The sequence below is a fragment of the Electrona antarctica genome (genome assembly GCF_951216825.1).
Source record: "Electrona antarctica genome assembly, chromosome: 3".
NCBI classification, from domain to species: domain Eukaryota; kingdom Metazoa; phylum Chordata; class Actinopteri; order Myctophiformes; family Myctophidae; genus Electrona; species Electrona antarctica.
The window spans coordinates 33,535,411-33,669,137 of NC_136808.1; the positions used below are offsets into that span (position 1 = coordinate 33,535,411).

Sequence of the window (133,727 nt, forward strand, 5' to 3'; positions counted from 1 at the left end):
AATAAGTTGAGTAAAGTGAATACATGTATGAATGACCTCAGCATGACCCCGGACTGACCCCGTGACCCTCGGTCACTCCCAGCCCACACTGGTGGAGAGTTAAAGTTTACTCCACTATACATCTCAGAGTCAAATATTGTACAATACTTTTTTTTTTACTCCAGACAATTAGCTTACATCTACAACTGTTGATATTATTACCCCATCAAAACCGGGTAAGCATTGTGTCATTTTAGATTGTTCAAAAATAATCAGTAAAAACATAACCTATTGAACCACGTTTTATTTCATAGGCTACTCTAAGCCGGTCAGCCATTTAATCCACCACTTTAGTCACACCACATGAACCGACCAGGATTTAAATGAATCGGTTTTTGTGAAGGAAATAAATATTCATGATCATGTGAATAACCTCTGACTGATCGCCTGACCCCCTGACCTGACCTCACCCTGATCCCTCCCAGCAATGTGTACACACGCACGTATACGCACGTACGCCCGCATGCGTATGTACGCACTTCACACCAGGAGTCATTGTCATCTGATGTAGATGACATCATGGAGGTTGGAAGTTACATTGACCTGAAGATAGTTAAAAACTTTCACATCCACTTCGCATTTCCAGCGAATCCAGCCTTACAGTTAGGAAATATTATGGTAGGCCTACACATGTCGCAGTCATTTGAGTAATAGTTTTAGCCATATTTTATATTTTTTTCTATACAGTTGATTTTGTTGACTAAAATGTATGTTGGCAGGCCTTGATGGCATCATAATGGCAGATTTTACACTTGGTTGCAGCATGCTGAAAATAGCCGTTCTACAAGCTCAAAAACCGTCGCAGCGCAAGCTTGTACATCTGCTATTTCCAGACTGCAGTGCAACCAAAAAGAAAATTATTTTAGTTCTACTGGATCTCTGCTCCATTAGTCCCTATCTAATATTATAGTATAGTTTTTATATGTTGATGAAATTGTCAATTTAATATTTTAGTCTTAGTTTTAGTCATATAGTTTTTATTACATTTTTATAGTACGTCGCACGTACACACGTGCGTACACATGTGCGTGCATGTGCGCATGGCGCATGCACTTGTTGCCAGACAGGATTTGTTGTCATCTGATGTATTTGTTATTAGTTACATACAGTAGTTCATAACGTTCATTACATCCACTAGCATTTCCAGCAGTACGGTTAGAATATACTCAATATAGAAATTATATTAGAACTGACTGCGATCAACCCGTCGCAGATCAGCAATTTTTGGTGTGCAACAAAATATCCAAAATATGAACTTTTCAGGAAATGAAAATACTGCGTCAAAGTTGATATGGTGATTTTATACATTGTCAGTATACTTGAATGTGTCATCACTATATTATCATCACTTTACCTATACAGCTCAAGTTGATATATAGGAGGTTTTCGACCATTAATATAGAGATATATAATGCAGGGGTCTTCAACAGGGGGCCCAGGATCCCTAGGGGGTCCCCAGAGTTACTACAGCGGGCCACTTTCATTGAAGATAGCAGATCTTTATAAGCTCACAACAGATCGGCTATTTTTGGCAAAGATGTTTGAGTGAAAAGAGAACTAACCAAGTAAAGAGCCAACGGTCAAGTTTACTACAGTATAGGTATTGAGGGTTGAAGTGGTTAAATGAAGCTAACTTATTAACATAAATGTAATATGAATCTATGTATGAAATGTTTGGAAAAAGTAGCAACATGTAGTGGGGGGGTCACTGTTCCTTCTCTCTCTCTCAGCTAAGGGGTCCTTGACCTGAAAAACGTGTGTGTGTGCGCGTGATCTGAACACATTCCACAGTGATGTCATGCTCCCTGCAGGTCAGTGTCCAATCACAGCTCTGGAACACAGTGAGGTCATCACTCAGGCAGGCGGCAGGAAGCCATGACATCACTCTGTCTCAGGGCGTCTCCTGTTGTCATGTGATACCACTGCTTCACATGTCATCAACAAACTGTTACTGTAACATCACTCTCAGTCACAATCATCTTTGTAAAACTGAGTTTGAAATATGACTTGGAAGAGAGAGAAAGGAGGAAGGGGAGCAAGGAGAAGTTATATGTCTAACCCATAGAGTATATAAAGGATAGAGACCGAACTGGAGCACTAGCCCCGCCCCCAAGCTATTCATTTCGATGAAGTTGCTCAGTGGCGTTTTGAAGCACCCGGAAGACTGCCGGAAGTACCTCCTCCGGACCTCAAATTTGAGGTCCGGGGTGACGTATGGGTGACGTAGGGAGTGATGGTCCTACGTGTCCGTGCACGGGTCCGCCTGCAGTCCTTCCTCTTACCACTAGGGCCCAGAGCTTCAACGTTGGAGCGCCTCACTGGCCCCTTAAGGTCTAACCTCATGTACATAAGAGGATGTCACATCCCGCCCTCTTGCTGTTCACGGCGACTCGCTTGCCTAAGGTCGCTCGGCACTGGCGGTGGTTCAAGTCACTTTCAGAGTCAGACGGCGTGCCTCGGCAGGTGTCATGTCAGCCCCTTTGCAAAGATGATGGTGCAAAAATAAATCAGCGTGATGTACAAGAGAGAAGAGTATCATCCATAAAAAGGTCACTTTCACTGGTATAATCCACTTGGTGAGCATATTGGCAGGTCCACGTGGAAGCAGTGGCTTGCACAGACATTTTGAGGGGCAGGCGCTCAAGTGAAAAAAGGGCACCTTGTGCGGCGTGTGGAACTGCCGGCTGCCTTAATAGTGCATGAGATTTATAGATTTTGGGGCATAAATAATATATTAGCAGCTTTTAATCCAGAATTGGTCGATGTCACCATGTGCCACTATACTGTACACTGTACTAAACAAAAATAAAATGTACAAAGAAAGGGCACATTGCTGTCCAGAGGGCAAACGGCAGGTGCTCTAGCACTACCTTGTGTCACTGTGCACGCGAGGAAGTGTAAAAGTAATAGTTTTCGCCGGCTTCCGGGCGCGGCCGCACTAATAACTTTGGGGCAGGCCCATCTAGGGTTTGAATGGAGGGGAAGTCAAAAGGGAGACATCGAAGAGGAAGGATGGATGGGGAAGGATCAACATATGGAATGTCAGGTTCTGACATACCGGTATATCCATATATGGAGATCTAAGGGTTTGAGGTCAGATGTATAAAGTTGATCTCCATATATGGGCTTAATGTCATAAATGCGACCTGTGGTCGCAAATACTCCAAAAAACTCACATTGTACTATAATGTTTGCATTGTTACAGATAAGTGACTCACAATATAGCCTATAGCATTTATCACTGCAATATTTGAACATCAAGTTGTGACTGCCACTACCTCATATGTCCAAAACTGTAATTTTTCAGGATTCAAATTCAAAAATAGCAAAGGTTAAATAAAAAAAAAAAAAAAAAAAAAGCATAAATAGCCAAAGTAGAACATCTACAAGCTCAAAACGCCCATTTCAAGCTTCTGGATCTGCTACTTTTGATGCGTTTGAGTGACACTGTAGTATGATCAAGTTGGGCGTTAATTTACCCAAAATAAAATGAAAAATAAAATATGGAGATAAGAGGTTTCTGTCCGACAGATACATGCAGTGTATTGTATTATTGCAATATTGTCTTGGGAACGGTAATAAGAACCACACCCCAGGGGACGCACGCACGCACGCACGCACGCACGCACGCACGCACGCACGCACGCACGCACGCACGCACACACGCACACACACACACACACTGTGAAAACAGACAACAGAGAATAGTTGCACAAAGTGATGAGTCGTGCATTTTCTTGAACTTGCGTTGAGTTTCAGATGCTGCATCACAAATATAAAACGTGTGCTGTTTTTGAAGATGATGTCAGTGACCGTTCATTGCTAATAGTCATGAACCCTCCCAAATATTAACATTATCAAACTACCAGTGGTGGGAAAAAGTACACACATGTTTTACTTAAGTAAAAGTATCAATACTGTAGAAATACTGTGTTACAAGTATAAGTCCGCTATTCAAAATGTATTGGCCACATGAAGTATCAAAAATAAATGTACTTGTTTTGCAGAATGTCCCGTTTCGCAAGTTTGCAAATGAATAAAAATGTATAAAGGTATTTTGAAAATAGCCGATCTACAAGCTCACAATGCATCTCAAAAAAGTGCACTTATATGTGCAGTTTGTGCACGCATGCATGCACATATAAATGGTGCTGTGCATGTGCTTTGTCCATGTGTGGTTCCCATCTGTTCCTGTTCTGTTGGGTGTGTGTGTGTGCATGCGTGCGTGCGTGCGTGCGTGCGTGCGTGCGTGCGTGCGTGCGTGTGTGTGTGTGTTTTTCATTTGTGTGATGGAAGGTTTTCAACATGCACACTCGCCAAACATCAAGTTTTAGTTGACATCATTCTGATACATACACAGACAGACAGACAGACAGACAGACAGACAGACAGACAGACAGACAGACAGACAGACAGACAGACAGACAGACATACAGACAGACAGACAGACAGACAGACAGACAGACAGACAGACAGACAGACAGACAGACAGACAGACAGACAGACAGACAGACAGACAGACAGACAGAGAACAGGCTGTCATTAGGGGGGTGGGGGGGTACCAGGCACACACATCCCCCGCTGAAAAACAGTGTGTGTGTGTGTGTGTGTGCGTGCGTGCGTGCGTGCGTGCGTGCGTGCGTGCGTGCGTGCGTGCGTGCGTGCGTGCGTGCGTGCGTGCGTGCGTGCGTGCGTGCATGTCAGGGTGTGCATGTCAGGGTGTGTGTGTCAGGGTGTGTACATCATCAAAGACATTCCTCTGACAGGAGGACTTATGAAGCTCATATGGATCTGATTGTTTACGCTTCTGCAGACACAAGACAGGCCAGGAGATCAACGGAACTGGCCACTGTTGAGTTTCACAGCAAATTTTGATTTAGTTTCAGTTATAGTCTGTTTAGTTTTAGTTTTAGTTTTAGTTTAAATTTAGTTTAGTTTTAGTCATATTCTAGTCATCTGAAATGTTTTAGTTTTTTAGTCTAGGACTATATATCATACGATTTTAGTCGACTAAATGTGCGGTTGTTTTTGACACTTGCATGCTGGAAATAGCAGATCTAAAGCTCACAGCGTGCCGCAGCGCGTTATTATACGAAACATCTATTATATACATTTCGGTCATTTGAAAATAGCCGATCTACAGCTCACAATTATACATTTATAAACTTGAAATTGGACATTCTGCATAATGAGTACTTTAAATTTTGGTACTTTAAGTAGGCCTATTTTTGTACTTTTACTCAAGTGCATTTTGAATTCTGGACTTCTACTTGTAACAGCTGAGTATTTCTGTATTGCCTTATTGATACTTTTACTTAAGTAAAAAATCGTAGTACTTTTAGTAAATAGTAAGTACTTTTTCCACCACTGGATTTGACTTTCTTCACATAATAGCGTTTAAGTGTGCCTCTGTAGTCCCATTGGCTTCAATAGCAGTCAGAGGAGCCAATGGAATCGCTCCCATCTTCTGACATTAATTTACATATCTGGAGTCAACAACGTGAACCCTAATTAGCTCGTTAGTGAATAGACTTTGACAAAAGTTTCCAAGTGTAATCCATGTCATACTTCTGTGATTAATAGATTACAAAATGATATATGACATGTGTTCACACTGGCAGCTATACAGAAGATACAAAGGTACAACAAAACTATGCAGCACAGAACTGACACTCACAGAACTGACACTTTGTATCTGTAAGTTCAAGTTGTATTTCAGAATAAACTAGAAAAAGTGCCCTTCTGGGCACAGGTCTCCACCAGGAGGATAGGACTGTGTGAGATGTTTGGCAACATGTTTAGGAGTAATATAAACATGTTTGCCTTTGATGGCAATTGGATGATTTGAGGCATTTTGTTCCAAAAATGTGTTTTGCAAAAATCAACCTGTTGGTAGCGCTATAACAGGCCAATGTGAAAAGGGTGGGATATATTCCTCAGCCTAGTAGGAAAATGTGTGAAAGATTTCACGTAAATTGCATGCTGCGTTCATGATTTGAGGCTTTTGTTCAAAAGGGGGCAATCTTGCAAACTGTGAAAGCCAATTATAGCCAATTAGGATGGAATATGAAATATGGGACAGATCCGACTTGAGCACATGACCATAGAGATACTCTGTAACGATTTGTGAGATTTTTGGACAGAATCTGGAGGAGTAATATCCAAAAATGTGTTTTACAAAAGTCGGCCTCCTGGTGGCGCTATAAAAGGCAGATGCGGAAAATGCAGGTCAAAGGTTTGTCCTTGGCCTCTAGGGAGTGTGCATGCAACGTTTCACGCAGATCGGTGCAGTTTTAGGTAAAACATGTGAAAAGCTGCCTCATGGTGGTGCTATAACAGGCCGTTCTGGAAAATGTGGGGCAGAGGTTCATCGTTGGCATCCAGGGAGTGTGTGTGCAAAGTTTGGCATCGACCGGGTTATCGGTGCCAGAGATTAGCTGGTAACGGACGGACGGAAGGACACACACACACACGGACGGACACACGGACGGACACACACACACACACACACACGGACGGAGTGCAAAACATACTCTCTCCCCATGCCTTCGGCCTGGTGGAGACAATCAGTGTCAAACACATTCTGAAGAAAACCTGGAGACTTGACATTCAGTAAGTGGGTCTTTAATACCCAGCAAGCCAAATGACGCTATGATGGACTAGGCCAGATCACAGCCCATATGGGGATAATCTTTACGTCATTTCCAGGACGTCTTCACCAGTTGAAATAATATAGCTTATTCTGGGCCATATCTGACTAATTATGATATGACTTAAGTTGATCTGGCCTCGATCGGCCTCTCTCTGATTCATCCAGGACGTCCGCCTTAGTGGGCAGAATTTATGAAATCAGGTGATATTCTGGGCCAGATGAAACTAGTCTTGGTTTGACTTGATCTGGCCCCAATAGAGACGTCACTATAATTCGGTAAGAACAAAATAAGAACATTATAATTTGTAAAGTTGTAAAAAATTAATTGTGAAAGTCTTTGCCACAGACGTCTGTGTACGGACTACGGAGTACGGTCATATTGCTGACCCCTTAATTTTCAAATCATTACAAAGTACTTCGGAGAACTGGGAGTTGTTTTACACATCGAGTCACGTTGAGCTGTGCAGCCGGTAAACTGTTGTTATATTGGACTGAGTAAGTTGTTTTCCTTTTGTTTCTACTTTGAGAGTGTTGTTTCCATATTAGTTTAGTTTAGTGTGGGTGTCAGGTCACACACTGAATAATAAATGGTAACGTGTGAGAGTCCAGTTGCTAAAGCACACAAGGTGCTCTAGAGCAGTGGTGCTCAACATTTTCAGGCTGTGACCCTCCAAAAGAATCATATTTGATATTTGCGAGGCGTTGTGAGTCTATTTCCAAAATGTTCCAATGTTCCAATGTTCGACCAGTTTTTATAGTAGCCTATAGTTTGTTACTTTTGATGCAGTAATGGTATTTACTATTTTTCTTTTCTTTTTAAAGGTCTTAAAGGTCATGTGAAGTGAATCGACAGTGAATCGACCACAGGTTTAAAACCATTGCTCTAGACCAGGGGTTCTCAATCTCAATCTCAACCTTTTCAGGATCAAAGCAGCTACACCAGACTGTGTACTTGTCTTTTTTGTGTGTTGTTGCATGGTGCGTGTGTGCGTACATGCGTGCGTGCGTGCATGTGTGCGTGCATGTGTGTGCATAGCATCATATTTCAGTGGGACATCAAATCATTTTTTTTTTAAATTGGTCAACAACTACAGTATGTCATTCTCAAAATGTATTTATAATTGCAGAGCAAATTGTCCCTCCTGGCTATGGGATAAGCTTCCTGTCAGGCTATAGCCAATTCAAATGCTTTTAGCCCTCTTTTACAGTTTAGTGCAACCAACATAATATAATATTGTTGCAATCACAGACATGCAGAGTTACTAGACCTGAAAATTGCATGTTTTGGGTGATTTGATGGAGACATCCTGGAGGAAGACAGCAGAGACCATGTTCGACTGTAATCACAAGTCTTTACCTGCAGGCTGAATGTACAAAGTACACACTATTGCTATTATTAGAGCCTGGTCTGTCTGTGCCCTCCCTTCTGACTGTATATGAAAGGGATAGTTCACCACCAAAATAACTTATTTTCCAATGATTACTCACCATATGGGGACATAGGGTATGGGTGTATATATATATATATATATATATATATATATATATATATATATATATATATATATATATATATATATGGGTGACGTGACATGCTGTCCTTTGCTGTCCTCAGTGTCAAAATGTATAAATAAAAAATATATTTGTCAAAAACCTTCTGAATATTGTGCAGGACATTATGCTTTATGTGAAGTTACTATTCACTACTACGATTAAAACATTCAATTCCTCATTTCTTCAGAATTTTCAACCAAACATAGCAAAACTCATATGGTGCAACTGTCCCGGCCTTGTTTCTCAAAGTAGGAACTTGAATATAACTAAGGAAAAAAATGCAAAAAGTCTTAATAAATATATAGATGTCTTTTTGTGAGCCTAATCTTTTCAAAGTCCAAGCATAATGTTTTCAGTCATTTCTGTTCAAAAAGATTTTGTCCCCCAAACCAAAATCATATTGTGTGACACCATTTTGGGCAACAGGCAATTGTTTGGACACCCATTGGGATAGAGAGGTACTTCTTCAGTAAGGATGTTCAGCACTTGCATTACAATAGCATGACAGACAGGTGTCTGTGGTGAATTATCATTTTAACATTTTCATGAAATACGATCTTGTTGGAACGCTGACCAATGCGTCTTTTTGGTCATAATTACATGTAAATCTATGTTGCTTTGTTATAGCTAGCATGTTGTTAGCATGCTAATGTGTAGCTAGTAGCCTCAAGGTTATGTTAAGTGCAGAAAACATAATATTGTGTGACACTTTATCATAATGTCTGCCTGTCACGCCATATGGCTTTTTTGTCACATGCACCATATGATACAAACTGTATTTTCCTACAGATATAACAATAAATAACAAAGTCTCATGTTTCTTTTTAACATGTTTCATTTAAACATTTGATTTAAACATTTTCACCTAAAATCTGCAACTATCCACAATAAATTGTGTTTAATTTAGTTTTATTCAGTCATGGCCATGTTATTCAATGTTAAAGCAATTTTCCTGTTGCTGTTTTTCCTATTGTTTAATCAATCAGTAAAGTTCAGTACTCACTATAGGTAGGTTAAAGCACAGTTTGCTTTGAAAAATGAAGATATGATCATACGGTGTGACACTAAATAATTTGGTGTGACGTTCCAAATATTGAAAAATCATACCTTTATTAATGATGAAACCATTAATGTTCATGGATTACATTAAATAGTATCAGGAAGAGTCACAACTATTTGTGTAATTTTAGAGAAAGTTTTGTCACAATAAATACAAAATATGTTGAAAGACCGACAACATGGGCCTCACATTGAGTGTTGAGTATGAAAATAATATACGGATTTAATCAATTTTCACAAAACTATAGTGGATCACAGGTTAGTTATGATAAAGGACTTTGAAAGTGAGTAACTTAAGAAAGGTGTACTCCATTTTCATTTTATATAACAATTATTGTCATGTCACACCATATGACAATCTCCATCATAATAGTAATACAAGTGTCCGTGGGGGGATTTATCGATAGGGGGAAAAGCGGGGCTGTACTATACCAATTAAGACCTGAGGCCAATTCTACAAATGTCTTCTAAATCCTAACAAAAAAACATATGATATCAGTGGTGTTCAGGGACCCACAAAATGATATGTATTTGGCCATGGACCTGCAAGATTTTGTTCCACGGAATCTCCCGGTACCAGAAGCAAGGATTTGAAAAAGCTCAGTGGTGAAAAGTAACTTGTATGTACTTAAGTACTGTACTTTACTGGAGTATTTCTAATTGTCAATACTTTTACTTGTACTCCATTACATTTCAGAGGCAAATATTGTACTTTTACTCCACTACAATTATTTGAAACTTTTAGTTACTATAGTTACTTTGTAGTTTTTGATTATTGTTACAAAACATATATACACTTTATTCCTATATACATTTTGGCCATTTGAAAATAGCCGATCTACAAGCTCACAATGCGTCGCGTTGCATCTCTGGTACATTTTATCAATTCAGTGCTGCATTCAAATGTAGACTTAATAAAACATAGCAGCCCTACAAGTATTAAAGGGAAAAGGAAGGACAGACAGATGTCCATATATGGACAAATAATGGATATGTTGTTTTATTGATTTATTTATGATGATGATGATGACCAACACCGATTTGTGCGTGTTTCATGGGTGCCTCTGATACGACCATATATGGGCGTATAGGACGGATCATCGGCGGTGTGGCGTACGTATAGGTGTGAGATTTGCGTAGCGGCCCAAAAGTTTCAGGAAGTTTCCAAAGAAATCAAAACATTTCCATAATTAACCTCATAGACCAACAACCCGGAAAGCTGGCCATAGGAGGGTCTACCTCCCCCCCAAAAAAAGTAAAAGAAAAAGTTTAATTTACAACAAAACATTAAATTATGAAGGTTTCTGCCCGACAGGGATGATATAATGTATTTGTGTACATTTGGTCCCTGCAGGGGGAGACATCAATGACAACACAGCAGTAAAGATATAGACTTTGCAAAGTATTGTGTGACAACATGCGTGACGTCACCGTGGCGTGGCCATGAGGTTCAAACAAGGAGATCGGTTCTTTTTGGCAAGCGGCACCGTCCTACATTAAATAACAGCTGAGGCATCAGTAAACTTTTGGTCTACAGCCTCGAGCACAGCTCTGTCCCACAGCAGCAGCAGAAGACTTCACGCCATGACGGAGTTGCAAACAACGTTGTGCAGAAGAATAGTCAACAAACCACAACAACAATGGATGAAAAAGAGACACACACAGGAAGAAACTTGACTCCAGAAGACGGAGGAGGGTCGTCAGCGTTGCAGCCCGGCAGCCAGATGATTGGGAGACAACTGTCGGAACCGGGGCGCTTCGCCTACGCTGCGCTTTGCGCCGTTTCCTTGGGTCGGCTGTTTGGCGGGCCTGAAAACAGAGCGTTTGTGGAACGGTATGTGGAGGGCCTGGCGGTGAGCTGGCTGGGCCTGGACGGGTCCATCATGCCCGTCATGACGGCCTTCCTGTTGGGCCTGGGCTCTGAGGGTTCTGACACCTTCCACTCCATCCTCCAGGCCGACCCGCTGCTGCTGGGTGCCGGGGCGACGCCGATCGTACAGGACCTGGTGTCTTACTCCGTCCGGGACGGTCAGTACGACGCCAGAGCCAGGGTTCTGATCCGTCACGTCTGCTGTCTGCTGCGAGTGTCTCCTCAGCGACTGGAGGAGTTGGAGGACACCCTGGGAGATAAGCTCGGCCGGGAGGCGGTCGAGGAGGAGAGCCAAGAGGAGTCGTCTCGGAGGCTGAAAAGGGAGAGAGGACGAAGGTTCCGGCGGTACCTCCTGGTCGGCTTGGCCACTGCGGGGGGAGGGGCCGCGATCGGAGTGACGGGCGGACTGGCGGCGCCCCTGGTGGCGGCGGGAGCGGCCGCTGTGCTGGGAGCGGGGGCGGCCGCCGCCCTGGGCTCGGCTGCCGGCATCGCTGTCATGACTTCCCTGTTCGGAGCGGCGGGCGCCGGACTGACAGGATACAAGATGAACAACCGCGTGGGAGCCATAGAGGAGTTCCGGTTCCTCCCCCTGAGTTCATCCAGGAAGCACCTTCACCTCACCGTGGCGGTGAGCGGCTGGCTCGGTGGCGGATGCGACTCTTTCCAGGCGCCGTGGGGAAGCCTGGGAGACGGCTGCGGCGAGCGCTACTGCCTGGCGTGGGAGTCCCGCTTCCTCCGGGACCTGGGTTCGGCCATGACTTCGCTGCTGGAGGGCCTGTTCGGCATGGCGGCCCAGGAGGCCCTGAAGTACACGCTGCTGGCGGGCGTTGTGACGGCGCTGGCGTGGCCGGCATCTGTGCTGGCGGTGGCCGGTGTCATTGACAACCCCTGGTCCGTCTGCCTTGCGCGCTCGGCCGAGGCGGGTAAACACCTGGCCCATGTCCTGCGGGGCAGGCGCCAGGGCAGGCGTCCCGTCAGCCTCGTAGGCTTCGGCCTGGGAGCCAGGGTCGTCTACTACTGCCTGCAGGAGCTCGCAGACAATGGCGAGCGAGGCCTGGTGGAGGACGCGGTGCTGCTGGGCGCTCCCGTCCAAGGCTCCGGAAAGGCGTGGGAGAGGATGTCCGGGGTGGTGGCGGGTAGGATGGTGAACGGCTACTGCGGCGGGGACCGCCTCCTGGGGTTCCTGTACCGAGGCTCGGCCGCGCGGCTGTCCGTCGCCGGGCTGCAGCCGGTCGACGCGGGCAACGGGCGGCGTGTCGTCAACGTGGACCTGTCCTCCGTGGTGAAGGGACACCTGGACTACGTGCGTCACATGGACGCCATCTTGGTGGCGGTGGCTGTGGCCACCGGAGGAGTCCCAGGAGACTCCGGTGGTCTTTCTCATCAGACGGTGACCATAACAGAGGGTCTTCTACCTCATCAGACGGTGATCATAACAGAGGGGAAAGCCGACGACATCCCTGATGATGATGAATACCTCGAGGAGCAAGTCACCGAGAAGCAATCATCGGTTGAATGGAGCTCCGCACGAACGGGTGAGACTGTCCCACAAGTAGGAACGGGTGAGACTGGCACACAACTAGAAACGCGTGAGGCTGGCACACAACTATAGAAACGCGTGAGGCTGGCACACAACTATAGAAACGGGTGAGACTTGCACACAAGGCCACAGAGAGGTGACGGAGGAAGGAGTGAGCAACGGATGAGATGTTTCTGACTTGCTGGATGACTCCCTGAATGACAGGAGCATCTGATGGTGCAGAATTAGAGTCCAGCTCATGCCACTCTTTAAACTAGGAAGGATAAACCCAGAACCTGGCTTGATTTTTAGTTCATGTTCAATTAAAACAAGAATCAGCCTTGAAAATGGAGGTACGCCATAAAAAACCCAGACCGAACATAACACCTTTATGACCTAGAACACGTTGCAACGTTACATGTTGTGAGCTTGTAGGTCGGCGCTTTTCACCATTAAAGAAATTATAAGTTCTAGGTTGAAAACGTGTCGAGGGGCTGAGAGGATGCACCCTGGACCAGTGAAATAACACTGGGACAGTCGTTTTCAACCAGTGGTCCTTGAGGGGGTTCCATGTGGTCCCCAGCTAAAATGATGGAAGAGTTCGTAACCAAATGGACCCTTATAGATCTTCAATTCTTGACAGTGAAAAAGGAAACCAAATGGACCCGGCGTATGGGTCCATTTGGTTCCCTTTTATGCTCTCAAGAGTTAAATCATTGTTACACATGCATTAGTAAATGTACATGTCTACACACATTTAGAGAATCCATCCATCCATCCATCTTCAACCGCTTATCCGTAGTCGGGTCACGGGGGCAACAGCTCCAGAGTGCTCCAGACTTCCCTCTCCAGAGCAACATTAGTGACTTCCTCCTGGGGGATTCCGAGACGTTCCAAGGCCAGTGAGTCGATGTGTTTCCTCCAACTGCGCCTTGGTCTGCCCCGGGGTCTCCTCCCAGTGGGACGTGCGTCGAGGACCTCCCTAGGGAGACGCCCGAGAGGCATCCTAACCAGATGCCCGAACCACCTAAGCTAGCTCCTTTCCAGGCGAAGGATCAGCGGTTCTACTCCGAGTCTCTCTCGTGTGACTGAACTTCTCACCCTATCTCTAAGGGAGATGCCAGCCACCCGTCGTCGAAGAAAACTCATTTCGGCCGCTTGTATTCGCAACCTTATTCTTTCGGTCATGACCCATTTAGAGAATGTAGAATAATAATGTAATGATAATAATCTTGTCCAAATAGTCTTGGGTCTGAGGCTAAATCTCATGAAATGGTGGTGGTCCTTGGCTCAAATGGCAAATAAATAATGGTCCTTGATATGAAAAGGGTTGAAATGAAAACCACTGCACTGGGAAGATGCACCCTGGACAAGCGAAATCACACACCCAAACATGACAAGATGGAGTATAGAACAGCCAAGATTGGTGGGGAGTAAGTGGACCTTATCAACCCTATAACTCCAAATATGGAGCTGGCCTGACATCACAATGATTCTTCTGACATCACAATGATTCTTCTGACATCACAATGATTCTTCTGACATCAGAGACACGGCAGCATGCCTACCTGCTGTATGCATTCACGCGGTGGAAAGTAACACGTACATTTACTTAAGTACTGTACTTATTAAGTAAAATTGAGGTATTTGTATACTTTATTTGAGTATGTCAAATTACTACATTTCAGAGGCAAATATTGTACTTTTACTCCGTCTCCAAATCTGAGGCCATGGTTCTCAGCAGGAAACCGGTGGTTTGTGCAGTCCGGGTAGGGAATGAGGCATTACCCCAGGTGAAGGAGTTCAAGTATCTCGGGGTCTTGTTCACGAGTGAGGGGAGGACGGAGAAGGAGATCAGCCGGAGAATCGGAGCGGCAGGGGCGGTATTGCAGTCGCTGTATCGCACTGTTGTGACGAAAAGAGAGTTGAGCCAGAAGGCAAAGCTCTCTGTCTACCGAGCAATCTTCGTTCCTACTCTCACCTATGGTCATGAAGTGTGGGTCATGACCGAAAGAATAAGGTCGCGAATACAAGCGGCCGAAATGAGTTTTCTTCGACGGGTGGCTGGCATCTCCCTTAGAGATAGGGTGAGAAGTTCAGTCACACGAGAGAGACTCGGAGTAGAACCGCTGCTCCTTCGCCTGGAAAGGAGTCAGCTGAGGTGGTTCGGGCATCTGGTTAGGATGCCTCGCGGGCGCCTCCCTAGGGAGGTCCTCGACGCACGTCCCACTGGGAGGAGACCCCGGGGCAGACCAAGGCGCAGTTGGAGGAAATACATCGACTCACTGGCCTTGGAACGTCTCGGAATCCCCCAGGAGGAAGTCACTAATGTTGCTGTGGAGAGGGAAGTCTGGAGCACTCTGGTGGAGCTGTTGCTCCCGCGACCCGACTACGGATAAGCGGTTGAAGATGGATGGATGGATGGATAGTTAGGCTACTAGTTACTTTGTAGATCTTGATTATGCCCTATACACATTTTGGCCATTTGAAAAGAGCAGATCTGCTATTTTCAAAGGTTTTTTATGAATTTGAAAACTTGAGATGGGACATTCTTCACAATGAGTATAGTCCTACTTTTGGTACTTTAAGTACATCTTGACACCAATACTTTTGTACTTTTACTCAAGTACATTTTGGATTACAGACTTCTACTTAAAAGTATTTCTATATTGTAGTATTTATACTTTCACTTAAGTAACAAATGTGAGTACTTCTTCCACCACTGAAAAAGATGTTCATGTGTTCAATAATGGTTTAAGTGGTTAAAAGATTGTGATGCAAAACAATGTAAATGTCCCAATTCTTCCCAATATTTGCCTGAACATCGTATCACACAATGGTAAAGGTCCTGGTATCCTGCAGATATCTGTATTTCAGCATGCACTTGTGTGAAGTTAGGGGCACCCACTGTATTTATATCGGCCACATGACGTCTTACGTCATCATTTAGTGCACTAAACAAACATTAAAGACCCTAGACTTGTCTGGCAAACGAATTACGACATAAGTGCTCTAAAACATTGTATTATCCTCAAAGTCCATAGACTTGGCTGGCAAACGGTTTATGTCATAAGTGCTCTAAACAATATTGTAATATCCTCTTATGGCAGCCATATGATACTCTTCAAAAGCCATGCATTGGAGGGGATAGCGCCCCTCAAAAACATCAACAGTTTGAAGCAACAACAAAAGGGCCAAAGAAAAGACAACCAGTACACGTTGAGTATTTGTAAAATACATTTAATCCCTTAGTACTTGGGCAAACCAAAGTCGAGAAGAGGAGAAAGGACTCAGATTTGAACCGGCAGCAGGCTGCTATATAATTTGAACGTTCTGCTCAAGGTGACTAATAAGAAAAAAAATGAGAAAAACACTGTCCAAGTGGTGGAAAGTAATTATGTACTTGTAATCTAGTAGCTTTACTTACTTTACCATTGTACTCATGAGCAGCTACACAACCGAGGCAAATATTGTATAGTCAATTTTACAGCTTTAGTAACTTTGCATATTTAGATAATTATTACAAAAACATACATTAACCACTTATGCCATAATATTTTGGCAACATTTAGAAAACGTGTGGGGAAAAAAAACCCACGCAAGATACTTTTAACTTTTGGCACTTTGATGCCAATGTCAACAGTAACAGTTTAGCAGTATTTTATGTTGTACTATTTCTACTTTCACTGACAACAAAAATCAGAACACTTCTTCCACCACTGAGTTTAATACCGTCTTCATTTTAATTTCACTCTTTTAGAGATGACCACCTCTCAGACATCTGTCTCTGCTGCCGGTCAGTCAAACTGCAGTCCTCCCCCTCCCTCACACCTTCAGAGGGCAGTGCTTCTCAAACCTTTTTACCATTTCAGGGGAGCCCCCCCAACCCGTTTAAATACACGTTGGGCACACGGACACCCCCTCGCATAATGAGTGTACATGTACAAATGGAATGGTTCCATTTGTACACTGTAAAACTGAGAACCACGTGCCCTCTGGAGGACGTACCGCACATAACATAATGAGAATAAAAAGGCTTAATAACATTGTCTTTAGTTTCATACACTGTTGGGGTCATCAATCATTAGTACAATACTATAATACTGCAGCTGTACACTTCAAACAAGACACTTTCTGTTTGTCTGGATCATCATCATCATTATCAGTATTAATATTATAGGCATAACGTGTTAACAAGACAACAATGTTTTTAGTTGGACGATGACATGATGACATGTGTGAGGGTGTGTACAGAGGTGTGCGAGGAGTACAAAGTGTGTGTGTGTGTGTGTGTGTGTGTGTATACTTGTATTTCTATACTTCGATGAATAGACGTTGTTTCCTGGTCCTCATAAGAGAAGTGCATAAAAAATAATAATACATTTTCACAATATAGCAACATATTGTGAAAATGTATTATTATTTTTTTTTACTTTACGCTTACATTTAAGGAACAGATACATGTTGGTGTTGGGATTAGGATTAGACATTTATAGGTTTAAGGGTTGGCGTTATGGCCGATTTATACTTTTGGCAATTTTTGGCATTTAAGGTTAAAAAAGGAAAAAAAGAAAGAAAAATAAAACGTAGACTTTCGCACAAGTATAGTAATACAAGTGTGTGTGTGTGTGTGTGTGTGTGTGTGTGTGTGTGCGTGTGCGTGTGTGTGTGTGCGTGTCAGACAGACAGAGCAACCGTTTGGCAAGGCAGTGTTTAGAGTGGGTGGAGGAATGAGTCTAGTTGCCACGGCTACAGATGGTGTACAACTCCCTCCCACCCAGACTGTGATATCCACTGGTTATTAAAAGGCAGTGACAACAGCTCCCCTCTGTGGTGTAGCTGAGTAACAGCAAGGGGCCTCGGGGCTGACAGGGAAAAGTCAGAAATGAAATGCTGCCTGTTGGGCTGAAGGCAGTGTGACACGCCCGCCCTCTGTTGGGAAGACCGTGCCACTGCATCGTGGCAGTGGAGGCACACGCACCCAGCCAGCCAGAGATATAACAGACACTAGGCACCCTTTGCTTTTCATGCACAAACACACACAAAACTCAACACATCCGTGGCTCTCGTTGCTTTGTACAGTACGGATAATGTGGCATCTTTGTAGTTTTTTAGCTCCCCGATGGCCTCATCCAGCAGTCAGCCATATAAACACTACTGTCACCTCCACACGGGACTACAATGTCATAGCACTGGACTACAATGTCATAGCACTGGACTACAACGTCGTAGCACTGGACTACAACGGCGTAGCACAAAAAGACGGGCGGAACAAGAGTCAGGAAGCTGACTTAGACGATACAAACAATTGGAGGCAAAGGTAGGTTTTTTGGGGGGGTTAGATATGCGCTCAAGTTATATTGTCGCTGTCGGGTGTAGACCTTGTATGTCCAAAACTGTTACTTTCCTGGGTTCAAATTCCCCCACAATAGCAAAACATAATTTTTGCTACTTTTCCTTGATGCTGTTATGTGTCAAGCAAAATGGAGATAAGAAGGTTTGTGGCCGGACAGCAACCATATAAACCATGACCACGATAAAAGGGTTAGTACAAAGATCCAATAATAGTAGGAATACGTGTGAACGGACAGAACCATGAACTGGCCCGGACTGGAACGGACAAAAGAGCAGAACGAGACGAAAAGGGCAGAACGAGAATCAGAACCAGATTCAGAACAACCTAAAACCCAGCAGACTCCTTTCACCTGGACATTTTGAAAACACAAAGACCCAGGACATAAAACAAACAAAAAAGGCTTGTAGTCTATGGGCGATAATTTGGGACAATTCTCTCAGGCAGTGACAGACAACAGGTCGATTCCGCCACACATGGACAGACAAGGAGGGGACAAGGAATCTCCACGAAGGAACAAATGTGCATGTAACACCCCGGTAAAAAACAAAACTGTACAAACGATCAAATCTTTGGCTCCTTCTGCGACGTCGTGCCTCCTAAAACCCCAGTTAGAAATGGATTAGGCCCACAGACTTTTTCTATCTCCGGGACCCCCCGATCTTTACTATAAAATCCTAACTCTGAGAGTTACAGTCTCGTAACTTCTTAAGGACCCCTGGGGGGGGGGTGTCTCCGGACCCCAGTATGAGAACCACTGTCCTAATCGCTCTCATCTCTCTGCGCTTCCAACGTTTTCCTTGGAGGTGTCGAAATGTTCCTGAACGAACAGAATGATAATACTGTGTAAGATGCTTCTGAACCAACAGAACGGTACTATATATATATACTGTATAAGGCGTTAATGCGTTCACCTTCCTATGGCTTATCTAAGACTGACAGTGCTCCGAAATAGGTCTCCATCGTGTCGTCATGCGCAAGTTGCTCCCAAACCTAGTTATCGGGGGTGCCCCCTATATATAGTGCAGCTGCTTTAATATCCTTAAAAAAACAACAGAGAAACATTTTCTACATTCGCCTGGTGTCCTGCTCACGTCAACAGTGACTTGGGGTCAGCAGGCCACATACATGGCAGTTTAACCACTATACTTCATTACCGGGGTTCCCAAAGGGGTCTGTACTTGTACCCTTCCTTTCCCCCCCCCATCTCTCTCTACACCTATCTCTTTGCTGTTGGGCTATGGTGACATGCTCAGAATAGGGACGTTAGGGGTTAATGTAGTCAATTACATGGTCAGATATATATATAAAAAACTACAAATCCCAGAAGCACCAAAGTTAAGCACAATACATGCTCCTTCTGACATCTTTCAGATTTTTCTTCTTCCTTTTTTGTTGTAAAGGGAAGTGATAAATGCGAATTGACGCCATTCAGAACTTCTGACAAGATTTTTTCCGGACACACCTGCACCCCAGATGTTCTGACTGACCGTCCGTACGTCAGAAAGGAGCATGTTATTGAACTGTTAGTCTCCTTGGAGCAGGCTGGCCACCACCACATCTTTAACACAACATCTACGCTCTTCCTCTGACACGCCTGTCCTCTAGGGCCCTCTAGTGGTCAGTTCTGTCCGATAAAGGCAAAGGCAAACAAGCGGCGGGCGGAGAAATAGAGGTGAGATGCAAATGCCACATCCATGCTTCATTAAGCACTGCTAATATATATATTTATATACAGGTATTGTATTTATATACATAATACAGTGAGAAAAAACTAAACAAACAAAAATAATCATACAAAAGATTAAAACTGTATGGACTTCAGCAAAAAGAAACCGTAAACGTAAGAAATAAACGCTAAAAGGTGTGTGTGTGTGTGTGTGTGTGTGTGTGTGTGTGTGTGTGTGTGTGTGTGTGTGTGTGTGTGTGTGTGTGTGTGTGTGTGTGTGTGTCAAATAACAGAACAGCATCAGGACTAGCTATAAAGGTCCACAGTGTTAAACAAAACGTTCTATGGAAGAACAAATACAAAAAAAAGATAACTTTCTTCTCAAAATTTGAGAGACTAAATCTGGCAAACAGGGATGTATGAGATTGAGATATGACTGAGTTGTATAAAAAAAGAGAAGAGAAGAGAAGAGAAGAGAAGAGAAGAGAAGAGAAGAGAAGAGAAGAGAAGAGAAGAGAAGAGAAGAGGTTGTCCTGTCATTGGTGTCCTGGGCAGAGATCGCCCCCTGGTGGTGTTTTAGTAGACAGGGCTGTTGCGGATCCCACAGCACAGCACCATGCTGAAGATCATCTCGAAGATCTGAGAGAGAGAGAGAGAGAGAGAGAGAGAGAGAGAGATGATGATCCATCTTTCTTTTCTTTTTTTTCTCCACAATTTAGGTCGTTTTGCCAATTTATTCCTCTCCACATTCATTGCTGTGTTGTCAATGCTGTTGTATCCTAGGAGCCCCCACCGGGAAGGTGCAGAGCCTTCGTCCTACTCCTCCCGCCCCACCCTCCCCGCCTGTCTTCCCTCCCCCAAACACGGGCCAGTTGTGTTGATGTGGACACCAGACAAAGCCAGATGGATGCACCACGGTGAATTTGAACCCACGACCTCCATGGTGGTGGGCAGTTAATTTACCATTGCGCCACCCGAGTGCCCAATCTACATCCATCTAATCCTCGCTCCTCAGTAGTGATGGGAACTTTCGTTAATTTCAGTAAACTGGGTCATCGTTCAGTCGTTCAGTAAAAAGATCTCGGTCTTTTCTCGATTTCGGTCGTTTGGTTACTCCCGTAAGCGATAGGATCTCCCCTGCACAGCAAGCCAGTCATTCAATCGTTCACGTTCCATAAACAGTGGAACGCCATGTGACGTACCTTGAGAGAACTCTATTGGCCGATAGCCAGGCTGACCGTCATTTCAGGCTATGGGATATTCCCTGGGAATGGATGGGAGCCTGCTGCTTGTACACTACTAGACTAGCACAGTCAGTTAGCATTGGACATTTGCGGTCGTAATGGCTAAATACGGCAATAAATTATGAATTTGTCGAATATCTTAGTTACAACTGAGTTGATTTTTGATTTGATCTATTTATTAGATCCCCATTAGCTTACTATGAGTCACAGCAGCTACTCTTCCTGGGTGTGTTTTTTTAAGGGTAACTGTTGCGTTATGGCAGAGTCAGACGATCTGTGCTGTCCTCACTTCTCAGTCACTCCCTCCCTGTCACCAACCATTGTATCCCATCTAGATGCCTTCTCCTCGGGCACAACTTCAGGGTTATGTCCCCTGTCTGTCCGAGACCATCAAAAAATTGTGATCGGTGATCACAATTTAAATAAGCATAAACAGACTATTCCACATGAACAATGTTGGTATTGGTAAAATTAAGATAGGAGGGGAAATTAATATATAATTTATATCCACAAATAAAATAGATTTTCGATGTAACATCATCAAAATATTATCATCGATTAATATTATCATCCATTCCCTTTATACCAATTTACTCTATACTAACTAATTATAGTATTATTAAGTCTATGCTATTAATTCAATTCCATATTAGCCTGTGTTTATTTTCCATTGATATGGAAGTGATACAATATCCCCATAATAGTGGTGCCTTTAAACAGAAGATAGCTATTTAGAATTTTAGATAACCAGTCACTCTTATTCCACTTTATTGTTTAATGTTTCTAAACGCTAATCATCATGACGTTATTTTGCACTGTACATGTTGCAACCAGAGGGCTACAGTCAGTCAGTCAGTCATACATTATTAGACTCGCCAGACCCAACTTTACCCAAGTCGGACATTCGTTCACACTCGTTGGCTGGCAGACCGGTCGGTTGGTGACGCAGCACTTCGTTCAGAGAGTGAGGGAAGAACGATGCATTTCGTAGTCCGTCTCTCAGTCACCAGTCACAGCACTTTGAACGAAGAACGACACATGCATTTCGTTCTTCTCTCGGTCATGCAGTCATAGACGTGGGAGCACGTGCTCGCCCTCCAGGCTGAATGAGAAGAGCAGCCGGCGAATCCCCGTCCTCGCATTTGCAAATGAACGGATCGTTCACGGAAGTGACCGGGTCGGTTTCGTTCACCATGACCGACAACACTACTCCTCAGTGGAATACCATGGAACATAGGAACCCATTCCATGGGTGCTGCAGGGCCCTAGCACCCACTGAGAAAGCATAGCACCCATGATAATGGGTGATAATTGGCAATGGAGTAAGACAAAGGCTCTATGTCCTCCCAGTAGGGGCTCCTCACTGGCAGGTGCATGAGTCAGTAGGATACAATAGCATTGACAACACAGAAATGGTCATGGTACCGACGAGGCAGCCGGTTACATTTGGAAAATAAAATCACAAATATCGGCCCACCCAAAAATAAATAATACAAATAATAGGACTCAGATTGCCAATATATTCGGTAACCTTAGTGTTTATACTTTAACACAAGATATTACAACACAGATATGCCTACGTACGGAGAATGTAATGTAATGTATGTAATCTATTACTCTAAACCTGTACTCACCATGATGACAGCAACTACAAGGGCGGCAATACCGATCAGATAAATCTTAGTGGAAAACAGCTCCTCGATCCTGGAATGACAATTCTACCATGATGGAGAGAGGAGGAGAGGAGAGTCACAGAGTCAGTAGACAGAAATGGTATCATCTTATAATGAGCATGTGGGGCAAAAAACAGCTATCTCCGTTTTTCAACCTTTTTATTTTCTTTAATAAATCTGTGCTATTGAACACCCTTTACATCTGTGTGTGGGTTTTACAAATATTAAACCAATAAAAAGTATTAAAAAAGCACTTCTGACTAAACCTCCTAACTCCATTGGATCCTTAAACTGTCAAACCTTAACCCTAAAGGTTAAAGTGGTGATAACATTAGGACACATTCAAGACATCTGACAATGTATAAAGTCAACAACTTTGATGAGGCATTATTGTGTTGATTACTTGATTTTATTAATTTCCTGAAAAGTTAATATTTTGGACATAGTTGGTTTCTGCCCCACAGCAGAGGTATGAGGATAAGGTTCAAAATGGGCAAAGTGCTCTTTTAAGATCAGAACACACTTGAACATCTTGAAAATGCGTAACGTAATTTAAATAATAAATTATTTCTTACCACATTGAGGCTCTGTGACTGGGGACAGAGGTTGGTCACTCCCAGTGTGTCTGTGAACTTGTCCAGAATGGATGTCCCCACTCCCTTCCCACAGCAGTTCAGCTGAAACGCAACAAAAAATATTGGTTGAGAGCGTGTTTGTGACAGGGATTTGTGCTTGGCTAAGCTTTACCTTTGTGTAAGAAACAAACTACACTTGCAACTACCCCCCCCCCCCCCCCAAAAAAAAATAAACAACTTCAAAAGTAAAAGTTGCTTATTGTAAGCAAAATAATATTTCATCTTGGCGTCCGGCTCTGCTAAATTGTTCTCCCTGCTCAGCACAATTAGACAGTCATCATTAAACATTAAGAGCAGGGATATATATACAATAACAACCCCCCCATGAGGAACAGAACTAAACAGCAAACAACAACCTGGAACCCATATGCAGAAGGAACGCAGAAAGAATGCAAACTAAGGTGACCTTAAATACCCAGCTGACCCAGGTCAGCTGATTGCCACATCAGTGTATGACGTATGGGTTTTGCATAACACTGTATACACCCACATAATGCAGCGTATTAACCCCTCAAGTACAATATGCTGCCTGAAATAACATCGCAACGTATCTACGCATCATTACTTTTCATTCTCACCGTTTCGTGGAAGACCTTCAACACTCCGGCAGCAGCCTGCTTCTTGTCAGGGTCAAGTTCTGTCTTCACCTTGTCATAGATGGCATCATAGTAGGTGGTCATCTCCTTGGATACCTGTTGAATGCACAATAACATGTTTAGTGTGTGTGTGTGTGTGTGTGTGTGTGTGTGTGTGTGTGTGTGTGTGTGTGTGTGTGTGTGTGTGTGTGTGTGTGTGTGTGTGTGTGTGTGAATTTATCAAATATCACATATTGCAGCCTAATATGCAGTAAAGCTTTCTCTTTCTTTCTCTATATGTGCCAGTCCTACGGGAAATAATAAGCAATGCATTTGTTTTGGTTTAAATCAAATTACGGTAGGCTACAAGATAAATGTGTCACAGAGGGAGCTTTAACGCGAGAGTCAAGAATCCATGCATTGTTTTTACATTGCGTTGTCGGTCGGCGAGTCTCACTGTAAACTGTCTGCCTTGAGTGCCTTCACGACCAGATGAATCACCGTTTCAGCTTGACCTGTTAACCTTGTGTGATTAAACGTGTGTGCTTTGGAATACCGAGCAAGTTAAAGTCAAAAGCCTAGCGACTCCAAGGCTTCGAGTCCGGAGGCAACTGTGTGTGGGTGGCGGTGCACCAATTGTGTCGCTGTGGTCAGTGTGAAGTCTGTGCAGAGCGGTGCGAGGCAGCCGATTTATTCTTCATTGTAGGCCGGTGTCACATGGCAAATATAACTAATCTACAAGCTCACAAAGTGTTGCATCAACGACGCCTTGTGGACCTTTAACTCGGCTCTCGTTTACAGTTACACACGGCACCGTCGTATTAAGTAAAGCTTAGGGGAGACTTCTCCTGCCTTCTGTCTCTGACTGAGGGTTCTGTGATCTCGCGTTACGTGGCCCAGAGTCTCGCGAGAACTCGCACAGCATTTTTATTATTATTATATATATTCGAACCTTAATTTTGTATATTCAGTTATTCTTTATTTCCAATTAATATTCTTTAGAATATGGAATATTCGTTGGCAGCACCAGCGTGCGTGTCCTTACAGTATCTCTGTGCATGAATCCCCAGATTCCAGCGGCGACCTCACAGGCAAACAGGATGACCAGACAGGCAAAGAACTGCAGAGAGACAAAACATGTTGAGTTCGATACAGAAGCAACAGAGCATGTAAAGTCTACACGTTGTGGTTCTTAAACCGGTTCATTTTCAACCTACCACCTCCATTACTCTGAGAGAGTACAGATGGAACCTAATGGACCCATAAGTGTCCATTGGGTTCCATTTGTACACTCTCAAGAGTTACGGACTCATATGGGTCCATTTGGTTGCAAGTTACAGACCTGTAAGGGTACATTTTGTTCCATTTGTACACTCTCAGAGTCACAGACCTGTAAGGGTCCATTTGGTTCCATTTGTACACTCTCACAGACCCCCTCAAGGAACCCTGAGGGTCCCTTAACCTCACTTTGAGAACAGGGGTCCCTATGTCTGTCCGCTTGAGTACGGAAATACTGCACAGTGACCTAAGGTGTCACTGTTGAGTCACGTAACTCACGTACACACACAGACCCCAAGCGAATTGACACTGGGTGAAAAAATGGGTTGCAAAAACATTTGTGAAACTAGAAAGGTCGCAATTTTAAAAAAAAATGCAAAGTGTGGTTGCCGCAGTGGCTTACATATGCCCCTCCCACTGATATTTCCAGCCAATTACAATGTCGCGTCACCCCTGCGATCATGCATAAGTAATTCGGAGGGGTTTTATCCCCCAAAAATCATGTTTTTGCGACAAACGGTTACATTTCTCGCATTTGCGGCGCCCCCTATGGATGGAAATGGAATTGCTTTTGGAACTTGGTTGATTGAACCACCCGCGACATGCGATTAAAATGTGGGATGGATTGGACATTCCGTTCGTGATTTATGTCATTTTTTGTAAAATAGGCCCCTCCTACTATCTTCGGACGACGATTACGGCCGAACGATACGCAGTACCAAAATTCTGCAGTTGGTATTTTAATTGGATGGGTCCGGAGATCATGTGTGCCGTGAGATTTGGACAAAATCTGTAGGAGGAGGAGCCAAAAGTGTGTTTTGGAGAAAATTCAAATTTGCAGGATTTTTTTCCAGGTCGAAAATGGGCGTGGCCTATATGTGGAAATGCATCATGACCCAAGGAATCCATGGAAAAAGAAATTTAGATTTTACGACTTACGGTTCAAGAGTTATAGGGAAAAACGCAAAATCATGTTTCTGCAAGAAACGGTTAAATTTTTCGCATTTGCGGCGCCCCCTATGGATGAAAATGGAATCGCTTTTGGCTTTTGGTTGATTAAACCACCCGCGACATCTGGACATTCCGTTTCTTGATTTTAGGCATTTTTTGTAAAATAGGCCCCTCCCACTAACTTCTGACGACGATTAAGGCCGAACGATACGGACAAAAAAAAATCAAAAAATCTGAAAAAAATTGAAACGCAGTCCGATAGGTCCAGAGATCATGTGTACCGATTTCTGTGAGATTCGGACAAAATCTGTAGAATCAGAAAATAAAAGTGTGTTTTGAAGAAATTTCAAAATGGCGGAAAATCTATCCTAACACAAATGGGCGTGGCCTATATGGGGAGATGCGTCATGACCCAAGGAATCCAGGGCAACAATGATGATTGATTGTACAACCTATGGTTCAAGAGTTATAAGCCAAAACATAAAGTGGGCTTCCCCATTATAAGTCTATGGAGAACTAATTAATTAATCATCAATTAAACTATACAACGGATCTCTTAGCAAAATACAAGCACACGATTCCCGATGAAGCCGGTCGATTTGACATATGGCTTGAGTGTGTGCGGCAAAAACTGTGGGAGGAGTAGTGCGTCAAAGTATCCAAATGATCAATAACAATAGTCTGGTTGCCCTGTTAGGGCAACCACACTAACAAGATTTCACACACAAAAAAAAACAGGCTTGCAGATCTGGCTTTTTTGGGTTATTTTCAATGGCTTGTGTGTGGGTGACGGGGTCCAAATGGAAGCACGCACATCTCAGAAAACTCTACAGGTGCTGAACAAAAATAAATAATCATACAGAAATCAGAAAGAAGGGTTGTCCGAACACTCGTGTATCTGCTCCCAGGAAACTTGTATTAGATAAACAAAGTTTCAACCCTACAAACCCATATACATTGCAACGGGTTCATGTTTTTACAACTTGATACTTGTTTTTTGTATTGTCCCTGTTAAATAAACATACAAGTAAAATAAAATACACGGTGTGCGGACAACCCTTCTTAGTCATTGTGTGTGTGTGATGTACTCACCGTTCCCAGCAGACACTGAGACTCCTGAATAGCCCCGTAGCAACCCAGGAACCCCACAACCATCATCACAGCACCGACCGCTATGAGGATGTGCACACCTGGACACACAGACAGGCAGAGAGACAGATAGAGAGACAGACAGACAGACAGAGAGAGAGACAGAGTACATTAATGATTTTGTTATCCTCATAACATAATTGTCTATAGTCATATTTGGGCAATGATTGTGATATGTGCATAAGTCTGCTCTCCTAACACTGCTGCTGATTCGTAGTGTGGTTGTGATGAACATTAGTTCATAACTTCTGCAATGTGTAATATTGACTTCTTGATGACTATATGTAATTAATGTAATATTACCATGTGTTGTTCTTGCTTACTGTAAGAGAGTGTCTGCTAAATCCCTAAATTGTAATGGACTGACTACATTCCACACTGGGACCAAGTAGCTGCAGTGGCGCTGCACCGCCATCAGGAGGCAGCAGGTTGTTTACCAAAATGTACTGCATGCCCAAATCAACCATGTCATGTTACACACGCACCCACGCATGCACGCACAGCAGTGGTGCAAAGTACATTTTCTCAATTGCAGCTACTTAAGTACTTTTACTTCCATTTTCAGTATTATACACTCAAAGTGTGGTCTGGGGACCCACACAGGGTCCCCAGCTAAAATGAGTTAATGCAGCATAAAATAACTTTAACCTGTGTATCCATTGGCTCTTTGAAATAGAAAAAGCTGAGCCTGGCTTGTAGTTCTGCTATCTAACCGACAGTGAGTTTTAAATGGGTTTAATGGGGGGTCCTTGGCATGAAAAAGTTTGAGAACAACTGATATAGAAGAAATTATTTTGAAGGCATTTGTAGAATCCGTCTCAAGTCTTAGTGTGTTAAGATAAATTATAATCTTTTCAATTCGTGAACATTTTAGCAACACAAATCTTGTTTGGTGGCGGCCTGGCACTAAAAACTTTCACATGTGACGTGATTAATGGAGATTGGTTTGCAGGAAGAACAAAGAGAACATCTAGGAAGGAAGGACTTGTACACACACACACACACACACACACACACACACACACACACACACACACACACACACACACACACACACACACACACACACACACACACACACACACACACACACACACACACACACACACACACACACACACACACACACACACACACACACACACACACACACACACACACACACACACACACACACACACACACACACACAGGACTGAAGAACAAGGTGTTATTTATAGCAATAGTCTGGACTGTAGTGTGTGTGTGGGTTGACAAATTGGACCCATTAGGTCCTGATTTATACTTAGTTACGCAGCGGGTATCACGCGCCGGAAATAGGCAATCTACAAAGCTCACAACGTTTGAACGTTGTGAGCTGATGTGGCAATGAGATGATGTGGCAATTTCAACGCTGAGAGCGTGTAGATCGTCTATTTTCTGTGCGCGACACCGTCGTACAAGGACGTGTGAATGGGACCTGAGATCAGATTCTACAAATGTCTTCTAAATCCTGACAGTTTTCTGAAAAAGCTATGTTTCTATGTCAGTCGTTCTTCGATTTTTCAAAAAATAGCAGACCTACAAGCTCGTAGCGCGCCACTCGGTGCCGCGCTACGAGCTTGTAGATCTGCTATTTTTCAATAGCTAAAGCATAACATGATGCTAACACCAAAAGGGGTTCCCGCCCAGAATGGGGCTTAAAAGGCGGTGGGTCTGCTGGGGGGCCATGTCGGGGCTCTGGAGTCTGGAGCTACAAATATCATGCCTCGCCCAGTGTTTATTTTAGACAGCAAATTTTGATTTAGTTTTAGTCAGTCTTTTGAATACTTTTCAAATTAGGCAATTATGTGTCATATTTTAGTCATCTGGAATGTAGTGTTTAGTTGACTAAATACTATATATAAGATTTTGGTCGACTAAATCTACAGTTGATATATTCAACTAAAATGAATGGCGGCGTTTTGTTTTGTTGTCTTTGGGCGACGGTCTTTAAATCAGTCTGGTTGCGTTGCGTTGGTCTGGATTGGACAGGGCTTTAAAGTATAAAGTATAAAGTTATCAAAAAACGGACTCCAGTAAAAGTAAAAGTAAATTCTTAAGTTCAGTAATTGAGTAAATGTACTTAGTTACTTTACAAATGGTGCATTTGCACCACTGGTTCCTCCCTCACTCCGTTCCTCGCCCCTCCCTCTGACCACTCCCCTCTCTCTGTCTGTGTCTCTGTGCGTACGTGTGCGTGTGTGTGTGTGTGTGTGTGTGTGTGTGTGTGTGTGTGTGTGTGTGTGTCTCTTAGCAGTGAGACCCAGCCAGGGTATTCTGGGTAATGTCATCCCCCACACCTAATCAGATTTAGGACCACTAACTACCCCCCCCCCCCCCCACACACACACACACACACACACTCTGCCACGCCCCTGACCCTGTCTACCCCCCTCTCTCACACACACACACACACACAAACACACACACAGCCACACCCAGCTCACTACAAGGTTTAATTAATAAATCGATGTCTTGGCGAGCAGCCATGACAGGCCTCCATTTCCTTAATTGCGTCTGTTGCCCCCCTCCTCCGCCCCCCTCCCACACACACACACACACACACACATACGGCCTGAAACCACTTCGAAACTGGGGTCGTCCGATTGGCTGTTTGCCCTCAACATTACATCACTATTTTATATATATGCGCGCACGTTTTCTTTCCTCCCCGCCTCTCTCTCTCTCGCTCTTGTAAATGGTGGATTTATTTAGCGCTTTTATCCAAAGCGCTTTACATAGATTGTGCATTACATTCACATACGTTTACACCGATGGTGGAGGAAACCATGCAAGACACCAACCTGGTCATCATGAGCAGGTTCAGCGTCTTGCTCAAGGACACTTAAGACACTAACTCTGGGGGAGCACGGCCGGGATCGAACTGGGAGCCTTGTGGTTCTCTGCATGCATAACACATATTCACTACTTGTCAGACAGCACTGAGGGTCGAGCCAAAACGCGACACAGTCTACATTCTGCTTCAGAATCAGAAGCTAAAGCACAAACTAGCCTCGACAGGCTCTCATTGGACAGTGACCCATCCCTGGCTTCTGTTCTGATCAGTCTAATAGGTTCAGACAGTTTATTGAGCCTCCAGGCTCCTCCTCCTCTGCGCTCCATTGAAAGGAAAATCACATCACAATATGATTAGTTTACCACAATGTGATTGGTAGAATATGATTCTATTGGGAGGAGTGCTATTGTATTAGTACTGCATGGATGGTGTGTGTGTGTGTGTGTGTGTGTGTGTGTGTGTGTGTGTGTGTGTGTGTGTGTGTGTGTGTGTGTGTGTGTGTGTGTGTGTGTGTGTGTGTGTGTGTGTGTGTGTGTGTGTGTGTGGTTGTGTCCGACGTGAAAGTCCTTTCACAAAGTCTAAACCACAAGAAGCATCTCTGCTCTGCACGTACACTGTAAGAAATAATGGATGAAGGGAGCGGTCACCCATTGGTTTCTATACAGACTCGTTTTGAATCCACCATCTTGAAATATCCGGAAATGCATGTAGATTGCAGAGCACTGGTTCCCAAACAATGGGTCGGGACCCACTTGTGGGTCACGTCACAGACACATTTGTATGGGTCACATAAACAGCAAACATCTCTCACCTTTATTTTTTGTTTCTATCTATCTAAATTTAGTTTTTAATTATAATAATATTTTTTTTAAATCCCCAAATAGCACAATTTCTTCCTGTAATTTCAGTCATTTCAAACGACACAGGGTCACATACCTGATTTTTACTTTTGGAACAAAGTTCCACATGTGCTCTGCTGAAATGGCCGGCGGGACGCCATGGTACCGCGTGTCCAAATGAGTACTGGCCACGACGCCACCTCAAGTAAACTTTGTGATCCATTAAAATGTGAGTTCATCCAAGTATCTGTATACTTCACAAGCTCTAATGTTCAGTCACCGTTTCTCCAAAACCCTTTCCTTTTCCTGCTTCTGAATCCTGCAGGTGTTTCCTATATAGTCAGGTGCTTCCTGTGGGCGAGGACTGATTTCGCTACAAGTTTGAGTCAAATGGTCTGTTGTATCGCATCGTAAAGTAGAGCAAAATGCACTGTAGATCACTGCTCAAAGGCAACAACATGGTAGTCATAGCCAGTCCTATGAAATATGAAATGGAAGCTCATTTATAAAACACAAGCTATTGATTGATTGATTGAATACTTAATTAGTCGTTTGCAGAAAGAAGCACAGGAAAGTACAGTTCAATACAAGGTCTGCTATGAGGATTTGAACCCAAGAAAGCCTGGAATGGCTTTTCCATTGGGGTCCTTTGTACTCAATTCATCGAAACAACAACAGCTATGTTATGATGTCATCATCTCAAGCAACACAAAATAATTCATATTTCGTCATATCTTATTAGTGACCTGTTAAGACTGGTCGGATCACCATAACCATAAGAAAAATTACCAGTCTAAGTGTGGTTGTCAAGCTCCCAAGCCGTGAGGGCCGTGACCATTTGATGCAAACTCATGGCAAAACCAGTACTCGCTTCCTGTGCCATTATCAGGTGCATCCTGTGGTGTCATCAGGTGCTTCCTGCTGTATTCTACAAGTCGTACAGTTAGGCAGTTAAGGGAAACATTCTAACACCTTGGCATCCGTTGGACTTCTCACTACTCTGGCCTCGCCATTCATATAATGAAAGAAGTTGATGATTCACCTTGGCTTTGCTATGGCTTAGTTTCAATGTTTAGATATTTGATATTTTAACCTTGTTTAAAACACTTTCCTGCTTCTGGTGACCGACTATGGCTGGGTTTCCCAAAGGAAATATGCATAGTGAGTGGGCGTGTGGTTCTTCTCAACAACACCCCCTTTCATTGTGAACATATATATTCCGTGCATAGATGTGCCACGCAATGGTAGGCCTGAGGCTTGGTATGGTAGGCCTGAGGCCTATATTGGTAGGCCTGAGGACTATATTGGTAGGCCTGAGGCCTGGTATGGTAGGCCTGAGGCCTATATTGGTAGGCCTGAGGACTATATTGGTAGGCCTGAGGACTATATTGGTAGGCCTGAGGCCTATATTGGTAGGCCTGAGGACTATATTGGTAGGCCTGAGGCCTGGTATGGTAGGCCTGAGGCCTATATTGGTAGGCCTGAGGACTATATTGGTAGGCCTGAGGCCTACCATACCGGCCTGACCGGTCAATAAAATAATGCTGAATTAACTAGCTTGTATTGGTAACTTTGACTGCACAATAGCCTCCCATTTAACCTCATTGTATAGGCCTATATTTATTAACCCACAATCGAATGTCATTCCATTTAATTCACTTGCACAATGGGACAGTAGTGTTTTCATATAGGGCTACATTTACCAATTTAATTTAATTTCTTTGATGCTGAAGTAGGCCTAAACATGTTTAATTTCAAAGTTTTTATATTTAACCCATGTTGACCTGGGAACGATTCTATAAATGTCTTCTAAATCCTGACAGTTTTCTGAAAAATCTATGTTTCTATGTCAGTGGTTCTTTGATTTTTCAAAAATAGCAGACCTACAAGCTCGTAGCGCGCCACTCGGTGGCGCGCTATGAGCTTGTAGATCTGCTATTTTTCAATAGCTAAAGCATAACATAATGCTAACACCAAAAGGGGTTCCCGCCCAAAATGGGTTAAATGAGATGAAGAAAGTCACCACTCACATCACACATTTCTCTGCTAATGGTTTTACTACTGCCACATGCGCAATCAGGACAGGTATGGCTGTGCTCTAGTCTAGGTTGTCTATTTCTATGTTGTTGTGTTTGACAGTGTTTCCCAAAAAAAGGACATGGTGTCTGATTGGCTGCCATGCAGCCAATTAGGCCGCACAAAAGCTTCTGTGTGCGGCCTAGAGGGGTGTGTTCAAGCTACTGTACGTGCAACACAAAATTTCTTTGGGAAACCCAGCCATTGTCCTTCTAATGCATGAACGGGACCATCATTTAACTTTATTTTTTTAAGTAAAAAATACATTAAAAAAAATCTAAATAAGCAACTTAAACCACAGTCTGGAGGGAAACACAAAACGTTTATAAAAAAGAGTAATTTAATTTAAGATTTTGCTGCTGTGTCGCTAATAAATATTTTTGGTTACATTTTCTGTTACAGTTTGGCTCAGCACCAAATGATGGAGGATGTGCGTTATATTTGTTTTCTGAAAGTGAAATACCCCCAACGATGAAGGTGGTTTACCATGAAATGCAAAGTGGTTCTGGCTGCAGGTTTCTCACTTCCACTTTTCAGAAAATATGAGCAGAGGATCTGCTCAAAAAACTAAATGAAACTATAACAACTAGACTAAAATTGTAGGGAGGGATCCAGTGGAACTAAAAGACACGGCACGGTTTGGTCGCGCTCTGGTGTTGCTCTCTGAAAATAGCAGATCTACAAGCTCACAACACGTTGCAGGCTAATTTCAGCATGCAACCAAGTATGAATCAGTATGAATGTGTGTGTGTGTGTGTGTGTGTGTGTGTGTGTGTGTGTGTGTGTGTGTGTGTGTGTGTGTGTGTGTGTGTGTGTGTGTGTGTGTGTGTGTGTGTGTGTGTGTGTGTGTGTGTGTGTGTGTGTGTGTGTGTGTGTGTGTGTGTGTGTACCAGTGAAGTACTACACTATCACCACATTCTGTATAAAGTTACGGTTTGATGGAACCGTCTCACATTTCATTCGATAGACAGACGTAAGGTTTCCAAACAGAGGGATATTCTTGGATCTATGGTGTGTGTGTGTGTGTGTGTGTGTGTGTGTGTGTGTGTGTGTGTGTGTGTGTGTGTGTGTGTGTGTGTGTGTGTGTGTGTGTGTGTGTGTGTGTAAGGGAGGGTACAGACAGACAGAGCAATAGACAGACAGTAAACACATCCAGATGGAGTCAATGAAAAAGAAAATAACAAACAAAGAACAAACAAAATTAGAGGAAAACTGTTCACAGCAGAGAGAGAGAGAGATTGAGAGAGAGAAGGGGGAGGGGCCGTGAGGAATTCTTTCCTAACACTGACCAGAGAGAGCTAGAGAGAGAGAGGGGGGGGGGGGGGGGGTTATGCAAGGAAGCAGGATGTAATAGTTTGGGTTTTTCAGAGGAGAGAAAGTCTGTCTCTCTTCTGTGTGTGTGTGTGTGTGTGTGTGTGTGTGTGTGTGTGTGTGTGTGTGTGTGTGTGTGTGTGTGTGTGTGTGTGTGTGTGTGTGTGTGTGTGTGTGTGTAAGGGTGTTTCCAGTGAGCTGGCATCAACACAACATCACCACCCACCCAGCACTGATGAGACTCTCCACCACAGCTATGTCCGCATGACAGACGCACACACCAGGGGAAAACACGGATGGAAAGAAAGAAAGAAAAACATGGAATGTAAAACTTTTTCTCTCTCTCTTTTTTTTTCTTTTTACAAATGTCAAGCTCCCGTTTGATAACCCTGACAACGCTCCACACGTCCTAGACTCTTCTCCCTTCCCCAAAACACACTGGACAACGCTCCACACGTCCTAGACTCTTCTCCCTTCCCCAAAACACCCTGGACAACGCTCCACACGTCCTAGACTCTTCTCCCTTCCCCAAAACACCCTGGACAACGCTCCACACGTCCTAGACTCTTCTCCCTTCCCTAAAACACCCTGGAAAACGCTCCACACGTCCTAGACTCTTCTCCCTTCCCTAAAACACCCTTGACAACGCTCCACACGTCCTAGACTCTTCTCCCTTCCCCAAAACACCCTGGACAACGCTCCACACGTCCTAGACTCTTCTCCCTTCCCTAAAACACCCTTGACAACGCTCCACACGCCCTAGACTCTTCTCCCTTCCCCAAAACACAATTGACAACGCTCCACACGCCCTAGACTCTTCTCCCTCCCCCAAAACACCCTGCAAGCTTGCAGATCTGCTATTTTTGGTGAATGTTTCCACAAGATTAGGGATGCTGTGGAGTTCTAGTGGATAGCTGTCTTAATGGAAATTGACATTCTTTCAAGTTTTCCGCGTGATTTTAGGTGGAAAGAAAGTGATTTTTACATCCCGTAATATGATATAAATGTAAGGTGCCATAAAGTAACAAGGGATGCCGTGGATGAAACAAATATTTAAAGGGGTGCCCTGAGTCAAAAAAGTTTGAGGACCCCTGGTCTAGGCCTTCCAAAACGCCCTGCGGCTGGAGGTCGTTTTTTCATGGAGCCCATCACTGTTTTTAGGACAGTCTCTAGCCTCCCAATGGATGTCCTGCTTGTGTAGTGGAGTAAAAGTACAATATTTGGATCAGAGATGTATTGGAAATACTAGTATGAATACTTCAAAATTGTACTTAAGTACAGTACAGTAAAAATGTACTTAGTTACTTTCCACCACTGAAGACACCCCAAAAACGTCCCCGTCTACCAAAACTAACCGTAAAAAATACCAAAATGCGATGAGGACATTGTGTTTCTACAGGTAAACACCACCACTGCAGTGGCTGATAACTGCTGCTATAAAGGGAAATTATACAATGTAAAGAATGCATTTATTGTTTTGTTATGTAAACACGGTACAAAGTTGCATAGTATGCCTTTAAACTTGATCCCAGTGTGTACATGACAGGACGAAGGAGTGATCACGCTGCACTTTCCTCTAGTGTGGTTTTGAAATCCCATGGGAGACTTCCTGTGTTCAACTGGTTGGAAGTTTCCTCTATGACTCCGTCTTTCCCCTCTCTATTCCTTCCACTGTAACGTCACCTCTCTCTCTCTCTCTCTCTCTCTCTCTCTCTATCTCTCCCTCTCCCTCCCCAACTCTCTTCCTTCCACTGTAACGTCACCTCTCTCTCTCTCCCCATCTCTCCCTCTCCCTCTCTCCCCAACTCTCTTCCTTCCACTGTAATGTCTATCTATTTTTGTCTGGTTAAAACTTTCCTTTGGAAAGTCCTTCCCCACATGAGCAAGAATCCCCCCCCCCCCCCTCTCTCATTAGTGAGTCACAAGTCAGACAGATGAGTTGTAACCGAGTGACGTTCAGAGACAGTTGAACGTCAGTGAGGTTGTGACACATCTCTGTGTGTGAACTCCTAAAGGGCTTTTCAGACGGGGAGTGAGTGATGCAGGCGTTCTTGCCGGGATCAGCGACGCGTCTGCTCATGAGGAACACGTATCATGAAAAGGTAGCTCACCGCAATTCAGGTCTAGTCGCCCACAGGCGCAAGCGACAATTTCATCACTCAATTTCAAACACTCCGCCCGTCCAAAATAATCGCCAGCCTCTCATTGACAATGAATTACCAAGGTGTGTCAGACGCTTCCTGTCTGAAACGATCTTAAAGCACCAAGTGGTAACCAACCATTCAATCAGATAATCTGTCTTCACATCTGTCAAATATATGGTCATGTTTTGTCAAATGTCAATAAAAGCTAAAATAATTAATTGAACAGAATATCTGAATGTGAATATAAAGTGATATTAAATTGAATATATGATTGATAAGAAAGTCAACATTGTGTATTGAAGATTAGATAGACCCCATCTGTAATATAGATTTAATTCATGTCCCTGTGCGTAATTTAAAAAAGTAACCCAAAACATTTCAACGTTATAAAAATACAATACAATCCTAAATATTTTGGTATTTTTATAATGCTTTTCCTAATAATTTGTTTATTCATATTTAGGCTTTGCAAGGATGTATGCAGATAGATTGAGCCCGTCAAGAAATTGCAAAAGTTAAATGTAATAACATATTGTAGTGGTAGATCTGGTCTCACACATTGGAATAAGAAGTGCTCATGAGCTTGAAAAGCTTGGTGACCACTGTCCTAAAGTAACCCAGTCACAGACTGAAGCTCCGCCCTAATGTGTGACCCATAACCATGTGATCCATACTTCACACTGTTCTGATACTGTACAGCAGGCTTTTCGCTAGTACAGCACCCCCGTCCCCGTCCTGCCCCACAACACGGCAACTGCTGCTTTGCCATGTATATAAACAGAGTTGAGGTATGTCTCTGAACTGAATTACATCTTATTCAGTCCACATGCTTTAAACATAATCTCATCTTTGTCATCACTGTAATCTATATAGCAGTCCCTGCATTCAGGCACGTACAGAGGTAAATTAACTATAATAGCTGTAGGGCTAGGACGGAGAGAGAAAAAGGAGAGAAGTGTAGCTGTAGCAGGACTTTAAGGCCTCACTCAGACCTTTACTGCATTGCTGTATGCTTGTTGGATGAATGTTGTGTAGTGTCATCGCCGCCCCAATGCATTTCCAATGGGAGTCACATGGTTTGACACAACATTTGTGTTGTATGAGGAGGAGGGGCGCAGTCGAAACACAGCCGAAAGCCATACAACAGCTTGTAGTCCAAAATGTGGACTACAAACCATGTGACTCCCATTGGAAATGCATTGGGGCGGCCATGACACTACACACCATTCATCCAACAAGCATACAGCAATGCAGTAAAGGTCTGAGTGAGGCCTAACTTGCAAGGGAGTATTTTTAGTCCAAAATATCAGTAGGCCTACTTCTGACAGCACTGGTCTGGTGGGTGGTCGTTTTAATATATCACCCCCACCCACGTCTGTCTGTCCGTCTCTCTCTCTTTCTGCCTGGCAAAAAGCCACAGACCTTGACAGAGTGTCACAATTTTCAAAGCATTTTTATCATTTGGAAATTAAGGAAATAAGACATTCTGCATAATGAGTACCTTCTACTTTTGGTACTTTTGAGTACATTTTTTGTACTATTGTACATTTTGAATTCTGGACTTTTACTTGTAACAGAGCATCTCTACATTGTGGTATTGATACTTTTACTTAGGTAAAAAGAGTACTTTTTCCATCACTGGTATGTGGTTTCTGAATATGTCTCTGCGTCACATTACGTGCCTCTGCAGCACCGTCTCATTAGACCAACTAAACATTTATTCAACTCAACACAGAGTCTAAACAACCGGCTGCGATCATCTGCAGATAGTTATCTTAACCCATTCTGGGTGGGAACCCTTTTTGGTGTTAGCATTATGTTATGCTTTAGCTATTGAAAAATAGCAGATCTACAAGCTCATAGTGCGCCACCGAGTGGCGCACTACGAGCTTGTAGGTCTGCTATTTTTGAAAAATCAAAGAACGACTGACATAGAAACATAGCTTTTTCAGAAAACTGTCAGGATGTAGAAGACATTTTTAGAATCTGATCTCAGGTCAAAATGGGTAAAGAGAAAGATACACTCACTGCACCACATGTCAAATGGTTAGTGTTGCATTAACTCCAAAGATTCTGTACAACTGGAACCAAATGGACCCGAGTGTTCAGGTTCACGTCAAAGACGCCCAAATTAATGTCTATTTGGCTACAGACGCCCATCTAAAAATGTGTTACAGAAACCCCAGACGATAAGATTTGTGTAAAAAAAAAAGTAAAAACAAATAAATAAATAGTGTTGCAGATTAAACCTTTTCATAAATTTCATAGACGTGTCTGACAGCGCTGTCATCAGTGCTGCATTCATGTTACATGTGTATTTTCAGACATTTAACCATTCAAGTCAATATTTAGTAAACCTGACCGTTGGCTCTGGACTTTTTCTCAAACTCAGGCTCTACAACAAACCTCTTTGCCAAAGGTAGCCAATCTACAAACTCACAATGATCTGCTATTTTTGGCTAAAGTTCTCCTCAGAATAGGGATGCTAAGGTTCAAGTGCTTAATAAAAAAATAAAAATAAATAAAACATATCGTCTCACACAAAGAGTAGCAACTCTGAGGACCTCCTGTTGAAGACCCCTGGTTTAGGACATGGGGCTAATGTTCCAGCATGCTTTCTGCATCGCCCCGGGCAACCAAACCATCTAGCAGACGTCTGCTAGGAGGAGAAGAGACACACCCACTGCTACTCAACAAGAGAGGCGCCGCACACGGGTGAAAGGTCAGGAGGGGATTGTTCGTGGTTATCAATCTTCTCAAAATAATCATATTATTTGAACTGGGGACGCCTCCAAATGATCATATCTGAACTGGGGACCCCTCCAAATGATCAATCTGAACTGGGGACCCAGTTAGAACTTGGGACCCCTCCACCCTGACAGGAATTGGAGGAGCTGAGGCAATACATTTAGTGTGAGTCGGTTCCACAGACAAATATTGTGAGAATAGCAGCTCTACAAGCTCACAACACCTCACAATACGATCGGCTGTTTTCAATTATTTTGCCTCTTTCGTAGGTGATATTTGACAATTTGGCCAATGTTTGACCGTTTGTTGATTACTTTTGACGCAGTAATGGTCTCATCATATATATTTTTTATTTCCATTTTAAAGATTTTAAAAATGTCCTAAAAGTCATATCCTCAAATTAAATGATAAGTAACTTTAGAAAATGTTATGTGCAGATACTCTGTATACACTGATATTGCATGTTGGTTTGTTTACTGAACCGACATTTAAACCCATCCCCCCGAAACATTTTCTTTTTTTAACGCGGTTGATTTTTCACCGTGTCAACCTGTGTAAAGTAATGTGAAATATTTTCAACACTCTCTAGTGCACATCCCCCACTACTCTGGAATATTTCTGAAGCAGACACTCTCTAGTCTAGGTTATAAAAGTATCTCAGTGTTACATCAACTCTGTGGGAGTGCCGTACATTAAGCAATGTGATTGATTCATAATGAATGTGTGCTGCTGCTGGTTACCACCTCGTTAAAACCCTCCTCGTTAAGCATCTACATAATGTCACCATGTCCTGTAAGGTTTGCTACTTCCTGCAGGTACTTCCTGTATTGGTCAATAGGGAGAGTTGTGCATTGTACGCTTGTACGTGCACGCTGTATACGTGCACATTCCAGTAGTGCTGAGCACTTTCCTGACCCCACCTCGGTTCTCAAAATATTTTATCCATTCATGAGTTGACCTGACAGAACTTCTGTTGTGAAACAATTCAATCCCAGAATTGACCCAACTGCTTTTACTGTAACTATTAACTGTACACACACACTTACAGTTAGGCTTGGGCGATATAGATTTTTTGATATCGATATTGATAACGTGAATAATACCGCGATAATCGGTATTATCGGTTTTATTAATAAAACATTAATATATCACACTGACGGGCTGATTTCCCCTCTCCTCTCCTCTCCTCTCCTCTCCTCTCCTCTCCTCTCCTCTCAAAATATCCCCTCCCCTCCACTCCCCTCCCCTCCCCTCTCCTCTCCTCTCCAGTCAAAATTTCCCCTCCCCTCTCCTCTCCTCTCCTCTCATATTTACATGACGGTAAAATTACGATATTAGTATTATGACGGTATTCGGTATTATTGAGTTGTGTTTTATATACTCCGCGATATTACCGGTATTCGGTATTATTTATATACTCTGCGATCTCTGCGATATTACCGGTATTGATTTAAAATATCGCGGTAAACGGTAATATCGGTATATTGCCCAAGCCTACTTACAGTGAGTACTTAGTAACACACATACACCACCTGTCACCATTTTTAACTACTCAGCTGTCTCTCTCTCACACACACACACACACACACACACACACACACACACACACACACACACACACACACACACACACACACACACACACACACACACACACACACACACACACACACACACACACACACACACACGGGGGGGGGGGGGGGGGGGGGGGGGGGGGGGGGGGGGGGGGAGACATCATCTAGGTTTAGAAGGCAGGTCAAAGGTCGAGGTGTGCTGAAGTCATTAGAAATTTAATCAGGTCAAAAGTCACCACATTGTTTTACTTCCTGCTCTGCTGCTGAACCTGGAAGGAACCCCCACCAAGGACACCTGGGGGTCCCTGCATGGATATTTGGTTTTTGACAATAATTTGATGACAAGCGGAGTCTTCAACAGGAGAGTCTCCATTGAGTAGACTCCGCCGGTTAATTTTTGGTGAACCACTAGTGAAAATAGCAGATGCACAAGCTCGTAGGTCTGTAATAAGCTTGTATTGCACGCCATTTGCACTCGTTTGGGTCCTGGGCAAATGTCTAATTTCTCCTTTGGGTCTCGTGCTAAAAAGTGAAGTGAGAACAACTGCTCTAGTGCAGGGCATGGGGTCATCGCCATGCTGGCTTGTGGTGGACATTTTTGTCGAAATTATATTTTTGCCACAGACATACAAAATGAGTGGACAGTAATATTAGAAATGACCTCTACAGGTCTTGTAACTCAGAGTTGGATGGGTCCTTAAACCATTTAGACCTGAGGACGATTCTACAAGTGTCTTCTAAATCTTGACAGTTTTCTGAAAAACCCATGTTTCTATGTCAGTCGTTCTCAAACATTTTCATGTCAAGGACCCCAAAAATATATTCTAATTGCCCGCCGAGCCCCATCTGAAAATATGTTGTTCCAGGGACCCCCCAGAAGAAGCAAAGATTTGAGTTAAAAACGTTCGCTCTGAAAGAATATATTCAAACATTTGTGCCACATTTTCACGATTTAAAAAGAATAGCAGACCTACAACTTTAGCTGTTGAAAAATAGCAGATCTACAAGCTCATACCGCAGCACTCAACAGCTAAAGTATAACATAATGCTTAAAACACCAAAAGGGGTTCCCGGCTCCGCCCAAAATGGGTTAAAAATAAAAGGTTTGAGAACAACTGTCCCTCCTAGTGGACTCCTAATTTGCCATCGTGTCATAGTAAATCAGTGTCATATTCTTAGGAGAACCTGGACACTGCCATGCATTAATTGGGTCTTATGATCAAAATAAGTATGTAAAAAAAGAAAAACAAAAAAACAAAAAAATTCCATGGACACGGCCAAGTCTTGCCACGGACACACTAGTCCGTGTTCATTGTTGACCCCTGCTCTAGTGACATGTGACACTAGGTCACTCTGCAGAGAGCCTGACATAAAGACAACACATGTCTCGCCTTCAGACCAAAAGCGTTTCCATCACTTTAAATGCTTTATTAGTTCTTGGCATTTACCTTCTAATTGTATGTTTGGGTGAATGAATGTAACCTGCCTCGGGCAGCCTTTACACACTACAGCAGTTTTTTCCATTACTAACGGACTAGAATAGAACTGAAGATCCAGATCCAGACTAGGTTAGTTGAGGAATTCCAGAAAAGGCTGGTCAAAGGTCAAAGGTCGAGGTGTGCTGAAGTCATTAGAACTCTAATCAGGTCTTTAATCAGAAAGGCTGGACGCCCCCCCCCCCCCCATGAAGCCTTGAAATTCATGGAGATTTTTGTGTTGCATTCCTGAGCCATCGACTCACTGGCCTTGGAACGTCTCGGGATCCCCCAGGAGGAAGTCACTAAAGTTGCTCTGGAGAGGGAGGGAAGTCTGGAGCTCTCTGGTGGAGCTGTTGCCCCCGCGACCCGACTACGGATAAGCGGTTGAAGATGGATGGATGGATGGATTCCTGAGCCAATAATTTGATGAGCGGTTCATCGGTCAATAGGAGACTCAGTAGGAGACTCAATTGAATTGAGTCTCCTACCAGACTCTGTCGGTCATAAAATGATTGACTCAGGAATGCGACAAACAAAATAAATCTCCATGAATTCAAGGCTTCATGGGCTGTGTAAGTGATAGAAAATAAGTCATACTGAACATTTGCGTGACAGTATTATAATACACTATATATTCATATTGACAGCCAGTCAAACTCCAGTAATATTATCATTTCAGACTGATGTAGAAGTACTCTCTAGTCTAAACACATGTTTCACAATGTCAATATCCTGCCAATAATGTGCTCTGAAAAACCAGCAATGAATTATTCATTTCATATTCATCACAATCAATATGTAAGTCAAAGTGATAAAAGTTCCCCTTGCTCTGTTTATCCATAATTGAAGCAGATCAATTATTATATAATAATTATTATTACTGCTTAATAGATTATTTATGGACATGCTGCCATCTACATTATGGGATGATGCACATGAGGTATAGATTATATAATGCTGAATATGCCATCAATAAAGTCCGTCCGTCCATCCGTCCGTCAGGGGCCGATAGAGTAAACTAAAGAGAATTATTACTCACTGATAAGGACTCAGGGTAGAGTAAAGTAATAAGAGTATTGTTACTCACTGATCAGAAAGGTACTCGGGGCCTTGTTTCCATCAAAGTCCAGGTCCAGGAGGTTGGTGGTCTGGGGATCATGACGGAGCCACAGGGCCACGCCCAGAATCACACCCCCGGCAAGCTGCACACAAGCACGCAAAGACAGAAAGTTAGTTTATATTCAGCCATATAATGCAGATTCATAGGAGCCCCACTCCTGAAGCTGTAACACCATAAATGGGTTTATTTTATTTTTAAATACACAAATAATTGGAACATTATGAACAGAAATTACATTTCTGTTTTTACTTCTAGGCTTCGTAATCAAAACGTGCACAGGGCAGATACGACAAATAAATAATATACCAAGAAATTACATTTTTATGTATGAAAGTTTTTCAACATGGAAACGATTATGAGAAAATAATTGTGATTATCTCAAATAATTGCGATTAGACGATTATGGAATTATTGTGACAGTCCTATTTATGGTTCAGTGACGTGTTGCTCTCCTCCCGTACGAGCATTTCATCTGTAATGCACAACATGAGCACATTTAGAAATCAAACATTTAAAATAGCAGCTGTAGATGAGAAATGAATCAATATTGGAGTTACTGCGTGACCTATTTATGCATAAAGATTATAGAACATGAATAAATGTGCTGCCACAACCAGTCTGTACAGCAGAAACCCCTGTTTTAGACATTAGAAATATATAAAAAGCAAGGTTTTTGCACACCTACAGGGTACAGACGACAGGTGCGTAGGAGAGGGTAAAGTGCCCGACAATGAAAAAGAACAAACACCCGCACACCGTCTTCAAATGCAGTGAGAAAACTTTAATAGGGAAACATAGCAACGTTTCGGCCTATGCAGCCTTCATCAGGCTATCTTTATGAGAGCTATCTAAAGATGAAGGCCGAAACGTTGCTATGTTTCCCTATTCAAGTTTTTTCACTGCATTTGAAGACAGTGTGCGGGTGTTTGTTCTTAGACATTAGAAATATGGCATGTCGTGGACGTGGTGGCCTTGTCTCTGAGATGTATTTGGGTAGAAGTAAAAGTACAGAAAATTGGAAATACAGTAAAACATACCTCAAAATATTTGACTTAAGTACAGTACTTGAGTAAATGTGCTTTGACTTTACACCACATGGCTGCTAGTTCAAATCGCCGACACAAAAAGTGCGACCCGTTTTACCGTCTTCACAAAATAGTCTTTTCTTCAACCACCAGTGGAAAAAGAAAAAAAGCCTCGGTCCTCTTAAAGACCATAAGGGTTTTAAGAACTCCCCCCTCCCCTTCCCCCCTCTGAGTGAGAGGTCCATTCCACAGCTCCGCAGAGCCGGTTGCCTAGCAACCACATCAACACAGAGAGGCTGCATGCCAAAGGGTGAGGCCCAGAAAGTCTAGAAATACACACACACATACACACACACACGCACACACAGTGAGAGGCTAGCCCTCTCTGACTGTGTGTGTGTGTGTGTGTGTGTGTGTGTGTGTGGGTGTGTGTGTGTGTGTGTGTGTGTTGGAGCGCTCAGCTCTAAACTGTGTTTCAGGAGGAACTACAGTACTTTGGGCTATTTTATGTCTTCTTCCGTTGTGATCTCTTCCTGAACTCCTTGACGTTGTTGTTTTCTCCCGACTACTGGGTGGACTCTCAACCTACACAAACAGTACAACCTCCTTTCGTTAAGATACAAGTGAACATAGTTTAACTAAGTGAGTGATCTGTAGAACACCAGAATTAAGGAGATCAACTGACCCCTTACCCCCAAAATTCGGCTCAAAAACGGGGAACAATGCATTCTACTATGCTGCCACTACCATACATCACATTCCGTGCTCAACCAATCAAATCATCACAAATTAAATGTAATTCCGGCCAATCACAATTTGCATCGTCATCTTCATATTTCGGTACTCACTTTTGGCTTCAATCTTTGTGTTTACACAAACACAGCATAGGAGGGGCTAGTGCCCCTCAAAATTAATACAAATATGAAATCAATCAATCAATAACTTCGTAATCAAAACGTGCACAGGGCAGATACGACAAATAAATAATATACCAAGAAATTACATTTTTATGTATGAAAGTTTTTCAACATGGAAACGATTATGAGAAAATAATTGTGATTATCTCAAATAATTGCGATTAGACGATTATGGAATTATTGTGACAGTCCTATTTATGGTTCAGTGACGTGTTGCTCTCCTCCCGTACGAGCATTTCATCTGTAATGCACAACATGAGCACATTTAGAAATCAAACATTTAAAATAGCAGCTGTAGATGAGAAATGAATCAATATTGGAGTTACTGCGTGACCTATTTATGCATAAAGATTATAGAACATGAATAAATGTGCTGCCACAACCAGTCTGTACAGCAGAAACCCCTGTTTTAGACATTAGAAATATATAAAAAGCAAGGTTTTTGCACACCTACAGGGTACAGACGACAGGTGCGTAGGAGAGGGTAAAGTGCCCGACAATGAAAAAGAACAAACACCCGCACACCGTCTTCAAATGCAGTGAGAAAACTTTAATAGGGAAACATAGCAACGTTTCGGCCTATGCAGCCTTCATCAGGCTATCTTTATGAGAGCTATCTAAAGATGAAGGCCGAAACGTTGCTATGTTTCCCTATTCAAGTTTTTTCACTGCATTTGAAGACAGTGTGCGGGTGTTTGTTCTTAGACATTAGAAATATGGCATGTCGTGGACGTGGTGGCCTTGTCTCTGAGATGTATTTGGGTAGAAGTAAAAGTACAGAAAATTGGAAATACAGTAAAACATACCTCAAAATATTTGACTTAAGTACAGTACTTGAGTAAATGTGCTTTGACTTTACACCACATGGCTGCTAGTTCAAATCGCCGACACAAAAAGTGCGACCCGTTTTACCGTCTTCACAAAATAGTCTTTTCTTCAACCACCAGTGGAAAAAGAAAAAAAGCCTCGGTCCTCTTAAAGACCATAAGGGTTTTAAGAACTCCCCCCTCCCCTTCCCCCCTCTGAGTGAGAGGTCCATTCCACAGCTCCGCAGAGCCGGTTGCCTAGCAACCACATCAACACAGAGAGGCTGCATGCCAAAGGGTGAGGCCCAGAAAGTCTAGAAATACACACACACATACACACACACACGCACACACAGTGAGAGGCTAGCCCTCTCTGACTGTGTGTGTGTGTGTGTGTGTGTGTGTGTGTGTGTGGGTGTGTGTGTGTGTGTGTGTGTGTTGGAGCGCTCAGCTCTAAACTGTGTTTCAGGAGGAACTACAGTACTTTGGGCTATTTTATGTCTTCTTCCGTTGTGATCTCTTCCTGAACTCCTTGACGTTGTTGTTTTCTCCCGACTACTGGGTGGACTCTCAACCTACACAAACAGTACAACCTCCTTTCGTTAAGATACAAGTGAACATAGTTTAACTAAGTGAGTGATCTGTAGAACACCAGAATTAAGGAGATCAACTGACCCCTTACCCCCAAAATTCGGCTCAAAAACGGGGAACAATGCATTCTACTATGCTGCCACTACCATACATCACATTCCGTGCTCAACCAATCAAATCATCACAAATTAAATGTAATTCCGGCCAATCACAATTTGCATCGTCATCTTCATATTTCGGTACTCACTTTTGGCTTCAATCTTTGTGTTTACACAAACACAGCATAGGAGGGGCTAGTGCCCCTCAAAATTAATACAAATATGAAATCAATCAATCAATAACTCCTGTATGTTTTTAAGTATAAAGGTGACTTGACTTAGAAGTAGCTAATTTTTTCACTTTTTGAAATATTGAAAAAAAGAAATTGTGGAAGCACAGAGAAAACCTTTGTGTTGATCAACGATCGGGGGATCGATCGTACTGGAGATAAATATCCTGTGACTACTTTAAAGGTAAGCCGAATAACGTGATGATGAACATGATGCTGATTCATACATCAATATGAGGGGGGGGGCAGCCACTAGAACAAAAAAAGCATAATCATTTCCTAATCATGTGGAATTGTTGTGAAAGCAACAAGCTTCTGTTTGCATCACAAACAGGAAGTAAAAAGTGCCAGATTTGAGCACAGGCTGTGGTGTGGGGGACTGCCTGTGATGTGGCCTGTGGTCAGTGAGATGAACTATGTATACAAAGATAAGAGTCAGTGAGATGAACTATGTATACAAAGATAAGAGTCAGGATACAAATGCTGCAACAACACAGTCATCATGATGCAGGGTGTTGGTGCAATGCCGAGTGCCTCGCGGTGTCTTTATGTCCTTCTACCACATCCTAATGGTACATCGCATTAGATTCATGCGTTATATTGCATTATCCACTTCACTTCGCTGTCCATCCACTAGGAAGACAGCGGATGTATTTAAACTCCATTAGGACGGGAGTGGTGGAAGCTTACTCTCCGCTATTAGCTCTGAGCAGTGGTGGAAAGTATATGTATTACTCAAATACTGTAAGTAGTAGGTCGGGAGTGGCTTATTGTCGGTATCAGCCGGTAACAGTAACACGCGGGAGTCTGTCCCCGTTACAATGCACTAGACCCCTAGGAGATGGATGCTGAGGTGGAGCGCCACACCTACCATCAGCTCCAAGTACTTACCGCACGACTTGCCGCACACAAGCCGTGCTACTCATACACTGACTTGGCGGTGCCCATTGTATGACAAAACATGACACAAGATGGATAAATAAGCAGATACGATGTGTGATTTGAAAGGGGCACATCATTAGACTGGACAGGAGGAACGGGACACAGATACAGCCAGGCCACCGCTCTGCAGACACCCAAATGAACAACATTAATCACCTCGATCTGAGGGAGGGCTTACTGGTGTGTGTGTGTCACACACACACACACATTCCTGCACAAGGGTGCGTTACTCCCACACAATCTTTCATTCCTTCTCCTTCCCATTGGAGGAAAGTAACTCAATACATTTACTCACAGTTTTACCGTATTTCATTTCACACACACACACCCCCCCTCCTTGCAACTGCAATTGGGCTTAATGGTTGCGAGTAGTTGGATGTTGCAAGGAGTTGTGAGTAGTTGCAATGGTGCGGTTTGGCCTTTATACTACACAATCTTCCATGCCTACTCATACTTCCCTCCTTCCCCCCTCCCTGGGTTCAGCATGCCCAGCATTTTACAGCCTTCAGTGCACTGGGTCACAGCAGAAATAGGCCACAGGAAGCACGCACAGACACACACACACACACGTGCACACACACACACACACACACACACACACACACATCTAGAGTGGTTGATATGACAGGGCCAGGCCATGGGGGAAGGGGTAGGGGTTTTCAGTGGTTCACAATGCATACCACACCGTGGTCGGTTAAGACCAGGTAGTCGTTTATCTTAGTACTATCAGTGGTAGAACATTTTCCGCACACACATATACAGTATGCTGCTAGTATGTTAAAGGCTTATGGATGTACAAACTGACACTGTTTAAATTGTTTATTAATATGTATTGCCTTGGATGTGATTTGATGATGTGCAGTTCTTGCTTTCCCTTCGCCAATTAATAGTATTTATTTATATTCTATTCTATGAAGAAAAGCAGCAATAACACCATTAAAACCAGGAAAGTATCGGTGTCATTTTAGATTTTAGCATTGGCTTTTCAGAAATAGCAGATGTACAAGCTTGTGACACGAGACTTTGTGCCACGCTGCGAGTTTGTACATCTGCTATTTTTGGACATTTCTTAGAACTAATGATTTAGGCTGAGTTTCATTTATTTTGTCTATACAGTGGAAGTGCACCCAAAATAAAGTAATTTTATCCCCTTATTACAGAATACTGTGTGTGTGTGTGTGTGTGTGTGTGTGTGTGTGTGTGTGTGTGTGTGTGTGTGTGTGTGTGTGTGTGTGTGTGTGTGTGTGTGTGTGGTTACAGTGGAATGACGCCCACACAGTAATCCTCCATCTGTACAGCCACGACAAGAAATGAAACTGAACCAAATTCACAGTAAACTGAAACCTATAGTAAAACGACACACAAAAATATACAAACAGTTACAAAACAGTACATATATATAGGTTTGGGATCCAGGAACCGGATCGAACATTGAGGAGCATTGTAGATCTGCTATTTTCCCTAGTCTGGGTCCTGGGGGCAATCTGTATGACCACAGTGTGGTCATACAGATACAACAACAAAAAAACAAAAAAAAACACTTAGGACAACATAAAGATAAAAACAATGACATAGCGGAAAAAAAATATATACAATAAAAGAAAAAAAAAGACAGCAGAACCTAGCATAGCATAACATACCCATCAATATACAAATACAAAGGAAACAAAAACACTGCAGGAATTATGCATGGGCCGAGAGCCGAAACCCTTATTTAAAGCTGCTATAAGCAATAATGTCAAAATATGAATGACCTTTTTATTTTAATTTTTTTTTGTATTCAGACAGCCAAAAAAAACGCTCCCAAAAAAATGTAGTCTCTGTGACACATCTAGGGGCCGTAATCTGCATTCAAAGATGTTCCTAGAAGCTTTGTCATTGGTCGAAAAAAAACCCGGTCGCAGTGACTAACCAATCAGGAAGCAGACTGGCAAATCGACCAATGACAAAGCTTCTAGGAAAATCTTTGAATGCAGTTTGTGGCCCCTAGATGTGTCACAGAGACGGAGACAAAACATTTTTTGGGAGCATTCTACCCATTGCTGGCTGTCTGAATACCAAAAAAAAGGTCATTACAATTTTGACATATTATTGCTTATAGCAGCTTTAAATTAATTGTCTTTTTCTAATACATTGTTTAGGTTTTTGCAGGCCAAATGCCTTGCCTGCCCTAAGGGAAACCAAAAAACACACTGAAAAGAGGGAAAAAAATAAAAAATAAAAGGTGCTATGGGGGCAAACGTCTAATTTCCCTTTTGGGTCTTGAGGTAAAAAGTTTGGGAACTATACTGATCTCTACTTATAACGAGCCTGGGACGCATGCCATTTTTAACCAAGTACAGACCAACTCATGTGAAGTTGACAGTTTGACTGCAGATCACGACATTCACAACTTAATTGATAAGAGATCTTTCCATGCTGATCACGACATTCCCGTCTTTTGTTTTCATAGTTTAATTCGCTGTCACACAGGGTTCTCAGGGCTACTGGGAAATAGAGGAGCAATGCAAAGTCAACGAGGGGCAATGGCTGAGCCTGTGTATCACAGTTCCCAGTACACTATTACAAACGATTGCAAATTGGAATAAATTCAGGTGGATTTTTATGAAACTGACCTACATTAGCGCCTGGGTGATTCTTCAAAGGGTTAGTGAAATACTCAGCAGTGAAGGCTAGTTGACGATTGAAATTCTACGCAGTGTATGTGTTAACTAAATGTGTCCATATTTAATGTCAATCTAAACCAAACTAAGCAAATGTTGTTCTAGATTGTTCTTTTATGAGTAGCTATAATTTAATATATTTTTTCAAATGATATTCTTTATTATGATATTATAGTGTGCTAGCCTGCATGTGTGTGTATGATTGTGTGTGCATTTCTGTGCATGTGGGCCTGAGTGTGTGAGTCAGTTGTCTGTGCGACCAGATGAGATGGTTACCATGGTGATTTGGGAGGAGTAGGACAGTTGCTATGGTAACAATAACCACGACTTGAGATAAGTGCCGACTCTTCCTGGAAGGCAGGACAGCGTGCCAGGCAGGAAGTGACCACTAGTTTTCACCACAGCTGAGGCTGGAAGTGACATCACACGTTTTCACCACAGCTGAGTTGGAGAGGAAGCTACAAGTTGCATTTTAGCCCCAAATTACTCTACAAGTATATCCCACTACAAGTACACGCACACCCGGTACCCCTGAATGACATTGTTACTTTATAGCACCTTACATTCATGTCATATTACAGTTCATAAATATGTAAGTCGTTGCCCATAAGATACAGTCGCTATGTCCAGGACAACTGGAAAGAATATCCATTTCCATTATAGGACAGATTGAAAAATAACGTTATATACATTTAATCACTTCAATCCCGGCATCCGTATGGGGTGCACACGCTTATACAACACAGCAACAGTCCGACATGCGCAAATCACCCGCTGCTCCCGACATGCGTTGCATCCCGCGTGCGGTCGGACTGTTAGTATGTCGGAACCTATGCCTGTACCCATCCCTATTCAGAGGGAGGAGGATACCCCCCATTCACCAAAAAATGCTCATCTACAAGCTTTGAGATTCGGTGTAGATGGAAAAGGAACGCACCAAGTACAGTGCAGCTCAGGTCTGTTAAAGGTGATATAGACAAGTTTTAAGCCAAAATGTAAAATATATATAAATGTATTTTTGGGGCTTTTTTCCCCTCTATCTTTCCCTATATTATGATGCTGAGGTGTTCTCCTGCAACTGTTTATATCCACTAGAGTTTACTAGTCGGGACGTCAGGGGGGATTTAAACTTTTAGCCAATTGCAGCGCGAGGCTGTGACGGTGTGTTCAACCCAGCAGTATTATGATGAAAATTGCGATTTCATTGCAATGTGTATAATATTATCCCCATATCTTAGTTTCACCAACATTGTTCATGTGAAATAGTATGTTTATGATTTAATATGTAAGCCTCTTGAAATTATGAGAATCGCTATGGTTGGGTGGTGTGAAAACACCAGCAGCCAGCACCCCTAAGAACTCGGAGGATCCTAGAAGTCACAGAACGTCGGACCCCGACCCCCCATAAAATCTCCTGGTTACATCAATATCGTTCATGTGGAACGATATACAATGTGGAGCACATTGTATGTGCTGTTGAAATGGTGGAAGTGGAAGTGAGTAATAGTATCATGTCACGGTTTGTCACCACCGCGGCGACCGCGGATCATCATAGCGGTTTTTCTTTATTGCAATGAATAGCCGTGGACAGAGTAGTTCACATAAACAATGCTGTAGTGGCTGGGGCATTTGAGGGGCAAATAAAAGAGAATTGAATTGAGAGCCAGTGAGTCTCCTCCTCCGCTACTTCCTCATTTGAGGGACTCGTCGTGTCAGTCGTGTGATATTGCGATTATGCTACAGTTACCCTTAAAAAAACATGTCAACTCAATGTCATTGTTGTAACTACGATAGATTGTGGAGATATTTGAATTCTGTGTACAAACACTGGAAACTTGTCTATATCAGCTTTAAACTGAAGTGATCAATTCCAAATATTAGCAAAGTCTAGACTTATGTAACGGCACGTGACACCCTATGGTGCCTCCCCACTGAGGACGCTTGAGCTGAGGACTCACACCTCATCTACATTGCTAGCGATGTGAGCGAGCGAACGATGAAATCTCATTAGAATACATGTTCTTCAATGAGACTGTCCTGACGTACCGCAAGCATGCAGCGACGTCGTCCACCCCTCCTATATTCGCTCGCAGAGTCTCAAATTGAGGTTTCACGGCCCAAAACACTTGTATTTGAATGGTTCAACGCAACGGCCAATGCTTCATATCAGGACAGTTTTTTGCACAATATCGCAGTCGGAATGCTTGCTCCTTGCCTGTGTAGATGAGGCGTCATACTGCGTTCACACAGGCAGATGCAAAAGATACAAAGATGCAAAGCTACACAGTGTATTTGTAGCTTTGTATCTTTGTAACTGAAGTTGAAACCAGCTCAACTTTTTTGTTGCTTTGAAATGCTGCGTTTTGCATCTTCATGTTGCTTCACGTGAAGACTTCCACTGCAGTCTACCATTCATTGTCAATGGAAGCCAGTGACAATGCTACCCCCATTCGTCTTTATGTCTTTGTGTCTGCCCGTGTGAAGTGTGAACGCACCATAACGGTTATAGTATTTGCAGCATCTACAAACGTCAGATGCGTCTTTGTATCTTCATGTCGCTGGCTGGCTTCCATTGAAAATGAAGGGTAGACTATCTTTGCATCTGCCCGTGTGAACGCAGCAGGGTTCATTAGGTCATCCTACTGGACAGAACAGGTGGACATTACAACAACAGACAGTGTGTTGAAGTCGTTGTCTCGCTGCTCTCACACCTGTTAACGTTCTCTGCCATATTCACAGGTGCACCGTGTGTGTGTGTGTGTGTGTGTGTGTGTGTGTGTGTGTGTGTGTGTGTGTGTGTGGAAGGGGGGTACAGAGTACAGTAAATACAGTACAGTGTTCTATTAACTGGTATCACATATGTCTGCCAACAGCTGTGTGTGTGTGTGTCATAATTCACTATACAACCTTCCTTAGCAACGGAATCGTGTTGAATCGAACTGTGTTTGACTTTTATCTTCAATATGTACCGTACTTTGATCAGCCAATCAAATCATCGCTATGGGGTGATCAGCCAATCATCAGCCAATTTCTGTGTTCACACAAACCCGGAAAGCTGGGCATAGGAGGCCCCTCAATCAAAAATAAATCACACTTGTGTGAAGTGAGGGGTGCCATTTATCATCAAAGATTTATATTGAGCCGCATGATGTCACACAAAGACGTGACGTGACGTCATTTGCCATTGACTTGCCCGATAGTTTGTCATAAAAAGTCCGATATGTCTGTAGCAGTAGGACCTCAGAGCCTGTGCCTGATGAACTAAAAGACCAATATCCCGCCGGCAGCCAAGGGGAAATTCTCCGTTAAGATGTCGGCTTTCCACGTGGGAGACCCCAGTTCGAATCCCGGGCCTGTCTGATGAGTGAATGGTTGTATCTGACACAGCGGTACTTGGTCCCACCTCTACGCGAGTCTCTAAGTGGTCTCACATTGGTCACAGTACAACAGCAGTCAAGTGGTCCGACTCCAGTACAATAGAAGTCAAGAGGACAGGACACCACATCAACAACATTGCATTCATACAGTCGACACATTTGTGTGACAAATGACCACATTACAGTCATACAACTGTCACATGAAATGATAAATGGCCCTCTGCTGGCGCTGGGCAGCACCGATGACAACTTTCCTTCCTTCATTTTATCCCCACGAGACAGGAGCCACAAATCCCCTGGTTATGGATGCAGACACTTTCACTTTCTCTTATCATTGTCCAAGCCAGTAAACAACCTATTTTGTGTCATATTATGGTATGTAAATATCCCTAAGATACAGTATGGCATGCCACATGGTGAACTTGAGCTACAACTCGATCTACAAGCTCTCAATGTGTTGCGCTATGAGTATTAAAAGGATAGAGACTGAACCTGAGCAATGGCCCTGCACCCCGCTATTCTTATGTATGATTCATGAGAACTACTTTGTATGTATTTGATGTATTATCATGCTTTTTTTATTCTTTGTTCTTGCTTAATGTAAGTCACTCTGGATTAAGAGCGTCTGCTAAATGCCTAAATTGTAAATTATATGAAATCCAAATGACTGAAATCTGTCTCAGTGGAGGGCTGCGGAATTACATCATCAGTAGACAGGTTTGGACATTTCAAACTTGTTTTTCAAATTGATAATAATCTATTTCAACAATGTCTTCTATTTCAACACGCTAACTTTCCAGGAAGAGAAAGGCCGTCGTTTCTATATTAGCTTGTATTCCCCATCGATGATGTCACTGGTAGGCGGGTTTCTGAACTGTCCACAGCCCACCAATGAGACACAGAGTGAGCAGACAGAAACGGTATATGATCTTATAACGAAACGAGCATTAGTGAGGAGTACCATTTGGATGAAGTGCAACTTTAACTGTGAATAACCATGATAGATAAATAAATGCACTTGAGGACATGAAGTTGAAACCCCAGACACTCCCTTTCAAAACAGAGACAAACCAGAGCTCTCATTCATAACAGAAGCTCAAGGTCTCAGAAATGGAGATAAAACAACATGAAACACCTGCATGTCTTTCTCTCTGACTCTCTCAACAGGGATACAAATCATTCTTCATGAGGGGGTGGATTCTCTACCTCCACATTAGAGCCTAAATGTGGTTCATAGTCACATGTTGTGAATTATCTACATACAACGCAATGGCCCACAAGCCGCCTATTGCACTGATCTATACTCTACTAGTGCTGCACAATTCTTGCTCAAATGTGAATCTCGATTTTCCTCCACAAGAATTGAGATCACAATTCTCACACGATTCTCATCGTTTCCATGAAAATATATAAAAAAACAAAAAAACGAGTAACTGAAATGAACTGGACAGCAAACTAGTGCTGCACTATTCTACACGATTCTTCACAAAATGAAATTGCATAATGCATAGGTGTCTGAATCTAGATCTCGATCTTGTTTCGAATAATTGTGCAGCACTACTCTATACTATATTGCAGTGGTTTTCAATCGGTGGTCCTTGAGGTGGTTCCAGGTGGTCCCCAGCTAAATGGAGAGTTGGTAACAAAATGGAACACTTACAATTGAGAGCGTAAAATGAAACCAAATAGACGGTTCGTAAACGTTTACACAATAAGAAACATCTGCATTACTTAATTTACAAGACATCCCCACAAAGAAAATGAAGAAGTGGCTCTTTCACATTCAGATACTGACAACCCTTCTATGTCATCAATACATCACATTACAACACTGGCTCTAAAACAAGCAGGGAGAGAAAGAAATGCTAAAATAGTTTTTATTAGACTGCTTGTTTTAATGACCGCCACTAAAAAGCTTTATGAGTTTTTTCCATGGTTTAAAGCTGCTACCATTAAACAGGCTACTTTTTTGTACAATGAATGAATCTTTCTTCCCTGTAAGAAATATCTTACTTTTTCTTCTTTTTTTCAATCATCTTCACCCCTTCATTTGACTAGCCAGGGTCTGGGGTTGGTTTCTGGATCCAATATTAAGGAACCCGGAATCGGTTCCGGAACGGGTTTTTTATGACACCGTCAGGCGTCAGACCTGGTATGTCGACTTCACATCTGCTATACAATTACAATACCAGTGGTTTTCTAACTATTTACTTTCATTCAAGGACCATCAAAACTATTGAGTGTACAAATGGAACCAAATGGACCCTTACAGGGTCCATTTGGTTCCATTTGTACACTCTCAAGAGTTACAGACACATGCGATTCCATTTAAGTGCACTCTCAGAATTACAGGCCCGTTAGGGTCCATTTGTACACTCTCAGAGTTACAGACCAGCCTGTAAGGGTCCATTTGGTTCCATGTGTTACACTCGAGTTACAGACCCATAAAGGGTCCCATTTGGACCCCTGGTGGTGTTTCCCGGACCTTAACTAGAGGATCTCCAAATAGTGTGACGTAATGCAATGTAAACACTGTGTGTGTGTGTGTGTGTGTGTGTGTGTGTGTGTGTGTGTGTGTGTGTGTGTGTGTGTGTGTGTGTGTGTGTGTGTGTGTGTGTGCACTCAAAGTTTCCATGATTCGTCATCCAAGCGAAAACCTTGACTCACAAACACTGGGATTCACCCACCCACCCACACACGCATGAATATGCGCACGCGCGCGCACACACACGCACGTACACACACACACGCGCGGCGCTAACGGAGGAAGGCTTTTGGAGGATATATCAGCCCATGGGATAATCCGACAATGAATGGGGCGTCCCGTTAAGAAAGAAGAAACCGTTACCATCTAACGGTCACAGGCAAGAGTATAGTCTACCTACATCTACGACTACCACTTTACTTTATAGCAACACACGCGCACCCACACGACTGGAACTGAAGATTTACACCACACACAGTCACACGCCGTCGAAAGCTTCAATAATTAACACGGCATAAGTTGTGTGCCGCCTTTTCTACGTTTCCAAATGCACGACCATTTTGAAGGTATAGGCTACACATGTTATAACGTTGGCTTGCCTATAAAAACACAATAGCAGATGTACAAGCTCACAGCGCGTCGCTTCGTGCTGCGCTGTCAGCGTGTACATCTGCCGTTTAAAAACATTTTTTGGGAGGACAAATCTTGAAAGTATTGTGAGCTTTTGAATAATAAAAATAGCTTGATTAAAAGGGGGTTGGGGACCCACACAATTTAGGCAGGGATGAATAAAAAGCGCCAATCGGGGTTTCCTTACGACATATGTTAACAATTAATCCGTGACGTTTTTTTCCCCCCATTAATCCGTTCAAAATGTTTTCTTTTCACCACAAAGACTTCACAAAACAACAAGAGCCCCAAAAAGCCATTATGTAACCTAGCTAACGGTCCATAGTCTAAAAAACAAAAGCCTTCCATTCCACAACACCACATGTAGCCGCGCCGCGCCGCCGCGCATTAAAACAACAAAGCCTAGTTATTTCTTCATTCATGGCTCACCCAGAAGATGAAGTTGAAGAAGAACAGCAGGTATTTGATGCATTTGGTGCAGCCTTCCACTCCCATGGCGGTGGATTGTAGAGGCTCAATAATTAGTTGAACGGCGTGTCTATGAAGGTTCTTCTGTGTGAAAGGAGAACAGATCAACGCTGCCTGGATGTCAGGTCTCTTTGTGGAAGGAGAGGAAAAGCAAAGCTAGACTTGCTCTCAGCCTGGAGGCAACACCCAAAGTCCTCCTCTCCCCTCCTCCTCCCCCGCCCCTCAAGAACCTACATAATACGCAATGCCCCCCCCTCTCCCTCTTATCCTCTATTTACCCCTTCTCTTTGTGAAGAAACCTAGCTGCTGCTTTGTTATGGCACAACAGCGACATCTTCTGGGTAGCTGCTCGAGAGTCGTAGTGGGCAAAGTAGCAGTACTGTTTTAAGTAAAAGTCATTGAAATGTAGAAATATTCAGGTAAGTCACAAAGTGCGTTCAGTGTGTGCCTCCCAGTCCGTGATTGATTGATTGATTGATTGATTGATTGATTGATTGATTGATTGATTGATTGATTGAAATTTGTATTTCACAGTATGCAGAATGGGTACATTTCAAACAGAAGTAGGCTACAGGTCAATACAAAGACTGCTACTTTATAAGAACCAGAAAAAGCACAAAGACTTGTTTACATAATAAGGGTCCTCCATTTTCAATTCATCAGAACATTTAATGACATACTACTCTTCTGTGAAACAAAGGAAATCATCATATATAATTTAAAAAAGTAAAAAAAATAAAAAAACATGTATGGAAAGGGAGAAGAAGGGGGCAGGGGGGGATTTGTTACTGTTTTACAGGGGACAGTTTATAAAAAGGCGACAGGTGCGTAGAAAACAACTGACAGTTTACAACTTGTCCAAAATGTGGCGGTCAGAGTTTTAACAAACTAAGATGAGAGAACATATCACTCCAGTTTTAGCATCACTGCATTGGCTTCCGGTTGTTTTTAGGATTGATTTTAAAATTATTTTACTTTATAAAGCTCTCAATGGTCTCGCACCTTCCTACCTACATGACTGCCTGCCTAAATATGTCTCAAACCGCCCCCTCGGGTCTTCCACTGCTGGCCTGCTCGCTGTGCCTAAAAAAATGGCAACAAAAAAACACGGTGAAGCAGCTTTCTGCTTCTACAGGCCGATGGCGTGGAACAAACTCCCACTATACCTTCGACAGGCAGCCTCTGTAGACATTTTTAAAGCACAGCTCAAGACCCACTTCTACACTCTTGCTTTTAGTTGATCTTTTAAATTCCTTGTTATTCATGTCCTCACTGTATTACATTACTGCTATTATTTTAATGTTTTATGCCTTGCTTTTCTTTTCTTTTCTTTTTTTCCTTCATTGCTCTGTAAAGCACTTTGAGCTGCATTTCATGTCATGAAAGGTGCTATACAAAAAAGTTGTATTATTATTATTATGATTAATGTTGGTAGGGCGTTCCATATGTTGGTGTGCATAGGTACGAAATGCATTTAAACCCTTGTTTAAAATGTGGTTTGCACGTGGTTTGTTGAACTCCCTCTGGTGTTGTGATTGTGGACTTCGTTGAAAGTATTTTGACAGGTACATCTTGACAGGAAGGCCTATTGGCTGGGTTTCCCAAAGGGAACATGCGTAGCAAGTGGGCGTGTGGTTCTTAGGGGCAGTCATCATCATCAACAACACGTCCCTTTCACTGTGAACATAGATATTCCGTGCATAGATGTGCCACGCAACATTCCTTATAAGATGATGAAATGAAGTGCGGTAGGCCTCAGGGCGGCCTGAGGCCGACATCACTTCGCCTCTGAAATTTAATTTAATAATATTTGGACTGCTGGACAGCTGACAGTAGGATCTCTTCACTCTTAGTATGACCAGTGTGTGAAAATCCAACCTCCCCCGACACATCAAGATTAGTTTCTTCTCTGCTACCTATGATCTGACGTTGTTTGAGTTGACACCAGTCACAGTTATATAGCCTAGGGGGAGAGCCAGGTCGGTTGACGCACATTTTACTAGGGGGGCGACTGTGGCTCAGGAGGTAGAGCAGGTCGTCCAATGATCCATGGGTCAGCGGTTTGAATCCCGGCTCCTCCTGTCTACATGTCGAAGTGTCCTTGGGCAAGACACTGAACCCCAAATTGCTCCCGATGTGCTGGTTGGTACCTTGCATGGCTTCCGCTGCAATCGGTGTATGAATGGGTGAATGTAATGCACAATCTATGTAAAGCGCCTTGGATAAAGGCGCTATATAAATGCAAATTTATTGTATTTATTTATTTGACTAATTCCCTCCATGCACAGAAATTAATTAATTTCAAGTAACCAAACTTTTTTGTGAACAAGATACACTTGTCCTCTCCCATTACCCACAGTGTTTTTTAATTTTGGTGAAACGAGTCTGACGCAATCGGCAAGTAAAGTGATCTCGCGCTCACTTCCGCACAGCGCTTTTGGCAGGACGAAAGCTGCATAGGGGCAGGGCGAAAGGCGCTGTCACATAAACCGTCCTAAATCAAGCAATTAAGTCATGTTTCTGGCATCTAACGCTCATTTGTCAACTTCTGATTGTCAGTAGGAGAAAACTATCGCACACCTAGCAATCAGGCGTATGCACAGGTGCGTAGGCCAGTCACTGGCACAAAGGGGGCACAAAGGGGCTCAATGATGAACTGTTACTAAACATCATGTTATAAGTTTGCATGTTTTTCAGTACTCTATAGTCGAGTGTCTCATCACCTTTAAGGGCCCTATTTGGCTCTATAACCCCCCCCCCCCCCCACCCCCACCCCAACGCTATTTACTAATGCGTCAAATATATAAACACTTTAATTCAGAACTTCTTGCCTCGTTGAGTGAATTTGGTTTGTGTATGTATATATATATTCTATGTATTTTCCACTCTCATTGTCTGTATGTCATGAGAGCAGGACCTAGTGACTTTTGTCTCTTATTGTTGACTATGTTGATTTCCTAATGTATTTGTACAACCATTAGTCTTTACATCTTTTCTCGTATAATGATTTTTAGAATGTAACTGAAATTATGTAAAAGTTATTTGGGGTCCTTGTGCCTTTAAATGATGTCAGCAAATTGAGGATCATCACAAGCTGTACCTCTTCCTCTAATTAGACTCTGTCTATTGTGATTGGTTGATTCTTTTTCAAATGTTTGTATATAAGTAACTCTGTCAAAATGATGTGTTATGCCTGAGGAAGGTCCCTAGTGACCGAAATGTTGCTTCATTAAATAAGACAATACTCTTGTGCCGAGCAGATACACAGTGTACCTTATTGCTTTCATCAACTTCTGATTGTCAAACATTGCGAAAAAAAAAGTTATGGCCATTTTTGTATAGGCCTACCACACCATAAACAACCAATATAAGGCAAAATGTCATCATACTTTAAGTAGCATATGACATGTCAAACTAGGGGGTTTTCATGATTCTGAATCCATTCCAAGCATTAGTTTTGCAAGAAGAACACCCCTTGGCCTACAAACATGGTTATGGCCATTTTTGCATACCCCACCATAGACGGTGGGGTATACAAAAATGGCCATAACTTTTTTCGTGATATTTCCGGCAGAGCAGACCTCTCATTCTGTGGACCTTAATGAACAAATTAATAGAAAAAATACAAATAAAAAGTATGTCATGACATCACAGGTCCTCTCAAATTTTGGATGGCTGGCTGGATCTACACTGTATGAATATATGACTGTATAAATAATGAATGACTCTATAAATGTTTACTTAACTCTGAGCATGCACTGGCCCATACAGCTATAAATAAAAGGGTCCATTCGATTCCATTTGTACACTCTCAGAGTTGCAGACCTGTTAAGGGACCCCACTGGGCCCAGACCCCACGTTGAGAACCAGTGATTGCGACTGTAGGTCGCAGATTACTATAAAAACCTGCAAAACCTGTCAGTGACTCCGTCACGCCACCATATATATGGCCGTCAGTCCATCACGCCACCATATATGGTCGTCAGTCCATCACGCCTCATGACACGCTCCATATATGGCCGTCTCCATATATGAAGATCACGGCACTGACCTGACCTCATCAAACCCTGGATAGCCATACATGGAGAAGACTGGATCATCACCTAGATCTGCATAATTATGGAGCCGGCCAGCAACTCTATACATTAGACCTCAAACCCTTAGATCTCCCTATATGGACTGACCCGTTCTGACATTCCATATGTTGATCCCTCCCCACCCGTCCTTCCTGTCTCCCTTTTGACTGATACCTCTCCATTCAAACTCTAGAGTTTGACTCTAGAGGGGCAGTGCCCGTCTAGAGCCTAGACGGGCACTGCCACCCTTAGATCATCTGTTCTGACATTCCATATGCATGTTCTGACCTCATCAAACCCTGTGGGCCTGTACACTCAAGACACGCTCCATATATGGCCCTACCTCATCAAACCTTGTAGACTCAAGACACCGCTGCCACCCTTAGATCTCCATATATGGAGCTGACCTGACATTCCATATGCATGTTGCAGGTTGATTTGACCTCATCAAACCCTGTACACTCAAGACACGCTCCATATATGGCCACTAGTACATAATTCATTCCATATGTTGATCTGACCCCCCCATGCCAAAGCGCCATAGGCGGATGCGTGCACGCGGCAACCTTGTCTTTTAGGGCGAGGTCTTACTGGTATAGGCTACTTGCACTAGTGAACTCGTGTTACACACTCAGTACAGTAGGTGGCGACATTTCACCCTTTGTTGGTAGGAAGAGGACATTTCTCATTTCAAACCATGCATGGCAGATTATATTAACAAATCAAATAGTTGAATGTGCTGCATTGTGACTGACAGAGAAAGGTGGTTATTACTTTAACTTTAACTTAAAGTGTCTTGTTTAGTTTATTGGTAGGTTATGGATAATACCTTTACTCAAATTGTGTTGTTTACTTTAATGGTAATAAATGGTGGTTATTACTTTAATTTAAAGTTTATTGTGTGGTTTAATGGTAAATGTTTAGTTTAATGGAAAATCATGTACCACCATAATAACTGATGTTAAAATGAAGGAGCGTGTACCTGCCCTTTTTGTTCCATTGTCAGACAAAAGTCAGTCTAATCACTAATCAGCACAACTGATAGCTAGTGATTAATCCGTTCTCAAATCTTCTATTAACGGCTAGGTGTGCTGTATGCCCATTTCAGCACGGCTGGATAGCCTATTTCAACCAATTGCTTAATTGGTTAGAACTTACTACCTGTAGTAATGTACCACTTTTGTCTTTCCTCCTTTTTTGGGCGACTCCTCTGTGTAGGCCTACTGTACCACCAGAGGGGGGCTCAAGTAGGAGCCTACCACTAGTGGTACACTCAGGCCCCTTTTCCACCGGTTGGTTCCCAATGGGAACCGGTTCAGTTCTTTTTGGTTCTTAGTCCATGAGCCAGAGCTCCAAAATTGGAACGTTAATTAGCCCTTCACTAAATCTCACCCCAAAAAGCGATTGTCCAATGCCAATCCAAATAGTTTAGCAACAGTTGCTATGCAGGTCAAGCTTTCTTCGCTGCTAACGTGCCTATTGGACAAGGATGGGTTGGGGAGGGACTTAGTGAAGGGCTAATTATGAATTGAGTTGTATTACAAATTTTACATATGCAAATGAGGCATTATGTAGGAAAATATGCAAAATAATCAAAAATGTGCAAAAACAAATATACTGTGGAAGGGTTATCATGTATTAATTTACTTGTCTTGTCTTGTAAAATTGGTGGGAAAAACTAGACCTATATTAAATTGTTTATAGATCATATAAACAATTTAATATAGGTCTAGTTTTTCCCACCAATTTTGGAGCTCTGGTTCATGGACTTAACCTGACTCCGCCAGATGGGGCAGCAGATGGACTAAGAACCAAAAAGAACTGAATCGGAACCAACCGGTGGAAAGGGGGTCGCAGTGGTTGGGAACCTGGGAATCTGATCACAGTTTCTTTCTTGTTCTGTTAGCACTGATCTTCGTGGTACAGAAACAGAATATGCTATAATAGGACTAGTACATTTACATGATATCATTATTCATTATTATGATCTCTCTCTCTCTCTCTCTCTCTCTCTCTCTCTCTCTCTCTCTCTCTCTCTTTCTCTCTCGACCAAAGCGGTCACATAGTCTTGACTGACATTGTTCGAAATCAGACAAATGACATACATATTGTAAGCACTTTAAGCAATCAATTACATTGTGAACATAATTATAGAACGTGCAGCGTGCTATCTTCAGTGACTGTCTTGTGGAGCTAAGACGCTGGAGCGCAGTATGGTGACGCGCATGGGAACAGCTGGTGTGTCACAGTCAGGGACGAAGTGTGTCCCCGAGCAGGAGGACACTCCGTCCGTCTACAGCACCACGGTAAGAGCCTTGTTTTATTTTTTGTTGCAATATTACCCCTGTGTATGTGTTGTACACTACACTACACAGTCAATTATGCTCTGGGTTAATTAATGTAGGCTACTACATTTATTTTGGCTCTGAGATAGGCTATACACATCTAGGCTAGAATTACAAATAACAATAGTCAGATCTCTAGAGAAGTGGTTCCCAAACCCGTTAGCTCGGGAAGAAAGACCCTAAAGAGAAATAAAATCAGTTGTCTACCCGGGACCCAAACTAGTGAAAATAGATCTGCATGCAAGCTCACAAAATAATGTAATGCATTTGGTCTGTTTTCCCAGTAAAGAACTCTGGAACTCTGTGGTTCACTCTGTGAATCCCCCCCCCCGCCCCCCCCTTTTTCCCCCCTCACTGTATATATCTCTTTTCCCTTTTTACCTCCTTTATGATGAATTCCTGTTCTGTCTATAGAAGTGTCTATTTGTACGTCTCTAAATGTTTTGATGATTTGAACATGGTGGACCCTATTGGAAACAAGTGTAATGCTTAATTGGGTCGTCCACTCACAGTTAACAGCCTTTGTATTGAGTTTGTGCTTGAAATGTACTGTAATTCTGCAAACTGTTAATAAATTCTTCAATCAATCAATCAATCAATCAATGGTTTATTGGTATGATTGTTGTCTTTCCCAGTATTTGATTGTTTTTCAGATTTATTCCCTTTAGAAAAAAAGCCTGCCGTGGACAGGTGCTGAAAATAAGCACTTGTTGTGCTGTAGCTGCTAGGCGTATGGCTAGAACACTGTCTGTGCAATGTGACTGTCCATCTCAAATAAAATAAATACAAACAGGGTCCATTTGGTTATACATTTTAAGTATTTCAGAGTTGAACAAACACTGAGGAACTTTCCATCTAGGCTACTTTAAAAATATAATATTCATTAGCTATGCAGAAGATTTCACAATAATTAAAATGGCACCATTTTCCCCCTACTCACTCTGTGTCTTATTGGTGGGCTGTGGACAGTTCAGAAACCCGCCTATCATCGATGAAAGCTATACAGCCTTTCAATACATATTTGGGGGTCCTTGACATGAAAAGGTACTGTCCAGGACCCCCAAGTTGATACATATTTGGGCCCTGGACCTTTTCAAATGGGTGACCAGCCTGGACACACATTTGAAAAGGTTTTGTTCCAGATTAGACTGTATGCTGAATTTGACAACTGTCTATGGAGACAGCTACATATGATCCTAATAGTCATTGTAACTGTACATTCTCTGTTTGGATTACTAACTTAAACTGTTCCTCACTTTGCTATCTCAAAGCCACGGATGTTCTGTTGTGTGCGGTCCTGAATTTTGCACTCCTTGCGTTTAATTATTGTTTTTTTTTTATATTGTTTTTTTTTCCACGTGCAGCCATTTGGGAAATCTTTTGTGATATTGGGGTATAATAAAATTTACTTCACTTTCACTGACCCATGCTAGTCACAAAAACTGTCAGATGTACACAAACATCAGAATCGATAAAATAAAAATAACAGAAGCTTCCGGGTTCGATCCCAGGCTCCCCTGTGTTACTGCCAGAAGTGTCCTTGAGCATGAAGGCACTGAACTACAAACTGCTCATGTTGAGCTCCGGTTGACCATCGCCTGTCATCAGGTCCATCTGTGGATTATACCAGTAAAGCAACCTTTGATGACTATATGGTTGAACTTGACACTTGCAGATACTCTTAATCCTCATGTGCATGCATTGATATTCTTATTGCTTAATGTCTGGCAACAGATAACAGCTGCTATGCTCATGCACCTTATTTTATTATTAATATGTATACGTTATCCCTTTTTTATTTCTTCTTTTTTCCCTGTCACTTACCCCCTTCCCCTCTTCTCTCTCTTCTTTCTCTTTCTGGAAACAATCAAAACGATGCATGGCACTAATTTCAACCACAGTGTTACACCTGTAATATAGCATATATATATATATATATATATATATATATATATATATATATATATATATATATAATTCATCAAAAGCGTTTCTCTGATCTTAGTTGCCATTTCCTCGCACTAATACTTCCTTCTCACCTCAGTGAGGACTGCAGGCATGGCGTCGTTCAGACAACAGAACGTTGAGGACTTCTATGACATTGGTGAAGAATTGGGAAGGTAATCATTAAAGTTTTTCAGAATTTCAGTACTATAGTTACTTTGTTGATTTTGATTGTTATTACAAAACATACATTTCAGACATTTGACAATATCAGATCCACAAGGTCACAATGCATTGCGAGCTTGTAGATATGCTATTTTCAAAAGATTTTTATACATTTGAAAACTTGAAACGGGACATTCTGTATGAGTACTTATACTCTTGGTACTTTAAGTACATTTTGATGCCAATGCTTTTGTGCTTTTACTCAAGTACATTTTGAACATTTTGAAATTGAGTATTTTTATATTGCAGCCAGTATTGATATTTTTACTTAAGTAAAAAGAGTACTTTTCCCACCACTGTGTTGTGACACACGCGCGCACGCGCGCACACGCACACACGCACACACACACACACACACACACACACACACACACACACACACACACACACACACACACACACACACACACACACACACACACACACACACACACGTTGCTGTGTCAAGGCCCTCTTCTGGGTCCTATCTTTAGACGAGTCCTAAATAGAACCACGAAGGAAGCCTTGTTTATATTTTATTTACTCACAGACAGTGTCTCGCACCGATCTACAAGCTCACACCATGCATGGCAGCAGAGCAGTGCAAGCATTGTGAGCTTGTAGATCGGCTATTTCCGTGCATGATGACACTGACAGTGACACGTAAGTATAAAATGTGAATGTTGGCTTACCCAGCATGCAGCTGTCACAACACAGTCATCATCTGACAACCTAACACTACAGCTGACTGATGCCTGCGTTGCCATGTCTGCTTATAACAAGCAATTTTGAGATTGTTTGTTCTGTAAAGTTGCTTCTAAATAAAAATGTGGTAGTTTAATTACGTCATATAGCAGCCAAGTCTCTGGACTTTTAATGTTTGTTTAGAGCAGTAAACCGCGACCCAAAGTGAGGCGGCCCTCACTTCACACAAGTGTGATTTTCTTTTTTTAAATAGTCGATTTATACATGTAGCTCACAAGGAGCTTGTAGATTGACTATTGTTTTGCTTGTTTTCATAGACATGGTTGCTTATTTCTCTCGCAAAATCTGGCAACACTGCCTCTCACAACCAAACTGTGCTGACTTCTGCTATCTGTTGCTTGTTGTTGCTTGTATCATCACTGTCATGTGGATACTTCGTATGTACAAAACTGTCACTTTTCAAGAAATGGTTAAAAAAAGAAAACGTGTTCCGATATCCAATGTAGTTCGTATTTAGTTCAGTGTTCATTTGTTCAGAATATTTTGATTAACTCTTAGTCTTTTGAATAACACACAATTTAGTCTTAGTCCTATTTAGTCTTCTGAAAAACCTTAGTCTTAGTTTTAGTCTTAATGCAATGTTAAATTTGCCAGAAAAGATTTAGTCTTAGTCATAAACAACAAGTATAAATATGGTGATACAAGGTTTCAGGCTGACAGCAATGATATCCAACCTTTTACAAACCGTGTCCGTTGGTGTCGTTGGTGTTGTTGATGTGTGTGTGTGTGTGTGTGTGTGTGTGTGTGTGTGTGTGTGTGTGTGTGTGTGTGTGTGTGTGTGTGTGTGCGTGTGTGTGCGCACGCGTGTGCGCATGTGTGCGTGCGAGCGATGTTGGAGTAGAGTCAACTCTCATCTCACCCCACCAGTATTTGGCTACAGAAATACCACAGCACTATGTATAGACCACTTAGTTTGCTTGTGGTGGATTCGTGGAATTAGCTTTATAGTGCAGTCGTCCTCAAGGTGTGGTCCGGGGACGCCCCAGGGGGTCCTTGAAGGGGTTCCAGGGGGTCCCCAGCAAAACCAGTTAATATAGGCTTACATGAACATCAGTTTAACAACCCTTCTATACATTACAATTTGAAAATAGCAGATCTATAAGCTCACAACGACGCTAACCTATATGAGCAGGATCAAGTCCATGAATATTGTTTTTTATTATGTTTTTGGTTAAAGGGCCACTTTACCCCTTTTGCAACCAGATCTTATTTTAATGATGTTTGGGAGACAAGAAACACTTTCCTGAGGTTTTTATGTGGGTAACTTGTGTTTTTAGATATTTTAGTATTTCAAAGTGTTCATGATGTCATGGACACTGGGCTCACTTCCTTCCAGACCAGTGTCCATGACATCATGAACACTTTGCAATACTCAAATATCTAAAAACACGTAATTACCCACATAAAAACCCCAGGAAAGTGTTTCTTGTCTCCCAAACATAATTAAAACTAGAACTGCACTCTGTCGAGTGCCTACTTGCTTGTTGCACACAAGTAGGCCATAAATGGCCTACTAGTGCGCAAGCAGAGTGTGCAAGTACTGTAGACCGCTACAAACTTTCAAATCTCAGCCTCTCTGTGAAAGAACGTTTGCAATATTGAATTATTAGGTTTAGCTATTTGCTACGTACCTTGCTTTTGGAGGAAAAAAAGTAGTATTTTGAAGTATGGTATGGTAATCTATAAAGGAAATACAGTCCATCGTTTTAGAAGTGTCCAAGATCCACTTGTAGTTTCTCAAAGAAAAATTATTACTTATGCCTGTTATTACCCTGGCATTGGTACATATCTTCATCACGTCATGGGACATACGCTTCGTAGCATGACGGAAAACATACCTGCACGGTCTGCTTCCGTATAATGAATTGCATTTTTATAGTGCTTTTCCGAGTGCTCAAAGCGCTTTACAATGGTTCATTCATTCATACATTGGGAGGTGAAGTGGCGAACAGTCGACGCCAGCGTCCTCACTTCCCACATTCACACACCAATGGTGGCGAGCTCACACCGACCAACTCATTGGAGGCAATGTGTGGTTCAGTGTCTTGCCCAAGGACACTTCGACATGTGGACAGGAGGAGCCGGGATTCGAACCGCCGACCCAGGGATCATTGGACGACCTGCTCTACCTCCTGAGCCACAGCCGCCCTACGTATGTCCCGTGCCAGCATATGACGTAATGATTACTTATGCCTGTTATTACCCTGGCATTGGTACATATCTTCATCACATCATATACTCATATGCTGCTAAGGGACATACGCATCGTAGCACCTGACGAAAAACATTACTTGCACGCTCTGCTTGCGCAAGTAATAAGATCTGGTTGCAAAAGGGGTGAAGTGTCCCTTTAAGTGCCCAGCCATAGTTTAAATAGTTCCTCTTTTAGCTGGGGATCCCCTGGACAAGGACCCCACTGTTGAGAATCACTCTCTAATCGGTCTCTAATCATCCAGAACGTTTTAGCTTGAGACCCAAAAGAGGCATTTTATGGGCCCTATTTTCGGCAAAAAACATTTTAACATTGTTCAACTAGTCGATCATCATATTTGAACTATTCAAAAATGTTTTTCAAAATAGTAAAAAAAGGCATATAGGTTTAGGGGTAAGAGGAAAGGCACGATCTGCTATGCACTGCTTTTCTTTTCTTTCTTTATTCTTCTAATTTATGGATTAATTTAAATAAACAAATAGATAAATGTATACATTTTATGAAATAAATAAATATATATTTGGAATTTGGAATCTTTTGAATGGGACTTTCTTTTTGAGAACCAGTTGTGTTAATCCTCTGTTGGCTGTGTGTGTGTGTCTGTGCATGCGTGTGTCCGTGCGTGCGTGTGTCCGTGCGTGCATGTGTCCGTGCGTGTGTGCGCTACAGTGGTCAGTTTGCCATGGTGAAGCAGTGCGTGGAGAGGAGCACGGGGCGTCAGTTTGCCGCTAAGTTCATAAAGAAGCGTCAGAGTGTGGCCAGCCTGAGAGGGGTGAGGCGCGAGGAGATCCAGCGGGAGGTGGACATCCTGCGGGAGGTGCAGCATCCCAACATCGTCACACTGCACGACGTCTACGAGAACCGCACCGACGTGGTGCTCATCCTGGAGCTGTGAGTTAACACCGCCGCTGCTGCAGTGCTGGAAAACGTACTCACATGTTTTACCTAAGTAAAAAATATCAATACTGCAATGCAGAAACACTCCCAGCTTTCAAGTAGAAGTCCGGAATTCAAAATGTACTCGAGTAAAAGTACAAAAGTATTGGTGTCAAAATGTACTTAAAGTACCAAAGGTAGAATGTACTCACTATGCAGAATGTCTCAATTGAAGTTTTCAAATGTATACAAATATTTTGAAAATGGCAAATCAACAAGCTCACAATGCGCCGCGATGCGACACATTGTTAGCTTGTAGATCTGCTATTTTCAAATGGCTGAAATATATAGGGCTGAAGTGGTTAATGTATGTTTTGTAATAATAATACAAATCTACAAAGTAACTAGTAAATAAAGTGTTCAAATACATTTAGTGAAGTAAAAGTACAATATTTGCCTCTGAGAGAGTGGAGTAGTTTAAAGGTATTGGAAATACTCAAGTAAAGTACAAATACCTCATAATTGTACTTACCGGTATGTACAGTACTTATTTACTTAAAGGACCACTTCACCACTTTTCAACCTATCTTCATATACTAGTCCTCACTAATAATCATGATAAAATGGCTACCATTATTTTCTACTCAGTCTGTGTCTCATAGGAGGACTGTGGGCAGTTCAGAAACCCGTCCACCAGTGACATCATCGATGGGGAATCCAAGCTATTAGAAACTGCAGGCTTTCTAGTCCTGAACAGTTGCAATGCGAAAATGGAAGCCATCGTTCTCACGATAATAAAAATCTTGTTTAAAAAAACGATGATGCCATTTTTTTTTATCATGATTATTAGTGAGGACCAATTATATGAAGATGGGTTGAAAAGTGGTGAAGTGGTCCTTTAAGTAAATGTAGGCTACTTAGTTACTTTCCATCACTGCCAAGTGCAATTGAACGTGGTGCGCGAGTTGCGCCGCTGGAATCATGTGACTGGAGATGGGACCAGTGTTGATTTTGTGAACTAAACTATGACAAAAAATGTTCGTCGACTAGGCCTACTTTTTTCACTGACAAAAACTAAATAAAAGCTAAATACAAACTAAGCTAAAACTAAGACTAAATATGTTGATAATTTCATCAACAAATAAAAACTAGACTAAAATGTTAGGGAGGGACTAGTGGAGAAGAGATCCAGTAGCCAAACTGCATACTTGCGACGCTTTGTGAGCTTGTAGATCTGCTATTTTCACAGTACAACCAAGTGTAAAATCAGCCATTACCACACCATCAAGGCCTGCCAAAACACATTTTAGTCAACAAAATCAACAGTAGTAGATTTAGTCTAAAATCTTGCAACTAACTCACTAACTACGACCACCCGATCAAGGCGCAAGCATTCTTATAACGAATAATTTGTGGTTGTTAATTTCCTTCACAGTCGTTTTCCATTGCGGAATGGGACATTATTAATAAATAGTAAATACCCTAAATCAAAATGTATTGTATACTCTGTAGCAACAGCAATATTTCATATAGTGTTTATGACAGTGATGTGTGTGCATGTGTGTGTGTGTGTGCGCACATGCATGTGTGAGTTGCAGGGTATCAGGAGGAGAGCTGTTTGACTTCCTGGCCCAGAAGGAGTCTCTGAGTGAGGAGGAGGCCACACAGTTCATCAAACAGATCTTAGAAGGAGTTTACTACCTTCACTCCAGGAAGATCGCCCACTTTGACCTCAAGGTCTGTTTGTTTGTCTGTCTGTCTGTCTGTCTGTCTGTCTGTCTGTCTGTCTGTCTGTCTGTCTGTCTGTCTGTCTGTCTGTCTGTCTGTCTGTCTGTCAGTCACACAGTAGTAGTAGTTTCTGTGTGGAGTTTGCATGTTCTCCCCATGTCCCCTAGGGTAGGTACCCTCACAAAAACATGCAGTAATCCTGGTCTCTAGTCTAAACTATAGACTATACCTCCTGACCAGCCGGGGTCGGAATAACGTGTTCCTTTCACGCGCTACGTCCGGCTGGGGAAACTCTCCCCTGTCAGGTGAAAAGAAGCAGCTTGGACTCCTCATGTATAGAAGGAGGCATGAGGTCAGTCCGCTGCCCCCCCAGGTTGGCAGAGGAAGTGTAGCGCCCAGGATTACATTAGATAATTGATACTGGGTGAAAAAATGGGTTACAAAATCGTGGAATATATATAAAAAAAGTAAAAAACTTAAGGAAAAGTATCAATACTGCAATATAGAAATACTTCGTTACAAGTAAAGGCCCGGGAATTCACAACGTAGGCCTACTTGAGTAAAAGTACAAAAGGTTTGGCTTCAAAATGTAATTAAAGTACCAAAAGTAAAAGTACTCATTATAGAGAATTTCCCATCTCAAGTTTTCAAATGTTCTTTTGAAAATAGCAGATCTACAAGCTCACAATGCGTCTCATCGCATGTGTATCAATCTGCTCAGCATAAACCATGTCATTGCTTTGTGCTCCGCAGCCTGAGAACATCATGCTCCTGGACAAGAACGTCCCCTTGCCAAGGATCAAACTCATTGATTTTGGACTAGCCCACAAGATAGAAGCTGGCGTCGAATTTAAAAACATCTTCGGAACGCCCGAGTTTGTGGGTGAGTCATGATACAGCACAGAGATAAAAAGAGAATGCATTGTACTCACCACTTCAGTAAAGATATTATTGGGAGCATCAAATGGTGTGCGGATTTTTTAATTTCTTCATTTATGACTTTATTTTGATCCAGCACCCAGCCTATATAGGTATATAGATGTGCGTGTCCTTTATGGCTGTTTGTTCAGCCTCTCCTACTGCAATTTACTCTACAGCACTATTTATTAGTATTTCTTCAAGATATTCACTATTTATTAGTATTTCTTTAGTAATATAATAGTTCTTGCATTGTTATGCAACCTTTTGAATGTCTGTTTGTCCAGGTTTCATATACGCACCATCCTTTTTGGGGGTCCTCTTTTCTGTTATGTTTCCTTGCTGGACGTTCCTCGATTCTTGTCTTTATAAAGAGAGTCTTAAGCCCTACACCTCAGACGCTACAGTATAACTGATGTATTGTCCTATCTACACTCATGTAAATGGTGTATTGTCCTTGCCATCTGCCATTCTCAGCACCAGAGATCGTCAACTATGAGCCTCTGGGTTTAGAAGCTGACATGTGGAGCATCGGAGTCATCACCTACATCCTGTGAGTTTATTATTACATCATTACCCCATCATAATAATTTGATTGTACCTATATAATGGTTACAATAGTTTCCTTTCATCTGTATAAAACAGCTGGATAAAACTAACAGAAATGTCTCTTCGTTGCTGTCGGGCAGAAACCTCTCTAGGCCTGTCTCCGACTAAGAACTTATATAGTCGAATCTGATTGGCCAAATGTTTGCTATATTCTTAACCACTTGAACCACAGCTCACAGTTGTGAGCTTGTACAACTCTCTTGTACAACTATTTTTGGTGCAGAGATTTGGGGTGGAGTGAAAATGTTTTACCACGGACAGTTGTAACTGAGGTACCATGTAGCCTGTAGGTTGAGGACTTACTTTCTATGTCCCGGTTTTCATCATTCACTAGAATTAAAATAATAATAGTTGTTTTCAGTGGTTGCATAAACCGTAGACGTTTATCGTGTGAACATGCTCACCTAACCAATCAGAAAACATGAACAAATGCATTGAGTGTCTGAATTCAACGCTGAGGCTGATGTTTGTCAATCAGTCATTGCCTATATGCAACACCTATGGTGCGTACATGTGCATGAATGTGCGCATTGGTTTATGGAGCTGAATGAATATGATGTGGGTGTGAGCACTTTAAAAAGAGCACATCATACTAAAATCCCCTACTATTCTGTTTCAGACTAAGTGGTGCGTCGCCATTTCTCGGGGAGACCAAGCAAGACACGCTGAAGAACATCTCAGCAATAAACTACGACTTTGACGAGGAGTTCTTCTGTCACACCAGCGAACTGGCCAAGAGATTCATCAGGCAGCTGCTAGAGAGCGACAAGATGTAAGTGCTTAAATACACCAAATACAGCCCAGTAGCTGTAGTAGGCTATAATGCTGCTTCTGTGTTCTTCTGAGAAAGTGGTGAGGTTTTAATTTAATGCATTGTATACGAAAGGCGAGTACTCTACCGACTGAGCTAGCTTATCATTTAGCAGCAGGAAGGGAGCTATAGTTTCACTATAAATGAGAACATTTTCATGCTTCGATATTTTGCTGTTGGAATGCAATCATCCCTTGGTGATAAATATGGTAATTGAGGTCATTATACTGTATACATTTGTTTCCTGCAGGAAAAGGTTAACTATCCAAGATGCTCTGAATCACCCCTGGATAAAGGTATGAACACAACAGTGTTTCACCTTCATGAGTCCATCATATTAGTCATAATATGTTAAATCGTTTTATAAACAACATTCACTAAACTTCCATCTCCTTTTCTCCAACCTTGGAAGAACTCAATCGCAAAAAAAAGAAAAAGAAAAGTAGAAAAAGGAAATCGGTTAGGCTCCTCACCTTTCGTAGTCCACTTCCTCCCGGGTTTCTGCCTCCTTTCTGCCCGATAGAAACCTCTTATCTCCATATTGTAACTTTTTGTGGTGTTTTGGGGAAATTAATGCCCTATGCCCCATTTTGAGCTTAGATGTGCTACATGTGCTTCTTTTTTAAATTAATCATGATAAGTACAAAGGTTTTGGACGTATGAGGCTAAGGTTTCCATCCGACAGAGACGATGTTTAAGCCAGTGGTGCTGACATATTCTGCTGTTTTCTCTGACCCTACAACAGTCTAACGAATGCAAGGAGGAGACCAAGGCCCGCGAGACCAAGAAACGTGAGCGCAGGCAGCTGAAGACCAAGCGCCTGAGGGAGTACACCATCAAGTCCCACTCCAGCATGCCCCCCAACAACACCTACGTCAACATGGAGCGCTTCGCCCAGGTTGTGCACACGCAGTCACGCACGCATGCACACATAAATAGTCGTGCAAAGAAGATTTGAAGCACTTTTTAGACCTGAGGCCGATTAACAAAATGGCATATACTGTATATCTAACTATAAATGCACCAAGTCTCTGTACGTTTGTACGTCTGTAATCCACGTAACTCGAGAATTCAAATTCGATACACGTGTTCCACACCCCCACAGGGAGTGCAATGCCAGGTGTCGAGTCGGTTGTCCAGAACCACCACAAAAGGCCTCTGCCGGGCCACAAAAGACCTCTGCCTGGGCCAGACTCCATATTTGGGCATGCCTGACAAAGAACTCCATATATGGGCATAAAAGGGACACCGACATAATATCTGGGTGGGGCATGCAACGCGCAATATCTGGGTGGGCCAGTGCCCAACACGCACTGCTGTAGAGGCCCCACGGGCACCGCTCTAGTATACAGTAAATTATAATTCAGTGTCACAATAATCTACCAGAAACCAAAACGAAATACCAGAAACAAAAATTAAATTCCAAAATAAATCATGAATGGAAACCCATACCTCGCTCCGCTAATCAAGGGTGCTAAGGGCTGCATAGAAAGCTACATTGAACCTCAGGTACACCAAACAGTCACAGCATAATAGGCACTTGAGACACCAAACAGTCACAGTAAAGCAGGCATTGTGGACAATATAAACAACTTCACTCAACTGTCCACTAAAACATCAAACGTCTTCCTTACAGGCTTCAACGTTAATCAATTGAGTGTGAGCGTTGCATATAAACAATCAAAAATGTCATACCATGCCGCGCTGTATTCAAACACACGCTGGTTTATCTTCCCCTCTGTCACTGGCGAGTAGGTGAGGGAAGCTTGCATGCTTCAGCTATGTGCATTTTGGACATAGGAACAGTTATTTTCAAAATAAAGTAAATCAAATAAGCAATAATCAACAAATTAACTTCAAACTAAAGAAATGATTTAAGTTAAAACGACCAAGTGTCACACACATATATATATATATATATATATATATATAGCTTATATCTAATATGACACAAATGCTTTCCCAGATTGAATGGGTTAACTCTGACAGTGTACATTAAAACAAATGAGACCGTCGTAGGTTCTATTTGGAACCCACGATTATCCACTCTGTATCCACTCAGAGATACAGACCTACAGGTCCACTTGGACTTATTGTCCAAATTGACCTGTAGGTTTAAATGTGAATAGACTAATAAAAAAAATATGACTAAACTCGGCATCAAAACGCCCCAACGTGCCCATGTAATGCAGGTGGTGGAGGACATTGGCCAAATGGAGGGCTCCTTCAGCAGCCTGGCGCTGGCCCACGATTCCCTGCAGGAGGACATGGACGCCATGGTGTCCATCTACAACGAGAAGGAGGCGTGCTACAAGGAGGAGAGTGAGGGCGTGCGCCACGAGCTCTCCCAGATCCGCTACGAGTTCCGCAAGGTGGAGGCCATGAAGAGGAGCCTGCAGGTAATGGAGATCAAACTATGGATTATTACACCATTACTGTGTCAAAAAGAAATCAACAAAGTAACGGTATACTGTAAAAAATGTTCAAACATTGGCCAAATATTAGAGGCACAAATAACTATTGGGAAAATAGCCAATCTACTGGCTATTTTCACAATTTTTATCTGTAGTACCAAGTCAAACTAAATGTATTGTTTCCCAAGAGTGTGTGTGTGTGTGATCCCCAGTTCAAATATGATTATTTTGGGGGTCCTCAGTTCAAAATACAATTATTTTGGGGGGCCCCCAGTTCAAATATGATTATTTTGGGGGGTCTCCAGTTCAAATGTGATTATTTTGGGGGGTCTCCAGTTCAAATATGATTATTTTGGGTGGTCTCCAGTTCAAATGTGATTATTTTGGGGGGTCTCCAGTTCAAATATGATTATTTTGGGGGGTCTCCAGTCCAAATATGATTATTTTGGGGGTCTCCAGTTCAAATATGATTATTTTGGGGGGTCTCCAGTTCAAATATGATTATTTTGGAGGGTCGGTTTGAGAACCACTGCTATAAAACAGAAACTATACTTCTGCAATATGAATCATGTGCCAATAGTCATTTTATTCAAATGGATTGTGTGCAAAACCTGACAGCACACTTTTCAATTCGATAAACATAATTGTAATGATACAGCATTAAAACAAAATAGGCAAATCATTTCGGGGTCCACGGATCCCGCTTTGAGAACCGTGGATGTCAAAAGGCTCGTGGAGACATTCTTTCAGTGGATTTAGATGATAAATTTCGATCAGTTCCGAGTACTAACCCGTGGCATCCCTGACCTTCGTGTACCTTCCAGGACGACATGCGGGCGTTCAGCGCCAGCCTCGGCGCTGTGAGCAGCCGCTACCAGGAGAGGCGGAGCCACTTCGACGCCCTGCGCCAGGAGCTCAGCAACGAGCTGAAGTGGGTGCAGGAGGCCCTGGGCTCCTTCCCCCCACCCGCGGGGGGGGATGGGGGGGGAGGGGGCGGTGGGCCCAACTGCAGCTTCTCCATGGTGGTCTTCAACAACAACGAGGTGAACGAGGCGCTCAAGGAGCTGCTGAATCGCTCGTACGGCGGAGAACTTCTGTCGTCCGGCATCAACCTGGACCTCACAGAGGCCGGCCAGCAGAGATAATGAAGCATGATCCATGGAGCCTGATGATTGTTTATATCAGCCATTCTCAATAGGGGACGGGTTCAGCCAGGGGGTCCTCTGCAAAACTATACAGTATACTCACTATATGTTGGCTATTGGAAAAAAGCAGACGTACAAACTCACAGCAAGCTTGTACATTTTGTACACAAATCTTCTCTTCTGGGGGTCCCCGGCACAAAACATTTTCTGATGAGGGGGTCCGCGGCCAAATATATATAACATACCAATTTAGTCCTTGACATGACAATGTTTGAGAACCACAGTACAAAGCACTGGCTTAACCCCCAGGTCGTTATGCAATAGACCATGGACCCCCATTTGATACCAATTCTTTTTTTGTATTTTCTGGCACACCAATCTACACTGATCAAATCCTCATTGTTAATTTAACTTTAAGAGTGTAAATAATAGCAATAGTGCTATCCAGAAAACACGTCTGCACATTCACTTTTCTGTCAAGTTAATAAAATAAAGGTGCACTTTTCTATCAGCTGTACATCCCTGTTCACTTCATCTTATTTACTCGTTTGTTTTGTTAAACTGTTGTTTATAGGGTACTGTAAATTTATTTGGTTAAAATAAGTGTTAAATAGCTCTATATTCTGATATAACGCTATAGTAGCTATAGTACTCTTTGCTATAGAATGTTTAAAGATGGAGTGACGTGATTTTTGGATTTCTTCCAGTTTGTCATGTGTTTATTTATGAGGTACTTCATTAGACCCCTTGGTGTGGTTATGTGCAATGATGTCTTCCCTTTGTATTTAGGGTTTCTTCCTGGAGGCTGAAACCCAGTCAAACGTGCCAATGAAAAAAACAGTGATATAGTGACATCACACTATCATCTCCTCCCCTAATCCCTCCCCCTTTATCATACAACAACAGCTTCAGTTCAGGTGGATCAACACCCATCACCACCCACCAGGCAAATCAGGCATACTTAATGAACTGGTGGGCATGTCCACGTAAAAACGACATTTTAACAAATACTGTACACTTTTTTGAAAAACAAAAACAATTAAGTCTTCTTCAGGGCTGACGGCCTGCTCCACTCTGCCATCACAGAGGCTGCCGGATAGCCTACAGTGAGGCAGAGGGGGCAGGGCCGTCACACTTATACAATAATACCTGATGATCATGTTTTAGGGTGGAAAATAAATCACGGCACCCCATTTAACCTTATAAAGAAAAAACGTTTTTTTAACCAAAAACTTGTGATCAGTTCACAGTAATCTTTTCCACGTGTAGTGGCAAAGGCAAAATCACTATGGCCTGCCATCCCCTGAAGAGACGGGAAGACAGGCCAGTGATTTTGCCATTGGCACTATACCAGTTCACGGAAGCCAATTGCCTCCGACAGGCGATGGCATGGTGGCGAATATGTTTTCGGCCCTGTCCGTCTGTCCTTCCTTCCTTACCAGCTAATCTCCGGCAACATAAAATAGTTTTCATATCAACAAATAATACAGTAATACAGACTGATTGAAGTGACTTTCTATTCAGTAAAAATCCATAAAGCACAGAAGATCCAATTTTATTTACTATTAAAAGCAGACCAACATCCAATGGAAAATAAGTGATTTCTCTTTCTGGTTGTTGAGCATGTAGACATGTGACCCAGCAGATAGGCCAAACCCCATTGCACGTAGATGATGTTATGTTAATGGTTCCTGAGGAAATAAACTATCTGCAATGCAGAGGCGAATACTTCTTATAACTGTCATGGGTAGCCTGTAGATCTGTTGTGTATTTTAAAAGGTTTTTTTTTTTTTAAATAATGATAAAAAAGTAAAGCTTTTGGACATACACGGTTTCCACCTGACAGCATTAATATTCAATGTAGAGTATACATGACAGACTGAAGACAACTGAGATATCTGTACACAACAATATTTATTTTATCATTCCGTTAATGTGCTGCTTATATTGACTATAAAACAAGTTGTTTTATAATCAATATAAGCAGCACATTAACTGAATGTTGTACATGGAATGTGTTGTTTTAAACAACACATTCCATGTACAACAAATGGAATTGAGGAATGAAGGCACAAATGTTGGTCCTGTTCTGACAAAGAAATTAACAGTTGTGTCTCCAGCATCACATCTCTCACCAACTCGGGAATCACATATTATACAGCTCATAAAGTATACAATGTAATGTAAAATATGTGTAGTTCATCTATAATTCATGTGAAACAACGTACAAAATGAAAGCTAATAACTAAATACTGAACTTTCAAACAAACAAATGCTGAACTTTGTGTCTTTTGTTTAGGGGGAATAAAGGGAGGGTAGATTAACTACGACAGGATTTTTGTTTTACCTGTACGTGATCTACCTTTTGGGCAACCCTAACCCATTAAGTTACAACAGGGAGAGTTTGCCCGGGGGGCCATCAAAGGTAGAACCACTAGTGTCCTTATGATTTGCGGACTTTGTGAAATAAAAGTCTTCCAGGGTGATCCGTGTGTTCCAGCCTTGGTTCAGGGTAAACTTGTAGACACTTACGATGAGAGCAGGAAACATCTTCATCAGGTCAATGTCAGCAGCAGCATCAGCACTGTAAACACACAGCACACAGCAGTGGTCACTGAACACTAAATGTTAGGATGAACGCACCGACATCTGTCCAACTGCTGCTTTATAAAGTAATGAACACACACACATCTATCCAACGGCTCCTTTATAAAGTAGTAAAACAATTATTTAATTCAATGTAATTTTCAGCTCCTATCCCTAAAACACCCTGGACAACACTCCACACGTCCTATACCATTCTCCCTTCCCTAAAACACCCTGGACAACGCTCCACACGTCCTATACTCTTCTCCCTTCCCTAAAATATACTGGGCAACACTCCACACGTCCTATACTCTTCTCCATTCCCTAAAATATACTGGGCAACGCTCCACACGTCCTAGACTCTTTTCCCTTCCCTAAAATAACCTGGACAACGCTCCACACGTCCTAGACTCTTCTCCCTTCCCTAAAACACTCAACCAGGGTTTGGACAATGATGTTCCACACATCCTAGACTCTTCCCCCTTTCCTAAAATATACTGGACAACGCTCCACAAGTCTTAGACTCTTCTCCCTTTCTAAAACCCCTGGAGATGACTCCACACGTACTTCTCTATCAATTGATGCTAACCACTCATTGACCACAATCTGATGACCAAGAGTTCTGTTTCTCAGTTTGTTTTTCTTGACCACAACTATTGTTAAGAATATAATTTAGAGTTGTTTAGAGAGATGCTAGGTTCATTGTTCACCTGGTAGCCTATCCTAGTTTGTTCAGGTACTACACTCTCTGCATTCTATGTATATGATTATTTGCCTTGGTAAATGGTGCATTCACATAGCACTTTTATCCAAATCGCTTTACATAGATTGTGCATTACATTCATGCATTACATTCACATTGTGTCTCTTGATTGTGACTTTGAACTTTTCTTTTTGGATCCACACCCAGAGAAGTGATCACACTTTAGGTAATACAAATATGACTTGAGGGTGAATTTTAGCGGCTACACAATATGTTTTGTTTTAATCCAATTCAACTTACTGGTGCTGATGGAGATTGCGTATGAAGCGCAGCAGTCCAAACCCATCATCATGGTAGGGAAACTTCTTCCTCCACTTCTCCATCTCCTCAAACACAACTGGCAACTGGAAAAACACACAACTTAAAGATGAAATGGACTTGTTGTCTAATGGACACAGACACACCTGAACCCCACATGATTTAGTCTAACGGCCACAAAGACACACCTGAACCCCACATGATTTAGTCTAATGGCCACAAAGACACACCTGAACCCCACATGATTTAGTCTAACAGACACAAAGACACACCTGAACCCCACATGATTTAGTCTAATGGCCACAAAGACACACCTGAACCCCACATGATTTAGTCTAACAGACACAAAGGCCCTTTCTGAAACCAGTCCCTTGACTTGAAGTGCTCTCAGGAGGTTCCCTCGTCAGAAAGTGCCCCTCCAGCTGAATCAAGTTCCCTTGATTAGGGTGCTGGGTATAAAAAACTGTTTGGAAATACACTCGCCCTCCTTGTGCAGAAACAGGAAACAGACACCATTCGTTGCCATGGTTACCATCACGCAATTGTGTTACCTGTTATTTTGTTTGTACAGTTATGTTTGTGACGTGGATTTCATTAATATGGAAAAAGGAAATACAGCGTGACTGTCAAAAATGACATGTCATATACATCCATGGTGTTTATAAATCATTGTGTTAAAAGTTGTTTTGTTTGTGTGGTTTCATTTATAGTTTTTTCACGGTGGGGTAAATAAAGAGCCCTTGTGAACATCAGTTGGAGCATTGTCTATTCTGCATCAGATGAAGATTGTTTAGGAGGAGTTTATTTATCATTTATTTGTGGTGGTTCTTACATTTGTAGGTCGCGGTTTCCATGCGGACACAGAGCAGGGCTGCACAAGGCAATTGAGTCTAGATCGGCACAGACTCGCTCTTGAGGGCTTTATAGGCCACTTCCACTCAAGGCTGCTTGGTTTCGGACGACACTTAATATGGCGCAGCCTCGCGTGAACGCGCATATCGAGGGCAAGTGTGTAGCGCGAGTGGCGAGGAGCTGGTTTCAGAAAGGGGGAAAGACACGCCTGAACCCCACATGATTTAGTCTAACAGACACACCTGAACCCTAGCCTGGTTAATAAACCAGACCGAATCAGCCGTTGGCAAAACAAAATTGCCTACCAGCGGATTACGGTCTGGCGAGGCTCAGTAGCACGCCTCTTTCCTACAACCGAGAACAGGTCGGACCAATCGGGACACGGTATGCAATATGGGCGGGCTTTGGTACAGTGACGTTCAATGCTTGAGACTTTTGACTGACAGTAGCTCTGACCAATTGCGTCAAAGAGAAAATGTTTGAACCCGCCCCCCAGGAAATGAAATCCAAGTGGAGCCAGCCCAGACTAATATACCGCGACAGTGTTGTGTGATATTAGTCTGGCTTATTAGCCAGGCTACCTGAACCCCACATGATTTAGTCTAACAGACACACCTGAACCCCACATGATTTAGTCTAACAGACACACCTGAACCCCACATGATTTAGTCACCTTGTCTTTCATTGTGTCTTTCCATGTGCTGAACAGTCCGTCCTCAGCACACTGGTTCCATACCGCCATGACGTTCTGGCAGTCAGGGTCTTCATAGTGCTTGTCGATTTCCTTTTCATTTGCAACATTTTGCAGGAAATCAATTCTCCTGGAAGAATTTACAAACAAAAATATTTTACTGAAAAAACATCCTGTTGGTAGAAACCCTATACTGTTGGTTCAAAATGTTTACTTTAAAACTGGCAAAAACTCCATATTTTGGGCATGATGCAGAAAATGTAAGAGAAATGTAAGAAACTTTAAATAAATAGCCAAATTAGCTGATCTACAAGCTCCCAATGTGTGACCCGCCGCTGTGAGCTTGTACTAGATCGACTATTTGCACTGTTGAAACCACAGCTTAAGAGGTTAAAATGGGGCTCTGGCTTGACAGCGCGTCGCGTGTTCGAGTCCCGCTCATGACGACCTTTGCTGCATGTCTCTCCCCTTCTCTCTCTCCCTCTTTCCTGTCTATCCTCACTTGTAACTATCAAAGGCAAAAAGCCAAAAACAAATCTTTTAAAAAAAGGTTAAAATGAGCTGTGGTTGTGATTAAGCTATGTATGATATTATAAAAACATTGATTACATATTAGTAGTACTACTACTACTACTACTAACCAGTAAGTTCATGGAATTAATTCTGCACTGGCCATATATGAGGCGTGAGGGACTGACTGCCATATAGGGTGGCGTGACGGAGCGATGGACGAGTTTTGCAGGTTTTCATAGTAATCTCAATAACAATAAATAATAATAATAGCGACCGTAGGTCGCATTTACTATGAAAACCTGCATCTCCCGTCCGTCTGTCCGTCAGTCACCCCACGCCTCCATTTAAGGTCATGCCTCGTGACATCACACGTTCACACCTCCAAATTTGGTCATTGGCTATCCAGGGTTTGATGAGGTCAGTGTCGGGATGTTCATATTCGACCATATATGGGGGGGGACTGACAGCCATTTATGGTGACATGACGGAGCGACGGACGGGTTTTGCAGGTTTTCATAGAAATCTGCGACCTAGTCACAATAATAATAAAGAAATAATAACTAATAGCATTTACTATGAAAATACTATGCATCTCCCGTCTGTCAGTTAGTTACTCACCCCACGCATCCATATATGGTCACCCCTCGTGACATCACACCTCTATATATGGTCACGCCTCGTGACATCACCGTGACATCACGCCTCCATATATGGGGACGCCTCATGACATCACGTCTCCTATATGGTCACACCTCATGACATCATGCCTGGTGACACCTCACACCACCATATATGGCCATCTCCATATATGAAGATCACAACACTGACCTCATCTAACCCTGGATAACCATACATGGAGATAAGACTGGATCATCACCTAGATCTGCATATACATGTATGGAGCCGGCCAGCAATTCTACATCGGACCTCAAACCCTTAGATCTCCACATATGGAGCTAACCTGTTCTGACAATTCATATGTTGAACCTTCCCCACCCGTCCTTCCCGTTTTGACATTCCATATGTTGATCTGACCTCATAAAACCCTATACAGTGTACACTCAAAACACGCTCCATATATGGCCAGTACAGAATTAATTCCATATGTTGATCTGACCCCCCATGCCAAAGCACCAGCACTCGCCTAGCAGTCTGCCGTCACTCAGGCGGATGCGTGCACGCGACCTCAGGGCATCTTACTGGTAATAACACTACTACTACTGTATGTGTAATGGAAAATATTTACTTATTTCTAGTACCTTTTGTTTGTCCAGAAGTAGGGATGAGCCAAGCATTCCTCCACTTTAGGTCTTTTCTTTGGGTCTTCATTGATCATCCTCTCGATGAGATCCTTGGCAACCACATCCTGAACATGATCCATGTTGTAGATTCCTTTGTAGATGTTATATTCACATTCAACACCTGTGCCAAATGGATGGTGTCCTCCAGAAAGGATGTAATACGTCAACATCCCAGCCACCTAAAAAAGGAGCATGAAAATGAGTAAGATTATCTTGTTTTCTGCGGGTGCTTATTTATTACAAATGTCTCACACAGACACAATAAATAATTCAAAAGTAACCTGGATATCAGTGCTTCTTTTATATGAAATATCACGGTCTTCGTTCAAGGTCTCCTTTGCCTTCCAGCATTTCGTTCCTGCACTGCTTGTACGTAGGGTTGTTTGTCCTTTGGGTAACCGACGGCTTATTCCAAAATCCGCCAATCTCGCTTTATTTTCTACATCTGCAAGGCAAATTGGGACACACACACACACACACACACACACACACACACACACACACACACACACACACACACACACACACACACACACACACACACACACACACACACACACACACACACACACACACACACACACACACACACACACACACACACACACACACACACACACACACACACACACACACACACACACACACACACACACACACACACACACACACACACACACACACACACACACACTGAAAGAAAATTAGTTGTATGTCGTTTCAATCTACAGTATGAAACTGTTTGCTCTTAATTTGTTCAGTATCTTACCAATCAAGACATTCTGGGGCTTGATATCCCGGTGGAGAATTTGAGGATTCTGACAATGAAGAACACTTAAGCTATTGAGAACCTGATTTGCAAGATCACTGACCGATTCACATTTGTCACTTTTGATGTATTCTTCCAGTGTGTATTCACATAACTGAAGCGCAAGGTAACCAAAGTTCTCATCCTCTGCAAAGTCGACATATCGTACAATCGAACGATTGTCAAGCTTTGGAAGACGCAAAAAGCCTTCTTCATTCTTCAGCACTTGGTAGTTGGATTTGGTCATTCTCTTAATAGCAATTTCAGTGCCGTCATCTCTTAACCCCAAGAAGACCTCAGTTCCATCACTTCCCTTAGCGATTAATTCATCTTTAACAAACACAATACTCCCAACTTTGATCACTTTACTTTCATCTATGTTTGCAAGCTTCTCTAAATCTTTCTTCCATCTTCGACTGATTTGGTGCCATTTTCGTGGTTTTGGTGACACACTGGCCACGGGGTGGATAGGTTGCACATATGAACCTACAGTCAGACCAGATTCCTCAACTAGAACAGTTGTTGGCTTATCTGCATCAACATGAACTTCATCATTCAGTTCCTCTTGCTTTCCTGATTTTTTTCTCCTTCTTCTCTTCTTCTTCTTTTTGGATCCTGATGGCTCTGTATTGGCAGTTGTGGAAACATCACACTCTGAGCTTGGCTGGTTTAGATACCTTTCCAGTTCTGTAAGCTCTTCTTTCAGGTTATTATCCATCCTCATTTCTGCAGAAGCCATAATATCCTCAGGCACACAATCTATTCCCACTGATGCAAAGATTTCAGTGGCACGTTCACATGGAAGCAGGTTTGCCAGTATGCCATAGGTATACACTCTCATCTCAGAGGAGTGCTCTTTCTTCACAAAAGGAACAATAGTTGTGCATAATGTATGCATGAGGTTCTGATTCCAGTCATCTTTGACCCTTGTTTTTTGTGCAATCACATATAGAGTTATCAGAACCTCATGCTGCTGAAATGGAGTGCTTGCGGAAAGGAGTTTCAGCAGCTTGGGGATCATAGACAGTGATACCTCACTGGGTATCTCTTTCACTGTGCAGCAAACTGCATGTAGACTTTGAGCAACATAAGCCTGCAGGGATGCACTAGGAACCTTTGGAAGCCGCTTGTCTGCATCTTCAATGTAGAAATTCAGCTTGCCATTGTCCTTCAACCACTTAATAGTTCTCTGGCGATACTCTTCTGCTGATGGTCCGTTAACATTAAAGAGTGTGTCAATCATGGTCAGATGGGTCTGAGGATTCTCTTCCAGCATATCATGCTGAAAGATGCTGAAAACTTCTCCCGTTGTTTTCTGTTGTACAGCAATGCCCAGGTCTATAAAACGTTTTATTTTAGAATAAAAGTCACCACCACTGATTTCGAGCTTGTGCACTGTTTCAGATAGTTTAACATTTAAACTAACATGTTGATGATGTGTAGCAGGGATTTGATTTAAAATCCCTCCAGCTTTGATTAGGACTTCAACAATGTCACTCCTGTCACTGATGGCAGCAGCTTGAAGTGGTGTAATCATACCGAAGGGAGCATTTGGATCTGCTCCTGCTTTAAGCAGTCTCTGCACAAAAACAAGTGGTGTTTTGAAAAAAGAGGCATAATGCAAAGGGGACCAGTTATTTATGGATAAATGACCTGGGCTTGCATGCTTTCTCAGAAGAAAGACACAAATGTCTTCTTTGTGAAATGCTACAGCAGCAGTCAAAAGACATATTTCATCGTTGAACTCCTTGAATGGGTAACGCGAAATAATGTCTATGTCTTTGATTGATTCCTCGAGCTTCTTGAGGTTGCCACTCTTAATGAGCTGTATTATGGGATGAGTTTCTCTTTGTTCAGCTGTGGTCCAGGTCCCCAATTGGACTCGGGGACCAATATTCATGCCCTGTGCAAGCAGATCCATTTCTTTGCTTCAGGATAACTGTGTGGTGAAAAAAAAATACATCGAGTTCAATACGTTTAGTATGAAGCTCTACACATGATAAAGATGGGAAAGTGTTAGAACATTGGTGGAAGGAAACTAAGTGTACATTTGCTAAAGTGGATAGTTCACATTAAAACTTGTTTTGGGTCATTTTAACTACTACCAGGCTACAGCCTGGAAGCAGCATGGATGATTTGAAGTAGCCTACTTGCAATTGAAATAAAGTGTGCAAAGTCTGTTTTCATGGCCATGCATGAAACCTACTTATATGACAAAATCACAAGTTGTTATCTAGAGAAAACTTTGGACTTCGATAAGAGACTTCTATTATCAGACAAGAGAGCAGGACATTAGTTGCCATACTGTAGAAACACAGCACTCATTAATCAATCTGCATGTTTCACCACCTTGTGTAAGCAGATCATTTAAGGATGTTTGGAAAATGGTACAGTAGGCCTATATGAAATAATATAGACACTGTTGTGCCTTAAAAGATATAGCCAGTGTTAACTGGCTAAAATATTAATGTAATACCTTATACAATAATTACTTTCAGTAACTAGTATTATAACTTATTACAATTGCCAAACAGTAATAATTATTAATCCGAGTAACGTTGAGTTACTAAGTTATAATGAACAAACTCAATTGTTTTTTTGTCCTATAATTTATAACCCATAGTATGAGTTTCACATACTGTACGAAAAAAGAACAGATATACAAGCTATCAACACAGTGTGATGCAACTAATTGTAAGCTCTGACACATGCCTTCTCTATTTGAGCGACCACATCAAACATGAGGTGGATGCTGGCAAATACTGCGGCATGGTCATGCTGGACCTCCAAAAGGCTTTTGACACCGTGAACCACTCCATACTGGTTAACAAGCTAAAGGCAATTGGTTTCGATAGCACATCAGTGAGCTGGATGCAATCCTACCTGGAGGGGAGAGAACAGATGGTGGAGGTGAATGGAACACTGTCCCCCCCCCCCCCCCCCTCCCAGTGAGCTGTGGCGTTCCACAAGGGAGCATACTAGGACCTTTACTGTTCCTAATATATGTTAACGACATGTCTTCAGCTTGTGACTGCAACTTGTTCCTGTTCGCAGATGACTCGGCACTGCTAGTCTCGGACAGGAACAAACTGCAGGTTGAAAAGGCCCTCAGCTCTGAACAAGGTAGAATCTGCACCTGGCTCGCTGATAACAAACTATCTTTACACCTGGGAAAAACTGAATCCATTCTCTTTGGCTCCAATAGTAATCTCAGCAAGGCAAATGGCTTCTTGGTTAGAGTGGGTGACAATGTTATCACACATAAAGATGAAATTACCTACCTAGGTTCCATCCTGGAGGCTAATCTTTCCGGTGATAAAATGGCCACCAACGTAATCAAAAAGGTCAACCATAGAACAAGATTCCTTTACAGGATCTCCTCACTGGTCAACAAAAACACCTTGAAGACCTTAACAGGAGCCCTTGTACAGGGTTTCTTTGACTATGCATGCACCTCCTGGTACCACAGCACCTCAAAAGGCCCTTAAAACCAGGCTCCAGACTTCCCAAAACAAACTGGTCAGGCTCCTACTTGACCTCGCCCCCCGAACCCACCTCACCCCTGCCCACTTCGACAGACTGGAATGGCTTAGGGTCGACGACAGAGTACAGCATCTTGCAATGGGTCTGGTCCACAAGATTCGATACACCACCAAGATACCCATGTACCTGTCTAGATACTTCCTTAATGTTAACGAAGTCCACACCCACAACACCAGAGGGAGTGCAACGAACCATGTACAACCCAGATTCGGCACAAACAAGGGACTAAATTATTTTCGCTCCTATGCCACCAAAATGTGGAACGCCCTACCAACTGTCATTAAGACATGCGAATACCTTGACTCCTTCAAAACCGCTCTCAAAGGGCACCTACGGACGGATGCAATTCAAAACTGGCCCCTGTAAAATCGGAATCCCTCAAACACGAACGCAAGGACAACACAAGAGACGGTCGCGGCCACACAGCCAACTCAAGGTATGGCCACTGAGCCGACTTGGGGACCCAACGCAAGGATAACACAAGAGACGGTCACGGCCACACAGCCAACTCAAGGTACGGCCACGGAGCCGACTTGGGGACCCAACACAAGAGGCGGTCACGGCCACACAGCCAACTCAAGGTACGGCCACGGAGCCGACTTGGGGACCCAACGCAGCTCCTCCAAGGAAAACAAACAAATTAACGGAGCTGAACGTGAATCCCCCCCACCGCCCACCCCTTTTTTTCCCCTCACTGTATATGTTTCTTTTCCCTTTTTACCTCCTTTATGATGAATTCCTGTTCTGTCTATATAGAAGTGTCTATTTGTACGTCTATTTGTACGTCTCTAAATGTTTTTGATGATTTGAACATGGTGGACCCTATTGGAAACAAGTGTAATGCTTAATTGGGTCGTCCACTCACAGTTAACAGCCTTTGTATTGAGTTTGTGCTTGAAATGTACTGTAATTCTGCAAACTGTTAATACATTCTTCAATCAATCAATCAAAGCTTGTAGATCTGTTCTTTTTAAGCATGCACCCTGGTCCCTTTCACAAAATGATGCACCCCCCCCTAGTACAGTCACTGGAAGGGGGTATCATGCACCCCCCGGAATTATACTTCTAATCAGTGTTTTCTTATTGGAAAAGATGTGCTGAAAATGATGAGCTATGATAAAAAGTTGTCAAAATGTCCCACCTACCTCAAAACCCCCTTTTTGGTATATGGCTCTGGCGAAATTGTGTAAAGGCAAATATTAATTCACTAAAATTACATAAATAGACATGGTGGTCTGAAATTGGTCATGGAGTATCTTGACACATAGGGGTAAGTAGCAGAACAGGATTTGGTTGGTTGCTACCATTATATTCTTAAATATGACCCACATCATCCTCAGAAACACCAAAAAATATGGTGTCCGCTTGACTAATAACAACAAAGATGGTTATTTTCCAACACATTATGGTGAGTATCACTGCCTCACTTGTATATAGAAAACTTCTCATATCCCCAAGCTTCAATTTGAGCCCAAGATAACCTTTCTATCTTGTAAATTACTCTTTCTGTCACCAAAATTATGAACTATACCTCAAATCGGTGAAAATTGTATATTCAGTCAGTATCAGCTATACATTTGGAATAAATGAATGAATGACTGAGTTTTAACTCACTCCACATCATGGAATATTTCTTACTTGAATAAGCTATGTTAAAAAGTTTGCAAAGTGTCCCATCTACCATTTCTATGCAAATGAGTGCCTCCATTATCAAATTAATCGATTTTCACTATATCTCAGCCAATATTGCACTTAAATGAACAAATAAGGTGTCTAGACCTATGTTTTGAGGGTCGAGGATCTCAGTGAAACTATTCCTAAAGTGACCACATGTGCCCGTGGCATGCTGGTGTACAAATCAGTGCCGATTAAATCAATTCCTCTATCTCGTCGGCTTCTTGTCCATGCTCTCCAGACAGTGTCAAGGAGATCAACCAGTGAGGTTGGTAGGACTGCACCGCAGGACACACTGGATTAAAAAACTCTTTAGTTTCAACCCCCCCTGCCCTTCATCATAGGGTTTTGGTTTTTCCAAAAAAGCTTCATCAGCTCGCTTGTATAAGACACGATGGTTCTCTTCAGAGCAGAGTAGCATGGAGGAAGACGAGCCAGGTCAACTTTAGATTTAGAAATTAGTTTGTCATCTGCTCCCACCACTGTTTCACTGAAGACTCACAATTCAAATAGCTCTATAGCTCAAGCCAAGCCATGTGGCCCATAGGGTAGGAGCCTAACAAGTACACTCCCTGGCATGACTAGTATGTCGCAGGGACTTACCCCAATCCAACCCTTTGGTATTACCCAGCTGGGGATCGAACCCCTGACCATCCAGTCTCAGGGCGGACGCTCTAACTACAAGGCCACTGAGCTGTTGATGATATCCAGGGCCTCTTACGGGTGTGTAACTTTACAGTGTGTACAGAATGGAACCAAATGGACCTGTAAGCCTTGCAGAGCCATGAGGCCCATAGGGCAGGAGCCTATCTCCTGTTTCTGTAGTAGGAGGCAGCTTGATGTACAAGTACACCCCCTGGACATGACGCTAGTATGTATCAGGGATTTACCCCAATCCAACCCTTGATGCTGAGTGCCAAGCAGGGACAAGCAGGGATGTACTGGGTTCCATTTTTCGGAGTCTTTGGTATGACCCGGCCGGGGATCGAACCCCGACCTCCCAGTCTCAAGGCAAACGCTCTGACCACAAGGCCACTGAGCTGTTGATATGCAGGGCCCCTTACGGGTGTGCAACTCTGAATGTACAAATGGAACCAAATGGACCTGTAAGGGTTATGGGGGTCCTTCAAATGTGCCTTGTGCTACACTATATGGAACAGATCCTTAATTAGTATAGTTGGAGCAATTCATCTGTCTGCTGTATGGACAGAGTTGCGAGTCTTCAGTATGGTAAATGGTGCATTTATAAAGCGCCTTTATCCAAGGCGCTTTACATAGACACACACATTCACACACACATTCATACACTGATGGCAGCGGAAACCATGCAAAGCACCAACCTGCACATCGGGAGCTGTTAGGGGTTCAGTGTCTTGCTCAAGGACACTTCGACACTAACTCTGGGGGAGCCCGGGTTTGAACTGGCAACCTTGCGGTTACCATCCAGCCACTCTACCCCTGAGCCACCGCCGCCCCAGTGGACGTCACCCGTGCCAAGTTGCTGCGGACAATGGTGGGGGCAAATGACAAACTCACTTCTTAAATCTAAAGTTGACCTGGCTCGTCTTCCTCCATGCTACTCTGCTCTGAAGAGAACCATCGCCTTATACAAGCGAGCTGATGAAGCTATTGTGGTAAAAACAAAACCATATGAAGGGCAGAGATGGTTGAAAATCCTTGTCATTGGAGACCATGGACAAGAAGACAAAGAAGACTGATGAGTTCTATGAACACGATGACTGATTAATGTGACGTTTGTGCATTTTGTTCTTTATGGTGCAGGCTAGGGTGGTCACTGTTTGTACACTGTTTACATTTTTGCCTTTGAGTGTGTATAGTAATAGGATGGAATACTGTTACAGGATTGTGTGACTGTTTGAATTTTGTACTGCATATTGCAGGCCATTCTATAGCGTGTATACTGCCGTATACTATTGTTCATACTAAGAATGTTTTTAGTTTTTGATGTTATGCTACAGTATATTCTAAATTATAAAGCTTGCTTAAATGCACAGCACCTGTCTAGATACCTTATTTGTAAAAGTTATATGCAATATTGGTATCTCTTACTTGGTATAAATGTGACTTTATTGTAATGGCAGCACTGATTTGTACACCAGCATGCCACGGGCACATGTGGTCACTTTAAGAATAGTTTCACTGAGATCCTTGACCGGTTGACCCTCAAAATATAGGTCTAGACACCTTATTTGTTAATTTAAGTGCAATATTGGCTGAGATATAGTGAAAATCGATTGTTTCATAACTAATTTGCATAACAATGGTAGATTGGACACTTTGCCAACTTTTTAACATGGCTTATTCAAGAAATATTCCATAATGTGGAGTCAGTTCAAACTCAGTTATTCAATCATTCATTCCAAATGTATAGCTGAAACTGACTGAATATACAATTTTCACCGATTTGAGGTATAGTTCATAATTTTGGCGACAGAAAGAGTAATTTACAAGATAGAAAGGTTATCTTGGGCTCAAATTGAAGCTTAGGGATATGGGAAGTTTTCTATATACAAGTGAGGCAGTGATACTCACCATAATGTGTTGGAAAATAACCATCTTTGTTGTTATTAGTCAAGCGGACACCATATTTTTGTGTGTTTCTGAGGATGATGTGGGTCATATTTAAGAATATAATGGTAGAAACCAACCAAATCCTGTTCTGCTACTTACCCCTATGTGTCAAGATACTCCATGACCAATTTCAGACCACCATGTCTATTTATGTAATTTTAGTGAATTAATATTTGCCTTTACACAATTTCGCCAGAGCCATATACCAAAAAGGGGGTTTTGAGGTAGGTGGGACATTTTGACAACTTTTTATCATAGCTCATCATTTTCAGCACATTTTTTCCAATAAGAAAACACTGATTAGAAGTATAATTCCGGGGGGTGCATGATACCCCCTTCCAGTGACTAGACTACCCCCCCCTCCCGCTTTTACTCTGAACCCCCCCTCCCCCCCTTGCTTGCTTACCTCTCTCGTTTCCATTGGATCGCTAATTCGCTAAATGATCCTAAAAGCGTTCATAATTTGAACGAGAGGCGGATGAGGAGCAGAATTGAAGCGTTTAGTATATCCATCAGATCAAAACCACGGAGAGTGCCCCAGATTAGCAGATACGAGGCATTCTTTCTGCCGCGCTAACAGGCTAGTGAACGGGACGCTAATATGACCGAAGAGCGAAGCGTACGGACGGTGGCCGAGAGTCCGACTCAAAAAAAAAAAATCAGAATATTCTTCTCTCGTCGGATATCATTGAGGGTGGCTAGTTGGATCATTGATTGATTGATTGAAGAATTTATTAACAGTTTGCAGAATTACAGTACATTTCAAGCACAAACTCAATACAAAGGCTGTTAACTGTGAGTGGACGACCCAATTAAGCATTACACTTGTTTCCAATAGGGTCCACCATGTTCAAATCATCAAAACATTTAGAGACGTACAAATAGACACTTCTATAGACAGAACAGGAATTCATCATAGATATATATAATGAGTTGGATTCCCTATGACGTACGGAGTGGAGTCAGTGGACACGTCGGATCAGGGACGGAACCTGTTAAAATGATTTGAACAGATAGGCACTGTCTGTATTTTTGGCAAATCTAGGGTGAGAAGCGACCGCGTCAAGGGCGAGGTGGCATGCACGCATCCACCTGGGTGACTGCTGGGTGAGCGTTGGCACTTTGGCATGGGGGGTAAAATCAACATATGGAATGAATTCTGTATTGGCCATATATGGAGCATTTCTTGAGTGTACAGGGTTTGATGAGGTCAAATCAACATATGTGTAACCGGTGTAGTCTGTCTCTCTGCGTTGTGTTGAAGGGACTAGACGGACCCAGAACTCTAGAGACAACCTCCGTTTATTCTGACAAAGAACAACAACAGACACGTCTCCACGGTGGCCGAACGGATAGCGGAGCGGTCTTGATACCGGAAGGTCGCCAGTTCGAATCAGCGGTCCGACACGTTAAAATTACCACCACTGAAGTGCCCTTGAACAAGGCATTGAACCACTACGATGAAATGTGTTCTATGAGCAGGGCCTGGCTGGAAACAAGTTCTTGAGCTTAGCCCAGATACCCTGGGTAAATATAGTAATCATTTCATTTCTTAGTAGTGCAAGGACTCCTCTCTCGTTCCATGCGGAAATACAGAAGCCAGCGCGACAGTAACACAACAAATAATAAAACGTAACATACCTGACAAAGAATAACAACAGACACGTCTCCACGTTAGTTCTTAGTAGTGCAAGGACTCCTCTCTAAACAGAGTTGAACAAACACTGTGTAAATCATTGTGCAACAAGTACAATGCTTATTTTGTTATACAGAGAACAACAAAGACACCCACCTCGTTCCATGCGGAAATACAGAAGGTGGAGGTGTGGCAAGGCATTTATACAGGGAGCAAGGAGGAGACTTAAAGGAGCTGTGACCTCTAATGCATTCTTATACACATGAACCATGGATAATTAAGTCAGGTAGAAGCACTTATTTGCATAGATATATATAAACACTAGATGGCTCAAGGCAGAGTTTCTGACGTCGTTCACCCGGCAGCCATCTTACTTCGGGGCTACAGTACAGTATGTTCAATGGCAGCTCAAACAGAAACAGTCATAACTCGCTCAAATCTTGACGGATTTACAAACGGGTTGGTTTATTACAAACGTTGTCAACGTGGCTATGATTCAGGACGCTTACCTGCTTAATTTATGTTTTTTATATGAACGTCGTATACAATCATATACGTATGCGGACGTCTCTGACGTTTATAACAAACCAAACCGTTTGAAAATCGGTTGAAAATTGAGCAAGTTATGGTCATTTAAGAGTACATGCCCCATAGACACAATGTTATGTGTCCCGAGGTAAGATGGCCGCCACGTAACGACGTCGCTCTCCATTGGCCAACAGCGCGGGTGAGCTATCTAGTGTTTATATATATCTATGCTTATTTGTATCATATTTTGTGTAATTATATAACTGTTACATATGGAATGTCAGAACAGGTCAGCTCCATATAGATCTAACTAAGTGTCTTGAGTGTACAGGGTTTGATGAGGGCCCAGGTAGGGCCGGGCCTTAATTTTCGGGCCTGATTCTCAGATTGCCTACCGGTATATTATAATTATAATATTATATTATAGGCAATTATTATTGTCTTCAGCCTGGGACGAGATGCGACGCACTGTGAGCTGAAGTTGTGAGCTTGTGAATCTGTGAGCTTGTAGATCTATCTTTGTTTAGAATTGTTAAAAATGTTAAAGTCCCGAAAAGTTTTCAACCAGTGGTCCGGGGACCACCAGTGTAGTGGTCCTTGAGGGGGTTCCAGATGGTCCCCAGCTAAATGTGGTCCCCAGCTAAATGATGGAGAGTTATACTGTAGATCTTATAGATGCACTTAAATTACAATAAGTTTAACAATTGGAGAATATAATTTTATTCTTCCATCATCCATCGTATAAACTATAAATTAAGCATTTGAATGATGCTCTACAACACACATGCTTCTCTGTAAAAAAAAACAAAAAACATTTAAAATATAACCAAATGGATAAATGCTGTTCACTGGAGTGCATGGCCTTTACAAATTGGACGCTGGACAACTGGTGTGACCACCACACTCTCCGCTAAGCGGGAGAGGTGTCTTTTGTCCATCTTTAGTCCAGCGTCCACTTTGATATGGAAATGTTTTTTTTTTTCTTTTTACCTCTGACCTCACTAGATGGCATGCCAATTTCTTTTTTACACCTCTCCCGCTTAGCGGAGGGTGTGGTGTTGTAGAGGAGGTCTCCCCGGACGCGTGCATATGTCACACTAGTTGATACGAAGAGCCGTCTTTTGTCCAGTGTCCACTTTGGTCTGGAAATGGTCGGTTTATTTACCTCTGACCTCACTAGATGGCATGCCAATTTTTTTTGACACCTCTCCCGCTTAGCGGAGGGTGTGGTGTTGTAGAGGAGGTCTCCCCGGACGCGTGCATATGTCACACTAGTTGATACGAAGAGCCGTCTTTTGTCCATCTTTTGTCCAGTGTCCACTTTGGTCTGGAAATGGTCGGTTTATTTACCTCTGACCTCACTAGATGGCATGCCAATTTTTTTTGACACCTCGCCCGCTTAGCGGAGGGTGTGGTGTTGTAGAGGAGGTCTCCCCGGACGCGTGCATATGTCACACCAGTTGATACGAAGAGCCGTCTTTTGTCCAGCGTCCAATTTGTAAAAGCCATGCACTCCAGTGAACGGCATTTATCCATTTAGATATATTTTTAATGTTATTTATGTATTTTTTACAGAGAAGCATAATGTGTGTTGTAGAGCATCATTTAAATGCTTCATTTATAGTTTTAATGTGCAAATTAATCGTTTTTCAATGGATTCAGTTTACTCTAGATTAGAGGGTACTCTTATTTTGAAGAGATCGTCCACCGGAGTAGTCTAGTAGCCAGAATGTGAACCCGGACATGTTGAGTACACCAACGTTTTATGTTATGAATGTTTAGTATGGGTCCCCAGCATGTAGAAACTGCCGGATGCTAACTTGCATATGTTGAGCAATTTTCGTAATTGGCACAATATGTGACCATACCATTAACAACCTATAGAAGGCAAAATATTATAAGATTGACAGGCGTGCTCCATTTTGAACAAACTGCCTCAAATCATGAATGCAGCGTCCAATTTACGTGACATTTTCACATCATAGCGCTACCAGCAGGTGGATTTTTGCAAAACACAATTTTGGAACAAAATGCCTCAAATCATGAATTTGAACTTTCAATTTACTGTCAAAGGTGTAAGAATAAATGGCACTGTTTTCACATGGGTCTATTAAAGCACGACCAGGAGGCCACACTAACCTACCTGACCTGGCGGAGACCTGTGCTCCGAGGAACACTTTTTCTAGTTGTACTTGAAAAACACAAGATAGAATTTGTAAATCATTCCTTTTTTATTTTATTTTCTTACCAGGGAGATTATTGTCCAGATGATAAAAAATGTAAATTATAAATGCATTATAATACATGATTCCTCTTTGGATTGCAGCATAGAATTACATAAAACAATTAAATTAATCAAAACCCAAACTTGTGCTCAGATTTCTTTCTTTTTTAAAGTCTTAATATTCGCATATATACACACACACACACACACACACACACACACACACACACACACACACACACACACACACACACACACACACACACACACACACACACACACACACACACACACACACACACACACACACACACACACACAACCACTCTTAAGATACATTCCCACAACACAAATAAACATTGAGACACACACAGTCAACAGTAGCAGAAGAATTACTATTGATAAACATTATTACTGATAATGGTGGCGATATAATACTGCTGATCGGTTGTATTGATAACACTCGTGAGTTGAGAAAGCTGACAACAGGTCAGGAGGCTGATGGTATCAGGTAGGAGGTTAAGGCTACATTACTGCGTCTCTTCACTGTGTACAAACCAGTCAACTGGTGGGTTGCAACTAGAGTTGTAACGACACAGTAACTGCATTGAATTTAATTTCAACTATCCAACTATATCGATATGCAAACAGTTACATATTGTATCGTTTGACTTTGTTTCATCATTTTGCAATACAAATAATCAATTGTAATTTTTAGAAGAAAAAAGAGGGGTTTAATTACTAGTCCATTCCGTATCGCTACACATGGCCTATCGATTAGTGTGTAATCTCTGTGTTGATGGCAATGTGTTTGTCCATATGTGTTCAATGTGTACATATTTGCCAGAGAATCACTGTTTACTTTAATTTATATATCCATAATACATTTTCCCCTTAAAAACGTTCACTTTTCACACAGATTCAATTATTTTGCTAAATAGTTACGGTATCGATTTGAAATCATTGAATCGAATAGTCATGAACGAACCGATGTATCGTCCACTCCATGTATCGTATAGTCGTATTGTGACGCGTATCGTATCGCTGTTAAAATGTATCGTAACACCCCTTGTTGCAACCCATACACCCCTCATACTTGGACATGGCCAAAACTTAAGAAGGTCAAGATTATGTGTCATCTTCACAGCTTAGAACCTGACAAAAAGTCAACTGAAAACCATTGATTTCATTTTTCCACCTCCTTTGGGGGTTATTTTTAGAGACATTGTCAATACAACTAGACCAGAATTATAGAGACCTGAATGAAAACAAAATGAGAGCAATGTCAGTTGAATGTGCGGGAGAGAGAGAGACAAATGTAGTGAGATTTTACAAATGTCACATAGCATCAGATCCTTGTGGCCTTGGTGGTTAATAAAGTGATTTCCAACTCCCCTTAGCTGTCCAGCCCTGCCTCAACACAGCTCCGTTTAGTACAGGACACTATCCCCATCTCAGACAAAAAGGCTTGAGGAAATGTCAACGAAAGATGGACCTCAACACGAGCACCAGTAGTTAACACAGAACACGGTGACCACTTGACCCTCAGAAAGAACATTTGCTGGGCAAGTCCCCAAATGGCCCCAAAGTTTTCCTACAAATGGGGTGTTGAAATGATGGTTGGGTTTCCCTCCTTAAGTGGCTGGCACATTGTTTGCAGTGGAAGCCACAGCGAGGGCCTGCATGACCTGCGTTTGACTGCTAGCTGGTCATTGTGGCATTTAAACAGCAGGGGTTCCTGTTGGGCAGTGTTGAAGCCAGGCAGGGCAGTGTTATATCTGGGCTACTGAGAAGAAATGCTGAGCCTCTACGCAAGTAGGGGGCTCCGTCTGTACAGAAGCACCATGCTGCTGTGTAGCGAGTCCTTCCAAAGCACAAGGCAAGGTTAAGTGACAACTAGCACCCCCTGCTGGCTGTGTTCATTCCTGAGAAAATCCACATGGACTGCAGCCAAGTGTTTCATTGTGGAAGCTTAACTGCATAAACTTAATAACAGTAGAGTAATTTTGAAAAGACAGACTACAACCTTGCAATATATACCTTTCTCATGGCAGCCATAAGTAGTGTAATGTAATTTCCTTCACCGATACTACATTAAGGTTGCATCAGGTCAGGTCAAACAGTCAGGGTGCCGCTATTGTGCATGTTTTCTCAACTGGAAAGACTTTGCTACACCAAATGGAACAGAGCCTTTGATTATGTCATCGGTATAAACTCCTGTGAAGGAATGGCTATTTTTCAATAAGGTCCATTATGTTCTCTGCGATTGACTGCTGTCCCTTCCACAGTCAAAGCAAGCTCTCATCTTTACCAGTGCGCAAGCGATTCCAAACTTCTTTTTTTTGTAGAATGGAATCATATTCATATTGAATTAAATGCAAAGAACAACAAATATTCAATGTATCTACAAAACCAAGTATTTTGTTCACACTGAGCATCTTTTCCTTATTTACACACCAGTGTAGAGGAGGATTCACATGCAGCACAGGACAGCTCTCCTGCTGGAATGGAACTGTATCACTAAGCTTTGAACACAGCCACTAGGGGGCGATGTGACAACCTTTTCCCCTGCATTAGTCCCACACAGTGGTAACAGAAAACAGTGTTCACACGTGCTTCACTCACAATGACACAACTCTATGCTGCTTGTTTTAGGTAGGAATACAGCATAGGTGTGTTGGATAACTTGGATTAGACAGATAATATAGAGGAAGGGTAATTATTGTCTCAAGCCCAGTCTCTGGGTCAATGTTAAGGCAGGAGGTATATTGCTCTGGACCAGGGATGCCCCACAATTAGCAGGAAATGCATTAAGACCAGCAGTGCAAACCAAAAAGGCGCAAAAAAGGTATTGGGTCGACGCATGAGCATAACAAGAACTTGCAACCAAAACGCAAAAAAATAATGCGATGGGACAGAAAATGTGTACGGACAGCACAGCCGTAAAAATCAATCATACGTGACTATGTTTGAACATAATCCACATTGAAAAAGCACTGAAAACAGCTGACAGTTATAAATATGGACAACACTATCAGGTTATGAGCTGAAATCTAAGACCATTATGATGGTCTTGTTGGGGACCATTTCAAAGCAATCAGTCAATGGATGGCTCCATTTGTGCAGGTGCTGCTCAATAAGTTTGGAATCTAAATCAATTTCTTGTCGTCCCAGCCACCAGTAGCCTGGAAACCAGACAAATCTGCCAGTGCAAAAACAAAAAAGTCTGGCCCTGCTCGGTTGCAATTGGAGTTCACTGGCCCCGAAGTTGTGGGGCACCAATCAGGGCCACTATGCAAATATGGTTCGGGTTTATCACCAAAGGCATTTTTTTGGGGGGAAATGCAGGTTCCACACAGAGATTCCAGACTACTATTTACTCAGTGATATTATAGTCTGGCCATGCCAGGCTAAGCCGCCATGGCTGGTACACCCTAAACCAGTGGTTCTCAAAGTGTGCCGTGAAGAAGTCCAGGGTGCCGCAGAATTGATCTGAACATATATTTGGAGACGTGCTTTGACTGTCACACCTGCACGCACACTGTCAATGGATAGTTGTGTGAGCGAGAAGATGATGAAAAAAAAAAAGAAATGAAATGTGGTAACATAGAGAGAGCACTGCCACCCCCCCACCCCACCCACCCCCACACAAAAAAGATCTCCATTCTCCGCCATAATATTAAAACACTTAGTGTTACAAAATAAAAACAAATTCCTGGGTTGAAAAAATGATAACACCTTTACAGACATGATCCTATATATGGAATAGTATATACCGTATATAATGTTTTCCCCCAAAAATGGACATTTATAAATAGTTTTGGGAATGTTCTTCTCTTCATCAGCTCTTAGCTCTAGTCTCATGTGCGTATTAATTGACACGTGGACAGTGGTGGAAAGTAACTAAGTACATGTACTCAAGTACAATTTTGAGGTACTTTCCATATTTCAGTCCACAGGCAGCCGCAGCCGCTACGGTTCTCCCCGCGGGCGCGTGCGGCTCGCCCGTGCGTCGCCTCGGGGGGTTACTCCACTACATCTCAGAGGCAAAGATTGTACTTTACACTCCACTACAATTATTTGACAGTTTCGGTTAATTGCCGATTTAAGTTATATACATATATTTAAAATAATAATTTAATAGCCTACTGTATTTTCCAAAAAAATCAACAAATTCTGTTTTACTTTGGTACTGTACTGCACATTTTGCAAATACTTTTGTACTTTTACTCAAGTACAGTTTCGAATACAGGACTTTTAGTTGTAACAGAGTACTTCTGAATTGTGGTATTGCTACTTTTGCTTAAGTAAAGAAAATCTGAGTACTTCCACCACTGAACACATGGATATGGGACAGCATGTGAACGATGAATAATAAACACAAACTGCTTTTGAGGCACAACATAAAAGAAAGATTTAAAAGCCTGAAGTGATCTCAACACTCAAAAGGTCTCCATGACAACACCCCAGGGGAGGAAACTCAGCCGTTTGGTTGAACTTGTTATACAGTCCACAAAGAACCTCGTTCTGACTGATTCCATTTTATCTTTTCAAGAGAGAGTATAGGAAACCAAATGGCTGGTAAATAATGTTTATAGATGACTACATTTATAGTATAGAGCAGAAACTGAAAATTATGCACATTTACCAGCATTTGACAGACCGGTGGTATTTTCCTACCCTGGCAAAATCATCAGGAGACAAGTAAATCCAGAGCACACACACACGCACGCATAGTCCCCCTCCTTCAATTACCACATAAAAAAATAACCAATAGAACTGCCAGCAAATCAATGCAGTCATCTTCAAAACCTCACAAAGTCCAAGCCAACTTCCATCCAACCCAACAACCAGCAACAGATACTTCCAATCAAGGAGCGCATGGAGCAATCACCCCGATTCCTAATCAACTTAACCAACCACCCATTTCTCAACCTATAAACCAGACAGCTCCTGGGCATTAAGGCCATGATAACAACAAGACACTAAACTGTTTTTGATAACTCTTCCAGTCTCCAAGAGGGTGAGGGGCCGTACTGGGTTTTGCAACCATTGTTCAGCATTAATGATAATTCCTAAGTCACCACCACCCCCCTCCCCTTTGTTGTTTTTAATGTAAGAATATTGGCTCTCTTGTCTTCATGAATTGATTTTCCTAACATGACAACCCATTGTGAGACCAATATTTTTTGGTTTTCCTCATTTCAAATGTATTTACAGTACAGACAGTACCAAAAGTAAGTGGTACTGCTAACTTGTTTTCTCATACGCAGCATCTGTCTGTCGGTAAACTCCAAAACATGCTTTACCACCTCTCAAACCACGAAGTGCCTCATTTAGCAATGAATTTTCTTCACATTAACGATATTGGCCTTCAAACTAAAAAAATCTAATATGCACTATTAGGGAAACTTATGGAATAAAGCAATACAATTACTTTTACAACTTTGATACAAATTTACAATACAAGATTACTATTAGATGTCAAACATTTTTAAATTACATTATTTTTTCCACCAGTCGTTTGGTGATATTATCATATATTTTAACTAGGCCTGATTCCTATTATGTAAAGTCTGCCATTTTCACTTTAAGTTGTCTTAAATTATTACAATTTCCCAAAGTATATTTTTTATATAAACAAGTCCTGCTGACTTCAAATTAATCTGAGATGGTCACAACAGTTAAATACTGTAAATGCTTCAATCTTCCAAAAGGTACAAATACAACAAAACTCATAGCAGCAACAATTTCCATTAAATCATTTGTGCAACATTTCTTGAATTGCTTAAAAAGAATGCTTCATCGATTATCACAGGATAAAAGGCGTTATAAATAGAAAATGTATGCCTCTGAATGTGAAGAAAGGAATAGCAAAAACAGTTATATGCAGGTGATTCTGCACCGGCGTTTACATTTAATGAATGATGTACATCAGTGGTTTTCAACCAGTGGTCCGGAGACCATCAGTGGTCCTTGAGGAGGTTCCAGGTGGTCCCCAGTGATGGAGAGTTGGTAATCAAATGGACCCTTATTAGATCTTAAACTCTTGAGAGCATAAAAATGAAACCAAATGAGCATGTAAGGGTCCATTTGTTACATGCACCCAAATGGCAATTTGGATGCATGTTTTTTTAATGCATTTTACACTCTCAAGAGTTATATTGTTAAACATCTGCATTACTTAATTTACAAGAAGTCTACACAATTAGAGAATGTAGAATAATTTGTTATTTTGGTCAAAGTTTGCCTGGTGTCTCTCCTACGGTACCAACATCAATACAGCATGGAATTGTGGACAAAATCTTGGCCAACTACAACAACATATTCCAAGTTTTGGGTCTGAGAGAATAAATCTCATTAAATGGTGGTCTGTTGCTCAAATGCAGAATAAAAAAAACGGGCCGAGATATTAAAAGGGTTGAAAGCCACTGATGTACATGTTCAGGGTATAGTTACAGATCCTCATTATGAGCACACTTGGGTCATTCATTTTCATACCTCAACTTTGCCATGGAAATGTAGCTTTAGCATAACTTTGAGTATCACCAGGGATAGACAGGATTGGATACAGCATTTAAAATCCTTTGTTATCCAAACTAATATCAGCTTATCCTAGCTACTGTGAATGTGATATCATTTTGTACATGCACCCAAGCGGTATAAACTGTATGTAAAATCCCCAATCTTCCTCTTCACATAGCACATGCCTTTTTGCTCACTTGGTGAGACAACTTCATTAATCATCATACAACCTATGATAAAGCCAAAACATAAAAAACCTTGGGCTAAAATGCATAGAAAACATTGTTGTTCTACACTTACGTATAAAAATACACCACCAAAAGCACTTAACATTACTCTCACTGTCCTTACTTCGCCAGTTACACATACAGTACATCAGTACCACAGAACACAACATCCCATTGAAGCAGGGGGACACACTTTTCAGTCCATGGGTCTACTAATTTCACCTTTCATTTTCAATGTTCGACCAGAAGGTTTACTTTTATACAATAAAAACATATGTCGAGACCATGTTTGGCTACCTGACAAAGCAACTGGTGGAGTGTACAACCTTGCCATTTGTACATTATATATTTTTTTATTTCTTTATAGTGGATGTGCAATTGTATTTCTTTTGAGCCAAGACAGTATGTAGGCTATTGTACAGTATAGCCACTGACCATGACAAATACTTTAAGAGTTGTGGATAAATGTGACACATTATTGGCAGTAGTTTGTACTTGGATTAGTTAAAAACCTGTTTTGTTGTTCAAATGTTTCTTTAAAAGTTTCAATTAATCTCTCAACACTTAGAGAGAAGGTGCACTTAAATGGTTCAAATGATAATAGAATAAAGGTTTTGTCTAGTTGCTGTGCTAGACGATGCAAGTGCATCCTCTCCACAAAATGTCTGGTGTTTTCTTTTTAAATTATACTATAAAATAAAATTCCTTCACCACTGTGATCCCAAGTCCAAATACTGTATACAAACTTTTCTCTCAGACCGTTTAATTTTTAAAACTAGACTGCTGTGGTTAAAAATATATTTTGTAAGGCTTCGGCACAATGTGGTTCGAGAAATTCCATTACTTCACAGTAAAATCCAGAGTGTTAATTTAACTCAGAGTATAAAAATGAACCTGTGAGGGTTAATTAAAATTACCTAAAGCTAGAGTTAAATTAAAACAGTATTTTACCGTGTGCATGGATAACGACCTTAATGGATAACGATGGAACCATTGTCACCTTCTTCCCATGTCTGCTGCGTCAACCACAGAGGATGGGTTTCACCATGCCACTATGGGAGCAGTACGCTCTTCTCCAGTGCAATATGTTCTGTACAAACTACTCTCATTATAAACATCTATCTGTCTCCCAGAATGGCTTTGTCCAATGAAGACACCTCCCTCTCATCATTACACCAAGTCCACACATCTGTAACTCCTGTCCATATTCAACGCGTAAGAATGATTGCACGGTTGCAACACGTACTCATACTGAGGCGTACGGAATATACATACGTAAACATGCACACACACATGCACGCACAAACACACAAACACACACACACACACACACACACACACATATGCCCCCCTCCCCGAAGCAGTTCCTGAGATCACCTCACACTTTCCACAAGGCATTCTCATGACCAGAATAGACCCCCTCAAGGGGCACAGACAGGGCCGCTCATTCTAAAATAAAACTTAGAAGGAGAAATAAAAATATACAGAAGCAAACCCCCAAAAAAAAAAAAAAAAACGAATTCATTGCTGATGAAGGCACATTCTGGAAGAATTGTGATCATTTCAAATGAAAAAATAAAAGAGCGGGCGGGTAGGAGCTAGGAGGGATGACTCGCACAAAACTAGTCTGATATCAGTCCGGAAAATGGACCGGGTTCAGAATACTGGGGTGGGGGGAGGGGTCGATAATAGTTCATTAAGAGGAGGAGGAGCTTCACCCATATAGGCTTGTGTCCCCTCTTATAATAATAAGATAATAAAACCAACAGGAAGCGGTGGCGTGTTAGTTGAGGAAGTAACCGAGTCGCGTCATCCAGACACCAGCACAGTAGAGGCGGGGGCGGGGTATTTAAGTCTGGTTGCTCCACTGGCAAGGGGGGGCGTGTCCAATCCACGACCAATGAAACCCCACAGAAATAACAACGCACGCAGACTTCCCGTTAACTCTTTGCATCCACTCTGAGCAGTCCTTTTCCCACGGGGACTTCTCTCCCTTGGGTTGCACTTATTATAAATATATTCCTTCCATATTCACTTCCACGCCACACATCGCGCGCAATAACACATCCCCTTTTACGATAAATAGGCTTCTAGTTGAAGCATTTTGCTCAGCACAAACCACTGATTTCTTCACTGTGTACAAGTCTCTCCCACTTTAATTCCATTCATTTAAAAAATAATAAAAGACCGGATAGTCGTTCCACTAACTTCCATTCACTGTGAACGGATGCACTGGATGTAATACTTTGTCCCACCAGTGGAGGGGGGTGGGGGGGAACGTGCCCCAGGCGGGCAGTATTCCGAAATCAGTGAGCCTGTTGCATAGATAGGGAATTGGGGAGGAGTCAGTCGGGGTTCTATCGAGACCAAGGGGTCACCTGCGGAGTCAACACGTCCCCATCCAGCCCTTTGTGGTCCACGAGAGACATGGGGACAGACAAGGTGTGTGCTGGGACGTTGGCGTTCTCTCTCTCAGCTGTTCCAGGACTTGCGGTTCTCTCCGCGGCGCGTCGCCCCGATGCCGTCCCCTCCTCCCCCTCCCCTCAGGATGGGGACGGGCGGGCAGAAGTCGCCACTGCGTCGGTTCTCTCCGTTCCATCGGGTGCGGTCGCGGCGGGACAGCCGGTCGGGACGCACCAACACGCCGTAGCCCGGGTTACAGCGGAAGTACTGATGACCCCCTACCGAGCCATCGTTCTTACCTGGAGGGAGAGAGTCAGGGTGGAGGGAGGGAGAGTGTCAGGGTGGATGGATGGATGCACAATGATATTTAGTGTGTTAAACTTCCCACCTCAAGCAAGTTCCAGTCTGTGCACATTAGTTTTCATTGGGTACTGAAGAGAGGTATGTGAACGTAGCATTAAACCTTACAGACCTGCAGGCGTGTCCAGCTCCACTCCAACCCACGTCCCCTCAGCGAACTCCGTGGCGCCCACGTAGCGCACCGTCCCCGCCTTGTTGCTTCCCACGGTGACGGAGGCCCCTTCAGCCAGCCAATCCGGCAGCGCGTAATGGCGGCAGCGCTCGTCGTCGTCTAGGATCTCCAGCCTCTCCAAGCTCTCTCCTCCTCGTCCAGAGCTCGCCAGCCTCGGTTCAGACGTGGACTTCCCCACGGCGGCCACATAGGCGTTGATGTGATTGGCTGCCGTTTTTGTACTGTTGCACTGAGGAGAGGCAACAACACCGTTCCTGTCAGCGCCCTGCTGCTGCCGTGTCTGGGGCTGCTGCTGGGGGATTGTGGGTAACGTTGTCTCTGCGGCCTTCGACCCCCCAGCGGTGTCGAGCGGGGAGGAGAGGAGGAGAGAGGAGCAGGAGGAGGAAGGGTGGAAGGAGGAGGCGGGCTCTACTACGCTGTCGCAGAGGGTGGCCGTGGAAACGCTCGTGGAGAAGTAGCCGCTGGACGATTGGCTGAGGGGGCTGAGGGACGTGGCGTCATGCGGGTCATGCACGGGGAGAGGAGAAGGAGGAGGGGCTTCGGGAGACTCGGCCCACCTGTCTTTGGCGGGCGGGGCTGCGACCAGACTCCGCCCCAGCATGGGGACCTATATGGGCACGGCCGTCACACAGACACAGAGGGAGAGACACACGTTCAGGACAGGGACATGCATGCAGAACAATACAGGCTGCTTTGAGGGGCACTAGCCCCTCCAAAGTCTGGCTTTCAGACATGACATGCCATGTTGTGACAGCCAAGTCTATGGACTTTTAATGTTTGCTTTAAGCAGTGTGAGGATGTTGTCTTACCGGCTCCGCTCTGCCTCTGATGTCGTCCCCTCCAGATGATGTCATGATTCGAGGCATGTGCTACATGGGTCACAAGTAACAAGTACATGTCTTTGCACTACTTTGATCAACAACCCAGTGTTCCGAAACAATGAGGAGATGCTTGCTGTCTGCTGTGTGTCAGTAACTTTTAAAATAAATACACAGTAAACTCATCATGTTTAGTGTTAATCATGTGTACACTCTCTGTGAGTAACAAATGGATCAATTAACACTGCAAGGATCGTACCGTGCACAGTGGCCTGCAGAGCCTGAGTGGTAGGAGCGGCCTTGGGTTTCGAAGCCCATGTTTTCAAACATACATTGTGTGTGAAGATAACGAAGCTCACCTGCTGAGCGTGGGGCGAAGGCCTCAGGTCCTTCTTGTCCTCGCGAGCCGGAAACAGAGACTTGAGGAGCTTGGGCATCTGGGGTACCAGCGCTTTGACTGAAAGATAAGAAGCAGCTAACGCTGAACGACCTGAGAGAGGGACGGGATGGGACGGAGCGGAAGGGACGAGGGACAGAGGACAAGCAGAGGACGAAGAGAAGAGCGTGGGACGGAAGGAACAGCAGGATGGACAGAAAGAAGAGTCAGGAGGAGGAGGAGGTGTGGAAAGTAGAGCAAGTGTGAAAAGATTAAGACAGGAAATTGAAAGCAAGCCCAGGAAATGCCCAACAAACTAAACAGATACAGCCACCCACTAGACTAAGAGGAATCAAGATAGAAGCTGGCCTTGCCAACAGTTAACTGAAAAACACAGATGATCACGATTGTTTAAAAACCTAAACATTTATATTCAATGGATTACAAGATTAAATTAATCACAAAAATGATTAATTCCTGATAAATGAGAGAGACAAGCAGAATATTTCCCAGATGCCACAGTGAATTGAATTGTGACACACAGACATTTCATCACTATATGAGGCAACGGATTAAAGAGGGAAAATGTGCATGGTGAACAGATGAGAATAACATTGAAAAGACATATGAATAGCAGTTCAAACACATTGTTCTGACTAAAAACACATGAGTGATCTACACAAGATTTAAGGTGGACATCAAGGCCTCTGTTTCCCCCTGACATCAATATCAATATCTTATATCCAGACTGTGACCAGATATAATTTAAACTTTGTATCAATATGCATCTTGTTTGAAATCAGATCTTTCAGTTTCAATCAGACATAGACAGTACTGCACGTCCTAATATTTACATCCTTTAACTACTTCCTAGCACCCGCTCTTGTGGGGGTAACATCCCAGCAATAGCCAATCATACAAGCTCACGTTGCTAGCTTGTAGATGTGCCATTTCTGGCGAAGAGATTTGGTGCTGAAGGACAGAAGAGCAGACCAAGTACGGAGCCAACTCAGTATGGAGGGCTTAAGTGGTACAAGGAAGACAAACATTTGAGTTGTTTTGTGATACAGTATTATCATTGAATGATTGTGTCCATGCTGACAACACGTTTTGAGGCCTACGTTGAATTCTGGACTATTGTGATGTGACAAAACAATATCAGCAGAGTCAAAAGTCAAGTATATTTTCGAATAGCCGTTTTAAATCCGTATCAGTGTTCTGTGTGGAATGTGGATTCCTTGAAACTAATGTGACGGTGAGAGATGTGCTGTCATTTATACAGTAATAATGACAGTTATAATCTATGTTATTTTCTCTGTTTGTGTTGTACACTAACACAACTGTTTCATTCATTACTACTTGATCCATTCATCCAGGATGCACTTTAATACCAGTACCAGCTGTAAAAAGGAGGCCATGGATAAACCAGGAAGTACATCCTGTAAGCAGGAAGTGGAGAAGGAACGAGGATGAGTGGTCAGAGCAACGAGATTCTATAGCAAGAGACGAAACTCATTATTTCAGAGACTAAAATAACGTTAATGTAACACCTCAAACATGCACATAAAGTGCAGTGCATACATGCATGCGCACATATGCATCCTGAAATTCTGAATGAATATGATTTTGGCTTTGATCCATTCATAAATATTATAAATAAAATAGCAAATAAATTATAGTAGTACAGTATGTATGCATAATACTTTTTCGCTGTTAAACACAGTTTAACAGTTCTGTAGAAACTTTAAATATATGATAGTAGAATAGAATATAAAAAAAGTTTTTGTTTGTACAGCATGACTTTTTAAAAGCAAGCGGAAGTCACCAAAATGGCAAATGGGACTTAAGGGAGTGTCGACTCTTGCTATATAGAATCTCTTTGGTTCTGAGTTAGGCTGCAAGGCTGAGGTCAAAGGTCAGAGCAGAGAAACTCAGTGGAAAAGAGGGTGAGGGACAGGAGACAAAGATGGAGGGATGAGGGAGAGAGGCTGTTTTCAATTGGAAAAATTAGGAAGGAAAAGGTTGGTATGAGGTGTGGCATTTCTCAAAAAAGAAAAAGAGGGGGAAAAAGAGGTAAGAGAGTGAAATAATGCAGGGTTGTGGTCTGGATCACTTCATTGTTTTGAAAAATCACACCGGTGTGAACTGAGTGGTGCAACTCACCCCCCCCCCCTCTCTCTCTCATTAGCAGGCAACAGTGCAACACTATCCCTCTCTCTGTTTCTGGCACAACAGCACCACTTTTGCCCCTACTGGTACTCTAAACATTGGGACATAGTCACATAGTCCCATAGGAACATTGCTGTTCCTTGGAGTGGTTGCACCACTTAAAAATGTGAGTGACTAGTGAAAAGAAGTTGGTTCGGAACTGAACCGTTTTTTCTTGCCCTGAACTGGGAACCAAAGTGGGTGTGTCACTATTCTACAGGTTAGAAATGCAGATGTGATATAAATAATGTCAAAAGAAAGCGAAAAATCAGCATAAAAAAAAAGAAAAGGGTGAAACTGTAACTGCCATTGACGATTGAATTTCCCCCTGTTAAATGGACACTTCGGCCGGTCATATTCAACACATTGCTGGCCAGGCCTGGAATCGAACCTGGGGCAACTGGGGACTCCTGCCCCTAATTACAACGGTGCTTTATACTGGTGGAAACGCAAACCGGCTCACGGCCGGTTCTGTAAAAGCACCAAGGTTCCAAGGATCTAGAACAGAACCAGTTCTAGAACCAAAGTTATTTTTCTGGAAGTGAGAAGCCAGGGAGGGATGGCTGGGTGGGTTAAAGAGGAGTGGTGGTGCGGCATGCAGCATACCTTGCTCGGGGTCCTGGCCCTGAGGGGAGGTGGTGGTGGAGGTGGTGGGTGGTGGAGTGGGACTGGGAGTGGGAGTGGGCGAGGAGGAAGGAGAGGGACGAGGCAGGCTGCGGTAGTACTGAGACGGCATGAAGATGTCCTGCTGACTCTCCCAACGACTCTGACATACGGAGAGACACACAGAGAAGTTCAGTTCAAATTAAGAGAAGAAAAGATTGATTGAATATTTTATTAACAGGTTGCAGAAAAAAGCACAGGTTTTCAAATGTGATCAATATACGTTTTGTAATAATAATCAAAAAAGTAACTAGCAAGAAAACCTATCAAATCATTGTAGTGGAGTAAAAGTATAATAATTGCCTCTGAGATGTAGGCTAGTGGAATGGAAGTAAAAGTACTGAAAATTGGAAAGTAAAGTAAAGTAAAGAATACCTCAAAATAGTACTTAAGTACAGTACTTGAGTAAATGTACTAGCTACTCTACGCCACTGCCCAGGATCACACTGTGTATGTATGATGTACCATACTATAATAGTGTGTATACTATATACAGTATACTGTACAGTTGCGTGCCTGCGACCACAGGTGCATGCGTGTATGTGTGTGTGTGTGTGTGTGTGTGTGTGTGTGTGTGTGTGTGTGAGAGAGTTACCTTGTTATCGTCCAGCATGTAGTTTGAGGCCAGGTCCTGTCTGCTTCCTGACAGCTGAGGACAGGAAACACAATGTCAGATGTGTCACACCAGCAGCACAACAAGGCAGCCTATCGTCTTACAGCACTGCTGTCCGCTCATGTTGCTTTAACCCATTGACTGCCAGGTATTTATTCATTCATTAATGAATTATTTCACCACTGCCAGTGTTGTTTGAAGGCCCAATCAGTCATAATGAGAATTTACAATTTAGGCATTTAGCAGATGCTCTTAATCCAGAGCGATTAAACCAAGAACAAAAACATGGTAATACATCATACACATTAAAATAGTCATCATATGTAAGTTAACAACCTAACAGTGGAATATCTATATAATGTAACAATGCATATACTATATGTGCTATATCTACATAAAATCATATCTAAGTTACATACGTTCAGCCTTTGCATACGCCTGTAGTCTTTTAACAGGCGGTGAATGATATTTGTAGTCCTCGTCTAGTACAGGGGTTCTCAACCCGTGGGTCGCGACCCCTCGGGGGGTCGCCAAATTATTTTAGGGGGTCCCCAAATTATTTTCAAAAAAAAAAAAAAAAAATGATTTTTTTTTTTTTTTTTAATTCAGGATTTTTCAAAAATAGCAGACCTACAAGCTCGTAGCGCGCCACTCGGTGGCGCGCTATGAGCTTGTAGATCTGCTATTTTTAAATAGCTAAATTATAACAATGCTTAAAACACCAAAAGGGGTTCCCGCCCAAAATGGTTTAAGGTTATTGTAGCAGTCAATTTATATTGGGGGTCGGGAGGGGGCGGGGCGGGGGTCCCGAGACGTTGCCAAAGCATTTTCGGGGGTCCCCGGCCAAAAACGTTGAGAACCCCTGGTCTAGTACACTGGTTCTATAAATTGGGTCCTTGAGTAGATATGGTCTTGTGAGCCATGTGACAATGACCGTCGGACAGGGGTTTGATATTACTATGAATAAATTGTGCATGGGGCTCATTTCTTGCAAAAAAAGTGCCATATATCATGAACACGTTATCTAATCATTGCCAAATTGGAATTACCTGTTGAGGGTATACATCCAGAGGCATTTCACGTCTGTCGTACAAACTATTTCTGCCCACAGCTTCCTTGTGTCCCGACAGCTGCACCCAATTACTGACACAGCCCTCAGTAAGGCCTGAGGAAGAGCCTCCCGACTCGAAACATACTGTAAATACCACACGAGGGGAGCAGCATTCTGGTGTGAGGACTTTATTGTTATTTAAAATATACCATATAAAACATTTATTGTTTACTATGAAAAACTGCATTTCTGTGTCACATCACACCTCCATATATGGTTACGCCTCGTGACATCACGCCTCCATATATGGTCACGCCTTGTAACATCACCCCTCCATCTCCATATATGGAGCTGACCTGTTCTGACATTCCATATGTTGATCCTCCCCACCCGTCGTTCCGTTGTCTCCCGTTTGACTGATACCTGTCCATTCAAACTCTAGATGGGCCAGTCTGACCTCATCAAACCCTGTGCACTCAAGACGCGCTCCATATATGGCCAGTACAGAATTCATTCCATATGTTGATCTGACCCCCCATGCCAAAGTGCCAGCGCTCGCACAGCAGTCTGCCGTCACTCAGGCAGATAAGATGCGTGTGCGCGACCTCGCCCTTTAGGGCCCTCAGGGCGTCTTACTGGTATATATACTGTGTGTGTGTGTGTGTATAGTGCAGTCTTACAGCAGCTTCAGTAACCGAGTGAGATTTACCCTGTGGACGCTGGGCGAGCTCAGACTGCGTCTGTTTCCTTTCCCTCTGCCAGCCAGATGCTCCTTTACAGCCACTTCCTGAAACACAAACACACACACACACACACACACACACACACACACACACACACACACACACACACACACACACACACACACACACACACACACACACACACACACACACACACACACACACACACACACACACACACACACACACACACACACACACACACACACACACACACACACACACACACACACACACACACACACACACACACACACACAGTGTGTGAGTACACTATACCCTCTATGGGCAGGACAGTGTATTTTTGTCTGTCAGTACATATGTATGTCTTGTGTGTCTAACTATATCTCTGTCAACCTGATTGTGTGTGTGTATGTGTGGCGGCGCGTGCTTACATGCATGTGTGTGTGTGTGTGTCTGTGTGTGTGTGTGTGTGTGTGTGTGTGTGTGTGTGTGTGTGTGTGTGTGTGTGTGTTCTGACCTGTCGCAGTCGGTCCAGTGTCAGTATATTCTCCACAGCCAGAACGCTGCGGAGGTATTTCTCGATGGCCACCTGGCTGTCGGCTGACTTGGGGTTCTCTGCGCTGGCAGCCTGCCTAGCCAGCATCTCCCTGTCCTCTGAACACTGGGCGTCCTGCCAGCCAAAAATAAATAAACTGAACCAACACATCTCATTAATATGAACACACTGCTGCACAACACTTGGACAGTACACAGCGATCTCAAGAGCTGTAGAGATTTAGAGCTGTGGAGTTTAATGTGCTGAAAAGTGAAAATGAATACACATGGTTGAACATCAGTGACATCATGTTTGTTTCTAGTAATCAGCATCCTACATAAGGAAACCTCTGTCCGTCAGTCAGTCAGTCAGTCAGTTCCGCATGGTTCTCCTCAGTGGGTTGAGCAATAATCTCAACTTGCACACGGGCATTGACCTTTAGCACATGCAGACCGCGAGGAAGACAGTTTTTCACTCAGATCTCTCGTCATGGTTACAGCCATGTTAGGCTATCGGATGTCTAGGCCGGTTACATACTAAGTTGGCTTACACGCGCGAGCACACACGCACGCACCCCACGAACGAGGGGAATAGCGCCGTCAGACTTCAGTGCTCAATTACCACGTGTAACAGAAAGGACTACTTGCAGAGCATCCTTTACGGTTCAAAGGCTCACCCCGGGGATGTTGGAGACCACCTCGAAGGTGACACCGCAGCCGGGGATGGTGCTGCGGGTGGACATCCTCCTCAGGAAGTTCTGGGCGAAGCCCGGCCGTCCCGGGTTGAGGTTGACGCAGATGCGCTTGCGCAGCACCAGCTGCATGTCGGCTGGGTGGCTGAGCTGCACTACCACGCGCACGGTCAGGTAGACGCGCTGCTCCAGCCACGCACCCCCTCGGCTCAGCTGGGGACACTCGTGGACCGTCGAATCCCACGACGCTTCCGCTTTCACCTGGAGAGGGAGCGAGCGGTGATGATGATGAGGAAGTGGCAGTGAGTCGTAATAGAATCTTTAGACCTTTGTTAGCTCTGATCCATAACGTTAGGAGGAGTTCTCCTTAACACTATGTTACTTTTGAGCTCTCGTCTGTAGTAAAGATACACTCAGAGCCCCCCACATTACGTCTAAAATACAGTGTATTTTAGATGTAATGAAAAACATCTTTGTAGTAGCAAAAGTGTATTTTTGTGGATAATTTATTTGGCACGCTCCTGTTGTGGAGCATGCGTGAAAAGGATCTTTTCTAATAGAATCAGTTTTAACCATAAAACAACAATGTTTCTGCTCACAATGTGAATTTCTCAAATTCTTGGCCCTCAGTAACACACACACACCCTTTCTTACCTCTCCATCATAGTGTTTGACTATCTGCAGGTCAAAGAAGTCATCCTCATCCTCTCCGCTCAGAGTGGCATCCCAACCCCCTGCCTCAGGCACCTCAAACTGATCCTGAGAGCCCAGGTCATCAGCTGGGAGAGGAAGGACAGCATTACATCATTATTGGAATGCTGTAGAAGTACTTTTACACCAATGTTACAAAGTAGGGAAACAACAAACAAGCCTACCACTGAGGTCCAGGAAGAGAACAGGGGTGTGGGTCTCCATCCCAGGGAGAGGAACCCTGCGCACACGCACGCACACGCGCACACGCACACGCACACGCACACACACACACACACACACACTTAGTTTTCGTGACATCACGTGACATCATCAGGGATAGAGTTCACATGATGTCATTAATATTAAGCCCATATATGGAGATCCCTGATGTCATCAATATTGGCCAGCAACTCAACTCTACATCTGACCTCAAACCCTTAGATCTCTATATATGGAGCTGACCTGTTCTGACATTCCATATGTTGATCCTTTCCCATCCATCCTTAACTTCCTCTTCGATGTCTCCCTTTTGACTGATACCTGTCCATTTAAACTCTAGATGGGCCTGCCCCAAAGTTATTAGTGCAGCCACGCCCGGCAGCCGGCGAAAACTAGAGTTCTCAACAGGCCCGAAAATGAAGGCCTGGCCCTACCTGGGCCCTCATCAAACCCTGTACACTCAAGACACTGCCCCCATGGCCAGTACAGAATTCATTCCATATGTTGATCTGACCCCCTATACCAAAGTGACAGCCTCGCCCAGCAGTCTGATGTCACTCAGGCGGATGTGTGCACGCGACCTCGCCCTTCTCACCCTCAGGCATCTTACTGGTAGACTAACTATGCAAACTGGGTTATTAGAATATACAGTAAGCACCTCAATGGGTCAAACTAGCACTGTGGATTCTGCTGAAAACATACAGATACACAGTTAGACACACAGACAGACAGACAGACAGACAGACAGACAGACAGACAGACAGACAGACAGACACACACATACATACACACATGCAGCTACACAGACAGACAGACAGACAGACAGACAGACAGACAGACAGACAGACAGACAGACAGACAGAGTGTTACTTGCCACTCAGCAGGAGCTCCAGGGATCCCACTGCCTGCAGAAGGAACCATGACGGAGTTTCTCTCCTCTGTCAGTGTCAGACGCCACTCCAATAACTGAGCTTCTCTCTCCACATCGTCCTCTGTCTTCTCTGTGCAGCATCCAACACAATGGAACCAGACAGGTTAGCATCCAACACAATGGAACCAGACCATAGAGTATATAAAAGGATAGAGACTGATCTGGAGCGAAGCTATTCATGTCAGTGGAAGTTGCTCAGTGGCGTTTTGAAGCACCCGGAAGGACCGTCTCAAAACGTCTACTTCCGCATTGGACCACCAAATTTTGGTCCAATTTTCGGTTGCACTTCCAATGCGGAAGTGCAACCGAGTGCTCAATGTTAAAGCCCAGCTGCACGGGGTTTCCCGGTCATGAATCCACGGGTCCGCCTGTAGTCCCTCCTCTTACCACTAGGGCCCAGTGCTTCAACGTTGCCCCCTTTTTGAAACTAGCTCCTTGCCACTTGCCCTACACACTTCCACTTGGTTTGAGCATAGATATATAAATCATAGAGACGGCACTGGATGGGATGGGAATCCCAGGGCCATCTCTATTATTGGCGAGGAGCTAGTTTCAAAAAGGGCCTTGGAGTGCCTCACTGGCCCCTTGAACCAGACAGGTTAGCATCCAACACAATGAAATGAGACAAGTTAGCATCCAACACAATGGAACGAGACAAGTTAGCATCCAACACAATGGAACCAGACAAGTTAGCATCCAACACAATGGAACCAGACAAGTTAGCATCCAACACAATGGAACCAGACAGGTTAGCATCCAACACAATGGAACCAGACAGGTTAGCATCCAACACAATGGAACCAGACAGGTTAGCATCCAACACAATGGAACCAGACAGGTTAGCATCCAACACAATGGAACGAGACAAGTTAGCATCCAACACAATGGAACCAGACAGGTTAGCATCCAACACAATGGAACGAGACAAGTTAGCATCCAACACAATGGAACGAGACAAGTTAGCATCCAACACAATGGAACCAGACAAGTTAGAATATCCAACACAATGGAACCAGACAGGTTAGCATATCCAACACAATGGAACCAGACAGGTTAGCATATCCAACACAATGGAACCAGACAAGTTAGAATATCCAACACAATGGAACCAGACAGGTTAGCATATCCAACACAATGGAACCAGACAGGTTAGCATATCCAACACAATGGAACCAGACAAGTGCTGTTACATCATGTGCTCCTAATACACATCAACACTGAGGCACCGCCTGGCGTGCTAAGTGAGAGAGTCGCCGTGCCGAAGGGGTGAAACCACCTTTTTCTATCAGACTGGTTATACTGTACAATTAAATCATGATCATGTTCATTATTAGTATTGTTATAAAAAACAACATGAAAACAGGTCTGCGACCCAATGTTTCGGAAACACTGTTCTATGGTGTGTGTGTGTGTTACCTGTCTTGCTGACCAGGGTCTGCAAATGTTCGTCTAGGTATTCTTGTCTCTTGGTGAGAGCCTCCAGCCACTGACTTCTCAACCGCTCCAAATCATGCTCCTACCACACACACAAAGTACCGATGAACAGGCAGAAGGCACACACGCACACACACACACACACACACACACACACACACACACACACACACACACACACACACACACACACACACACACACACACACACACACACACACACACACACACACACACACACACACACACACACACACACACACACACACACACACAGTAAAGTACCGATGGACAGGCAGAGGACTAATTTCACTCTGGATGGATGGAAGACAAATGCATGCACATGACGAGCGTCCCTCTGACCTGGTAGCTGTCCATGTCGTCTGCGTCCTGTGGCCCTGCGGGCTCTGTGGCTCTGCTCTGGTTGAGCCTGGACTGTCTGATCTCCACACAGCCCACGGACACGGCCAGCAGCACCTCCGCTATGAGCGGCATGGTCCCAGAGTCCTGCACCGAACGCACCTCCACCTGGATGCGACGGGACTGACCCTGCCCGTTTTAGAGAGAGAGGATGACATGCCTTTACCATCTATTTGGTCATCCTTTCCCGATATGGCCGATTATTTTTCTGAAAACAGTTTCTGAAAAAACGTATGTTGCTATACCAGAGGTTCTCAAACTTCTTCATGTCAAGGAGCCCTAGAATTATGTATATTTGGCAGCCATCTAAAGATATTTAGTTCCAGGGACCCCCCAGAAGCAAAGATTCTAGTTAAAAATGGTTGATTTGAAAAATATATATATTCAAAGATTTGCACACATTTTGTGCAAATCTTTCTTCTGGCTCCCAAACTATGGAATGAACTCCCTATTGAAATTAGAACTGTAAACTCACTCCCAATTTCTATAGTGTTTCAATGTTTCATTATTATTGATATTCTTTGGATGTTCTACTGTTAGACTGATGATAGGTTATTGGTTTAACTATGATCCTAGACCTAGATGACTATTTCTATGCCTTTGATGTATTGCCTTGTGTTGTCCTTGCTTACTCTAAATCGCTCTGGATTAATAGTGTCTGCTAAATGTCTAAATTGTAACGTTCATAGAATTAATTCACACACAGTAGCGCTGCTCTGTAACCAAATGTTGGTTTGTGGCTAATTAAGTAACTATAAAGTTTATAAACACGCACGCACACGCAAGTGCACACGCGTGCACACGCACACACACACACACACACACACACCTGCCGTAATTGAAAAATGCCTCCAGTGCGGATGTCTCTAGCAGGTACGACCTCCACGGGGACAAAGTCTCCGTTCTCATTGATCTCCAGGATTTGAATCCACACCTCGAGACGCCGCGTTACCTCGCTCCACCTGCAGGGGGAGACAATGTCAGACTCACGTTTCAGTCAATTCTCTTTTACATTGGACATTAACACAATCAGCGCCGGGATTCCTTCAAAATAGAAGCTCGGGGTGCCGGGAAGACATAGCCACTTTTACTCTGTAAAGCCCCCCCCCTTCTGTTCCGGGAAAAAAACGTAACGAGAGGCAGGTGAGAAGTCAGAAATGAAGAGCTTAGTATATCCATCAGATCAAAACCATGGAGAACGCCCTAGATTAGGAGATACAAGGCATTCTTTCTGCAGCGGTAAATAGGAAGTGACCGGACCGCGCATGAACGAAGAGCGAAGCGTATGGTGGCCTTAGAGTCAAACTAAAAAAATTATAATAATAATAATTCAGAATATTCTTCTCTCGTTTGGTATCATTGAAGATGCGCTAGGACGTGTACACACGTCATTGCAACCCGTCGATTGGGTCGCTTATGACAGTTCCACACGTCCTACGGACTGAATGTTGTTAATCTTTAGGGCCACAAAGTGTTTTTTGACAGCAGCAACTGCCTGTCATAATTTCACCCTCTCCCTATCTAATTATTGGACAGTATAAAGATGTTGATATTCATTTTGTATCAATTTTGTATTGATAGGGAGGGGTGGGGTGAAATTATGACGGGCTTACTGCCATCAAATATATGACTCCCAGGTAAAAAAAAACACTTTGTTTGAAATAGACACTCGTGCTTTCTAAGGTGTGTTTTGGGGCCCTAAAGATTAACACAAAATTAATATAAACATCTTAATACTGTCCAATTCTTTGATACAGAAATTATGACTTATAATTTTTTCATGGACATTTATAATTATATTGTCTTATAATATTTTTTACAATGCATTATAAACATGGAATACATAGCAAGTTATGAAGTATTATAAGTAGTATAATTATTAAATAGTATTACCGGTAGTCATTATAATAAAGTTTATAATGTGTTATGGTTATAAAGTATTATGATTATCTATGAGCGCTTAAAATATAATTATACATGTTTATGAGAAAATTATAAGATCTTATAAGTGTGTTCAGAATGCGTTATAAACACGGGATGCATAGCAAGTGTTCTTTATCAATAAATTGGTTTATAGCCTTCCTCTTATCAAAAGATAAACTAATCTAAAACTATCACATAACGTTTGTGTATTAGAGCAAGGGTGTTTGAGCTTGACAGAATTTTTAACTTGTATGCTTCAATGACACGTAAATTGTGTTTATTTTAACGATGTGTAATGCTCATATCAATGCAATGCAGTGTAGCATATAAATACATTCATACTAGAATATTTATCAAATTAAATCAAGACATACTGTATGGTACCTCTTCTACATTCCACCTAATGTACCGTTTGTAACTTTTACTATAGTCACGTCATCTTATTTCTTTCATTCTTACTAATTATTTTCAGGGATACCGTTTTACTCATGCGACATATTTTAGATTTGTCTTGTGACTCTTGTTCTCGAACTTGGTTTGCAACACCCCAAATTCACGGAGGGTAAATACAATAATCTGAATTATGACCTGTATAAGGTGGCTTTACACTACAAGATTTTTAACGAAATTTGAAATCTGGTACCATCACATACTACAGGATAATCTTACAAGATAATCTTAGCAGATAATCTTACAGTATGTTTTAACAGCGGGAAACCAACGGCGAGCATCGCTTGAATTTCATTGGCTATCGCCCACTATCGCCGGGCGACGTCGCCCAAAAGATGAATTATTTGTATCTTTTCGGCCGACGTTCCTCCGCCCACTTTTTGACCATCGCCTGCTATCGCCTCCATCGCCAGTAGTTGCCAGGTCCCATTGACAAATAATGCACTTCTGGGAAATTCGTCTGGCTGTCGCCCGGTGTTAAAACGTACTGTTGTGTTCGGGCTTGCCCGAGCAATAATAAATATTAACAGTCTACAGTACACGCACGCATACGTGTGTGTGTGTGTGTGTGTGTGTGTGTGTGTGTGTGTACCTGTCCCTCAGTGTGCGCGTCTTGGCCTGGATGATGCTCAGGTCCCACAGAGCAGGGTTCCTGCCAGGGTCAGCCTGCCGGTGACCGTACACCTCGATGGCCACCGCTCCCTCTGTCAGGTACTCTATCAGCTCCTCTGTCACTGTCACCGCCAGCTCCTACAAGGACACAGACACATTCCACAACGTTAGATATGTTGACAATATTTCTACGACATTGTGGTATATATACACGCTAATTGTGTTCCCTAATCTGTGGTTCCCTAATCTGCCCCAGTCAGTGTGATTTCTGGTCTGGAGGGGCGGATTCTAATTTGATGGCAAAAACAGCCGGTGAATCCTATTGGTTCCTTTGAATCTTCTGAAATAATTAAAAATAATTGTTTTATATTTAGTTGTATTTTAAGTTTTGAACTGTTTTTCTTATACTGTCTTGTAAAATGTTTTCATATTATGTAATGTATTTTATGTGTGGACCCCAGGAAGAGTAGCTGCTACTAAGGTAGTAGCTAATGGGGATCCAAATAAACAATACACTTGTATAGTATATAGGAAACCAAAATAAGGGATATTTACTAGAGGCGGAAATCTAGAAGGCTACGATTCGATTATAAATCCTTTATCGATGCATCACGATGCATGTCGCTTCCAATACAAAGTGCTTTCTAATGATCCATAATGAAAACAGATACATTTACTTCCATTATCTTTTATTGCATTACAAAACAAAAATCACACCCGTGTGAAGTGAGGGGCACTCTTATCATCATCATCATACATCACATTCCGTGCTCAACCAATAAAATCATCACAAATGTCATTCCGGCCAATGACTTTTGGCGTCTTCACTTTTCTGTACTCACTTTTATTTTCAATGTTTGTGTTTACACAAACCCGGAAAAGTTGGGCATTGGAGGGGCTAGCGCCCCTCAAAGATTATGAATTCTGAACCAACGTACAAAATTATAAATATAGTTTTTGAGGGGCGCTAGCCCCTCCTATGCCCAGCTTTCCGGGCTTGTGTAAACACAAACATTTACCTGTGATTGGCTGATCACCCCATAGCGATGATTTGATTGGCTGAGCAAAGTACATATAACGGTATTGAAGATAAAAGTGAGGGCAGAGAAATGAAGACAGAAAAGTGAGGACGCAAATTGTGATTGGCCAGAATGACATGATGTATCATACCGTCATAGTATGATGATAAGAGCGCCCCTCACATTTGTGAATCGATTCATAATCGTCCATGTCTGCATCGCAATTAATCTATTAATCAATTTTCATTTTCCACCCCTAGTATTTACTCACGACCCCTAAAAATTGGTCCGCGATCCGCATAATGATCCCATGGCCGTGACAGTGGCCTAGAGAGAGACCTATAGTGACATCAGCTCTCACCTTACAGCTGTCAAACACCACCATACAGTGGGGGTCTTTGCTGCTGGGGGAGGAGGCGGAGGGGTCCACCTCGGGGGCCACTATGATGGGCTCCGGCTGGTCCCAGAACGAGTACTGACAGAAGACGAAGTTGGACAGGTACTGGGGGAGACCTGTGGCCTGGAGGATCTTAATCTGGACAGGAGACACAGTGAAGAACACAACTCAACCAACAGAAGCTGTCCCTTATATGTACCCTTATAGTAATATTCATACTGTATGTGCTCTTTTTGTATTGTTGCTTGTTTTATGCACGGGGACTACGAATCAACATATAAATAAATAAATATTGTTGAAAGTATGCGGTGAAGAACGGTGCTTTTGGTTTGTGTGTGTACAGTATGTGTGTATCTCTCCTACGGTCCTACCATGCAGACCAATTTGCGATCCTGCATTTCTCCGTCAGGGCTGTTGTCGTCCTCTCCTCCAGCCATTCCGTCATCGAAGCCTCCTGCCACTCTCACCACCTCCACGTGGAGACGTCCCGCCACCTGACACCAGGAGACAAATCAAACGGGACCTTAAAAGGAATCAATTGAAAAGATCCATCCAGCCATCCCATCTTCAACCGCTTATCCATAGTAGTTGGGTCACGGGGGCAACAGCTCCACCAGAGAGATCCAGACTTCCCTCTCCAGAGCAACATTAATAACTTCCTCCTGGGGGACCCAGAGGCGTTTCAAGGCCAGTGAGTCGATGTAATCCCTCCATCTGCGCCTTGGTCTGCCCCGGGGTCTCCTCTCAGTGGGACGTGCATAGAGGACCTCCCTAGGGAGATGCTCGAGAGGCATCCTAACCAGATGCCCAAACCACCTAAGCCGGCTCCTTTCCAGGCGAAGAAGCAGCGGATCTACTCAGAGTCTCTCTCGTGTGACTGAACTTCTCACCCTCTCTCTAAGGGTCACCTCGGAGAAAACTAATTTGGGCCGCTTGTATTCGTGACCTTAATTATTTCGGTCATGACCCACACTTCATAACCATAGGTGAGAGTAGAAACGAAGATTGCTCGGTAGAAAGAGAGCTTTGCCTTCTGGCTCAGCTCTCTTTTCGTCACAACAGTGCGGTAGAGTGACTATTAGAGCTGTAATACCGCCCCTGCCGCTCCGATTCTCCAGCTGATCTCCTTCTAACTCACTCATGAACAAGACCCCGAGATACTTAAACTCCTGGGGTAATGTCTCATTCCCTACTTGGACTGCACCATCCATTGGTTTCCTGCTGAGAACCATGGCCTCAGATTTGAAGATGCTGATCCTCATCCCAGCCGGCAATCCACATTGCTCCTCTTGAATCTGAGGTTCAACGATCGGTCGGACCCTCCTTTCCAGTATCTTGGCGTAAACTTTCCCAGGGAGGCTGAGTAATGTGATACCTCTGTAATTGGCACACACCCTCTGATCCCCCTTTTTAAAAAGTGGGACCACCAGCCCGATCTGCCACTCCTTCGGCACTGCCCCAGACTTCCACACAATGTTTAAAAGACGTATCAACCAAGCCCCTCAACACCCAGAGCCTTCAGCATTTCTGGACGAATCTCATCAACCCCAGAGCTTTGCCACTGTGGAGCTGCTATTAAAAAGCAATGAAAAGATTGCTCATTGTATATAACGCTGCTAAAGAATCAATAATAGTTCTTGGTGGCTTTTCACTGAAAAATCCATTGTGCATTTTTACATTCCCCGACTTAGATTAACACCATCGCAAGTGGTTGACTGACCAAGGGTTGACACTGAAAAATATAGAATTGGTAAGTCATGTGGCTCAATGGTTGATGGAATTAACAGCCTTGTACGGCATGTACGCTGTGTGTAGCAGGGCTCCTATGTGCAGCGTATCCGTACCTCCCCCTTCTGGTTGATGATGGGAACAGCATACTGCAGCTTGACGTCGTAGAAGAGACAGGACAGGAAGACGTTGGCCACGCCAATCAGACTGTGGTTCTCCTGCTCGTCGAAGAACGGGTCGGCACGGCGGAAGTACGAACGCATCACCTAGAGGACGGACGGACACAAGGTCTGAGGTGAATATAATATACATCACCTAGAGGACGGACGGACACAAGGTCTGAGGTGAATATAATATACATCACCTAGAGGACAGACGGACACAAGGTCTGAGGTGAATATAATATACATCACCTAGAGGACGGACGGACACAAGGTCTGAGGTGAATATAATATACATCACCTAGAGGACGGACGGACAAAAGGTCTGCGGTGAATATAATATACATCACCTAGAGGACGGACGGACACAAGGTCTGAGGTGAATATAATATACATCACCTAGAGGACGGACGGACACAAGGTCTGAGGTGAATATAATATACATCACCTAGAGGACGGACGGACAAAAGGTCTGCGGTTAATATAATATACATCACCTAGAGGACAGACGGACACAAGGTCTGAGGTGAATATAATATACATCACCTAGAGGACGGACGGACACAAGGTCTGAGGTGAATATAATATACATCACCTAGAGGACGGACGGACACAAGGTCTGAGGTGAATATAATATACATCACCTAGAGGACAGACGGACACAAGGTCTGAGGTGAATATAATATACATCACCTAGAGGACGGACAGACACAAGGTCTGAGGTGAATATAATATACATCACCTAGAGGACGGACGGACACAAGGTCTGAGGTGAATATAATATACATCACCTAGAGGACGGACAGACACAAGGTCTGAGGTGAATATAATATACATCACCTAGAGGACGGACGGACACAAGGTCTGAGGTGAATATATACAGACTTTAGACCAGTGGTTCCCAAAGTGGGGTCCGAGGGTCCTTGAGGGAGTTCCAGGGGGTCCCCAGCTAAATGATAGTTAGGAACAAAATGGGTCTGTAACTCTGAGAGTGTACAAATGGAACCAAATGGATTTGTACACTCTCAGAGTAAATTTAACATTGATTTTATAATGGGGGTTCCAGAGATAGAAAAGCCATTAAATGGGGGTCTGTAGACGAATGCATGTCAAACTGGGGGTCCTTGAAATTAAACGGGTTGAGAATCACTGCTAGAGCCGTAAAAACTTCTTATGGAGGTCCCTGGCATATCTTTTCAAATGGGGGTCCGCGGGCTAATTAATGTCAATTTGGCGGTCCTTGACATGAAAAGGTTTGGGAACCCCTGCTTTAGACACGCTGGCACCAGTGTTGATTCCGTAGAATAAAACTGACGAAAAATGTCCGTCCACTACCTTTTTTCACAGACGAAAACTAAATAAAAACTAAGCTATGATGACAAAAACTAACTAAATATACTGACAATTTCATCAGCAAAAAACAAACAAACTAAAATGTTAGGGCAGAAGAGATCCAGTAGAACGAAAAGACAAGTCATTTTATGTTTGGTTGCGCTAGGGTGTTGCGCTCTGAAAATAGCAGATATACAAGCTCACAACACGTGCTTGTAGATCGGCTATTGTCAGCATGCAACCATGTGTAAAATTAGCCATTGGGATCCCATCAAGGCCAGCCATAATACATATTAGTCGACTAAAATCTTATATATAGATAAGATAGACTCCTGCACCCTGGCTGATACAGACAATAAGCCTCTCTGACTTACAGTCAACAATAGTTCAATAGTTTTCACAGGACTAGTGTAGCCTATCACATCTGCAATCCGTGCAGTGCATTTGCATGAGATAAGCAAAGCCTGTATTTGACTCAAATTCCCTGACATTATCCGCCTGGTTAAGTGGATCATATGATTGATGAGAGCATTCAGTTTAACTGCTGTGTTGGGGTGAACCACGTTACCAAAAGCAATTTGACAAAATGGTGCACAACCACATTATTCAGTAAAATATTCACAACAACCTCTTGCGGTGCCTGTGCTGTATGTACTGGACTGGATAAATGTCAATTCATGCTTTGAGAGACAAGTGTCGACCGACAAGTGGCACATCGCCTCTCAACGTTACCGACTGCGATTTGTTGACATGAGAACGTTGCCACAAAATGTAAACAAGCAAATGGATGTTGTATCCAACATCTTCCCAACCAATCAAGAATACGCAAACTGTTATGACGCGTGTGCAACCTTTTGTACACAACACTGTCGGCAGAGGTCCACCGCAATCCATTCTGTCCTTTTGACGTCACAACACGTCCGTCAACATGTCAAAACATAAATTGGCCTTAAGCAGTGTTGATGTCGTTGACTAAAACTATGACCAGGGGGTCCCCAGCAAAAGTCGTTAATATAGCATCACAATCATTTTATCCACTTTATCCATTATGCTGCTTGCTGGCTGTTCAAAAATTGTGAAAAATGTTTACAGAAATCTTCTCTTCTGGGGAGGAGGGTCCCTGGCACAAAGTCTTTTCAGACGGGGGGGGGGGGGGGGGGGGGGGGGCAAATACATATCAATTCAGGGGGTCCTCGGCACAAAAGAGTATGAGAATTGTTGACTTACAGGGTTATCGTCGTCATAGTCCTTCCACTCCTGGTACAGTTCTCTCATGTCCACCAGCCTGTTCTCCATCTTCTCCAGAGCCCAGATCTGTTTTCCTTTCCCTTTACGTCTGACCTGCACCGCTGGCTCGCTCAGCACCGCATCACGCTGCACACACACACACACACACACACACAATATCATGGAGCATCCCTATACTTTTGGCGAAGAGGTTTGGTGGTAGAGGAAACAAAGAACAGACCAAAGTTTTAAGGGGATAACTGAAAACACACATTAATATGAATCCAACTTAACGCTACACATTGATAGTGCTGTCAAGCGTGTGTATGAAGCTATTTATGTACATTATATGAAAAGGTCTCTGTTAAGAGGTCCTTGGCCTGAAAAACGTTGAGACCCCTGTCATAGAGTATTTGTAAATACATGGACATCTACTATATAATAGTTTGGTGGCAATTGTTTGTGTGTGTGTGTGTGTGTGTGTGTGTGTGTGTGTGTGTGTGTGTGTGTGTGTGTGCGTTACCTTGCGATTGGCATTGAGGTTGGCAGCAGGGATCTGCAGGGTGACTCTGTACTCGGTGCGTTTGTCCAGCTCCTCTGCGATGAAGCCAGCCTCCTGAACCAGATTGTTGGCACGGACAATCTGCTCTTTTAACTTCCTCAGACTCCTCGTCAAAACCACCTCCCTGCAGGAGGAGAGAGAGAGGTGACAGAGAGAGAAGCGGAGGGTTACTCTTAGGGCTGGGTGCAATAGCCGCCATACCGTTTTTTTAAATTAAAATGTTTATCCCACAATTTTTCACCCGGTGCCAATTGCCTAAACTGTAATCCTGGGTGCTTAATCTCCCTCTGCCAACCTGGGGAGAGCCCCAAACTGAGCTCATGCTTCCTTCAATGCATGAGGAGTGAGCAGGCCACTTACTCTGCCACGTGCCTCTTATATTATCATTATAACGATTATTATTATATATTATTTAAACAACTTTTTTGTAGGTATCGCTCAATACCGCCATACCGTTGGTAAACAGTGATTTATTACCGTGATAGCATAAAAACCATACTGCCCCAACCCTAGACTCTCATTTCCTTCATCATCATTTTGGTGTGTGGAAATAACATGTTACGTAATTTTTGTAATCAAAGTCAGTGCTGGACTCGAGTGTTGTACTTCGGCCAAAAACATTACATACCCCATGAAGCCTTGAATTCATGGAGATTTTTTAGCTTGTCGCATTACTGAGCCAACATTTGATGACCAGCGGAGTATCCTCAGACAGAATTCAAGGCTTTGTTGCGCTGCGACGCGTGAGCTTGTAGATCTGCCGTGCATCTACAGAGCACAACACCCGAGCCCAACCAAACATAAAAAGACTTTAGTTCTAAAAAGAACTTAGTTCTACTGGATCTCTTCTCCACTAATAGTAGTCCCTCCCCCAACATCTAGTTTAATTTGTTGACGAAATTGTCAATATATTTAGCTAGTAAGTTTAGCTAGTTTTCGTCAGTGAAAAAAGGTAGTCGACGAACATATTTCGCCATAGATTTAGTCAACGGAAAGATCTATGCTGCGTAAAACGCCCCAGGCCCTTCCTTCCTTTCCGATACCATCCTCCCTGACCTCCCACCTCCTGACAGACAGTGTCCTGAGCTCTCCATAAGTCCCACCCCCAGACAGACAGACAGTGTGCTGACCTCTCCTCGCTCCACTGTCGCAGTCTGCTCTGGGCGCTGGCCGAGTGTGACATGCCTCCGGTGCTCAGTCTCTCCAGGCTGCGGTACTGAGACTGCCCGGCTGCAGGCTGGCCTCCTGGTGGTGGCGCTGTGGAACTCTGGGAGAAGGACTGGCGGTCGCCGGGCTGCAGCTTCTTGCGGAGCTGCTGGAGCTCCTGTTCGTACATGAGCCTCTGTCGCTCCAGCGCCATGCGTTTCTCCTCCTCATGCTGCCGCTCCAGGGACTGCAGCACTGCCTGCATGGGGTCTGCACGGGGAGAGGGGCGAGAGCAGGGTTTATGTCCGACCACCCCCATCCACCCATCCATCCATCCATCCATCCATGTCAGTGTTGAGTTTAACTTGACAGGACATTTTGATTTAAGCTCTTGAATCCCTCGACTAAATCTACAGTGTAATTACGAGCTCACAACGCTCACGCTTAGATCTGCTATTTTCAGAGTGCAACACACAAACATAAATTGACTTTTAGTTTGGATCTCTTCTCCACTAGTCCCTCCTTAACCTTTTAGTCTGTCTATGTTGACGGAATTGTCAATACATTTAGCCTTAATTTTAGTCATCATAGCTTAGTTTTTATTTCGTTTTTGTCAATGAAAAAAGGTAGTCAACGAACATTTATCTTCATAGTTTTAGTCGACGAAATCAACACCGACGCATGCTTCTATTTTATCATCCACCCATCTGTCTGTCTTCCATGTTTCCATCTATCCATCCATCCACCCACCATCCAGGTCACGTTTCTTTTTAACCGTCATCTATTTTTCTACCCATTCATCTGTGTTTCAATCAATCCATCCATCATTTATGTTTCTATTTCTTCATCCACCCCTCCATTCATCCACCCATCCATCCCTCCATCCATCCATCCACCCATATGATGTATCTGAGCTTGTCCTCACCGTTGTGTCCGAGGGCTTTCATCATCACCTCAGTCTGAGCGAACTCATAAGAGAAGCTGACCTCACTGGACACCTCACTGGCCGTGTCCCCGTCACCGTCCAGCTGCTCATTACTGCCACTCTTCTTCATCTGACCACCCTCGGCCTCCTCATCCTCCACCCCACGACCACGGCGCTTTGGTAGGTTGATCCTGGACAGACAGAGAGAGAGAGAGAGAGAGATATTGAGAAGAGAGTGGATGCTCATGTAGCAGAGTGGCTCACAACCTCAGCCTGATGACGTAAAAGTCTAATATCTCCTCTGAATCATAGAGAATTATTTTTGGCTTAGTCAGTGGTTAAGATGTTGGACTTCCACGCGGGAGACCCAGGTTCGAATACCGGACATGACAGTTAATTCCTTTGAAATGTAATTTGTTTTTGACCAGAGGTAGAAGATAGGGGTGGGAGCTCCCATGTGTGACTTGGCCAACATGAAGTTTGACTCTAGAGCACCAAAGTCCTGACGTCACTCGCTCATCCCCTGGTTCACAGAAGTACTTTCTCTATGGAGAATAACATTAGGGGTCCTCTTAAAATTGTCGCATATACCTGTAAGAATTGTGGTCCAAAAGTAAACAAACTGTCTCGGTGAAATTGTCGGGGAGGTGTCTCTGTATCGTTTACGACGTCATATTTGATACAGTCTGTTATCAAACAGCGTTTTCTCACAGTCAGTTGATTCTTCATATCCATATGAGTGAAATGGCCGAGATGATTTGTTTATTTCTCAAACGCAGTTCTTATATGTGGCTATGATCTAAAATCCCCCTATGTGGATTACAATGCAAATAAAAAGTACATGAACCTGTGGACTTAGCGCCCTCTACCAATATTGACGTCAGACTTCGGTGTTCTATTCATGATAAAAATAGATGATTTCCATCCCAGTGTGTAGTTAAAACATCTGTATTGAACAGAGATGTACCTGAAAAAATGGTTGTTTCCCCACAGGATTCTGTCTCCATGATGAAGCTGTTGAGCGCTGGTGACTGGAGAGCCGTTCACACACGTTCTGAAAACATACACACAAAATGATAAATAAATGGTAAATGGTGCATTTATATAGCGCATTCATCCAAAGTGCTTTGCATAGATTGTGCATTACATTGATTTGCCCATTCACACACACACATTCATACACCCAATGGCAGCGGAAACCATGCAAGGCACCAACCTGTACATCGGGAGCAATTAGGGGTTCAGAGTCTTGCTCAAGGACACTTCGACACTAACTCTGGGGGAGCCCGAGATCAAACTGGGAACCTTCCGGTTACACAGTGTTGATTTTGACAGCAAATTTTGATTTAGTTTTAGTCATAGTCTTTTGTTTTAGTGATATTTTAGTCATCTGAAATGTTTTTAGTTTAGGTTTTGTCGACTAAATATCATAAGACTTTAGTCGACTAAATCTACAGTTGATTTTGTCGACTAAAATGTATTTTGGCATTTGTAATGGCTGATTTGACTAGAGGTGCGGTATGGTGTGAGCATGACCGTACTATGACCGTACGGCGGTGATGTTTACCTGGAGTTGCGGTACGGTGTGAGCATGACCGTAGTTTACCTGGAGTTGCGGTACGGTGTGAGCATGACCGTAGTTTACCTGGAGTTGCGGTACGGTGTGAGCATGACCGTAGTTTACCTGGAGTTGCGGTACGGTGTGAGCATGACCGTAGTTTACCTGGAGTTGCGGTACGGTGTGAGCATGACCGTAGTTTACCTGGAGTTGCGGTACGGTGTGAGCATGACCGTAGTTTACCTGGAGTTGCGGTACGGTGTGAGCATGACCGTAGTTTACCTGGAGTTGCGGTACGGTGTGAGCATGACGGTAGCGTCGGCGGTGATGTTGATGACACAGTGCTCAGCCTGGATGCCCATCCCACACAGCTGGATGTCCTGAGAGTCTGCTGAACCCACCTTGGTGTGATCCTGGAACGCACAGCGTTACAAAACACATGTTCAGAACAACAACAGTGTTGTTCTGCTAAAACCCGATTGTGTAGTGCCCCGTTCATGGACTGCGTTTGTGTACCTTCAGATAGTAGACCAGCAGTTCATTGAGTGCAGGATCTGCATTGAGGTTTACCAGGAAACACTTGTCATCTCCCACTTTGATCCCTGAAGACTGGAGGGAGATACCCAGACTCTCCAACTGCTTTTGACGCTCCTGCGCGCACACACACACACACACACACACACACACACACACACACACACACACACACACACACACACACACACACACACACACACACACACACACACACACACACACACACACACACACACACACACACACACACACACACACACACACACACACACACACACACACACACACACACACACTGAGCTGTGGCAACACTGGTCACAGCAGCAACAGGAGGAGGATGTTATGGTACACACACAAAACGCAAAGGCTTATGGGACACTGGAAACGGATCAATGGAAAATAGAGAAATACAACAGTATCTGTAATGACCATCCAGGTTTTACCTGTGCTACCTCCTCCGTCTTGCGGAGTTTCTCCTCCCAGGTGACAGTCATCTCCTGGATTAGTTTCTCGGACTCCTCTAACCTCTCCTTCAAATCTGGAGCCTTCATAGACTGGAGGAGAGAAGAGGAACAGTACAAAACATATATTTTAATAAACGTATGTACACAGGCTGTTAACAAAGACACCTTGAACTGCTAACAACTGAATATTATCGCCTCCTTACTTGTGCTGCATAGTGTGCCGTTTTAATCAACCCGTTTGTTGTTTTTTCCTGTGGCATAATCCACATCCCATAATCAGTTCTTTTCTGTCTTTTTCTGGACTCCCTCTCGCTCTCTCTCACTACGCCCACTCAATTGCATTTCCCCCATGTGCTTCTCACTTCTCCATTCAGAGAAGGATTATTAATATCCGCCACAACCTGGTAAATTATAGATGTGGCTGCAGTGTTTTTCTAGTCTGCCACCCACTTGGCCAGCTACTGTATCTGATCTATCTGGGTGGTGAAACGGCTAAACATCTCAAGAATTTGGGGATTTACCAGCCACAGGTCCTTATAAAGACATGTCTCAAGGGGAATGATACGAATTTAAGGACCTTCAATTGTGTTAGCTGTGAAGATGCTCGCCTCTGATGTGGGATCAACTCTACTTCCTACTGCACGTGGTTTCTCGGTTTCCTTTCAGTCCATCTCTCTTACACTGTCTCACTCCCAACTTTCCAATGTATCACAGTACGATACCCTATTAAGTGCTACAGATAACGATTTGACATAACACAAATTTGGCCACAATATAATAAACAGTTTGATTTGATTCACAGGCCTACATTTGGTATGATACAGCTTGTGCTTGGCTACCACAGTCATGTTTCATTTAGATCAGCTCACAAACAAGCAAACCAAAATAAAAGCCATTGTCAACTTGGTCATAGTGTTCTAGTTTGCATTACAGAGACCCATGGAGCAACATTCTCTTAAATTTCATTTGTGATGCTGTAAACGATGCTGTAAGTCAGCATAGTCCTGCACAGTAACTGAAATTAAAAGGGAGCTGAAAACGTGTGCAAATCTTTGAATATA

The 133,727-nt window shown here is 43.0% G+C and overlaps 5 protein-coding genes and 1 long non-coding RNA gene across 9 annotated transcripts in view; 3 read left to right on the plus strand and 3 right to left on the minus strand.

Moving 5' to 3' along the window:
• Positions 1-10,944: 10,944 nt before the first annotated feature.
• On the plus strand, positions 10,945-12,786 carry LOC306919748 (transmembrane and coiled-coil domain-containing protein 4-like; the record flags this gene model as incomplete). The annotated part of the gene is made up of 1 exon (XM_079496300.1): positions 10,945-12,786. One exon carries the CDS (start codon positions 10,945-10,947, stop codon positions 12,784-12,786), a length of 1,842 nt encoding a protein of 613 aa, XP_079352426.1.
• A 3,131-nt stretch (positions 12,787-15,917) lies between these two features.
• On the minus strand, positions 15,918-57,755 carry LOC306920363 (CD81 protein-like). The gene is made up of 8 exons (XM_079497101.1): positions 57,525-57,755; positions 43,299-43,413; positions 27,164-27,261; positions 24,888-24,962; positions 23,846-23,959; positions 23,208-23,309; positions 22,594-22,677; positions 15,918-20,354 (listed from the first exon to the last, which is right to left on the minus strand). The coding sequence occupies exons 1-8, from the start codon at positions 57,588-57,590 to the stop codon at positions 20,292-20,294; spliced, it is 717 nt and encodes a 238-aa protein (XP_079353227.1). The 5' UTR covers positions 57,591-57,755; the 3' UTR covers positions 15,918-20,291.
• Positions 57,756-63,897: 6,142 nt separating this feature from the next.
• dapk2a (death-associated protein kinase 2a) lies at positions 63,898-78,114 on the plus strand. Its single transcript, XM_079497175.1, has 11 exons — positions 63,898-63,945; positions 66,029-66,104; positions 69,779-70,000; positions 71,584-71,722; positions 72,467-72,596; positions 73,109-73,184; positions 73,860-74,012; positions 74,302-74,347; positions 74,797-74,949; positions 76,244-76,450; positions 77,290-78,114. The coding sequence occupies exons 2-11, from the start codon at positions 66,043-66,045 to the stop codon at positions 77,608-77,610; spliced, it is 1,509 nt and encodes a 502-aa protein (XP_079353301.1). The 5' UTR covers positions 63,898-63,945; positions 66,029-66,042; the 3' UTR covers positions 77,611-78,114.
• Positions 78,115-78,641: 527 nt separating this feature from the next.
• Positions 78,642-87,325, minus strand: LOC306918944 (uncharacterized protein). Of its 4 annotated transcripts, none has more exons than XR_013789440.1 (6): positions 85,344-87,325; positions 84,856-85,019; positions 84,533-84,753; positions 82,685-82,890; positions 81,200-81,489; positions 78,642-80,194 (listed from the first exon to the last, which is right to left on the minus strand). XR_013789440.1 is itself a non-coding variant. In XM_079496120.1 (4 exons), exons 1-4 carry the CDS (start codon positions 84,742-84,744, stop codon positions 79,999-80,001), a joined length of 660 nt encoding a protein of 219 aa, XP_079352246.1. In that variant the 5' UTR covers positions 84,745-84,849; the 3' UTR covers positions 78,642-79,998. The 4 variants fall into 4 exon arrangements, 1 of the variants encoding a protein (XP_079352246.1); XR_013789441.1 differs by having other exon boundaries at positions 81,200-81,531; XM_079496120.1 differs by lacking the exons at positions 84,856-85,019; positions 85,344-87,325 and having other exon boundaries at positions 81,200-81,303; positions 82,743-82,890; positions 84,533-84,849.
• Positions 87,326-101,251: 13,926 nt separating this feature from the next.
• On the plus strand, positions 101,252-105,008 carry LOC306918962. The gene is made up of 2 exons (XR_013789447.1): positions 101,252-104,845; positions 104,943-105,008. It is a non-coding gene; the product is annotated as an uncharacterized lncRNA (long non-coding RNA).
• kif13ba (kinesin family member 13Ba) overlaps positions 104,840-133,727 on the minus strand; it is an 84,461-nt gene continuing 55,573 nt past the window's right edge. Inside the window, exons 13-39 of the mRNA XM_079496119.1 lie at positions 132,646-132,756; positions 132,182-132,316; positions 131,948-132,078; positions 131,075-131,161; positions 130,108-130,298; positions 129,167-129,452; positions 127,998-128,160; positions 127,475-127,621; positions 124,871-125,020; positions 123,398-123,520; positions 122,991-123,164; positions 121,591-121,748; positions 119,455-119,587; positions 118,569-118,754; positions 118,188-118,287; positions 116,715-116,841; positions 115,804-115,859; positions 115,583-115,707; positions 114,914-115,189; positions 114,220-114,372; positions 113,705-113,782; positions 111,927-111,980; positions 111,275-111,434; positions 108,444-108,541; positions 108,076-108,135; positions 107,207-107,873; positions 104,840-107,033 (exon numbers count right to left, since the gene is read on the minus strand). Of these exons, the coding sequence (XP_079352245.1) occupies positions 106,804-107,033; positions 107,207-107,873; positions 108,076-108,135; positions 108,444-108,541; positions 111,275-111,434; positions 111,927-111,980; positions 113,705-113,782; positions 114,220-114,372; positions 114,914-115,189; positions 115,583-115,707; positions 115,804-115,859; positions 116,715-116,841; positions 118,188-118,287; positions 118,569-118,754; positions 119,455-119,587; positions 121,591-121,748; positions 122,991-123,164; positions 123,398-123,520; positions 124,871-125,020; positions 127,475-127,621; positions 127,998-128,160; positions 129,167-129,452; positions 130,108-130,298; positions 131,075-131,161; positions 131,948-132,078; positions 132,182-132,316; positions 132,646-132,756 (4,359 nt within the window). The 3' untranslated portion in view covers positions 104,840-106,803. The remainder of the gene's footprint in view (positions 107,034-107,206; positions 107,874-108,075; positions 108,136-108,443; positions 108,542-111,274; positions 111,435-111,926; positions 111,981-113,704; positions 113,783-114,219; positions 114,373-114,913; positions 115,190-115,582; positions 115,708-115,803; positions 115,860-116,714; positions 116,842-118,187; positions 118,288-118,568; positions 118,755-119,454; positions 119,588-121,590; positions 121,749-122,990; positions 123,165-123,397; positions 123,521-124,870; positions 125,021-127,474; positions 127,622-127,997; positions 128,161-129,166; positions 129,453-130,107; positions 130,299-131,074; positions 131,162-131,947; positions 132,079-132,181; positions 132,317-132,645; positions 132,757-133,727) is intronic.

Bases quoted from the DNA above. Each gene is read 5' to 3' on its own strand.
- dapk2a (XM_079497175.1), top strand. From the start codon at position 66,043: ATGGCGTCGTTCAGACAACAGAACGTTGAGGACTTCTATGACATTGGT. The intron at 74,013-74,301 runs GTAAGTGCTTAA...TGTTTCCTGCAG, and splicing joins CTGCTAGAGAGCGACAAGAT to GAAAAGGTTAACTATCCAAG. The intron at 76,451-77,289 runs GTAATGGAGATC...TGTACCTTCCAG, and splicing joins CCATGAAGAGGAGCCTGCAG to GACGACATGCGGGCGTTCAG.
- LOC306920363 (XM_079497101.1), bottom strand. From the start codon at position 57,590: ATGGGAGTGGAAGGCTGCACCAAATGCATCAAATACCTGCTGTTCTTC. The intron at 23,310-23,845 runs GTGAGAATGAAA...GTTGCGTTTCAG, and splicing joins TGAAGGTCTTCCACGAAACG to CTGAACTGCTGTGGGAAGGG. The intron at 22,678-23,207 runs GTAAGAAATAAT...CCATCATGGTAG, and splicing joins AGTCACAGAGCCTCAATGTG to AATTGTCATTCCAGGATCGA.
- LOC306918944 (XM_079496120.1), bottom strand. From the start codon at position 84,744: ATGTTGACGTATTACATCCTTTCTGGAGGACACCATCCATTTGGCACA. The intron at 81,304-82,742 runs GTGACTAAATCA...GTGTTTTTCCAG, and splicing joins AAGACACAATGAAAGACAAG to TTGCCAGTTGTGTTTGAGGA. The intron at 80,195-81,199 runs GTAAGTTGAATT...GTGTGTTTACAG, and splicing joins CGCAATCTCCATCAGCACCA to TGCTGATGCTGCTGCTGACA.